The following is a 129231-nucleotide window of genomic DNA, read 5'->3' on the forward strand; positions in this document are numbered from 1 at the left end:
TTCAGTGTATTCCTTTCTATCACTAATTCATCATGGTTGTTAGTGCATCCTGACCCGAACGCATAATGGGCGGTATATCTATTTAGCTCTCCATCTCTGCATGTTTATAAATCTGGAATTTAGGCTACGTCTTTAAGTGAATGAGACTGACTTCTGTAAATGGACTGTAGTACTAGGCATTGGAATCACAACCCACATGAATTGCTAAATTCTAGTTTTGTACAAGGCTGTAATTACTCATTTATTAAATGTGAAATTAAAAAATAAAGATTAGAAAAAAATCACTTACAGAGCAGGAAATATACAACAAACGCTTCTTACCGAATCTTTCCCGGGTTCTGTAAATCAGGTAAAACAAACATAGTAAGAAGATAAAAGGTTTACAGCATATTCCCATATAAGATGACAACTTCTATGACCAGCCGGTAAAGTTACCAGTTATTCTAATGGTGGATTCTGCTGCTAACTGGGCCCCAAGTAACATGTTTAACATTAGAAAAATGATGTTACTTTCTTCTGTCTCACTACGAGTTATCACATATGTCTAATACAATGTACATTATTTTATATATGTAATGTAGAATCAGTGTTTTAAACATAACAATATCATTTTTGACACTATAGTTGGCTCCTAGAGGATCCTAACTTGATACTAGTAGTGTGATAACTACAGTGACTGCTATTAATATTTTTAGGCCTGTCCCAAAGCCAGATCAGAGAAGAACCAAGTTAATCCAGTGAGTCCACAATGCTTCCCCTGTCTTTGGCATCATTAGTAGACAGACACAGGGATTTTTGGTCCACACAATTATTCTATCATTTACATTATTACATATTTTTGTGACCGTCGAAAATTAATTACTTCTATTTCTATATATATATCTCTATTTTCTATATATCTATACAGTTGTAGTCTGGTTAGAAATAAAGTGAAGGGAAAAATAATGTTGGTTAAACCTACCTTTCACCTTGTGCAGGATCTGTCTGATCTGACTAAGTTTATCAAATATTACTCTCTCCATCTTTAATGAAGTCTGAGTCTTTCAGTAAATCAGTGATTCGTCTCCCGCTCTCCAGTCTTGGGTCCTTTCTTCCACTCTATTTGTGGCATGTAAATGCTGAAATTTAAATTAGCATCATCTTTTGTGGGATGTTTGACAATAGTAGTTACGTTGGAGAACATCTTAAAAGCTGAGGTATATATTTGTATTGCAGACTTAAATGGAATTGACATTCGCATCAGACAGACAGGACCAGTAACACATCTAACTTCTTTAGATGTTGCTCAATAAATACAGATATTTGGCAATGAGCTTTATAGATTTTAATCCAAATGTAAAACAAATGGACAGTGTTAGTATATATACAAACAGAAAAAATACAATCTATCAAGAGATGGGGGGGCACAAAGGACATAGAGGGGAGGAGAGGCAAATCCTTTTTTTTTCGTTAGATTAAGGTTGTCTAGTTCTTGGTTCAGTTAGTTGTTATTGGTGCCCACATACTGTGATATTACAGGTAACATCAGGTGTGTGGTTTAGAAATCATCCCAATAATTAATAGGGACTCTATCAAAATTAATAAAACATTTAACTTGTATGGTGGAAAAAGTGACTAGAATACAACAATAATTAGCAGGTTGATGCACCCCAACCAACACTAAGAGGCTAAAATACTGTATTATATGGACTAGGATGTGTACCGTTTTCTTACTGTATATAGATTCCTATGTGTCCCAGCTGTTCCTGAGGCTGGCTGAATCTCTGCTCTTCCTGCAGCTGACTGGATCTCAGTTCTTTCTGCGACTGAATGGATCCCAGCTATTCCTGCGGCTGGATGGATCTGTGCTGTTACTGAGGCTGGATGGATCTCAGCTGTTCCTGCGTTGGATGAATTCCAGCTATTCCTGCGGCTGGATGGATCTGTGCTGTTACTGAGGCTGGATGGATCTCAGCTTTTTCTGCGTTTGGATGAATCCCAGCTGTTCCTGAGGCTGGCTGAATCTCTGCTCTTCCTGCGGCTGACTGGATCTCAGTTCTTTCTGTGACTGAATGGATCCCAGCTATTCCTGCGGCTGGATGGATCTGTGCTGTTACTGAGGCTGGCTGGATCTCAGCTTTTTCTGCGTTGGATGAATCCCAGCTGTTCCTATGGCTGGATGAATCCCAGCTGTTCCTATGGCTGGATGGATCTCTGCTGTTCCTGTGGCTGGATGGATCTCTGCTGTTCCTGCGGCTGAATGGATCCCAGCTGTTTCTGCGCTGGATGGATCTCTTTTGTTTTTGCGCTGGATGTCTCTGTGCTGTACTTACGGCTGGCTGGGTTTATGCTGTTACTGGTCATTTGAATAGTTATACTGCTTGTTTCCTGGTACAGAAACGGTTACAGTGTATTACAATAGAGAGATTTTACAGCATCAGATAGCTTTGCCCTTTATTTTACAAGACAGTTTTGAGGTTACAAATTAACAATAAAAAAATGTTAACTTCCAGTTCTTAGCTACCTGTTCAGGTTACACTCCTTGAAGCTGCTGATCTGTGTGATCTTTGTCACCTGTTTATCACTTCTGAAACAAGAGAATGTTTCATTTTCACTCCTCAATCCCAGTCCAACCTCCACCCATAAACTTTTACTGACTTTTAAAGAAACAAGGCTGACTTGTACTTTAGACATGTTTTATTAATAGAACTGTACACAAATGTATAAATATAGTTTACAAATGACGGAAGAAAACAAAAGGAAAAAGTAACTGTACAGATATAAGAATATATTATTTACATATTATAGACATTTCACCTTGACATAATTAGGCCTTAAATATTTTCATGTATTTAGTTCATACAGATTGCATGAAGTGGGTGCTGTAACAATAAAGAGCCACAATAGTATGGGGGAGGGCTAAGGTATATAAATAGTGACCTAGGGGGGTAAGGTATTATTAAAGTAATTCTATCGTTTTCAAATAAGCATTGCCCAAGTGATTGTATTGGGTTTCCAATGCGCACAGTGATTTATTTTAGCAGATGTAAAAAGTTAACAGTTCAATACATGATTATAGTATAATACAGTACAGTACAGCCAATACCAAAAGATACATACATACCGCTGCGCTTGCATGCGCATCACTGCGCTCCCACGGGTACCAGTGGACAGTAGTTCACCCTTGAATACTGTGGTCAGAGAAGACTGAAGCTAGTGGGAGCGCAGCTATGATATATATACATTCAGTGTTACAGAGTGAACAATGCAGATGACGTGGCTTGCTTCTATAGGTCCAGACTTCAGGTGGGTCCAGGGTAAACAGGTCATAGGCTAGTTCAAACTAAAGAATCCAAAGGTGGGGGTCATCTCTCCAGGGGATGTGCTCCTTTCTTCCCGCCAAGACTCCAGTTACAACTAGTCCATTAGCATTTTACAGTCTGATATCACTCTGACTATTTATTTCCTAACATCAATAACTTGAGTATGCAATATGCGATCTCTTTGACGATTGAACCGGACAGCTGCTGATGAATAGGGGATTAGAATGATATCAGACATGACACATTTCCTATAACCTGAACCTTAAATAACACTGAGGTGTACATATAATCATAATATATAAACTAATAATAAACTAAATACTATCTGCTCATAAATCACTGTATAACGGAACCAATATGAATTATATAAACCACTAAATGTTGTAATGCGTGTGTGTACATGCGTATTTTACCGTGCGATTGCAGTATGCCACGTGTAGCGTGGCATACTGAGTGCAATCGACCAATAAAACAATATTAACCAATATAATTTCTTTCATCCAATTATACGACTTTGACAGTTTATATGGTATATGAATGGTGACCTAGGGAGGTAAGATATATATAGTATATGAATGGTGACCTAGGGAGGTAAGGTATATATGGTATATGAATGGTGACCTAGGGAGGTTAGGAATATATGGTATATGAATGGTGACCTAAGGAGGTAAGGTATATATGGTATATGAATGGTGACCTAGGGAGGTAAGGTATATATGGTATATAAATGGCGACCTAGGGAGGTAAGATATATATGGTATATGAATGGTGACCTAGGGAGGTAAGATATATATGGTATATGAATGGTGACCTAGGGAGGTAAGGTATATATGGTATCTGAATGGTGACCTACGGAGGTAAGGTATATATGGTATATGAATAGTGACCTAGGGATGTAAGGTATGTATGGTATATTAATAGTGACCTAGGGAGGTAAGGTATGTATGGTATATGAATAGTGACCTAGGGAGGTATGGTATATATGGTATATGAATGGTGACCTAGGGAGGTAAGGTATATATGGTATCTGAATGGTGACCTACGGAGGTAAGGTATATATGGTATATGAATAGTGACCTAGGGATGTAAGGTATGTATGGTATATGAATAGTGACCTAGGGAGGTAAGGTATGTATGGTATATGAATAGTGACCTAGGGAGGTAAGGTATGTATGGTATATGAATAGGGACCTAGGGAGGTATGGTATATATGGTATATGAAATGACCTAGGGAGGTAACGTATGTATGGTATATGAATGGTGACCTAGGGATGTAAGATATATATGGTATATGAATAGTGACATAGGGAGGTAAGGTATATATGGTATATAAATGGTGACCTAGGGAGGTATGGTATATATGGTATATGAATGGTGACTTAGGGAGGTGAGGTATATATGGTATATGAACGGTGACCTAGGGAGTTGAGGTATATATGGTATATGAATGGTGACTTAGGGAGGTGAGGTATATATGGTATATGAACGGTGACCTAGGGAGGTGAGGTATATATGGTATATGAATGGTGACTTAGGGAGGTGAGGTATATATGGTATATGAATGGTGACCTAGGGAGGTGAGGTATATATGGTATATGAATGGTGACTTAGGGAGGTAAGGTATATATGGTATATGAATGGTGACCTAGGGAGGTGAGGTATATATGGTATATGAATGGTGACTTAGGGAGGTAAGGTATATATGGTATATGAATGGTGACCTAGGGAGGTGAGGTATATATGGTATATGAATGGTGACCTAGGGAGGTAAGGTATATATGGTATATGAATAGTGACCTAAGGAGCAAACCTTAAATCCAGGCCAACAACAATAGGACTTATGCTCAGTTTTTGTCCATAGCAAAGGATTGTAAAAGTACAAATCAGCATGCCCTGAATTAAAAACACCTCTACAGTACTGTGATAGGGAAAAAACAGTGTCCAATGCATGCATAAATTTACTATCATGTGCAAACTCAAGATAAAAATTGTAAGACTATGATGGGCTGGTTCTAGTAACTTTTCTTGTTGAATGACATTTTCCCATATTCCCCTCTTGCTTCTGTAAATATTGGCACATCTTTAATCAAAGCCATCAAACTCAGGGCTAGTCTGTGTGGGACTAGTTGCTATTATCAGAATTTAACCCAAAAACACATTACTCTCCCATCCCTCTTCTAAAGTAAAGAAGCTCCAGGAGATTATCTTCATAGCTTGATTGCTACCCTGGAGTTGATTTTTGTTAGCATAATAAATTGAAATCCACAGGAGCATAATGTCTGTGCTGTCGTCCAAGCGTTTGTCCAGACCTGGAACATTGTTCAGCAATAAGCTGCTCAAATATGGCCTTATTTTGTTTAATAGACAATGCCTGGAAAATAGAGAGTAAGACCCTCTACAAATTGCAGCCAAGCAGCCCCTGTACTTGCCAACCAGGGCTATGAAATAATTATTTTGGTTTGTACTATAGCATAAGGCTCCCCCAATGACAGTATCCAGTACCTGGGCTACTTTGCAGGTTGCTTTTCAGTTCATGGGAGCCAAGGAAAAATATTTGTTCCCCCTAAATTAAACCAGGATAGACACTGAAAAGCTCAGGGGCTCTTCACAGTTACTGATATGAATCATGCCCCATTTTTATTGTACCTGTATAGCAGACATGGGGTAAAAAAATCCCAAGCCCATTACACAGTGGTCTCAGCTCAAGGCAAGCATGATTTTTGGGGTCAACCAGTGGCATATGTTACCAATTGGTCTATTCAGTCTTGTACTGCTTGTCTGTAATGGATTGATGGGCTGTAAATAATAGGGTGATCACCTTCTACTCATTTTTTATCCTCCACAGCACTGAAATTTACTACAGCTCGTAGACAGTAATCTTTCAGCCCAAACAAGGGGTAATTTGTTTTGTTCTCTTTCACCTATTGTTCCACAGAATATGATTGATCACTTACAACCTTACAGCGGCAGCTCTCTCCTTACCAGTGGTGCAGTCTGCTTATATAAACCCTTCAGTTTCTCTCAGGCTTTGCTTGCACAAAATGTTTCCTAACTGTACAATGAAGCTATTGGCATTTACTGATCAGCCTTCATGTATTTTGACTTATTTTGATTCTTCTTCTCTGCTGCTTTGCCCTGATCTTTGGCTTGTTTCTGGTTTCACGGTTCCCTGACAATATACAGTACCATCCTGTGGCAAACGAAATAGCATTGTGGCCCTGTTAATGGCAGCAGACAGGAGTTTCCTTTTAATGTTAAAATATAATCACTTAATTTATTACAAGTATTTAATTTCCTAATTAAGTTGATTCATAATGATAGTGATTAGAAAAGGTTAGTGCAGGAAGAAATAAGGGACAGATCACTGAGGATGTGCCACCTATATGACTGGGTTGTGTTTTGTTAAGAAAGTCCTTCTCCGATCAGCCAGTTTGCCCAGGAGAAGGAGACACGATGTGCCCAGTATAATATTAGCAATTCTACCTATTTGTCCCTCTGGAGAACCATGTGCTGATCTGTAACTCACCAACAAGTCCATGCCTCCTGTTAACACTCCCCACTGTATAACAGTGACACGAAGTAGGGGCAGCAGTCAGGGCCATCTTAACAACATTATGGGCCCCCGGGAAAAGCAGTGCACCGGGGCCCCTAGATATAGATTGTCGAAGTCGTATAATTGGATGAACGGAAGTATATTGGTTTAATATTGTTTTGCCATGTAATTGCGATCCGTACGCCACGTAACACGTGGCGTGGTGCGATCACACGGTAAAATACGCACGCACACACTCGCATTGCAACATTTAGTTATCTATATAATTCGTATTCATATTGGTACCGTTACACTGTAATTTATGAGCAGATAATATTTGGTTTATTAGTAGTATATATATACATATATATATATATATATATATATATATATATATATATATATATATATATATATATGATTATACGTACGCTTCAGTGATATATATGGTTCAGGTTGTGGGAAAGGTGGCATGTCTGGTATCATACTGAAACCCTATTCATCAGCAGCTGTCCGGTGCAGTCGGCGAAGAGATCGCACATTACATACTTTAGTTATTGATATTAGGGAATAATTCTATGTATGATGCTGGCTATGAAAGGAGCAGACCCCCTGGAGAGACGACCCACACCTTTGGATTCCTTAGATTGAATCAACCTATGATCTGTTTACCCTGGACCCACCCAACGTCTGGACCTATAGAAACAATCTACTTCATCTCTATTGTTCACTGTGTAACACTGTACTGTATATAATCATAGCTGCACACCCCCTGGCTCTTAGTCAACTCTGACACAGTATTCTAACAGATATACTGTCCACCGGGTCCCGTGGGTGCGCAGCGAGCGCATGCGATAGCATTGGTATGTACTTATCTCTTGGTATTGGCTGTACTGTACTGTACTTTATCATAATATAATAATGTATTGAATTGTTGACTATTTACATCTGCTAAAATAAATCACTTTGTGCTTTGGAAACACATACAATTGATTTGGCAATGCTTATTTGAAAACGATAAAATTACTTTAATAAGATATATAGATGTATAGAGATACAGATATAGATATAGATATATAGAGATAGATAGATGTACTTGCTCAGTGACCCTTGTAGGTTTTTTGCAGGTTTTTTTCTTTTGCAGGATTATTTATTCTCATTAAGAGCCGTGCCTATGGGGCCCCCCTGCCCTCGGGGCCCCCGGGCAGCTGCCCATCGTGCCCAATGGAAAAGATGGCCCCGGCAGCAGTGGCTGTTTAACATACAAGCCAGGGTGATTAGTTACTTGCCCTAGCCACAGTGGTTATCCTAAGAAACGGGGTGAAGGCTGTAAGCTTGTTCTCAACAGAACAGAACCAGCTCCACAGGTCACTAGTTATCTTTAGCCAGGAGTGGTCCAAGATATTCTTATCAACATGGTAAACAGTAAATATCTGTTTTCCAATTACTTGTTCTAAAATGTATTTTTCTGTAGATATAAGGTAAAAATTGGATTCATATATATTTTGGATATATTCATCATTCATTACATCACCACTCCTGTACAAGAAAATATTACTGTGAATATCTTGGAAGTACCAACACCAGTGAACCCAGATAGTGGTGATTACATGGAGGAAGTACTCAGGTAAAATATATTCTGCTGTTCTGTGATAATGATGTTCTGTACTTTGCTCTCTTACTCACATTGTAAAGAAAAAAGAGAACGAAATATGCAAATAGCCTCCAGCAATGTTATTTCCTCCTTGTCTAGGACAGTATAAGATTTGTGTAATAAACTAATATTTATATATCACAAAAGAGAAAAAGGAATATATAAGTGCAACCGACCAGGAATACAATCATGCAATTAATGTAAACCTAACACTGTCTCAAAATACAAAAGTCCATATATAGCAGCTCCTTTCATTCAATGATGGTGGACATCCAAGAAATATTCCACATGGCCATTTTTACTCTACAAGAGGAAATCGGTTTTGTACCAACTTAGAGCTGGCGCTCTCTTGTCCTTTACTTTATTAGGGTTCCTTTGAATCAGTTTGACAAAGAAGTGAATTCCCACTCTGAACAATGTAATAAAGATTCACTAACACACTCTTATGAATATCAGTGTATATAAGAAATATATAAAGCATAAACAAACAGTCGTTTAGATGAAATATTGAAAGTTTATTTTGTGTAAAAGGAGTTATAGTAAGATGGTAGGAAGTTGGATTTGGATGTGATATATGCTCTCTTGCACATTGTAACTTTCTAGACTTTCCCACCTCTTTGATCTTGTAGGTGCACCTCTAGGTCGCAGAAGCATCTCTCAGATTAGGTGTGGGTCTTGAGGTGTGCTGAGCAGACCATCCAGGCACACAGGTCCAGAACTATGGTGTTTTGTGGTACATATCAAAGCCGCCATCTACTAATTGCATCCTGCCCTATGAGGTCTAAGTATTTATTTTCTGTTATTTTGATATTGACAAGTAAAGTTATGTTAAACCTCTGAGTTTAGTGTGTACCCAGCTTTATTTGCACATAGAGCCCTAATAAATGACCAAAGGCTGCATCATTGTAGATATTCCCTTGACAAGAAAAGGTCTGTGTGAGCTCAAGTGCCCGAAGACAGGGAATCAAGTGATAAGTGTGAACGTGGATATATTGGCCTGTAGTTGGGGTAACAGTGTGCCTGCCAATACCAGGCAAACCCAAGGAGTGGTTAGTGACAAATATTGCAGAATGAAAGCTGTATTATAACAGCAACAAGAAAGAAAATGATTTTAAAGTGTTGGAAGTAAAGCTCTGGATACAGATGTTGTGGACTGGGCTGTGCTAATGCTGTGGTGCAGAAGAGATCAACAGTCGCAGATTAAAAGAAAGGTATAAGAGAGAAAACCCACATTTATAATTTGTAAATTAAAAAATAAATCTTGCACTTATCTACAGTCTTTGCGCACACTCTAACAGCTATCCAATCACACCAGCCAACATTGGAACAATACCACTAATGTATTATTATTAATCTATAGGAAGACTGGATTTCACAAATTATAAATATAATTTAAGTTCATTCCTGGTATCTGCAATGTGAGTTATATTCAAGTTGTTATTAACAGACTTACAGCAAAGAAATTACAAACAAACCAAGACCCACTTCATGCAACACTTCATGAAGCTCCGACAGACAATGCAGAAATCTCTTTCATTCACATGTGACTCCCATGTGATTCCAAAAATAAGGATTGGCTATACGCAAATGACATGAATTTCCACTTCAATATTGGGTCAATAATTTATTGGGCCATTTGAGATCTCAGTAAAAATAAACTCAATAACTTTTCATTGGAAACTCTTTGGTTCTATAGAGACATATTCAGTTTCACTTGGCTCTATTCAAACCCATTGGGGAGAATTAATTTCCTGAGTGCACAAACCCTGCACCTGATCCATAAGGGATGATCATGAAGATGAATATGTGGTGGAAAGAATTGTTGTTTCAAGAATGTTTCATAAGAAATTGCAGCATCTGGTACAATGGGTGGGTTAAAGCCCAGAAGAAAGACCTGAGAGGCTGAAGAAAAAAATCCAATGCTCCAGGATTAGTCTGAGAAATACATCAAAGTTATCCTAAATACATTTGGAGAAAAAAAAACTGTTCCTAGGGAGGAGCAAAATGCCAGGAAGAGAAATTGCCATTAAACCCTGGATTTTGTGTTGGAGTTGCCTTGTTTGTAAGCAACTGAGACGTTTTCCTTTGAACTTCCATTCTTGAGATTCTTGTAGTGTCCTACAAGTATAGTGTATAATGTACTAGAGGTTTAGTACATACCGCTGATTAATCTCTGAATGAAGCGCTTTTGTTAGAAACAACGCGTGTAGTGACATTTACTGTTTTAACATATTAGGAATTTAAGGTCACTGTTTTAGATCACTGTACAATTTCCCACAAGGTGGATTAGGATCCAGGAGGACCCAGCAAACACCACAGTTGTGTGTAATTAAACTAACTGTGTGTTACCTAATCAAATACTAGTCTGGCTTAACTGTGAACACTGATAAACAAAGGAAAATAGAAAAATAGAAAATAGTTTGTTTTTCAGTGTACTTTTGTTGGAAGAGCACCCCCTCAATATATAACACATAATGCAATTATAGCAAATATATATGTTAAGTATGACAATAGTCCATTTCCTTGTGCGAGTTCTTCCCGTCTCGTTTTTAACTGTGATCACCAACATCTGGATTTACACTGGTGGTTTACATTGGGAACCGCTGAGATTTACACATCAGAACATCCTGAGTCCTGAAAAATGCTATGTCTAATGAGACTTCAACATCCGCATCATTTATTTATATAGCGTCACTAATTCCATAGTGCTGTGCAGAGAATATTTGTTATTTACATCAGTACCTGCCCCATTGGAGCTTACAGTCTGAATTCTCTAATACACACACACACACACACACAAATATACACAGACATACACAGACAGACTAGAGTTAATTTTGTCAGTATGCAATTAACCTACCAGAATGTTTTTGGAGTTATATAAGACTATTGACTTGTGTGAAGGACCCTTATCCTCATTGACCACTGACTTATCAAACTTTACCTCCTTTTGTACACTTGCTTTAATACATATATCTAGCTGACTTACAAGGCTCCTGCTAATTAGTCCCAAGTGAGCAATTGAATTAGTCATAATAACCCAAATCATTCACACATCAATACAACAAGGTGTAGCCCTAAATTGTCCCTTCTCTTTAAAATTATTTTGAGGCTGGATACCTCCACAACATAGCAGCTTCCACTCACACTAACATTTAGCTCAAGACTCTATGGTCTATTCCTCCCTCCCCCTATCTCTGTCACCGACATGTCTCACAAGGCACGCTCATTACCTGACAGGTGCACTGTCCTGTGTGTGCCAGCTGAAAGAGAAGCAGACTCAGCAACACAGTGTGGAGGGAAGAATGTAAGTGTGAAGGAAATGGGGGTGTCTTAAAATAATGTGGATGGGAGGTGGGTTTATTTAGTTTAGGACTTTAATTTTCTAGTGGGGTGGGGGTGAGGGTGGGCGCTAATTATTTAATAGTGAGTGCTATTCATTTATTTGTTGGCTATTGTGAGGTCTATTAATTTTTTCAGAGGTGGTTTGGGGGCTATTAAATGATTTTGCAGCTGAGTTTGGGGAGGAGGGCTATTTATTAAATGTAAATATGAATTATCTAATGTTGGGAATGGTTATATTTATTAAATGAAATGCTATTAATTTATTGCTGGGGCTATTTTGGGGCAGGGAAATAGGTATATTATTAATTTAATGTTGGGGATGGTTGTTAAACGTTAATTAAACATCAATGCTACTGATTGAACACCGGGGTTTGTTAGATCTTTCTATATTTCATGTACCTGCCTTTTTTCCAAGTAGGGACCCAACATTCCAGGATCCAGACAAGCAGGAACTGAGCTTATGAGACCAGCAGCTGCAGGTGGTTAAAGCTGTAAGAACAGGTAGGCGAGAGCAGGACAGTCTGCCACATTTGCGTCCACCTAGCTCGGGAAGTTGGGGGTAGAGGAGTAGGGGGGCTGTCTGTTTCCTTTCTACTTGGCCCCAAAATTTGATGCCAGCCCTGATTAAGTAAACCTTTTCCACAGAGAAGTGCAGGGGAGATTACAGTTAACACAACATTTTTTCCCCCAGCACACTGCTATAGCCAGCAACAGATCTGCCATTTCTACTGTAGATAAAAATGCAAAAGTCTTTGTTGCACACATTTGCAAATGTATGTTTAAGCCATCCGCCACGCCAAGGCGCTTTGCAAATAGGATGGTCCTACTCTAAACAATGAGAGTCCCATATATTTGGGCCATACATATGTGTTTTTAAATTGAGAGCCAACTTACCAAAGAGGTACCCCAGAAGCCTCCAAACAGCAATTCAGTGCCAGTACCCCCTCTCAGCTACTGACACCAACATGCCTCTTAGACAAATACAAAAGTGGAAGCTGCTCAAATCAATTTATAGGCCATAACAGGTGCTTGAAAGGGTGGGGTTATCCTATTGCTGTTTGGAGGCTTCTGGGGTACCTCTTTTCTTTTTTCTAGTGCTGCTGGGTTGGATATAATTCTTTCTGTTATATGGGGCACAAAGAGGTTTCGTTTTTATTCTGAGTAATTCCTTTAATCTGCTGTAAAAGAGACATCACACAGCCCGCATATCTTTCATTTATTATCAGTCAGCTGTAATGGTAATCTCAGGGCACCAATAAGTATCTGTCACTTCTGAACAGGGAACACAATGTAATTAAACAGAGACTGATATTGGTGGTTTAGAATGATAAATGTTTAAATAGCAGCCACACATTACACAATGTTGGGTGTATTAACTTTGTTTAATATAAATGTACATTTGACACCACAGTCTTCCCACATCTTGAGTCTCACTGTTGTGTGCTGCTGAGGACCCAGCTCCTTCCATTACTGAACTCCCAGTTGGTGACTTCTTGCTTTCCTCCATTCTTCTCCTCGTATTAAGCACTGTCCTCACTATTATGACATGAATGGACAGGTCACTGTGTCCCACAATATTTTTTTTTAGTGTTTATTAATATAGTGGCAACATTTTACTCAGCGCAGATCAGAGAACATTTAATCATTCACATCAGTAACTGCCCCAGTGGAGCTTAACGTCTAAATTCTCTAAAACATCTACACCCCGGGGTGCATTTTCCTGAGCAGTCAAATATCCTACCAGTAGGTCACATATCTGTCTGTAAAATTAGATGTTTATGTGAGAGAAAAGAAAGTAACTCCTTACACGCTGATCTCGGCATTTACTACCAGTCTGTCTGTACAATAGGGATGTGCACCGGCCACTTTTGGTGTCTCGTGTTTTGTGTTTTGGATTCGGAATTGCTTGAGGTTTTGGGTTCAGATTTGTTTCTCAAAACACCTGACGAAAGGTATTGGTTCGGATTTAAGGTTTTGGATTCGGATTTATTTTGAAAAAACATAACAAAGTGTTAAAATCAAGTTTTTTTGGTTTATTTTCACTCCTACGCTATTATTAACCTCAATAACATTCATTAGCAATCATTTCCACTAATTCCCAGTCTAGTCTGAACACCTCACACCTCACAATATTGTTTTTAGTCCAAAACGCTTCACCGAGGTAGCTTTCTGGACTGCATAGTGCAGTGGTCCCGGTACACAATTTGATACCGGGGCCACAATATATCACCCTCAACTGGTCTGAATTCCACCAAAAAAGTATCTGGACTGCGTAGTGAAGTGGTCCCCACATTATAATAAAAAAAACCCTCAACTGGTCTGAATTCCACCAAACAAGTATCTGGACTGCGTAGTGGAGTGGTCCCCAAAATATAATAAAAAAAACCTCAACTGGTCTGAATTCCACCAAACAAGTATCTGGACTGCGTAGTGGAGTGGTCCCCACAATATAATAAAAAACCCCTCAACTGGTCTGAATTCCACCAAAAAAGTATCTGGACTGCGTAGTGGAATGTTCCCCACAATATAAAAAAAAAACCCTCAACTGGTCTGAATTCCACCAAACAAGTATCTGGACTGCGTAGTGGAGTGGCCCCGGTACCCAATTTGATACCGGGGCCACAATATAATAAAAAAAAAACCTCAACTGGTCTGAATTCCACCAAAAAAGTATCTGGACTGCGTAGTGGAGTGGTCCCCACAATATAATAAAAAAAAACTCAACTGGTCTGAATTCCGCCAAACAAGAATCTGGACTGTGTAGTGGAGTGACCCCGGTACCCAATTTGATACCGGGGCCACAATATAATAAAAAAAACCTTAACTGGTCTGAATTCCACCAAAATAGTATCTGGACTGCGTAGTGGAGTGGTTCCCACAATATAATAAAAAAACTCTCAACTGGTCTGAATTCTACCAAAAAAGTATCTGGACTGGTAGTGGAGTGGTCCCCACAATATAATAGAAAAAACCTCAACTGGTCTGAATTCCACAAAACAAGTATCTGGACTGCGTAGTGGAGTGGCCCCAGTACCCAATTTCATACCGGGGCCACAATATAATAAAAAACCCCTCAACTGGTCTGAATTCCACCAAAAAAGTATCTGGACTGCGTAGTGGAGTGGTCCCCACAAAATAATAAAAAATACCTCAACTGGTCTGAATTCCACCAAAAAAGTATCTGAACTGTGTAGTGGAGTGGTCCCCACAATATAATAAAAAAAACCTCAACTGGTTTGAATTCCAACAAAAAAGTATCTGGACTGCGTAGTGGAGTGGTCCCCACAATATAATAAAAGAACCCTTAACTGGTCTGAATTCAACCAAACAAGTATCTGGACTGCGTAGTGGAGTGGCCCTGGTACCCAATTTGATACCGGGGCCACAATATAACAAAAAAAACCTCAACTGGTCTGAATTCCACCAAAAAAGTATCTGGACTGCGTAGTGGAGTGGTCCACACAATATAATAAAAAAACCCTCAACTGGTCTGAATTCCGCCAAACAAGTATCTGGACTGTGTAGTGGAGTGGCTCCGGTACCCAATTTGATACCGGGGCCACAATATAATAAAAAAACCATTAACTGGTCTGAATTCCACCAAAATAGTATCTGGACTGCGTAGTGGAGTGGTCCCCACAATATAATAAAAAAAAACTCTACTGGTCTGAATTCCACCAAAAAAGTATCTGGACTGCGTAGTGGAGTGGTCCCCACAATATAATAAAAGAACCCTCAACTGGTCTGAATTCCACCAAACAAGTATCTGGACTGCGTAGTGGAGTGGCCCCGGTACCCAATTTGATACCGGGGCCACAATATAATAAAAGAACCCTCAACTGGTCTGAATTCCACCAAAAAAGTATCTGGACTGCGTAGTGGAGTGGTCCCCACAATATAATAAAAAAACCCTCAACTGGTCTGAATTCCACCAAACAAGTATCTGGACTGCGTAGTGGAGTGGTCCCCACAATATAATAAAAAAATACCCTCAACTGGTCTGAATTCCACCAAAAAAGTATCTGGACGGCGTAGTGGAGTGGTCCCCACAATATAATAAAAAAAACCTCAACTGGTCTGAATTCCACCAAACAAGTATCTGAACTGCGTAGTGGAGTGGTCCCCACAATATAATAAAAAAAAACCTCAACTGGTCTGAATTCCACCAAACAAGTATCTGGACTGTGTAGTGGAGTGGCCCCGGTACCCAATTTGATACCGGGGCCACAATATAATAAAAAAAACCCTCAACTGGTCTGAATTCCACCAAAAAAGTATCTGGACTGCGTAGTGGAGTGGTCCCCACAATATAATAAAAGAACCCTCAACTGGTCTGAATTCTGCCAAACAAGTATCTGGACTGTGTAGTGGAGTGGCCCCGGTACCCAATTTGATACCGGGGCCACAATATAATAAAAAAAACCCTCAACTGGTCTGAATTCCACCAAAAAAGTATCTGGACTGCGTAGTGGAGTGGTCCCCACAATATAATAAAAGAACCCTCAACTGGTCTGAATTCTGCCAAACAAGTATCTGGACTGTGTAGTGGAGTGGCCCCGGTACCCAATTTGATACCGGGGCCACAATATAATAAAAAAACCCTTAACTGGTCTGAATTCCACCAAAATAGTATCTGGACTGCGTAGTGGAGTGGTCCCCACAATATAATAAAAAAACCCTCAACTGGTCTGAATTCCACCAAAAAAGTATCTGGACTGCGTAGTGAAGTGGTCCCCACAATATAATAAAAAAAACCTCAACTGGTATGAATTCCACCAAACAAGTATATGGACTGCGTAGTGGAGTGGTCCCCACAATATAATAAAAAAACCCTCAACTGGTCTGAATTCCACCAAAAAAGTATCTGGACTGCGTAGTGGAGTGGTCCCCACAATATAATAAAAAAAACCTCAACTGGTCTGAATTCCACCAAACAAGTATATGGACTGCGTAGTGGAGTGACCCCGGTACCCAATTTGATACCGGGGCCACAATATAATAAAAAAACCCCTCAACTGGTCTGAATTCCACCAAAAAAGTATCTGGACTGCGTAGTGGAGTGGTCCCCACAATATAATAAAACAACCCTCAACTGGTCTGAATTCCACCAAAGAAGTATCTGGACTGCGTAGTGGAGTGGTCCCCACAATATAATAAAAAAAACCTCAACTGGTCTGAATTCCACCAAAAAAGTATCTGAACTGTGTAGTGGAGTGGTCCCCACAATATAATACAAAAAAAACCCTCAACTGGTCTGAATTCCACCAAAAAAGTATCTGAACTGTGTAGTGGAGTGGTCCCCACAATATAATACAAAAAAAACCCTCAACTGGTCTGAATTCCACCAAAAAAGTATCTGGACTGCGTAGTGGAGTGGTCCCCACAATATAATAAAAGAACCCTCAACTGGTCTGAATTCTGCCAAACAAGTATCTGGACTGTGTAGTGGAGTGGCCCCGGTACCCAATTTGATACCGGGGCCACAATATAATAAAAAAAACCTTAACTGGTCTGAATTCCACCAAAATAGTATCTGGACTGCGTAGTGGAGTGGTCCCCACAATATAATAAAAAAAACCCCAACTGGTCTGAATTCCACCAAAAAAGTATCTGGACTGCGTAGTGAAGTGGTCCCCACAATATAATAAAAAAAACCTCAACTGGTATGAATTCCACCAAACAAGTATATGGACTGCGTAGTGGAGTGGTCCCCACAATATAATAAAAAACCCTCAACTGGTCTGAATTCCACCAAAAAAGTATCTGGACTGCGTAGTGGAGTGGTCCCCACAATATAATAAAAAAAACCTCAACTGGTCTGAATTCCACCAAACAAGTATATGGACTGCGTAGTGGAGTGACCCCGGTACCCAATTTGATACCGGGGCCACAATATAATAAAAAAACCCTCAACTGGTCTGAATTCCACCAAAAAAGTATCTGGACTGCGTAGTGGAGTGGTCCCCACAATATAATAAAACAACCCTCAACTGGTCTGAATTCCACCAAAGAAGTATCTGGACTGCGTAGTGGAGTGGTCCCCACAATATAATAAAAAAAACCTCAACTGGTCTGAATTCCACCAAAAATGTATCTGAACTGTGTAGTGGAGTGGTCCCCACAATATAATACAAAAAAAACCCTCAACTGGTCTGAATTCCACCAAAAAAGTATCTGGACTGCGTAGTGGAGTGGTCCCCACAATATAATAAAAGAACCCTCAACTGGTCTGAATTCCACCAAACAAGTATCTGGACTGCGTAGTGGAGTGGCCCCGGTACCCAATTTGATACCGGGGCCACAATATAATAAAAGAACCCTCAACTGGTCTGAATTCCACCAAAAAAGTATCTGGACTGCGTAGTGGAGTGGTCCCCACAATATAATAAAAAAACCCTCAACTGGTCTGAATTCCACCAAACAAGTATCTGGACTGCGTAGTGGAGTGGTCCCCACAATATAATAAAAAAATACCCTCAACTGGTCTGAATTCCACCAAAAAAGTATCTGGACTGCGTAGTGGAGTGGTCCCCACAATATAATAAAAAAAACCTCAACTGGTCTGAATTCCACCAAACAAGTATATGGACTGCGTAGTGGAGTGGCCCCGGTACCCAATTTGATACCGGGGCCACAATATAATAAAAAACCCCTCAACTGGTCTGAATTCCACCAAAAAAGTATCTGGACTGCGTAGTGGAGTGGTCCCCACAATATAATAAAACAACCCTCAACTGGTCTGAATTCCACCAAAGAAGTATCTGGACTGCGTAGTGGAGTGGTCCCCACAATATAATACAAAAAAAACCCTCAACTGGTCTGAATTCCACCAAAAAAGTATCTGAACTGTGTAGTGGAGTGGTCCCCACAATATAATACAAAAAAAACCCTCAACTGGTCTGAATTCCACCAAAAAAGTATCTGGACTGCGTAGTGGAGTGGTCCCCACAATATAATAAAAGAACCCTCAACTGGTCTGAATTCCACCAAACAAGTATCTGGACTGCGTAGTGGAGTGGTCCCCACAATATAATAAAAAAACCCTCAACTGGTCTGAATTCCACCAAACAAGTATCTGGACTGCTTAGTGGAGTGGTCCCTACAATATAATAAAAAAACCCTCAACTGGTCTGAATTCCACCAAACAAGTATCTGGACTGCGTAGTGGAGTGGCCCGGTACCCAATTTGATACCGGGGCCACAATATAATAAAAAAAACCTCAACTGGTCTGAATTCCAGGGAACAGATGGCGGACAGCGGATGGACCTCTAAAACCAACATAGCAGTTAAGGGCGCAGTTCCTCTTTTTTGTGACTGCACAAACAATTAACGTAGTAATAGAAATGACAGGTTTTTTTTTGTTTTAAATATAGAAAGAAAGAAGGTAGTACTAGAAATGGCAGGTTTTTTTTTTTTTAAATAGATGAAGAAAGAAGGTAGTACTAGAAATGTCAGTTATTTAGTTTCTTTTAAATAGAGAAAGAAAGAAGGTAGTAATAGAAATGTCAGTTATTCGAATCCCCAGGAGAGTCTAAGTGGGGTGAGCCACAGAGAGATTATTTCCCTCAGTTTCTCTAACAGGTTGTCAGTGTTGTGCCTCTTCTTAAAACCTGTCATACATAACTACACACACTCGGCAAAGCTTTTACAAATTATCTGCGGCACAGGAGAGTACCACTGGACTGTACTTTAATAGCAGTACCTATTATTTTTCGGTACAGCAACAGTGAATGATCATAGTTAGACTTTTAAATAGCAGTACAAGCTAGATTTTTTTAAATTTTGTAATATTTTTTCCCAATTATTTTTGGAACATTTTTTATTTCTTTTTTTTAAATAAATTTTTTATAATTTTTTTTATAAATTTTTTTTTTTTTTTTTTGGACTTTTGGATAACTTGGAAATAACAATGCCCTTAGCAGAACAGACCACAGAACACAGGAAATACAGAAAGAAAGAAGGTAGCAATTGAAATGGCAGTTTCTCTTTTTTGGAACTGCACAAACAGTGATGAAAATGAAGGTGGAGCTGGTGGCATGTCACGGTCCTCTTCAGAGGACAATCTCCTGACCAGCAGGTCTTTGCACCGCTGTAGACTTGTGTCCACCGGAAACAGAGACACAACATACGCTTTAAACCGAGGATCGAGAACGGTGGCCAGAATGTATTCCTCGGACTTTAAAAGACTGACCACCCTCGGATCCTGGCAAAGCGTACGAAGGGCTTCATCCACAAGAGCTACATGCTTGGTGGAATCGCAATGGTGTACCAGCTCCTCCCTCACTTTCTCCAGCTGCTTCTGCAAAAGCCTGATCAGGGGAATCACCTGACTCAAGCTGGCAGTGTCGGAACTGACTTCTCGTGTGGCAAGTTGAAATGGCTGCAGAACCTTGCACAGCACGGAAATCATTCTCCAGTGCGCTTGACTCAGGCACATCCCCACTCCTTCTCCTATGTCGTAGGTGGCTGTGTAGGCTTGAATGGCCTTTTGATGCTCCTCCATCCTCTGCAGCATATAGACGGTGGAGTTCTAGCGCGTCACTACCTCTTGTTAATTTAGATTGCAAGGCTTGTAAATACTTTGAAGATAAAAAAAGCAGGCTGCACAGACTGTGGAGCTAGAAAGTGAAATTAAATGGACCACGTTACTTTATTGGCTATCTATGCCCCCCCCCCCCCCCCGCCCTACACTTGTAGTTGAAAATAAAAAAGCAGCCTGCATAGACTGTAGAACTAGAAATTCAAATATACAAAGAAATGGACAAAGGCAGTTTGGTATCTGTCTGCATCAGATCCCCTCTCCACCAAGAGTAAAACAGAAAACTTTTCAGCCGTTATATAATCTAGAATATAAATAGAAATTGAGAAAGGCAATTTGGTATCTGTCTGCATCATAATCATCAACATCCTCTACAGCGCCAGCTACATCAATATCCTCCTCCCGGAGTACAACATTCACACCTTCATTAGCCAAATCTGTAACTGGACTGTGGGTGATCCTTCCAGCATATGCAGAGGGCGTGCTGCAAATGCTGGATGGAGTCACCTCTTCCCGTACAGTGATGGGAAGGTCAGGCTTCACAACCACCAACACCCTTGGACTCGCCTTGGGGATTTGTGATGTCATCTGTTTAGAAGGCAGAGTTCTTGCTGTTTTGTTGTTGTTGCTGACAGCATAACTCTCTTAAATTTTTTGTAGGGGGGGAGAGGAGGAGGGCTTAGATCCTTGGGTGAAGCTGGACCACTAGTCATGAACACGGGCCAGGGCCTAAGCCGTTCCTTGCCACTACGTGTCGTAAATTGCATATTGCCAACTTTACGTTTCTCCTCAGATGATTTTAAGTTTCTCTTTTTGCTACTTTTTGAGAACTTGGGCTTTTTGGATTTTACATGCCCTGTACTAGGAGATTGGGAATCGGGCTTGCCAGACGACGTTGATGGCATTTCATCGTCTATGTCATGACTAGTGGCAGCAGCTTCAGCATTAGGAGGAAGTGGGTCTTGATCTTTCCCTACTTTATCCTCCAAATTTTTGTTTTCCATTATATGTAGCACAAGAGAGCGTACCCCTAAGCCACACACACTCGGCAAAGCCTTTAAAAATTATATGCGGCACAGGAGAGTACCACTGGACTTATACTGCTGAATCAGTGAACTTTGTAATATAGCAGTACCACTGGACTTATACTGCTGAATCAGTGAACTTTGTAATATAGCAGTACCACTGGACTTATACTGCTGAATCAGTGAACTTTGTAATATATCAGTACCACTGGAATTATACTCCTGAATCAGTGAACTTTGTAATATAGCAGTACCACTGGACTTATACTGCTGAATCAGTGAACTTTGTAATATAGCAGTACCACTGGACTTATACTGCTGAATCAGTGAACTTTGTAATATAGCAGTACCACTGGACTTATACTGCTGAATAAGTGAACTTTGTAATATTGCAGTACTACTGGACTTATACTGCTGAATCAGTGAACTTTGGAATATAGCAGTACCACTGGACTTATACTGCTGAATCAGTGAACTTTGGAATATAGCAGTACCACTGGACTTATACTGCAGAATCAGTGAACTTTGTAATATTGCAGTACCAATGGACTTATACTGCAGGATTGTTTTTGGATATTCTTTTTGATTTTTTTTTTTTTATAATCCTTTTTTTTTTTTTTTACAACTTTTTTTAATTTTTTTTTTAACTTGGGAATAATGGGTAAATAACAATGCCCTTAGAAGGACAGAGCACAGGACACAGCACCACTGGACTGAACAGGACACAGCACAGGACCCAGCAGCACCACTGAACTCAGAAGGACAGAGCACAGGACACAGCACCACTGGACTGAGCAGAACACAGCACAGCACAGCACAGCACAGAACTGAACAGCACAGCACAGCACAGCACAGCACAGAACTGAACAGCACAGCACAGCACGAGATATAGAAGGACAGAGGACCACCTAACACAACCTCCCTCTACCCTGATCAATGCCCGAGTGAAGATGGCGACGGCTAGCGGGGAATTTATAGGATCTGAGTATCGCGAGATCCGACAAAGGGATTATGACTCAGAGCCTCGGTTTCAGTTTTGCAATTGGCGGGAATACCCGGATCTGTCTCGGATCCGGCTCGGATCGGCAACGTTCGGGTGGGCTCGGATTTCAGATATCCGAGCCCGCTCATCTCTACTGTACAATAAAATAATTTATATTCTACTGTTGTGTATCCAAAGGTGTAGGAACAGCAGAGGAACAGTGATCTGCAGGAACAGCAGAGGAACAGTGATCTGCAGGAACAGCAGAGGAACAGTGATCTGCAGGAGCAGCAAAGACACAGTGATCTGCAGGAGCAGCAGAGGTGCAGTGATCTGCAGGAACATCAGTGATGCAGTGATCTAAAGGGATAGCAGAGAAACAGTGATCTAAAGGGACAGCAGAGGTACAGTGATCTGCAGGAACAGCAAAGATACAGAAGTTCCAATCCCTAAGTGACTCTACATAGACGTTATGGCCTCCAATCTACAAATTGATCTTCCTGCTGCAAATACTGAAGATGTGCAGGGTGGAGGGTAAGACAAATATCTGATTTCACAAAACAGTTGTAAGCAAAAAATTCAGCAGTTAGCTGTGTTTCTTGTTTCGAATTTCTAATTATACCATGTGTAAAAAATAAAATAATGGAAAGGTGTATGTGTCTGTCTATGTCAGTTGTAAATGAAACTGCTGTAGTTGTAGAAATGCTCCATGTGAAAATTACAAGTTTTGAGTTTAACACTTTGAACTTTTAAAATGTGATTTTCTGCTCTTTTAGGACCTCATTTAGAGTCGGACGCAAAGTCCGTTTTAGGTAGAGATGGGCGGGCTCGGTTCCCAGAGATCTGAACCCACCCGAACTCCGCCCGTTTGGTATTGAAATCGAGACAAAACATCATTGTGACGTATTCGTATTTCAGAGCTCGGTTCTCTCGAGATTTGAAAAGCATACATACCAGCCTCCACAGCAATCTATCACCAATTGACAGAGGGAGAGAGCAGGGTTAGGTCACAGGCTGTATTAGAGCAGGGACAGAGCAATAATTGTACACCTTATTCTTTGTATTATTATTTCAATTCTAATCTATTCAATTCTATTATTAATTCCAATTCTATTTGCAATTGTTAGAGCAGGAAAAGAGGAAGATAGAGGAGGCTTCTTTTTCAATTTTTTGCACTACAAGTACTTTGGGGTTTCCCATATTCCCCAGTGTGAAACACTATTTTTTCTGACTGTCAAAAGTCATATTTGTCAGCAGTATATAATACAATATTTTGCACTACAAGTGCTTTGGGGTGTCCCATATTCCCCAGTGTGAAACACTAATTTTTCTGGCTATCAAAAGAGATATTGATCAGCAGTATCTATACAATTTTTTGCACTACAAGTGCTTTCGGGGTGTCCCATATTCTCCAGTGTGAAACACTAATTTTTCTGGCTGTCAAAAGTGATATTTATCAGCAGTATCTATGCAATTTTTTGCACTACAAATGCTTTGGGGTGTCCCATATACCCCAGTGTAAAACACTAGTTTTTCTGGCTGTCAAAAGTGATATTTATCAACAGCATCTATACAATATTTTGCAATACAGGTGCTTTGGGGTGTCCCATATTCCCCAGTTTGAAACACTAATTTTTCTGGCTGACAAAAGTCATATTTGTCAGCAGTATATAATACAATATTTTGCACTACAAGTGCTTTGGGGTGTCCCATATTCCCCAGTGTGAAACACTAATTTTTCTGGCTGTCAAAAGTGATATTTCTCAGCAGTATCTATACAATTTTTTGCACTACAAGTGCTTTGGGGTGTCCCATATACCCGAGTGTAAAACACTAATTTTTCTGGCTGTCAAAAGTGATATTTATCAACAGCATCTATACAATATTTTGCAATACAGGTGCTTTGGGGTGTCCCATATTCCCCAGTGTAAAACACTAATTTTTCTGGCTGTCAAAGGTGATATTTATCAGCAGTATATATACAATTTTTTGCACTACAAGTGCTCTGGGGTTTCCCATATTCCCCAGTTTGAAACACTAATTTTTCTGGCTGTCAAAAGTCATATTTGTCAGCAGCATCTTATACAATATTTTGCACTACAAGTGCTTTGGGGTGTCCCATATTCCCCAGTGTGAAACATTATTTTTTCTGGCTTTCAAAAGAGATATTGATCAGCAGTATCTATACAATTTTTTGCACTACATGTGCTTTCGGGTGTCCCATATTCTCCAGTGTGAAACACTAATTTTTCTGGCTGTCAAAAGTGATATTTATCAGCAGTATCTATACAATTGTTTGCACTATAAGTGCTTTGGGGTGTCCCATATACCCCAGTGTAAAACACATTTTTTTCTGGCTGTCAAAGGTGATATTTATCAGCAGTATATATACAATTTTTTGCACTACAAGTGCTCTGGGGTTTCCCATATTCCCCAGTTTGAAACACTAATTTTTCTGGCTGTCAAAAGTCATATTTGTCAGCAGTATATAATACAATATTTTGCACTACAAGTGCTTTGGGGTGTCCCATATTCCCCAGTGTGAAACACTAATTTTTCTGGCTGTCAAAAGTGATATTTATCAGCAGCATCTATACAATTTTTGCACTACAAGTGCTTTGGGGTGTCCCATAATCCCCAGTGTGAAGCACAAATTTTTAGGCTGTCAAAAGTGATATTTATCAGCAGTATCTATACAATTTTTTGCACTACAAGTGGTTTGGGCTCATTAAAATGGATTCCAAGCAGTCCACATATGAGCAGAATCAACAAGCAGGTGCTGGCACCATCCTGATGGTAGTCTTCCCAGTATGTCATGTGGTAAAGCCTATGTAAAAGTACATAGTCTTTTTAAATCAGGGAAAAAAACACACCCAAATTTTTTTTTACCGTGTTGAAGCGAAAAAGAAGTGTAACTGAGGAAAAGTTAACTGCCGATAAAAAAAAAAAATTGGCAACATGCCATTCTACACATGCAGTGGCAAAGAAAGATTGAGGCCTTCGCCTTTCTCTATTAGTGGCAGATCAAAAAATATTACTGAGCCTTCTTCTTGAATGGTCACTCGTGACCAAGCAAGACCAAGTAATTTGGAGTCTAAAAGTGGTGCACAACTACTGTTATACGGGAAAGACGAGCTGCAAGAAAACAGTAAGGCATTAGAGGATAATGTATGCTTTGAATCAGAAATGACACCAATCCATGTGGAGAGTCCATCCAACAGTGGGATGTCTAATCGTGAGCATTCTGTTTGTGTATCCATAAAGAAGGGCCCTTTCAGCAGTTCTGCTGATGTGTGCCTGAACAGCCCGAGTGTAGTCAGTGATACACCAATTGAGGATGCCACTTTGGAATTAGAAGAGGATGAGGGGGAGATTTGTGTAGGCGACGAGGGCGCTAATGATGATATTGATGAGGATGATGCAGACAGATACCAAATTGCCATTCTCAATTTCTATTTATATTCTAGATTCTATAACGGCTGAATAGTTTTCTATTTTACTCCTAGTGGAGAGGGAATCTGATGCAGACAGATACCAAACTGCCTTTGTCCATTTTAATTTATATTGTACAGTCTATAACGGCTGAATTTGTTACTATTTTCTACAAGTGGAGGGGGGCCTAGAGAGACAGAAACCAAACTGCCTTTGTCCATTTCTTTAGATATTTATACACCCATTGCCAATATGCATAGATGGAGAGGAAGATAATCTGGTTTGTGTGTAGAATTAATGACGGCCTATCAGGAATTAAACTGTTTTTTTCATAATTATATAGCTTTACAAGTATATTACTTATCCAAGAAACAGGTGGAGCACTAAATTTGGTTATTTTATGCCCAAAAACATTGATTTTTAAACAAAATTGCAAAACAAAACCAAAACCAAAACATGCAAGGGCGGTTTGGCAAAACCAAAACCAAAACTAAAACACAACGGTAATCCAAATCCAAAACTAAAACCAAAACCAAAACACGGGGGTCAGTGAGCATCTCTAGTTTTAGGCGCATCCAACAAAAAAACCACTATCATACATGTGCAGAAATCACCAAATCCGCCTGCATCTTGGACACTTGCGCCTAAAACAGACTTTGCATCTGACTCTAAATGAGGTCCTTAATCTAGATTGTGGGTCCTACAATATTGCACATAATACTCTTATGTCTTAAAGATTTATTCTCTTACTGCCCCAAATCTCCTGATATCATGACTTTTTTTTAACTACTATAGTAGATCAAATCTAGCCAGTGTCAGTCTTATAGATAATTGTTCCCTACAAGTAGATACATCACAATAAGAGATCTTTATTTCACTTGTTTGTTTCATCATGATGAGTATTTGATGTTTGTTATCCTGTTATTATAAATATTTGATAAATTAATTAAAAACATATAAAGAAGTCTTATTTCCCATGAACAGTATGATGTTTGATGTGTCTGCGCTGAAAGTGAATTACAAGGTAAATGCATTAATTGTTTGACAAAGTTACAGTGGTGGGTCCAGGTAAGTATAATGTGAGTAGTGTAATATTAATCTATATTATCTATGTTTTATTCCAGTTATACAGAGAATACAGTGGGATCTTGTACTGGGATAACACGGATATAACATGGCTGGAAGAGCTTCTGAACAAAGAAAATGTAACTTATAAACCTGTTCCACTCCCCAAAGAAAATGACTGGAAGTCTGTGGTAGAAAGATCCCTTTGTGTCATATTGTATCACTCCCAGAAATCACACAGATCTATAACTGAGATGCAGATGTACATTGATTACTGTAACAAGACAAAAGGTAAGACACAGACATTGGATACATACATCTGAGTGGGTAAACTCTGTCTATAATTGTTGGCACTCCAATTAGATGTATAAGGGAATTGCCATAAGAAACTATTTTTTGAAAGAAATATTTATGTTAACATAAAACAATAATGATCAGGTATAGCTAAAACTCATAAAGTCATTTAAAAATGTCTAATACATTTAGTAACACATGAAGGCTTACAGAAGTAACGGCATTCAGAGCAGCAGAAAATATAATATAGACTGTGGATGTTACACGGGAGAATGGCCAGGACAGATTAGGGTGTGGTTCATATTGTACCAATTTTTCATTCAGGATTATTGAGAGATCTGCAGAGGTAGAACACGGCATTGCTGGGAATTACAGCATAAGTACTGTAGATTAGTGGTGAGACTTGGGACACACAATACAATCATGTGACGCAGACTAACTGTAGAAAACATTAGTGAAAATAACATTTCAGAATTAGCTGCCACCTGATGTGATTTTGTGCCTGAGGGCTGTTTCATAGAGTTTGACAAGTTTTACAGGCTGCAGTGAGAGCTGAGTTATGATAGGAATGATCAACACAGAAACAAATAACCAACATCGGTCTACAGTACTAAGCGACAGGTTAAATCGTTTAAAACATTACAGCTAGAATGATCTTATTCGTTCTTGGGTCATTACTTTAACATATAACTCAGCTGCGCTGAAAGTTATCACTACAGGCTCCGTACACGTGTCTGGTCCTGGCAGGATGGACGTGTTTTTCTTTTCTAATTCTCAAAGGACCGTTGATGGTCAAACGCAGCATGGCCTCTATGAAAGGGCAGTGGTCTTACATGGAAGAGGAGTGGTCTTACATGGAAGGGGAGTGGTTTGTCACATATGAGCATGGCCAGGACAGATTAGGGGTGTGGTCTTACATGGAAGGGGTGTGGTTTGTCATTTTTGAGCATAGCCAGGACAGATTAGGGGTGTGGTTCAGTTTGTGCCAATTTATAATTCAGTATTGTTGAGTGATCTGTTGGACACGACAATACTGGGAATGATAGAATGGCAACATTTGGGGGAACAATGCTGCTCCAGCCTCCTGGGCCTCAGTGGGGGAAACAGCATTTACAGGCACCTCTCAACTCCGAGCCCTAACAATTACACCACATGGAGATCCATGTATTGTGTGTAGCAGCGTTCTATATACCAGAACACTTAACATGTTCATTGACTAATAGGGATTAAGCAACATTCATATAGTTAAGAGGATCATGTAGGATGAATCTGCTTGGGCCGATTCATGCACTGGTCCAAAATAGCAATTTTCGGTCCGGCCCAGCCCGCTCCTGTATGCGCCTGCTAGCACTAGCACAAGTCTTTTATCAGAACGCTCTGGGTTCCAAAGCCAGGGCTCAACAATTTATACACTGTACAGTTGTAAAAAGCAGCAACATCACAAAGATACACAGTTACAATTATCAAATTTAACACTTCTTTCCTGCAGGAGTCCAAACGGAAATGACATATAAGTAATGAAAATAGACAGCTGCGACTTGATATTAAATAGCAACAATGCTAATGATTGAATAGAGGTCATTAGGCAAGTAGCCAAATAGAAAGTGCTGCTGAGGGTCACCACCATAATCTCTGCACCAGCCCTCCAGTACCCACCTTTTAAAAGGGAATGCATCCATTTTCTCATTATTTTGCACCTCCAAGGCCTGTGTAAGGAGTCTCAAGTCTACGACATGCACAAATCTATGCATGGACTCATTTTCCTGTGTATGTGCAATTCTTAAATGTGTATATCTATGCCAAAAATACTGGCATCAGCCCAATTCTAAATGAGATCCTTTCTCTCTATCAGACACAGATGATCTGTGTTAGATATCTGAAATGTTAGAGCTGTACTGTGCAAAAGTGTAAACTTCACATCAACTTCCAACGTCCTAACCATTTATTAACCCTACTTTTAATACAATAAGCTTTTCACTTTTTCTCCTAAATACTACCTGGTTTAGTCTTAATTATGGCTTAATTTAATCACAAGAATGAAGGGGCAGTGACAAAGCATTGCTATAACCAATCCACTGGCAGGCAAGTAGCTAAAATCAGTGAACAGGTCTCTCTGTAAGAGATATGTGACAGCCTGGAACTAAATGGTCACACATTCTGTGATTCCGTCACTGGGTGTGTTCAGGCTTAGATATGCACGCTTAGTATCAGGAATGTGACTGGCCCAGTTAGCAGTATATATGCTTAGACTGAAAATAGCTATGGGTAGGGTCGGTCATTCAGGAAGTGGTAGTTCCCATTTTTCTTCCTTTACCCATCTACTGTGGAAGAATGTAGAGGTTGGGGCTAATCCTGACAAGCCCAAAGCAATCCGCTGAGAGTATCTTCTCAAACGCTCTTCATGGCAGAGATAGTTTGAAGTTTGATCTTATTCTGGCCCCATTCACACCAACTGTTCAGCAAAACATTTAAAGATTTTGTATAGTGGCTATCATTCATTCATTCATGACATCTCACTAAGGGGCCTATTTATCAAAGATCTACCCCCTGTAATGTAGAGGTAAATCCCCGAAAACTGCAGTTTTCGGGGATTTACCACTAAATTACTATGTATTATTGCAGAATCGCAGCAGATATCTCAGATATCTGCTGCTTTGCTTCTCTCTTCAGTTTACTGAGCACTCCCCATAACAGTGTATGGGAAGTTCTCAGTAACGCTAAGTATCAATGACTGATACTTAGTTTTCAATCATGGTAATGTACGCCAACTGAAGCTGGCGTCATCTGAAGCTGGCGTACATTACCATAATTGAAAAGTTTCACTGAAAACAGCTCTGCTCCGAAGAGCAGAGCTGCACAGCGAATGTGTGGAGGGATCATGTGATCCCTCCATCACATGCCTCAGGTTCCGTCAGACAGGGATCTCTGTGCGCATGCCCGAGTTTACCGGTCGGCGCATGCGCACAGGGATTGAAAGAGGGGTGAGCAGCACCGTACAGGGAGTAGAAGAGAAGACCCAAGTGAAATGTAAGTGTTAATCTTCACAGGAGCAGCCATTTATCGGAACGGCTGTTCCTCTGTTGATTTTTTAATACATATGAGAAACTTTTCAATCTGCATCTATGTGATGAGGATTGAAAAGTTTCATTCATATTCTGCAGTCATTGGTAAATAGACCCCTTAAACACATAGCAGGATATCACCACCACACACAAATGTCCATTTATAGTGAATGTTTTCCACATTGTTAGTCCTATTAGGATTCGCACCTGCATACAAATGATACCTGTCCTGAAGGCTGACATTAGAGCTTCACCGAACAGTTCAAATGTTCAAGTAGCAGCAAGTAAGACTGGACATACATACTGCAACCTGGACATCCCCTGAAACACTGAGAATGTTTGTCTTGTCACAAAGACAGTTGACCCTCTGGATCTAGTACACTTTGCTGCTAAAATATAGTTAAGTACAGCTGGTAGAGTCCCAGTGTTGCAACTTGTGAACAAAGTCTGACATGAAGACACAAGATTATCCTCTAGTGACAGCACCATCCCCAGGTTATTGGCAACATCTACTAGGCTTTAAAATTATTTGTGATTCATTCTAATACCCCAAAAGAAATGAAGTTAATTGTACAAGGCTTCATCTTTGGGTGTGTTTAATTTGCATATAGGAATTTACGGTGGTTTAGTAGCACTTCTGCATCACAGCACTGGGGTCATGAGTTCCACCTAGAGAGACAGAACAGGCGAGGGAAGGGGTGAGCAAGCATAGGATGAGTACAGTAAGGGCGTGTTCATGTAAATGCGATTAAAAAGGATGCGGGCGCATATTGAAGAGCATCAATTAGTGCACATGAGTATATAATAGTCTGTAGAGACCTCTCTGATTATGTGCCACTGATGAAACCCAGACTGAATGTAGAGAAACGTGTATGGCGTTGGGTAATAGGAGTAGAGCAACCAAAAAGGGAAACCATCTGATGTTACCTGTGAATGGATCAGATTCTTCCCTTATATGGTGAGAAGTGAGATCTTTTAATGTTTGCTAATTATTAATTGATGTATTCAGAGACTTATTTAGAACTATGTTTTATTCTACCTTCTAAATATGTGGCAACACATTCTCCCCTACGGGGAGTCCTACTAAGAGATTGGCACCGACAAACTGAAAGTCCCAATGAGAACTGTGAACTAATAAATGCTTTTTTCTCCACATTGAATAATGATTGTTTGCATCAACTAAGAAAAAGTATGTATATAGTGTGACAAAGGAAGTTTGTTTACCACAGGCTTCTAAGAGAGGAGTTAGGTATCTAACTGACAGATCACGGATGCAAACAGTTACACATTTGCACAGTAGTGCGCCTAGGTTAAAGAGATACAGGGGGAGAATATATATATGTGACAAAATAATAGTAAAGTAACTTACATGTTTTGAAATGGTTTGGAGTTTTCTTTTTTCCACATCTAGCAGCAAGCTCAGGGTGAGTCTTCCCTAAGGCTAATCACAACAGAGCACCTGATAAGATCTCCTTTATAAAGGCAAGGTGGGAGTTTCATCTGTCCATCAAGCTAGGGCTGTGGGAGGAGGGTAAAGTATTTAAACATGTCTGTTTTCATTGCTCAATGTGACCGATGCTGAATATGTTGGCCGGTGTCTACAGAGCTGGTCTCTGTTAACTTAGTATTAGGGTCACCAGAAAGTGTGTTGAACTTTATGTTGTCAAATACTTTGCCATCCTGACAATAAAAGCAAAGTAAAAAGCAAGAGAGTGTTTGTGTCTGCATCACCAGAAGTGTGTTATAAGCCACGGTGATCCGCTGCTCTCCTCTCCTGCTTGCGTCCCGGCTACCATGGCAACAGCCGGGACGTCACTTCCGGCTTCCAGGTCCCAGCCGTCATCATGGCAACGGCCAGGACGCTATATCTGACACAGCCCTCCACAGGCGCAGATTAGATTAATTTGGTAGTTTCAGCCCCAGGAGGCTGATTAGATCTCCAGCACCTCCTCAATTCTGCTTGGACAGTTTATGTATTTAAAACAGGGAGGGCTTAGCCTCCCTGCCAGTTATAGCTTTCTCTACCTGTGTAGTTGCTGAGCTGCTCATTGTCTCCTGAATTCTGATTGACTCCTCGTTGTGACCTTTGCCTGGAACTGGACCATGCCTGTTTGCTTGTAGCCCTGACCTCTGCCTGAACATTGGAATTTACTGTTTTGCTTGTGACCCTTATCCGTTAGCCTATTTTCTTGACTACTCTGCCTACTTCGGACCCCTGATCCTGGAATACCACTGACCACCTGCTCCATCCTCATGGCTCCTGACTCCTGTTTCAGCTGCGCTTCTGCCGCCATAGATAATCCTTTACTACGCTGAGCTTAATACCTGGGGGCATTCAAGTACATATGAGCATACTCAGCTCTACGGGAAAGGTGGCTGCTAAAGGTGAACACCTCATTACCTATTTGTTCTAAAAGTTTATCTTGGTATTTTATAGCCTTAACAGTGTGCCTGTGTTACAATATTAAGAAATTGAGACATGCTAGTCTTATTAAAGAATGGCTCCATAAATTAGGGATACTGGATGGAAGATCTTTATACTATAGGCAGAATTATTCTGCTAAGGAGGTCAGCACAGACAGAACCCTATTTTTTTACTAAAATAAGGACAAGAACTGTTATAAAATGTACGGTAGAACACAAAGTGCAATGTGCGACCAAGAGCAAATTGTTTTTTTGTATAAATCTGTGATGGAGAAGGTTCTATAAATATAATTTATACTAAGTTTTCTAAAAGATGATCATGGCAAAGCTAGTTTATATACTTTATATACAGGATGGGTTCCTGTCCTAGTTAAGGTTCTGTATGTATTACTATATGGGACCCAGTATTATGTCCTTACAATAAGTTGATCCCTTATCATTTCACCATGCAGAACACCAAATGTACAGTGGGCAGTCAACTGCCTTAATATAGAAACAGAGTGCTGTGTAATGTATCTCTGTGTCTGGAATCTTTTGCAAAATCTCACTCTAGTCACCAAAGTTGTGAAGCTTTTCATGTACTCTAATCCTAGTGAGCAACAGAGCACTATCACTGCCCCAACCAGTTCTGCTGCTATTAGATAGAGAACTATTCATGTCACAGACCACAGAGTCCTCCACAGGGGCTGGGTCCTCTGCAGCACAGATAAGTGAGGCAACGGATGTGGGGATACTGTGGTGTCAAATGCAACAGATATTATCCTCTGTCTTTATTTCTTTGTTTTTACATTTCAGAAGTGATGAATAATTATTAGTGCCATGAGTTAACCATTACATATATTACTTATAATAGTTATTACTAAATGACACAAAGGAATTAGACACAGCCCAGCACCAGGTCACATGTATGTCTGTAAAGTATGCTATTTATGTGTGGAAAGTGAAAGTAACGCCTCAGCTTGCTGATGTGACTCTCAGAGCTTAGTTCTAGTCTGTCTGAAAAATACAATAATTTATAGTCTTCAGTGGTGTAACTAGCAACAAAGGTGCAGGAAGAGCAGAGACACATTGATCTACAGGAACAGCAGAGACTCAGTGATCTTCAGGAGCAGCAGAGACACAGTGATCTACAGAATAGCAGAGATACAGTGATCTACAGGAACAGCAGAGACACAGTGATCTACAGTGTCACTGAAGCTCTACAGACTACCTCGAGCTGACTCCACATAGACATCATGGCATCTAGTCAAAAAACTGAAAAATCTGCCACAGAGATCGAAAATGTGGCAGATGAACGGTAAGACAAATACCTGAATTAACATATAAGCAGCCTTTATTCTATTAACTCTATGTTGTGTGATGCAACTACGCTGTAAGGCGATTAGGTAAAAGCCAGTACTGCCGGAATGCTGGACCACCGGAATGAGTCAGTTTCCTGCAGCGCCCTCTGCTGCCATAGTGCATTCTGTTCTGCTACACAGATGTGGTGTCTGCACTGCATGTAGTGTTTTTAAGATATATATACATGTGTATAAATATATATATATATATATATATATATATATATATATATATATATATATATATATATATCATATCTTTGGCACAACTATTACACATTTTATGGTGCTTGTTAAGCATCCATTCTGGATGTCAGAATGGAGGTCTGGGCTTCTTAGCTATTCTTTCTGTGTGCTGGAACGGGGCCCGACTGCCTTCCTTTCCGGATGCTGCAATTGGACTCGGAGTACCTTAATCTTCCATTCTGGGTGCCGGAATAGGGTTTTGTGTATATCAACCATCCATTATATCTGACATATGTGGCAAAGTAATTTCAATTAGACTGCTGGGAGGGACTGCTTTTATAACAATATCCAATATCAGAAATATATCACTTTTACTTAGTACTAGCTGGAGGAAAATGGATATTACACAGTTAGCACAATATAAACACAGAAATAAATCGCAAAGATCATTACATAGATATGTGCAACGATTCAATGCTCAGCAGACCAAGACACTTCCTTTTTTGTAGATTAAGGGGATCATGCAAAGTTGAACGCAAAAAAAGCATATCTTGCCCTTTTTAAAAAATTTACGCAACTTTGGCATACATTCGTTCCAATACTAGATCGGAGCTAAGAGTTAAGGCTATGGGAAATCCGCCTGTTATAAACAGACTGGCAGAGACGTTAGGACTTCAGCAGTGACGGGTCTCCGTATGGAGATGTTTGCGTCGTCTGTGAATGTTTTTTTTTTTCGACCTGCATGTGAATTTTAAGTTTAATAAGAAGATACCCTTGGATCTATGGATTTAGGGTGAAGATGCCAGGATGGATCTAGGTGAGTAATAAAGAAAGGTAAAGAGGGCTGTGTTCAGGTGTGTTTATTTAAAATAAAATATTTGTTCTCTTGTGAGTTTTTATTTACATTTTTCTCTGGTGCACAACAAGTCCCATTTGGGCCAGAATGGGCTGTGAGCAAGTGCATCAGAAACTGCATTGCCCAGTACTAATTTATCTGGCAGAGCCCCCCCATCTCCTTCCTCTTCGCCGTACATATGCCCCCTTCCTCATCACAGTAAATGCTCTGCACCCCCCTCACCATCCCATCACAGTAAATGTTCCCCTCCCCCTTCCCTTATCATAATAAAAGCACAAATAACTTACCTTCTTGAAGCGATGCGGTGGCTCTCGTTCACTGATAGACTGGGAGTGCGGCGCACAGTGAAAACATCACCCCTCCACTCGCTCCCAGCCTACCAGAGCCTGGGAGCTGACGCATTATGGAGGAAAAGAGGTCCAGCCGGGCAGACTAAGGGGCCCGGACAGTCCAGGGGGCAAGGACAGGCAGAGAGGTCTGTCTGGTCCCCCTAGCTTGTCCAGGCCTCTTACATCTGTACTGGCCGTACCCCCTTGATGGTGGGTCTAGCTCTGAGTCCCTTAGTTTACATTCTTTAAAGCATAAGATACGCTTTTTGTATTCAACGCTACATGACCCCCTTCATTTAAAAAAAACTGCAGTCTCTTAGTCTGCTAAGCATTATATTTTTGCACAGTATCTATGTAATGATTTATTTATTGAATTTTTGTGTTTATGTTTGGTTTGTAATATCCATATGCCAGCTAGTACTATGTACAAGTGCTATATTTGTGATTTTGGTCATTTGTTACAAAAGTTTATACTATAGTTGAAATGACTTTACTGCATATGTCAGACAGAATGGATGGTTAATATACATAAAACCCTATTCTGGCATCCGGAATGGTACTCTGAGCCTAATTTCGGAAGCTGCAAAGATTGGTATTGATATTTCCATATCCCACGCATAGACACCAGAAACTTCCAACATGTTTTGTTCTAGTTGCAGTAGACAAGTAGCACGTTTCTTGCCGTGCACTTTGCAGCATTCAATTATAACCTATAAATTGATTGAGCCACTTTCCTTTCTGTTTTGTTGGTTTGAGAGGCATACTCTGGTACCAGTAGCTGATTAGGGAGTGCTGGAGCTATACTGCTATTTGAAGGCTCTTGGGTACCTCTTGGTAAGTTAGCTCACAATTTAAACACACATTTGCATGGCGCAAAAATAGAGACTGTTATTGATTAGAGTTAGGACCACCCTATTAGCAGAAGCGCCGTGAAGTGGCGGGTGGCTTAGCACAAAATTGCAAATAGCAGCTTTGTTACTGGTTATAGCAGTGTGCTGGGGGATTTTTCTCTGTATTTGCTCCTTTCAGGATTACCCCACCCTTTCAAGCACCTGTTGTTAGCCTATAAATAAAAACGTATAAACAATACATTCATTACAGTGAACATATCTGTGTAGTAGGACAGAATGCACTATACAGGGAGAGAAAATACAGCAAGCTTCACTGAAGACACCAAGCAGCAGAGAGCGTTGCAGGGAGTTGACTCATTCTGGCGATCCGGCATTCTGGCAATTCCGGTTTTCACCCATACCCATTACGTGGTAATTGCATTATTTTTTTTAACAAAATTACATTGGATATTTCAGGTAAGTAACATGTGAAATATATTTGTGAGAGCTGTGTAATATTGATTTATATTATCTATGTTTTATTCCAGTAAAACAGTGGGAATTCTGTACTGGGATAACACTGATATAACATGGCTGAAAAAGAATCTGAAACAAGAACATGTACCCTATAAACGTGTTCCCCTCCCCCAACAAAAGGACTGGGAGTCTGTGGTTGAAAGATCATTTTGTGTGATATTGTATCACTCCCAGAAATCACACAGACCTATAACTGAGATGCAGATGTACATTGATTACTGTAACAAGACAAAAGGTAAGACACAGACATTTGCTGAAATACCCTGTACTGCCGATAATATTCCAATGATTTCATTGGCTATATGTCGTTCTATCCCTGCCCACTTCAAAACAGATGAACAGCCCATAGTCAAAAACACCTGAAAATATGTGAACATAGGAAAAACACTATTTATAATCATGAATTATAGTATTCTAGGACAGAAAGGGACTGAAGGGAAGTTGGAGGGGGGGGGGGTCACAGGGATGGATTATGTGATATATTTTGGGATAGTTAATGCTATATCTGTATGTATTTTATGATTAGATTAGTGGTGAGACTTGAGACACACAATCCATTCACTTGACGAAGACTAACTATAGAAAACATTTCTTCTGGAAACATAACATAACATTCCAGAAATAACTGGCACCATATTTGATTCTGTGCCTGAGGTCAGTTTTCTAAAGTTTGACAAGTTTTACAGGATGGACAGGGTGAACGGAGACATGACAGGAATTAGGGAGGAGTTTCTAGGTAAGCGGAATGAAGTAATGTGATCAACACAGAACAAATAACCCACATCAATAACCAATACTAAACAAAAGGCTTAATCATTTAAGGCATTACAACTTGAATTATCTTTTCTCTTCTTGGGTCTGTAAGTTAATATAAAACTCAGTGATGACTGTCTTCGAACCACTACCTATATACTATAGTGAATATTCCTTAACACTTCTAATTCCCAAAAGATTATCAGTTGTCAAAAGTGGCATGACTTATATGAAAGGGGAGTGGTTTACATGAAAGCATGGCCAGGATAGATCAGCAGTACCAATGTTTCAATCGTGATTGTTGAGAGATATTCAGAGATAGAACATGATATCACTGTATATCATAGAAAAAATTGTGAGAGGTCTCATTGATGCTGCTCCAGCCTCCTGAGCACCGTCTCTGATCGAGGCTTCACTATGCATGCACTGGACCCAATATGCTCGGAAGATGCCCCTTCAGGTCTTCTTAGAGCAGAGTGGGGGCTTCAATGAGTAACTTGGCATTTCCGAGCCTTCCTCACCCCCGAAGCCCATAGCAACTATACCACCTGGAGATCTATATAATGTGTGTTGCAGCCTTGTTAATACCAGGACAGTTGCATTGCAATTATCAGGCCTGATTAATGAGGACATACAAAGCAAAAACAAAAAAAAGTAGATTTGCACCTTGGCAAAACCATGTTGCATTAGAGGGGAGGTGAATTTAAAATGTGAGGACAGATTTATAGTTGGGGTAGGGCAAGTTCTAGATCAGCTTTATATTTCGGCTTAAAAATAAAGCTATCAAGTATTTGTGTGCTACATGAAAAAACAGCCAGTATTTAATTTAGGTGCAAAATAATAAACTAATTTGCACCCCTTGTATTGTATCATGGTTTATCCATGAGCAAATTTACTCCTCTTTTTTGCTTTCTTTACCTTAATGAATCAGGCCCAATGTGTTCATTGACTAATATAGATTGAGCAACTTTCATATATTTGACAGGATAATGTGCAGACAAATTTGCACAAAGCAAGTTATAACTTTCTCCTTTTTCTTCACGAATTGTCTATGATGGTGTTGTAGATCTAGTGTGACCTCTATATAGAATACCATTATACACTCCAAAACATACTGGTAGGTTAATCGGCTGCTATTTAATTGACCTTAGGCTCCGTGTGTGCTGTGTGTAAGTGTGTGTCATGTATGTGTGTGTGTTAGGGAATTTAGACTGTATGCTCCAATGGGGCAGTTAAATACTCTGCTTTCTCGTAGGTCTGCTTCTATCATGCAGAAACTTTATCAGCACTTTTACAAAAAAAGGAAACTCTATATTTGCTCAAAAGCTACAGCAAAAATGTGCCGCTAACCTGACTAATAAAAAACTTTCTAAATCTATCACTTATGACCCTGTTGAACTTGTAAGTGAAGTTCTATGCTTCCCTGTATATTTTACTGGGCCCACCTTCATGAGGGGACCTTGCCTCCGGTGACTTAGAGACATATTTCTCTGGTACTTCCCAAACTTACCTTGACACAACTTTCCTCTTTAAATTCTGATATTGTGCAAGACAAGAGCCTGGCGGCTATAATATCTATCAAGGGCTCCTCCACTCCTGGTCCTGATGGGTTTTTTTAATAAAAAATTTGCAGGGATCCTACTTAACAGGTTTCTTTAATAAATACTGGATCGGGGCCTCCTTTGACTCTGCTACAATACTAACAAATATAACTGTGATCCCAAAATCCGGTAAAGTCCATATGCACTGCTCTCTCTCTTCAATGTAAAACTATACGCTAAGATATCCCCTCCTTCCATCTTTAATCCATACTGACCAGGTGGGATTCATCTCAGGGAGGCAGGCCCTGTTACGAATCTGGTTTGATACAGGCCTGATTAGTCAGAGCAGGCCTGTACACGACCTGGTACTGAGTCTTAACTAGGGTTCAGAATAAGGAGGCAAAACACGGATGTTGCTTCTTCAATACTTCAAAGAGTAGATAATAAATATATATATATATATATATATAAATATGCACAGAGGACAGGAATGAAGTATAATCTGCGGATGTATAATACAGATATCACATATAAGGGAGAAGCATAAATACGTATAGATGTTACAGCTAATGTGTGGAAGTATTAGTAATGTACATAAACAGAAATACGAGACTGGTTAGATTAATGGAAGCAGCGACAAGTGCTGCAAATCACAGGGAGAACATATAGCAATGCAAGCATCTATATACGAGAAGGCAGAGTACTGGGACTGAGGCAGAGAGGAATCCAGAGCAGCACACCACATACATCAATGCAGGGAGACATGATATGCCACAGTGCAGAGAGGGAGAATTCTGCAAGGTTAAGTCCACAGGAGGGTTGGTAATTAACTATGGCAGAGCGTGGCCATGACTGTAGCAGAGGCAGTGATATAATGCAGGTGCTAATTAGCCGCTGCGGAGCGTGGCAAGGTGATATACACAATAGCAGTCTTGTTCACAGCACAGATAATATCAGCTACAATAACCACAGCAAAGATGAGAATAGTCAGCGCTCTGCACCACAGAGAAGGTAGCAATAACCAATGTTCAGGATACCACAGGGTTCAGTAACTAGTAGATGATACTAAACAGATGCAAGGTAAAGTCTATACACCGCAGAGTCCAGGAATTAGCCGTGTAAGAGAACCAGCCTGTTTAGTATGACAAAGGTTCTTATACAGTAGGGTTAAAGGTAATGAGAGTCTGTGTATCACAGTAGAGGCACACTTGAAAGTAAACAGAGTCTTGTAATACGCACATGAAGATACTTGCAGCAAGGAAGTCCCAGGAGAAGTGCTCCAGCAATTGGTTACATTAATGGAATTCTTTCACAAGGAATATACAGGGTCAGGATAAACAAGGGTCCATGGAGTCAAGGTAGCAAACAAGTTGCACTGACAGTGAGCAGGTGTCAGTGCTGAGGTTAAATAGAGCTGGTTTGAATGACCCGTCCTGAGAGCGAGTCATGTGATCCACAGGAGAACAGAGCAGACAAGGAAAGTAGCAAACCTGGTCAGGATTGTACAGGCCCCTGACAACACCAGGAGGATTATAGATCTGATTCACTGCATTCATGACAGCACAATTCCCTCCTTGATTATGTCATTGGATGCAGAAAAAGCATTTAAACGCATAAACTGACTGTTCATCATCATCATCATCATCATCATCATTTATTTATATAGTGCCAACATATTCCGTAGCGCTTTACAATTTGGGACAAACATAATAAACTAATAAACAAACTGGGTAAAACAGACAAAGAGGTGAGAAGGCCCTGCTCGCAAGCTTAAAATCTATGGGACAATGGGAGTTTGATACATGAGGTTAAGTCTGCATTTTGCATTTTGGCGCAGCCAGGCTGCAAAGGTAAAAGTGACTCATAGGCTAAATGATCCCGTCACACAACAATGTTGGTCAGGGGGTAGTTGTCTTGTGTTAAATTGTGTAACAGGCGGTAATAGACTAAGGTAGTGAGGTTAAGAGGGTGGTTGAGGAATATTATAAGCTTGTCTGAAGAGGTAGGTTTTCAGAGAACGCTTGAAAGTTTGTAGACCAGAGGAGAGTCTTATTGTGCGAGGGAGAGAATTCCATAGAGTGGGTGCAGCCCGAAAAAAGTCCTGTAACCGGGAATGAGAGGATGTAATGAGGGTGGATGAGAGACACAGATCTTGTGCAGAACGGAGTTGCCGAGTTGGGAGATATTTTGAGACAAGAGAGGAGATGTATGTTGGTGCAGCTTTGTTGATGGCCTTGTAGGTTAGTAAAAGTATTTTATATTGGATTCGGTAGAAAACAGGCAGCCAGTGTAGAGACATACAGAGTGATTCAACAGAGGAATAACGATTTGCAAGGAAAATCAGTCTTTCCGCAGCGTGCAAAATAGATTATATGGGTTTGAGTCTGTTTTTGGGAAGACCAGTAAGGAGGGAATTGCAATAGTTAATGCGGGAGATGATAAGTGCATGAATTAAGGTTTTTGCTGTGTCTTGCGTGAGATATGTGCGAATTCTGGAAATGTTCTTTAGATGTATGTAGCATGATTAAGATATAGAGTCAATGTGGGGAGCAAAGGATAGGTGTGAGTCAAGAATTACACCTAGGCAGCCAGCTTGTGGGGTGGGATTTATGGTCATGTTATCAACAGAGATAGAAATGTCAGGTATGCTCTTGTTGGTGGGTGGGAATATTATTAATCTGTTTTAGAAAGATTAAGTTTGAGTTGGCGAGAGGACATCCAAGATGATATCACAGAAAGACAGTCAGTTACACGGGACAACACAGATGTCGAGATATCAGGAGAGGATAGATAGATTTGGGTATCATCCGCATAGAGATGATACTGAAAGCCAAAGGAACTTATTAGATTTCCAAGAGAAGCGGTATAGATAGAGAACAGCAGAGGACCTAGCACAGAACCTTGTGGTACTCTAACTGATATAGGAAGCGGAGCAGAGGTGGCTCCAGAGAAATTAACAGTGAAAGAGCGATTAGAGAGGTAGGATGAGAACCAGGATAGAACAGTGTCTTGAAGACCTAGGGATTGCAGCGTTTGTATGAGAAGAGAGTGGTCAACGGTGTTAAATGCAGCCGAGAGATGCAGGAGAAACAGGAGAGAGTATTGGCGTTTAGTTTTAGCAGTGATCAGATCATTGACATCCTTAGTCAACGCAGTCTCTGTGGAGTGTTGAGAATGAAAGCCAGACTGAAGAGGATCCAACAGATTGTTTGCGGAAAGAAAGCGTGTGAGGCGAGTATAGGCAAGTCTCTCTAGAAGCTTGGAGGGGCAAGGGAGCTGAGAGATTGGACGGTAATTTGAGAGAGAGTTTGGGTCGGAATTTAGTTTTTTTAGAATAGGAGTAATCACTGCATGCTTGTATAGTGATGGAAAGATGCCAGTAGAGAGCAAGAGATTACAGATTTTAGTTAGAGGTGAGATGAGCACAGGAGCCAGGGATCTACCAATTAGCGAGTGAATAGGATCAAGAGGACAGGAGGTAGAGTAGGAAGATAAGAAGAGAGTAGAAATTTCCTCTTCATTTGTGGGGTCAAATGAAGAGACTGTTTGGAGTTTGGGTTAATGGGCTTCTATGACAAATTCCTACATGGATTTTCAGCCTTATATCGCTCCTCTTCTGCCACCATCTCTGCTAATGGTCTGACCTCGGCAATATTTGGAATCTCCAATGGCACACGTTAAGGATGAACCCTCTCACCGCTTATTTTCACTCTTATTTTAGAACTAATGGCTGCTAGGGTATGAGCTAAGAAAGAGATGTCTGGTGTTTTGTGGGTACCAGAGAATGCAAATTGGCTCTATATGTGGATGACATGTTATTAACAATAGCAAATCCGCTCCTTAGTCCAAACACTTTATTTCTTGGATAGGCTGAATCAACGGTACTAAAATTAACATGATCCCTAAACTTTTATACCTCTTCCGGTCCCTTCCTATTCATGTTCCCCACTATTTCTTCAAATTCCCTAAATTCTGTACCTCACAATTTATTTGGGCAGGGAAGCACCCTCGGGTACGTATCTGGGTCTTACAGAGATCCTCTCAGGCTGGTGGGCTGGGTATTCCTAATTTTAAGCAATATTATCTCTCTGTGCAGCTCACTCAATGCATTTTATGGAGCAGCCCTGACTCTTTTAAAGTATGGGTCCTTCATGTGGCCAAAGGTCTGGGAATACTCTCTCCTGCTTTCCTCCTCTGGCTCCCACAAGCTTGATGCCTGAAGAAGGTTCAATATCAACTAATTGTCTCTCACTCTCTGACAAAATGGGCTTTCACTTTCCGAACATATGGTCTTTCCCCCTATCTCTCCCCAGTTATCCCATTGTTCAACTCTCCAGAATTCCCCCCTGGCCTTGTTTCAACTGTGTTCTGTCTATGGCAAGAGAGTGATATAAAATACTTAAATGACCTTTCACCTATTCACCATCATTCAATGCACTTTTTATATCCCCACCAAAAATTTCTACCAAACATAACAATTACTGAATTTTCATAGAAATGTCTTACGCTTTGCACCCTGACTACTGTCGAATCATTGTGTTTGCTTCAGACCTCCTCACCTGGTCTGATCTCTATGTTATATTCTAAGCTCACTCTTTCCAATTATTATTATTGTAGATTTGAAGGGCGCCACAGTGCTCCGCAGCACCGTACAGTAGGGAAAACAATACATACATAAAACAGGGACATGCAAGGTAGGCAATATAATGCAGACATGAAAACAAAGGGTATGGAGGACCCTGCTCATTAGGGAGATAACATTCTAAGTGGAAGAGGGCACAGCTGAAATAAAAGGAGCAAGTGTGGATATCGGGGATAAGGTCATCTCTAAAAAGAGATGGGTTTTCAAAGAGCATCTAAAGATTTGAAGGCTGTGGGAAAGTGTAATTGAGCGTGGTAGGGAATTCCATAAGTGGGGAGCAGCATGGGAGAAGATAAATAGGGCGGTAGTTTGAGAGAGAGGCTGGATCGAGAGATGGTTTCTTTAGAATATGTGAGATGAGCGCATGTTTAAAGGAGGATGTTAATGTGCCAGTACAAAGAGACAGGTTGAAGAGGTGAGTTAGAGGTCGGCATGCAGTGGAGGAAAGGGAGCGGAGTAGTTAATTAATTAATTAATTAACTAATTCCACTAAGACTATAAGAGACCCATATGAACTGGCCTGAGAGCGGGATTTGGGAGAGGCCCTGGATAATGCTGATTGGGCTGAGTTCTGGGAAAATGCTGCATCCAGTTCAGTTTGGGTGAGGATAAAAGAGAACATATACAAAATATTATTTTGTTGATATTATGCCCCTACCCGACTGAAAAGGATTCTCCCTGGCTGCTCCGACAGGTGTGAGACTGTTCTTTAGAAAGAGCATTTCTCCACATACAGTGGAGTGTTCTAAAACATACTAGTTTCTGGTTGGATATAGAAAATTAGACTTAGTATTAGACGGTACTCGATTTCATGATTCCTTTTTAACCTAAATTTGTCTCCTGCCCTTGCTGTAGCCTCAACCACATATCACCAAAATAAACTTATCCAATATATTCTTTCAGCAGCCACCTGACAGCTTGCTGCTGACTGAAAACAGTCTTCTTCTCCCACTCTCCAATCAATCATAAGTAGGGTCTGGTACATCCAACATCTGGAATTTAAGACCAGCATATTTAAGACCTCTTCCTTCGACAAGGTTTGGGGTGCTTGTTATCCTTCTTTCACACACACTCTACTTTTACTTAACTTTCTGCTCCTTCACCTTCCCCCCTTTCTTCTATAACGGTTCTAGTCACACCATTTCACCCATATCCCCCCCCCCCCAGCCTTTTACCTGTCCTTTCTTTTTCAATATCCAAAAATAGGTTGTAAAGTTCATGGTCTGTACTCTATTTTTAAAATCCATACGGTTTTAGTATGTGTATGTAAAATTGGTATATTAATTTGGTTTTATTGTATGTTGCACTATACTGTATTAACTTTTAATAAATACACATTTAAAAAAAAAGAATGTCATTATACATAGAAAGATGAAACTAGGGAATAACTTAAAGTTATTACATTCAAAAAACTGACCGCGGCTTCAATCACTTCAACATTGTTAGTCACTGTTATCACTTAAGGAAATCATTCACTTCAGTATAGGACATTTGTGACACTGATACTTCCAAGATGACGCTCACAAAGTATTTCTATTATAATAGTTTCCTATTTTATTGAGACGTAGCTTGATAGTGTTAATAGTATAAGCTAAAGTTACTTTACCCTGTACACAATATAATAATGTTATAATTAAAATTCTCATATACACAAGAAAAAAAATGTGTTGACAGTTATTAATAAATGGGAAAATCACATTTTTCAGATAAAATGTAACTAAATACAAACACCTCCAGATCTGTTGCTTTCCCTTTAAAAATTGAATGAACTTCACCTTTCCTGCAGTAGTCCAAATGGAAATGTCAATTACGTAATGTGACTCGATATAATGTATTCACTAATAAATGAATTTCTCAATCAAGATGGAGTGGTCAATATGCAATAAGCGAATCAGAAGTGGCTAGATAGTACTGCTGAGAGTTATCATCATTATTGCATATTGCTGTGCCAGGCTCCGTTGATCCACACACATTGAAATTGCATGAAAACTCCTTTACCACACTGAACCTACACTTGCCTGCCCAAGGCCGCCATCGTTCTTCCTCTCCAGGCATAAGGGGATATAAGTTAACAAGACACAAAAGTCTGGAATGTGGCTATATTTTACGTGTATATATTTTTTGTGGTCATGCGTAGTACAGAAATCCAACTCAAAATGAACCCTAATATTTAATTATATATGAAACCCTGACCTTATTAGGTATAGAGCATATGTGCGCCAACTTCAATAGTAGTCACGGAATAGTCGGTTATATTTCTTATTCTAATTATATTTTATAATATTTATATTGTAAAAATAGTTGTGTTTTTCCTGACAAGCCTGGTTTAATTATTATTAGATTATTAGGTATATTTTTATAAAGTAGCTCTGTCAATTTTTTACTTTGCTTTTGATAATCATGGTTTTCACCTTTCAGTTGTCCCATTTCCCATAGAACTGAAAGACCCTGATTAAGAGTAGGCCACAATTTTGTGGACCAAACATAAGTATGGCTGCTCATTTTGTAGTCTTATGTGTGTATTTTAAATTACATGTATCCTAAGATGCGTGCTACTCAAAATACAGTGTAAAGAAACAGCTAATTCAAAATATTATCTAGTGTATCTTCATGTAACTTGAGTAAAGATAAGTTCTCTGTCATCATCAGCTTGATAATGATGACTGACCTATATTTAGTGTATTAAAAAAGAAAATAATTAAAGTAAAAAAAAGTGTGCCCCACCAAAAAAAACCTTAAAAACTAGCACTAGTGATATAGTCTGCATTGGTTAACTCTAAACCATGGGACAATGAGCCTGGAGTTCCCCTGCACAAACAGTAACTAGCATCAGGCTATTCCAGGCTGGACTGGTTAGCAGAGAGACCCACAGTGTTAGCTTCCATGGTCATAATGTGAAACCAGCAGGATGAAATGCCTAGGGAAATTGGTCTAGAAAAATACGCCCCAATAGACACCTGGGCTCTTCCTCACACCCCTTGGACAATGGTTTCCAGGGCAATACTTGTAGGTTAAAAATAGTTCAAATACTATTGTGGAACTACAAGTCACAGAAGCCTTGGCTGCCAGAACAGTATCTAAGTTAAAAAAAAGTCCCTAATTTTGAAACACTTTTAATCATAATAAAAACTCCCCCAAAACCCTAGTTTACCTCTTTATTAGGCTCCTAAACTATAGAGAATCTTATTTATTGTATCCTGTTGTAGTCCAAATTGATTAAAAAATATTTGACAAAACAAAAGAGAACTATATTACTTATGTTCAACGATACTTGGTTGTCCCCAGGTTATGAGCAGTAAAATATAGTTATTGCCCTCTATATTTTCCTTTCATCCAGACAGACAAGGTCATCCCAATCTGTCAATGCAGTACAAAAGGATCAGAGATTATCAGTAAAACATGTCATTGATATTTGGGAACCAATTTAAATAATCTGGACTGAGAAAAAAATGAACTCATTCAGTTGTATATAACACAGATATATATGCTTTATTTCCCCTTTTATATTGAAGTAATTGTTTGTTTTTTTATGTTTAGATCCCAATGACATGCTGATAATATGTGATAAAGATGAAGACTCAATTATCCATAATTCTATTAAGTCACTCATTCTCACTGAGGCAGAATTAGACTTCTGTGGATACGGAAAATCAAATCGTGAAACACCTGAGAGAAGATTTACAGATAAAGTAGATCAAATGCAAAAAGTTATACTGAAGGCGCAAGGTAAATATGCATTAATATTTACATGACTAAACATGAAATGTATAGTAACAAGTGAAATTAGTGAAGGAGAGAGCTAGGCAGGGAATGATTAAATCATTAGTTCAGGGACCAAATTGCCTCAGTTTATTCTGCCAGGCAGCAACTACTCTGTGGGTGAGTATCTGTGTGTCTGGTAAGTAAGTTCTCCCTAGTTTTGTCACATAAATTCTCTGAGTCACAGACACATACACACTTGGAACTACGTTCAAGTTCCGTGCTTTTTAAGAAGAAGAGATTTCTGCCTCCATTTAATAAGACTTCTGGAAGCATTCAGAAGATCAATGATCAGATTTTTAAGATATCTAATCAATTTGTGGTGAAAGCAAGTTTATTGGGCCATTTGGTAATCTATTGTACTTCTGCCAGGATGCTTTACCAGTACTTAAACAACTTTATAAATCCTACATAGGCATGTCCTATACCACTGAAAATAATATTAAGTTTAGTTTTGAGCGTAAGAATTCATCTAGTGCGACAGATGTCTTCTACCATAGAGTCCAATTCATGTGCACCTAGTGAAATAGACACCTTCTCTTATTTGGTTACATGCGGAAAACGTTCCTGGCTTTCTGTAAAAATTAGAATACACCATTATTGTTATTATCTGTATCTCTATTATAAGACTTTTCTAGTATAGATCTTTCTCTACACATATGTGGTTTACAAGGTTAAAAAGTGGATGCATTGAAGGTAACACCAATACTCTGTCTTAGGAGGCTTTCATACCTTCTATAGTTTTTCAAAACGTATTAGTATGTGTTTACCAATAAAATTATATACCTGCAATGGTTTAGCCCCCCCATTTTAAAAATACCAGGGGGCGTAAACCTTGTGAGTAAACAAATCTCAAAACGAAATCTATATCCAGCGCTTCACTGTCAGTGGCTGCTAAGATAACTCCCTAATATCAACTGTACATCGGTTGACAAATTGGATAATTGTATAAAGGGAATTGGGAATTAATCCAGCGCCACCAATTTCTCAAAATAAAGACAGACAAAAGGTGCTGAAATACATTACACAACTCCATGGAATGACGATCCTTCACTGTCCCTTGAGAAAGAGTATATGGAAAGAAAAAAGAAAAATACACAATAATGCAATATTGCAAAATATATATACACGTAGATCAATCATACAAGGTGTAAGAAAAGTTCCACATAACAAGAGTCTTTGTCTCAGTATATATTCCACTTGATCTTCACCACTATCTTCCCTTCGTGAATGAGTGTTTGTATTTAAACATATACTCAGGTGTCTATATCAATCACCAATCAGCGTGTCTTTACCCCACAGGTAATGCACTTACACAGATGATACTTGAAATTCACGTATAGACTCTGCTTTAACACCAATCTTCTCTCACCGGTCCATCCACACAAAAGAAGTGTATCTCCAAGTAATCACGTTGAGAAACATGCAAAAAGATATATATCGAGAATCTAGTGCAATAGGTCTTAACCATAAAATGCCATTAATTAGATTCTAAACATAAAAACAAATTAAAAACATAACATTTGCCGGGTTTCAGAAACTCGTACCACCCTTGGAGAGGAAAACTTGCATATAGATAATAGATGTTAAACCCAGGCTCTCATACTGCGGATCTCCTCTACGAAGGTTGATATCTAGGAAAGAGTAATCTGTCCTCCCAAAGTACACCTCAGACGCGTTTCAACTCTGTAGTATTAGTGGAGTTTTTTTTGTATTTCATAGTTCACCCCCAAAGGTAGGTGGACTCCCCTTACAGGATATCTTAAGTGTTGTTAATTAAGCAATGACCTAAGCAGCGCATACTTCTTAAGAGGGGTAGATGTGCACAGAACAGTCAGTTTTGCTGGCCCCCAGTAGAGCTGCGACACCTTGCACCCAGGTGCGCACCGCCATTGCCACGCTGTTAATACTGCGCATGGGCAGTCCGTGTCTGAAGACACTCCAAAATTGCATATGAGATACTTTACAATGTTGCCTTCCTCAGCATCCATACATACAAAGAGAGCTGTTAATTGAATCCATATTAGGCAGCACTCAAGGATTTCCATACACAGTATTCCAGCAATAGGTGTTTAATGGAAGATGTATGGCCCTGAGGAAATTTATGTCATTGAAACTGAAACGTTGGAAAGCTACATTAAACACCTATTGTTGTAGTACTGTGTCCGTAAATCCTTGAGTGACGCCTCTAATGGACTATATATATATATATATATATATATATATATGGACCCTCCTGGTGAAGCAGAAGGCGCCTAATCAGGCCGGGCTCTGGAGGGCGCCACAGAATGAAAATTACTTTAAAACTGTGCGGCGACCGCTGACCATACCTTTCACGGCCGCCGCACAGCTTTAGATAAATCCACGGGGAGGGGGAAGGGGCTATCACCACCGCCGCCTCAATGCTCTGTCTCCTCCCCTCCACTTACTGACTGTCGGGCGTGACATCATCATCACGGCCCGACAGTGTCAGTAAGTGGAGGGGAGGAGACAGAGCAGAGAGGAGCAGCTTTATGGAGGCAAGTTAAGGTAAGAAAAGACGTGGGGAGGGGGCGCCGATTTCGTACGTGTGCCTAGGGCGCCAAGGACCCTAGCACCGGCCCTGCGCATAATAGTGCAGTATTTTACAAATTAAAGTAACATATGTCCCAAATGTGCTCAAATTGTGAATGTAAATTAGGCTCAAACCAGTGTGCTGATAACAAAAAGAGACAGAACAGAGGTTATAACGTGGGGCACTCTAGGATACGAGGTTAATGGAGATGTATGTAATAAAAAGCAAATCTTTATTGGTATATGTTAAAATACACACATCCTAGCAAAAAGAAAGCTACGCGAAATAGTTAAAAGAAAACAAAAACAGTGAAATTAAAAGTTGCAAATCAACTGCAACAATCGCTCTATGGTCAAATTCTTAGGGCTAATAAATCATGTAATATGATATAAATTGAAGGGTCAGGGGGCAAATATCAGGTCCTAATACAGAGGTATGTTTGTAAAAATATCTATCCTCTGTCTATCTTATCATGATAGATACCATAGACTATTAAATCAAATAGTCTCCTTTAATTTAGAGCCCTAATCGCTGTCCTGGTACAATTCTCAAGGACAGAGATGTAGTATACTAAAATAGTATAACTGGTATGTGTCAGTTGTATAGTATGAACACTTCAATTAGTAACAGGCTCATTATCTATCTAAAGAAATAGGGACAATGTAAGCCATCAAACTATACTCTGTCCCAACAAAGGTATACACTTAGTAATATGATTAATTATATATAAGTCTGACAGGTTTAGAGGCTATGCCTGCTATGGTTCCTAATATACAGTGCTAACAAAAAAAATGGAGATTGTGTCTGCTACCATTCTTGTCACACATGCTAATGGTTTGTCCAGAGATTAATAACTCATAAATCCTTTAATCCTGAATCATATGAAGGCATTATTCACTAAAATGTCCTCAAAGCCCCACAGTTAATTATATCTCCGTTATCACCTGTGACTCATAAGGGTTCAAAACTTTAGTGAGGCGCTCACATCTACATTTCTATGTGAGTTTAATCTGCCTGTAAACTGTCTCCACTAAGATTAGTGACACATACATTGGTAGTCTATCTAAATGCTAGTATCTTGTTTCTTTCATCAGCCCTCTGACCCTAAATTAAGGAGAAGCGCTAGTCGCTGTAATGTCCCCAGAACCCCACACATAGATATCGTTTTAATTTTGATTTTGGTAGGTCTGTAAGGACTGAATATGTATAGAGCGCTATCTACATATTAGGTTTTAAGACACACAGAGCGAACGCCAACGCGCGTTTCGCTTAATTAGCTTTTTCAAGGCCTTGAAAACACTAATTAGCCCTGTATATTAGGAACCATAGCAGGCATAGCCTCTAAACCTGTCAAACTTATATATAATTAATCATATTACTAAGTGTATCCCTTTGTTGGGACAGAGTATAGTTTGATGGCTTACATTGTCCCTATTTCTTTAGATAGATAATGAGCCTGTTACTAATTGAAGTGTTCATACTATACAACTGACACATACCAGCTATACTATTTTAGTATACTACATCTCTGTCCTTGAGAATTGTACCAGGACAGCGATTAGGGCTCTAAATTAAAGGAGACTATTTGATTTGGTAGTCTATGGTATCTATCATGATAAGATAGACAGAGGATAGATATTTTTACAAACATACCTCTGTATTAGGACCTGATATTTGCCCACTGACCCTTCAATTTATATCATATTACATGATTTATTAGCCCTAAGAATTTGACCATAGAGCGATTGTTGCAGTTGATTTGCAACTTTTAATTTCACTGTTTTTGTTTTCTTTTAACTATTTTGCGTAGCTTTCTTTTTGCTAGGATGTGCGTATTTTAACATATACCAATAAAGATTTGCTTTTTATTACATACATCTCAATTAACCTCGTATCCTAGAGTGCCCCACGTTATAACCTCTGTTCTGTCTCTTTTTGTTATCAATATATTTCTAGGTTATAGGGTGCACCTTTCAGCGATTCTGCTGATTTCAATGATAATATATTATCAATTATAAACTGATATATATAGGATACTTGGCTACAGACCTAGTGCGGTTGTACTCCCCCCTTTTTCCTTTAATCAAACCAGTGTGCACAACATACATCAGGCTTATCTGATTATATCTGGAAAATATTTCCAGTGTTTACCTGATGAACTCCAACTTCAAAAATATATTCCCAATAGAAACGAGAGAACACAGATAGTGTAATAGATTTTAATAATAACATATATGTAATAAGAAGCTTCTCTCTATCAATAATGTTTTTCACAATGTCCCTAACAGTATATATAATTTATACTAATGGAATAAAATGCTACTACTGCAGTTAGTACTATGCCCTATTTGGGAATTGACTGGGGAAGAAACATACATTGATGTGGGTATGGCTTTATGGTGGTGTGTACTGGGTTCCATCTCAGTTTTTCTGTGGGTACCAGACATTTCTATTTACACTTTGAAAACCTTTATCCTTCAACAGCATTATAATGACAGTGTATAGTGATGTACAATGTTTTACAAAATGACTGAAATGTACTATTGAAAATGAAAGAAGATGAAAAATCCTGCAAGATTTATAAAACATAACTTGTGATAACTAGATTACATAGATTGGACAATGAATTCACAATTTTATAATGCTGATTGTTATTGACGCTTAATTGCATAATCTATGTTTACTAGATTGTAGATTCCCATCTTTTATTTCAGTGATTTAAGTCATTCCAAAAGCAATCAGTACTTACAGTACACATCTTGTGATTAATATATTGTTTGGTTTGTTAATTATTAAGAAATTAAAACTGGAGTAAGAAAATAGTGTACAAATATTTATTGAACACAATATATGCTGCAATGATCTATAAATACTAGATAAACATATATTGTTGCTGGTACAGAATGCAATAATTTGGCGCTTTAAGACTGATGGCCAGTTGGGTCCATCTCCAGCCAATTATAGTTCTTCAAAAAAATATAAAAAAATGTACTGTCATTGGTGCACATACACAATTCAGTAACATACTTCTTTCTTACTTAATGAATTGCAATGTTACAATTGCAACATTGAAAGTTTCTTACTGTACATTACATATTGTCTAAAATTTAAGTTCTTCAAGTTCTTTTGAATCCTCTCTTAATTAATTATTACATTGAGAACAACTTAAGTATATAAAGTGTACAGTAATTTCAGCTGCACATAGCTGCATATCTTAAGAGTACAATTTTGCAGGCACATTTTTCTGTGTGTGCTCGGATTAATTTATCATTACTTATTTTTAAAACAATATATTATTTGGACACTTGTCCAGACACAATGTATTGTTCTGTCCCATTTATGTTCGCTCTACATGGACGATAAATTTAATGTACAATAGTCTTGTACAAACATATTGGCAGAAAATTGTTCCGTGTGTGGCCTGTATACCCCACCCTCTGATAACATAGGAGAGAATATAGGGAGACAATAAAGTTCTCATATATATGTAGAAGCTTGCAGGTCTCCATCAGTATGATGCTTAAGCTGAACACAACCCATTTGTGTACTGTGTATGTTCTGAGTGGCTCATTTGCAAACAAGAAAATTTTTATCCTTGAATATTTATGTATTGTGAGTACACTACTGAAAACTCACATAACTCACATTGCTAAATAATAATTAATTTAATTAAATCATGTAGGTTGAATGAAATATGTATGTTGAATCAACAGTAGCTAGTTTATTTTTGGGGGGATAAACTTTATAGCATTAGGATTTGCCAAATGGTATGAAAGTGTAGTTTTACATAAGCTTTATCCATATTGTCTATATTACTAACTTCCTTGCTCAATGTTTAGTTTTGGGTGGACTTCATGTGATCAAGATACTTTTTTATATTTATATATTTTATATTTTTTGGTGTATTTATTGATGCTGTTACAAATGATTCAGCTCCTTGGGACATAGGACAAGGGATCACAGAGCAGGTCTATTGAAGCATTATGTAGCACCCACATAACAGAGCAATGCATAATAGTGCATGTAACATGTATTTTATCTTATCGTAGTGAATTTCACCCAAACTAATTAACAAACAAAATTCTTCTTTAACAGTCTGATAATTGGTGTCATTTTCAGTTGTTATTTAATGGTAATGTATTACTGTAAGCCTTTACTTTACCTGACACTTCCATTTAGATTAACTAGTTTCTCATTTCTACTTACAGGTTCATCTTCAAGTGGCAGAACCGTAAGTAGCCTATAGTACAGCTATACCACCTGCATGTTTCTAAACAATAAAACACTCTCATTATGGGCCTCTAACTACCCCACTAGACCGGTGATATTAATTCTGGGCTGGAACAAACTTTGGTGAGATTTGGAAAGAAGACAGAAAACTTCCATGAATGCTGCAGCAGCTGAAGCATATTCCCTCCAGCATGCAAAAACCATCGGGGTCAAGCTCTGAAAAGCTACGCTTTTCAGAGCTTGAAAAAATTGCCCCCTTGAGTAGTATGGGGACTGCGGTTTAATGTGGTAATTTGCAGGAGATAACTCGGATATCTCCTGTTCTTAAATAAACATTTTACTTAAAATTAAAATGCCTAAACCATAGAACCCTAAGTATTAAAAACTACAAGTATGTGTGTCACTAGATAACAAAGAACATACGTATGCATGTAAGGGAAACTATAAAAAACGGATTGTATGTTCAGTGTGCATTATGATCATCTTGATTTACATATATAGTATAAAAAAATATATTAATTTTAAAACTTATATTTATATATATATTTATATATGATTATAGTATTATAAGTTGGAAATTTCTTTTATTTTTTACTTTTTTTGTTGCATGCATTCTCATGGGACTTGATATTGCACATATGCAAGTGCGTATACTGCAGTCTGTTCTGTCAGTTAACATACAACAATTACTGTTTAGGCAAAGCGAACTTATACCCAGATCCAAATGAAAATGTATTTTGAGATCCACTTGGATTTGAGTGTGGCCACATGTATGCTCAAGTTCTGAGCTAGTTTTGGAAATGAATCAGGCCCTCTATGTCCATCTTTATTAAGAGTGCTCCTGTCCCAACCTCCTCCGCCATCGGATAGCCACATCAAACATGGTGTATTACACTAAGCATACTTATCCCATCATTCATCTATTCTCCCTTAGGATAGGACAAATGATGGTTTAGTCAATACTCACCATATGCTTCATCCCCATTGCTGTCTCTCTCTGCACTGCCTGGATGGTTTGACCACTTTGTTTCACTCTGCACCACTCCTCTCTTGGTTCATCCTGGGCTTTTCTCTCCTCCGATCTCATCTCTTCAACTCTTCCCCATTGCATGGGCCATAGCTGCTGGAATATTCCCCTTGAGTCATCTTCCTGTCGAATTTGGTCCAAGACCCGCGACAGAGTAGATGGGCTTAAACACTCCAGCTGGGTATGTTGTTCAGTGGGCTCCAGCATGGTTCCGTTGCTGATCTTGAGATCTTTAAGTACAGCCATAGATTGGCTAGTGCCTCATTGATGTTTGTAATGTAAATTTTTACTTTTCTAGTATACATTATACTACCAATGCTTTATCGAGTGCAGATGTTTTACCAACTTGCAAACTACCATCTAAAAACATTCCATCCCTACCCCTATGGTATACAGTTATACAGAGTAGCATCCCTATAACTACTAACCAATTTCCACTCTGTACCTACCTGAATGACATTTAACATGCTAACACTTCCACAAAACTTTGCTTGGTCCTTTTTTAAAACATATAAGTATGGCAGAGCTATACCTGCATAGGGATGAGACAAAATGGCCACTGTCTGCCATACTTACTCGCTGGTTTCTCATTGAACTATATGCCAATTAAATGTAATTATACATTTACAAAGATGAAAGACATACAACACATTTCATATTGAACAAATGTACTTGTTTGTCCACGAAGCACACACAATTACTAGTTTAATGTTGAAGTTCCTGTGACAATATTGGGATCACTGGCATATGCAAGCACTATTATATATTATAGCAAAGTGCAATCCTGACTTCAGTATGTTATATCACTACTTGTATTTTATTTAATCTATTTATCTATTTACTTTTATTTTTTTTCCTCCCTTGATTGTCTCTTTTATCATCATCTGCTTTTCACTTTTAATCATTTCTTCTGTAATCCATTAGCTGTGTTCCCACATTTACTGCACTCAGCCTGCACTGTCCGCCCACATTCAAATCTCTTTGGACGTCATTCCATCCCTACCCAACAAGGCTCTGAGGGAGCTGAAAGTATTTTTATTGGCAAGCTAATGGGACTTATAGATAATGCTCAATGAAACCAAGTCACCATCTAGGTTTTCGCAGGGTAACTGTGTAGGTCAGCCAATATACTCTGTGTGACCTACAGTAAGAGATCATGGGGATTCATACATCTTACAGGTTATTAGAATAAGGTTTACTCTTCAGAAAGTGGCAGTTGTTTCCACGCATCCATCTTGCTCTTTAAATATTTAATTTGCGGCTGTAAGTTGAATTCTATACATTTACTCATGTTGTTAGAAATCGAAATTCCTAAATATTTAAATGTGTATCTCCACTGCAGGGGAAGCTTAATACCAGGCCCAGTCGGACAGTCCCACTTAAGTGGAGAAATATTGGTTTTGTACCAATTTATCTTTAGTTCAGAGTACTCCCCAAATTTATTCACTACTTGGAGAAGCGTAGGTAGAGAAGTTTCTGTGCTGGACAAAAAACATCAGCATATTTTCTGCATATAACGCTATAGTATTGGTTCTGTGTGACCACATATATCTTGGTGTTTTCTTATCACAAAAAAAAGAGGAAAAGAAAGTGCTTTATTGTGGTACAGAAATGAAACAGACTAAATCATCATCATCATCATCGTCTATTTATTTATATAGCACCACTAATTCCACAGCGCTCTACAGAGAACTCAGTCACATCAGTCCCTACCATATTGGAGCTTACAGTCTAAATCCCTAAAATACACACACACACACACACACACACACACACACACACACACACACACACACACACACACACACCGAGAGAGACTAAGGGCAATTTTGATAGCAGCCAATTAACCTTCCAGTTTGTTTTTGGAGTGTGGGAGGAAACCGGAGCACCCGGAGAAAACCCACGCAAACACGGGGAGAACATACAAACTCCACACAGATAAGGCCATGGTCGGGAATCAAACTCATGACCCCAGTGCTGTGAGGCAGAAGTGCTAACCACAAAGCCACTGTGCTGCCCACAATTCTTATAATATATCCTTATGATGTAACATACAATTAATTAAGATACACAACTTTATTGTTTTAATTTTTACTATAGGTACTTAAGTTAAAATAAAATCAATATATCAGCGAATATATTAAAATATGTGTAGTGTGGTGTGTTAAAACCGCACACCAGGTATGTCTTTTTATCATGTATAATAATTCAGTACATTAAAATATGTCCTCAAGATACACAATGTAACCATTCAGTAGTAATAATTGTTTAGACTTCACACAGTGACCTTTTCCAACTTGATATATAGCAAATAAGTTGGCTGTAAGATTATTTCCCTTCTTAAAATATATCACTCTGATATCGTACTGAGTTATAGTTACTCTGTATGAATATCTCACTGTGACAAAGGTCACAAACAAGTTATATTCCTCCCACTCACTGCTTACAAAGCGGATGAATATGCTCTTTATTTGTTGATATAAGTGTGTTTAGCCAACTAACTTAATGTTACAACTGCTTATAAAGCAGCTCATTTGGCTCTTAGTATGTGAATGCAATGATCTCTAGCTGGCTGTAAGTTGTTGTATTAAATCAAGAACGCTGTATATTTCAAAATCAAAACCTTCACTGTACAACACAATCAATTAAGTTTTTAGATTGTAGTTCTTACAGAATATCTGTGGGACACACTTTATATAAGATTGTCGTGTACATGTATTCAAGGCTTCACATTGTATCCTCAGGTCGGGTGTATTCTACGGCTGCTTGCTGTTTCAGGAGCAGCTAATTTAACACTTGTTCACGTCCAGCTGGCTGTAAATCTATACCACAAAGAAAAAGCTCTATATATAATTCACAGAGGCAGTAGATTTAATTCTTAAATCATGATTCCCAAGAAATAAGTGTGGCTCATAATTTATTTCATATTATAATGCAAACACGATTAAACATGTTCAGAATTATAGATAGACCTTTACAGGCAAAGTTGCCTTCCATTATTATAATAAGGTGTAATGCTATGAACTATCTTACAAATAGTAATAATAATACACCTAGGGCCTGATTGATTAAGGCACATAACTGGCTTTTTTGAGTATATCCTCTGCAAATTCATTCTGCGAATGCGCAAAATAGGTTAAAAAAAATATTTACTTCAGCCTACGAGTTAGGGGAATGAACAGGTTGGGGAATTGGTGGTTTAACGTAGGCATTGTACAATACGGGCGTTCCCATGTAGGGAACGTCCAAGTCAGTTTCCAGCGTCGCTGGTTTCAGCCACAGCTCCGGCACCTGCCAGGGGTGTAGTTTAAATCCTGTGCAGGGCCTGATTAAGGGTTCCAGCCGCCCTAGTCTAATACACCGGTTGCCGCCCCCCCCTGCCACCCACCACCAATTTATAAACAGTGGTCAAAGTTTTACAATGAATATGGTAGAAGTGGCGGTATGACATATAACAGTCTATACCAGCCCACTTCCACCACTGTGCATATGTGTGTGTATATATATATATATATATATATATATATATATATATATATATACACACTCACGCACAATTGTACAATATTAATACATAAAACACAATTAATTCTGCAAACATATTAAAATGTCATTACAGCAAGCTTCTGCAGTGAAAGATAGACAAATTGCGCCGTTCTCTTACCTGATCTTGCAGCGTAGACTACCTGATGCTCTTGCTTGTTCTTGGATCATTGTTGCTAGCTGGCTGGATTCTGGAAACCTGGAGTCCTGTATTGAAAACATGCAAAAATTTTATTATAGTGCAAAATAAAACAAACCCTGAATGATACAAACACAACACTTCATTATGACCAAATAAAACAACCCCCTAGTACAGGCACATATAGACAATAAAATATTTAAAAATTATTTATAATCATACACCAGCATCTACCAGCCCCATCTGTCTAGTATTTAACATTCTAATGAGTGACCACTGAGACTACAGAGAGCATCCACGTCTAAGCCACACAATACAGAGATCATGTCCCCCACAAGCTATTTCATCACCTACCCCAGTCATTTTTGTAAACCCTCACCAGAAAGTTTGACACCCCATTTATATCATCACCCACCCAACCACTTATTTGCTCACCCATCCCCCAGCCAATTAATCACCTCACTTTAACAAATCCATTAATCCTCCATAGCCAATCCATTAACGCCCCCCCCCCCCCACTAGCTAGTTCATCAACAGTTGCAGGTAATTCAGTAACCCCCTCTAAGTAAATTCATCAACCTGTTGCAGCCAATGCATTGCCCCCCCCCCCCACAATTCTTCAACCCACTGCAGGCAATTCATTAACCCCCTCCCCAGTCAAATTGATCACCCCATTGCAGGCAGCGCATTACATCCCCCCACCTCAATAATCAACCTACTGCAGGTAGTTAATTAACTTCCCCCCAAACACAAAATCATCAATCCATTGCAGGCAACTCATTCCTTCCCCTCAGGCAGTTCTTCAAACCCATTGCTGCCGAGTCATTAATCATCTCCCCACACCAGTAATCTCCCTCCTCCCCCTACACAGTTGCCACCTGTATCACATCCTCTTCCTTTATATTCTGGACAGAACTTACCTGGCTGTCTTCTGCTCCTCCTCTCTTCAGATGCTGGAACTTCTGTCTTCTGACAGACAGCTAACAGTAATCCGAGGATGTTAGCTGTCCTGCCAGAGCGGGCGCGCTGTCACTGCTTAATGTGGTCACGTGAGATGTGATAATCTCACGTGACCACACTAAGCAGTGACAGCGCACCCACTCTGGCAGGACAGCTAACATCCTCTGATTACTGTTAGCTGCCTGCCTGCTTCCTAATTAGATGCGCTGACAGTCGGGACCGGTAATTAATTTTTTTTAAAAATATAATAACAAATGTTACTGTGCCCAGCACTGCGCCCCCCGGTACCCAGCGCCCCAGGCTGCAGCCTGGTCAGCCTGTTGGCTGATCAGGCCCTGATCCTGTGCCTAGTCTGATGGCAATACAGCAGCTGGACCAGGCAGCTCTATGCAATAGTTAAAAAACAGATTTTTAAAAAAAAATGTTTGGGGTCCCACCCTCCAAACAATATTAACCCTTGTACTGCTAGCCTAATGCTGGTAGGAGCGCGCGGGGGAGGGGGGGGTCGCGAGGGGTGCAGCCACGGCCGGGCGGGAGGGGGAGATCAAAAGAATTGGTGGCCAGTGAAAATCGTGAGGCTGCTTGTTGCTATCTGGGTGCTCAGACAGGCAGTGTTTACTTTACTTCCTGTCTGATGTGAGGAGCATGGAGTGACAACGATCACCACATTTAAAGGTAAGTGAGTGATGTAGACAGTATCAGGAGCTTGCAGTATACTAACAGTAGCTGTATTGCCCAGTAATATATAAGGCAGGAGATGTACCTAGTATTATGCCACAAATAGTTTTAATTAATGGCCTGTAATACACCACCACTAGGAGAAATGCCTAATTAAATACCATCAGTTGAAGACTTTATAGATAAGTAAAATACAAATTTTCTCAGGTAGTAACAATGCTCAATAAAGTGCCAACAAAGCAGAGTAATAAGCCGCAAGTTACATTATCCATATTACACTTCTGCCACCTCCTCCTGCCTCTCACTCTCAGTCAAGCATCTTGGCATGGCCCCAGCGGCACTTAGTGTCTCATGTCACTTGACATGATGTGAGGGTTATATTGTCACTTGGATACTACAGGCCCATATCAAGCATCTGCCCAAATGATGAGGGATAATTATAACTGCTCAAGCAGAACTACTACTACCTCTTCCCTTTCCCACCTCCAGTCACTTAGGAGAAGGAGGTAAAAAAATACACTTTTGTGCTGAAGCACTTGTTGTCTTCATGTCTCAGGCCACAGGGTGAGCACAGAAGTGCTGAAGGTGACCCACTGGCCACTGACTGGGCTCCAGTTAATTTGCTACAATAGGTTACAGCTCAGTTGTGCACATAGCGCCATTTTATTAAATAATCAATTTAATGTCTGTCGATCATAGACATTTGCTAAAATGAAGCGTCATACTCCACATATTAAATAACTGAGCAATCAAATTCATTCAACTCATCCGAAATGTTTTATGGTCAAAAATGAGGCTGGGTTTACCTATTTGGTGCCATGGCTAATTTTTTAATATATATTTTTGACGGAATGTTGAATGTTGTAATGCTATTGAGATGTCAAGCTATAGAAATCTTCTCCTGTCTTCACTTTAAGATCATTTTAAGATAACTTTATCAGGGAAAATATAAGATTGTAGCAGCTTAGTCTAGGTACTGCAGGGGGCAGCATATGCAAAACTATAGGGAGTGGGGGCTGCGCATACAAAACTATAGGGAGTGGGGGCTGCACATACAGAACTATAGGTGCGTGGGGGCTGCACATACAGAACTATAGGGAGGGGGAGCTGCACATACAAAACTATAGGGAGGGGAGGCTGCACATACAAAACTATAGGGTGGGGGGGCTGCTATAATGTGTGAGGGAAAGGGGGGGCTGCTATAATGTGTGAGGAAAAGGGGGGGCTGCTATAATGTGTGAGGGAAAGGGGGGGCTGCTATAATGTGTGAGGGAAAGGGGGGCTACTATAATGTGAGAAGGACAGGAGTGGGGGCTGCTATAATGTTTGACGGAAATGGAAGGCTGCTATAATGTGTGAGGGAATGGGGCGTTCTTAATCTAATGTGTGATATGGGGGTTGGGAGGGGGGCTGTCTTAATAGTACTTGGGAGGGAGGTAGGCTATTAATTTAATGTGGGGCTGAGTTTGGGGAGAAGGGTTATTTACTAAATGTGAATATGAATTATTTAATACCGTGGGATGGTTGTGGGAAATGGTAATATTAAACGTAAATGCTATTCATTTTTTGCTGGGGTTGGTTGGAGAAAAATAGGTCTATTTATTAAATGTGAGTATTATTATTTTAACGTTTGGGCTGGAAGGAAGCCTAATTATTAAATGTGTGCGCTATTGATTTAATGCCGGGGCTGGATGGTGTTTTCAAAATTTCATGTACCCATTATTTTTTCCAAATAGGGACTCCAGCATTCCAGGATCCAGACAAGCAGCAACTGAGCTAAAGACACCAGCAGCCACAGGTGGAAGAAGTGACAAGAACAGGTAGGAGAGAGCAGTCTGCCATTGCTTGTGTTTTTGTCTAAAATGTATCTAAAATGATAACCTCCCTGTCTTAAGTGCCCTGGGCCCCCCAGAGCCTTATTCCAGCTCTGGTGATACTTTAGTGGTTCTTGCTTTGATTCCATTGCCTGCCTTCTACCATTCTCAGATCACTTTGTTGTACATATGACCAGCCCCATTGCACTAACAATATCATTAATCCTTCCTCCTTTGTACTTAGTATATCACCAGCAAACCCTTGGAATAGCTCTTCCCTTTACTTATGCCATTGTCTGGCAACCCCCCCTACACTGATAATTCAAACCACCTCCAATCACTGGGCACATTTAGGGCTCATACACAATCATTACAAAAGAATTGATTTCTTGAAGATGTTTTTTCACCTTTGTGTTGATCGCACCTGGACAGCCATTTATTATAAGGATTATTTTTAATGCATTTTTGAAACACACAGTACACATATTTATATATTATATATAGAGAGAGATTAGACTGGTAGCTTGCATTTCATGATGTCAGGGAAAGATGCAACTGTGCTTGAGGTCCTCATATGCTGCTCTGGCAGACTGATCAAATATGATTGTGCCAACATGTTTCATAATAGTTACACTTATTAAACAGTCAGACATGTTACAATGAAGGGACTTTTGGAAGGATGTGTTAGTAGGCAACTAAACAATTTGGAGCACAGAGGCATAAACCAGTCGCAGATAATGTAAAGGATATAAAAGGATTCATGTATTTTTATAGCACAGGATTAGCAGCTTTTGCCCTGCATTGCTTTAGAGATGACCCACTGTGTATTAAGTCATGACATCTAGGGTTTCCTAAATGTTACTACAACCAAATTCCAGTTGTTCTAAATCCCGCCTACTTTTGTGTTGGCCCCACCTACAGTTGATTTGGTCCCGCCCAAATGAGGCCACTTCAATAATTTTTTCCAGGGCCACTTTAAGTTCCCAATCCGCCGCTGCTCCCTACCGATGTAGGCTCACCAATTCCCCAGAATCTGCGAGTGTCTCCCGATGGAGTGGTAACAGAATCAGTCCTAGAGGTACACTGTCCGATCTCTGTCAAGAAGCTCCTGCCTCAAGCATTCCTTTAAGGCCCTGCGAGAATACGGTTACTCTCAAACAGTCCAAGTCCTCGCTGTCTCAAGATTCTCCAACAACAGCCTTCCTCCCCCAGACAGCTTCTTTTTGTCCCTTCCACAACCCCCCACTCATTGTCCTCTTGTGATTGGTGGGGTGAAGAGTTTGGGTGGTAACAGGGGTGGAAATAGTGCATGACATCAGCAGTCTCCCCCCTGCGGTGATGGTGCCATTCGGACTGTGTTGCAGACTTGCTAGAACAATAGTTAGCAAACAGGGAGAGACCCCCTCCTGATTTTAGATAAGGTCCTGACACTCCTCTTTTAACCTGTTCCACTACTTTTTGATGTCACAGGGTCCACAGCTGATTCACACTTCCTGTGAGCTGCATCTCCCCTCCCTCTCTGGACACCACAGCAATAACAGATCTGGCCACCAGGCGGCATTTAATAACAGAGTGGGCCATGGTTGTTCAATTGGCCCACTGAGGACAGACCGGGTTGGCACGATATTCTCAATATAAGACCCGGGTCTGTCACAAACAGTTTGGACCTGCTGGTGTTTCTAGAACTACAAGAACCAGCATACCCATGACAGCCAGGGCATGCTGACACTTGGACATACAGGGCCTGCTGAGTCATGTATTACCACAGAATAAAATGTAAATAAACCACACACCTCTTTTAAACCACATCCTTTTATTAAAAATAATAAAACGCCAGATATGCATACCCACATCTTGAATGGATCCTATCTTGTAAGCTTTTAATCTTTAAGGCTTGAGTCCATAATAGAAACCAAAACATTCCAAGGTCCGGTAGCTGTCCAAAAAAATAACATCCAAGGTCCTATAGTTTTCCATGAAAAAATAAAAATAAATATTCCACAAGTAGGTGTAAAAAAATCATCTTATCTTCATTCTTGATGAACCCAAAATAATCCACAGGACCCGGCATGGCAAAAAAAAATAAACCATTAACAGAACAACAAGAATTATGATTCTCTATGGAGGATCAACCGCTGCATAATGAATTATTAAAAGACGCAAGGTCTGTTTATAAGCTACGGGTTTCTCATGCTTCTCACTGACAGAGTGGGGAACCCCCTAGCTTATAAATAGACCTCGATGTGATTTATTTGAATTTTTGTCTGTGGTACTACATGGCTCAGTGGGGCCTGGGTGTCAGGGCATGCTGGCACTTGTGGTTTTCCAAGTGTCAGCGTGCCTTGGCTACCATGGGGATGCTGGTGCTTGAAGTTCTACAGGCACCAGCATGTCCAGACTGTTAATGGCAGCCTAGACTGGCTGGGACATGTAGTTCAAAAAAATAAAATAATGTTTTAACTATTATTGACCATTTTATTACCCCACACCCACCACCCAGGAGTGTGGGAAATGCCCTAGTGCTTTCAGCACAGGCCTGGGTACCCCTAGGGTGCACCCCCACAATTTTTTTACAGACCCCAACTTCCTAGGGATTCCAGCCCCATGCTGAACAGCCTGAAGCTGAGTGTCAATATGGCAGAAGGACCCTACTCTGCAGATTCCCCTGCTATAGTGACACCAGTCCCGGCTGGCTTGCCTAGTGCTGGATATCATAAAATTGGGAGGATCCCACATTTTTTTCCCCTGAATTTGTGACAACCAGCCTATGCTGGCAGCACAAGGGTTAATAGAGTTTTTTAAATCAATTTTTATAACTGTTTTATAGAGTCTGTGGGTCCAGCGGCTGTAATGCCACCAGACCCTCAGGCTGCTGCAGGAGCTGACAAATACAAACATGTCCTACAGTGTCCTGTGTAGTAGTTTCAAAATACAATCGTAGTCAACAAGGAACGGGTCTCAAGATACGTTACTTGTTGACTATGGGTGTAAGCAAAGCCTATTTGTTGGCAGTAGGCAAGATATGTGCTTTAATGACTTAGGCCCCTAATGATTAAATAAAAATTGAAGCAGAGTTGCAAACTAACCCTCGTGATCTGAGTTGTTTTCTAGTGATGCACTTTTATGGTTGTATCTTCTTTGTAGATTATTGATGTGAAAGTTAATCATTTTTCTTTTTACTGAGAGCTAAAAAACCCCAGTATGTACATCTATCTGGTAATTGAAATGCTAGATGCTAGATCATTTGGTATAGGATACTCCAGGATTACAAATTGTCTAAACTAAACCTTGCGATCTAAGCTGAATTCGAATACTGCACTATATTGTAGCAAAACTCTAATAGATTATTTATATGAGAGTTATAATTTCTCTTTTTAATGAGGACACACCGACACGCATTTCACTGTTAGTGCTTTATAGTGCAGTATTAGAATGTGGCTTAGCCATCAAGGGTCAGTTTAGACAATTTGTAATTCCGCTTCCTGATATGGAAATATTATAAGCATTTAAGAAATTTAGTCTGTTTGATTTGTGCACCAAAATAAAACACTTTCTTTCCTATAAATTCATGTTGTGTAAAGTGGTAGCACCAAATAAATTGGATCAATGTTAAGCTAGAAATTTTGGAGATAATCTAAACTGATATATCCACAGATATAGATCTAGTGCAGCAGCATATTTATTTGTTAATATCTTCTTCTCACACAATCCAGTTGGTCATATTACCAAAACAAATAATGTAGACAACAGTGGGCACCATCTCTCGTGTCCCTCCTAAGATTAAAACTCTTCAATATATAACCATTGATACATACTTTGGCAACCAGGGAAGAGTAAAGTAATTTCACCTAATTAATATATATAGGCCCTATACCAAATTTCATCAATAATTCCCAGAGGTACCTTCACTCACTCCATGGAGTCAAAAGTTTTAGCAGCAGTGATAGATACCACTATATCCTCATCTCCCTCCTCGTGATTTAATTACAAATGACAAAACAGTCTTCTCAGGTTTATGGCATTGCCAGCATTTTTGCCATCAGTAGTCAGTAAGTATATAGGCCTATATTATTCTGGGAACAAAAGATTTTTTCCGGATTTGGGTATAAGGGCTACAGACATGGATGGAGACGTAGAGCCCAGCTCATATAGGTTTTTATATTTTTACCAAAAGATGGGGAACATAAAACTCCAAATGTTTTTTTTGTTTTTTTTATAAAGCTCAATTGGTATTCAAGATGGGTGACTTTTCAGTTTCCAAATTATTGGAGAACATAAAAGTCCCCAGAATAATTAATTTAGAAGTATTATTATTTTAAGTTGTGAATCTACACTTTTTATATACAGTTATACATACTCATATGTACATTTAATGTACATGAAGACATCATAAAACAGTAAAAATATAATGAATTATACAGATGGAATCAACTTGTTGAGGAGTTTGACACACTTGTTGTATTATATTAATATCACACATTTTCAGCTAAAGTGAAGACATTGTACTGTATGCTAAGTTGACCACATAATTTGAACTAATGTCTTCTCCATATATTTTTTTAATTGTTATTAAATATTAGAGATGGTCACTGACCCCCGTGTTTTGGTTTTGGATTCGGTTTTGGATCTGGATTACCGTCGAGTTTTGGTTTTGGTTTTGGTTTTGCAAAACCGCCATTGCGTGTTTTGGTTTTGGTTTTGGTTTTGTTTGGTTTTGTTTTGCTATTTTTTTGGAAAATCCATGTTTTTGGGCCTAAATTAACCCAATTTAGTGCTCCAACTGTTTTAGAGACAAGTAATCTAATTGTTGAGGTAATAAATCATCCAAAAAAACAGTTTAATTCTTCGTTGGTAGGCCTATTCTACACACAAAACAGATTGTCTTCCTCTCCATCTATGCATATTGGCAATGCAGCTATCGTCTTTGAATGTATATTACACCCTACACTTATAGTTAAATATGTAAAGAAATGGAAAAAGCCAGTTTGGTTTCTGTCTCTCAAGGGCCCCCTCCACTTGTATAAAATACCAAAAAATTCAGCCATTATAGACTGTACAATATTTATTGACATGGAGAAAGCCAGTTTGGTTTCTGTCTCTCTAGGCCCCCCTCCACTTGTATAAAATATCCAAAAATTCAGCCATTATAGACTGTACAATATTATGAAAAATGGACAAAGCCAGTTTAGGGTCACTCTGTCTATGACACCCTACCCTTAAGGATAAATTGCCCTAACAGCAGCCTTTCAAGATGGTATGTGATATGGAAATGCCACAAGTCCCTTTCCTCTTTGGGGGTAGATTGCACCCTACACTTACATAGAAAGTTTTAAAAAGATGTTATCGGCATCATCTTCAGCTTAATCCTCACCCTCATCAGTGTGTACGTCATCATCACAGACTATCAATTCATCGCCGCTTGAATCCGCCATTAGAGAACAGTCAGTGCTTGGATGTCTTGGATGGTGAAGGCCTTCCTCGTGGAAGATGTAGTTCATTTTTATAAACATCATTTTCTCCACATTTTTGGGAAGTAACCTTCTACGGCGATCACTGACTAAGTTCCCTGCTGTGCTGAACACTCGTTCAGAGTACACACTGGAGGGTGGGCAGCTTAGGTATTGCAAAGCAAGTTTGTACATGGGTTTCCAAATGGCCTGCTTTTCTTCCCAGTAAGGAAAGGGACTGTCTGACATTTCCATATCAACTACCTCTTGAAAGTAATCCTCCACCATCCTTTGCATGTTTATACTCATATTGGATGGAGTTATGGGCAAAGTGACACATTTTTTTGAAAAATCCTTCAAACCAGCCCAGATGTTAAATTGTTCTGGTCTGCCCCCTGTGTCTTCCCTGCTTCTTTTTTGGAAATTTAAGTTTTTACGAGCAACAGCTTGAGAAAGTGAAGGAGGACACGTCGTCAAGCCGAGGCTCAGTTCAGCGGCCAACTTGCTGAGCAATAGCTCCTTGCAAAAGTTCACATCTCGCTCATTTACAAGTAAAGACTCAATGTAGGTTTTAAACCTTGGATCAAGCACAGTGGCCAAAACGTACTGATCCGAGTTCAAGATCTTAATAACTCGAGGATCATTGTGAAGTGAATTAAGTACTTGATCGACAAGGCCAACATACTTTGCTGAATTGCTTGCTTTCAGCTCCTCCTTCATTTTCTCAAGCTGCTTTTCCAATAGTCTAATTAAAGGAATGACTTGGCTCAAACTAGCAGAGTCTGCACTGACCTCACATGTCACAACTTCAAATGGTTTCAGCACCTTGCACAGCACTGAAAGGATTCCCCACTGTGCAAGAGTGAAATACATCCCCCCTCCTTTCCCAATGTCATGACTTGTGCAATATGCTTGGATGGCTTTGCGCTGTTCCTCCATCCTCTGAAGCATGTACAGGGTGGAATTCCACCGAGTTACCACCTCTTGCTTAAGTTGGTGGCAGGGCAAGTTAAACTGCTCTTGGAGCTGCTGTAATCTCCTACATGCTGTGGCTGAATGCCTGAAATGGCCTGAAATTTTACGGGCCACCGAAAGCATCTCCTGCACCTCACGGTTATTTCGTAGGAAGCTCTGCACCACCAAGTTGATGGTGTGAGCAAAACAGGGAATATGTTGGAAATTACCCAGCTGTAATGCTCGCACTATATTGTTGGCGTTATCTGAAATGACATACCCTGGGGAGAGTCCGAGTGCTATAAGCCATGCATCAATCACATCTCTCAGTTTGCGTAACAAATTGTCAGCCGTATGCCTGTTAGTGAAGCCGGTGATACAAAGAGTGGCCTGCCTGTGACAAATGTTACGTAGTGGTGTACATGCTGCTGCTGTTACTGCTGGTCAAGGTGAATGACCAACCCAGTGGGCTGTCACAGTCATATAGTCTTTGGTTTGGCCACTTCCACTTGTCCACATATCTGTGGTTAAGTGAACAGTGGGCAGAATGGCATTTTTCAGCGCAATCTCTACATTTTTACACACTTTTTGGTATAGTTGTGGAATAGCTTTACGGGAGAAATGGTGTCGCGATGGAATTCTGTAACGCGGACACAAAACCTCAATTAACTGTGAAAAACCAGCTGCGTTTATTGTGGAGATTGGACGCAGATCTAACACTAACATTGCAGCCATGGCGTCTGTGATTCGCTTGGCGACTGGGTGACTGCTGTCATATTTGCTTCCCCTCGCAAATGATTGTTTCACAGTTAGATGCTGAAATGTAGGACTGCTAATTTTATTAACCTACCTCTGGGATGACGATTCACCCCCAGCAGCAGCAACAGCAGCAGCAGGAATAACGCTTTCTTCAGAGGAATCAATAATAGTGCCGGAGTCATCCAGCCTTAAGTGGGATGCCGGGCTAACTCCGAGAGCTACTGAGGATATTGATGAGGATGGTGTGGTGGGTGTATTTTGTAGCCGTCGGTATGTCGGTGAGCGGAGTGTCTTAGCTGATGAGGGAGTGCTTGTATTCTTTTGGGAAGAACTTTCAGCTTTTCCCAACACTTTGCCATGAACTCTCGTTAAATGGCGTAACATAGACGAGGTTCCAAGATGGTTAAGGTCCCTCCCTCGACTGACTGTGGCTTCACATACACTACAAATGGCTATACAATTGTTGTCTGGATTTGGGTAGAAATAATTCCACACATAAGAAGTGGATTTTTTTGTTTTATGCCCAGGCATGACAATGGCCTTTTTCTTGTCACGTGCCAGAACTGCTGCCACTGGTGCAGGACTTACACAAACAACCTCATCCTCATCAACATCCTCATTAGCGCCCTCGTCGCCTACACAAATCTCCCCCTCATCCTCTTCTAATTCCAAAGTGGCATCCTCAATTTGGGTATCACCGGCTACACTCGGGCTATTAAGGCACACAACAGCAGAATGCTCACGATTAGACATCCCACTGTTGGATGGACTCTCCACAGGGATTGTTGTCATTTGTGAATCAGAGCAAATATTCTCCTGTAATGCCTCACTGTTATCTTGCAGCTCGGCTTTGACGCGTAACAGTAGTTGTGCACCAATTGTAGGCTGGGTAACTTTTTGGGATCTGCCACTAATAGCCAAAGGTGAAGGCCTCATTCTCTCTTTGCCACTGCGTGTGTAGAATGGCATGCTTGGAATTTTTTTTTATCGTCACTTAACTTTTGCTCAGTTACACTTCTTTTTCGCTTCAATACAGTAAATTTTTTTTTGGTTTTTGTTTTTTGCACTAATTTGAAAACACTCTGTTGTTTGACATCGCCTTGGCCAGATGACGTACTGGGAACACTAACATCAGGACTGGTGACAGAACCTGGTTGCTCATTCAGATCATATGTGGACTGCTTTGAATCCACTGGGGAGTGCTAAAAATTATTTAGTAGATTCTGCTGACAGTTATGACTTTTGACAGCCAGAAATATTAATGCACAATTAGGGAGGACACCTCAAAAGCACTGAGGTGTGCTAAAAATTATTTAGTAGATACTGCTGACAGAAATGACTTTTGACAGCCAGAAATATTAATGCACAATTAGGGAGGACACCCCAAAAGCACTGAGGAGTGCTAAAAATTATTTAGTAGATACTGCTGACAGATATGACTTTTGACAGCCAGAAATATTAATGCACAATTAGGGAGGACACCCCAAAAGCACTGAGGAGTGCTAAAAATTATTTAGTAGATACTGCTGACAGATATGACTTTTGACAGCCAGAAATATTAATGCACAATTAGGGAGGACACCCCAAAAGCACTGAGGAGTGCTAAAAATTATTTAGTAGATACTGCTGACAGATATGACTTTTGACAGCCAGAAATATTTATGCACAATTATGGGGGACACCCCAAAAGCGCTGGGGAGTGCCAAATATGAAGAAAAATTAATAAACCTCTATCCTCCTCTCTGCACTAGCGATTTTGGTTAGAGCAATTGCAAGAACAATATTGTATTCTCTGTCCCTGCTCTAATTAGCCTATGACTACACCCTGCTCTCTCCCTCTGTCAAATGGCGATGGATTGCTGTGGAGGCGTGTATTTATAAAGTTGAAGTATCGCGAGAACCGAGCCCCGAGATCCGACGACGTCACAATGACGTTCGGCCTCGATTTGGATTCGGAATGGGCGGGAGAGTACTGAGCTGCTCAGCTCGGTACTCGGATACCCAAAGTTCGGGTGGGTTCGGTTCTCGGAGAACCGGACCCGCCCATCTCTATTAAATATACACATCAAATATATTTGATTTTGCACAATGTATCAAAACCTGTTTTATATTTTAAAATATTAACTTTAAAAATGATATGCTTGATTATTTTCTTTTAGAATGCGGTCACACAGACCATTGGGATCTTCACCAGATCAGATGAGAGTGAATACTCCAAGCTGGTCTCTATGCTCAGGACTGAGCAGATTCAGAATATCCGACCCTGTTATATCTCCAACAATAATTCTCAGCAGTTCAGAGAGGACGTCTCTCAGTGCACATTCGGGATCCTGTATCACACCAAGAATAGAGGGAGGATCAATGTCACCGATGTGACTGACTCTCTGTATGATGAAGAACTGAGATATTTATCAAAAGTCCTTGGTAAGAGACATACAGTAATGTGATGTGAGAATATACTGGACAACAGTACTGTACAATGTAAATAGTGTCAAATAAAGCCCAACAAGAGAGAAATTATTACTAAAAAGCCCAATTAGTCTGTAATTATGGGAGGGGCCAGATCTTTAAAAATACCTGCTCCTATTCCCTCAAACATGGTTGTCATCATGTCATAATAGTTCTCCCCCTATTAGTTGTGGAGTAATATGATCTTAAAGCTGCCAGTGTTATTTTACCCCATTTTTCCCGATTCCCTCTGTTCTGTCTTCTATTTAAACAACCACATAAATAAAATATTCAGGCGCTCAGTTTTAAACAAACACAACATATATACTCAGGAGTAGGGAATTTGTTACGAAAATACACAAAGCTGCTCCTACTAATGGATAAATGTGTAAAAATAACTAAAAGAAAATATAAAAAAGCAACAAAAATTGTAGGAGAGCTTATCGCCCCCAGATTAATGTATTCTAAATCATCCAAATGTCAGCACATTAATCTTTTAAAAAAGAATCATTTATTGATTAAAATAATCACTTTACAAACAAAACAAAATCACCTGCTTAATTTATTACTAAACAGTAAGCATAGGAATCACAAATACTAGCATATTTATAAAAATGTATATTTACATGTAAAAACTTCATTCAAACTTGCCCACCATTGCTCAGATTCCTTCTTAGCTCTTCGACTGTTTACATTTCCCATTCTCATTCTGTTATATCCACATATTGTGTCAGTCACGGTCTCTGTCTCTGTACCATAGGCTCTATGTAATTTACTTTTACAGACTGGAGAGGACTATGATTCAATTAAAGCAGATCAGCCTTAAGTTTCATTTATTTTGATAATCACTTGTCACATTTATTGAAAACCTCCTCTCTGCATGGTCGTCTTCAAAAGTCAACTGCTTTTTCCTACCCACATTGCTTCGAATTATGGCTTTTATTTATTCTAGCCCACACTGTTCAGATTTACTCACAGCTAGAATCCCTTATGGATATGTCAGTCCCTGGTTGGGCAGCTTATTGGTCAATGTCTTATATCACTACTGATCGCATCTATTCCTAGCTTCCAAACCATTTTATTTGTCATCCTGTCTTTTGCCATTAGATTTATATATCTCATACCCATTTACATCTAACACTTATGATACACATCTTGTTTGTATGATCTTGTTCTTGTTGTATTATAATCATAGTTGTTGTATGTCATCCAACACCACTGTAGTAATATAAATTCTCTTAATGGTGGATAATATCCATCCAATCTATTTAACCAGTTGGTGAGAAGAAAGGTTTGTCCTGATGATCTCAAAAAGAGCATTATATTTTGAACTCAATGGTCCTGAGTCATTAAGGCAGCATACAGAGCACATCGTGCAGTTGTTCGCAACGGCTCGTAAATTGGCTCGGCATACTCCAGGAGTCAGCAAGGAGTATGTCTCAAGATACATGTGGTGTTGACTATGGGTGTAGGTTCACTCTGCTGTACTAGACCAGACACTGCATGATGTGTACAATACATATGTGGATATGAAATCTCAAAAGAACGCACGGGAAAAAATATTAATCAATTAATGTTACCTGTCAATAATATAGTTTTTTATGATTAGAAATGGAAACTGTATATAAAAAAAAAAGTTATTTATTTTCTCTGTTGAAAAACATTTATTAGGCTGTCCCTAATGTCTACTGTACATAAAATACATTTTTACAGTTACTCCTGATTGCAGACACATGTTATAGCTGCATACGCTACTGACCCAGGACTTAGACTAGACCCTTAGCTGGTGCAAGAGATACGGCAGAAAAACAAGAAACTTTCACACACACAGAGCTTCATTCCAACGTGGCTGCATTCGCTTGAGGTTGGCACGTCCACATTGTGCATCGAGCACGGGAACACTCCCATTTCCGGCCATGTTCACTTCTCGAAATCGTGGGCCATTGTAACTGTCAATTGCTTTGGCATACACAGCGGACTTTCTTTTGTTGATGGCCGAGTGTCCTCGTTCTGGGCATGCGCAGAAGGGAATTGCGTACAATATGTACAAAAAACAGAGATATGATCCTTAATGACTCAGACCCAATAGCTCTTCCTCTTTCATACATCATTAATAATTAAAACAAGACAAGAACAGTTATGACTTTAGCCATAGATGGCAGTAAACACATAGAATAATAGCATATATTATGAAGTCATTCATAGCAATAGATCAGCTTTAAATAACAAGCAGGAAAACAGTTACCAAGTAGGATTCTAGTACCAGTTCATATTAGTCAATTAAAAGAAGCCATCTGTAAGCTGACTGATATCACAAGTAGAAAAGAAAAACAAATGGATACGTAACCAGGAAAGAGCTAACCTCATTAGCTTATGTATAAGCTTAAAGCAACCTCCTATTAAGAAAGAGGGGGTGTTCTTCCAACTTGCTAGGAACATGTTATATTAAATACCAGCATTGTAGAAAGGGGGGGAGGCACCCCAGTCCAAAAAATCCATATCCTACTCTGTAATTGTAAAACATTTTATTATGGTAAATTAAGAAAAACTATTCACATTTAAATATTCACCAGTTCCATCATGGTGTTATATTAAAAATATAGATTAAGGAATTGAAAACAGAAAGAAATAAAGTGCTCTGTTGAAAATGATTCTCCAAACCCTAGGTGTGGCCGGACTATAAGGTCTGGTAGGATAGAGTCTCCAGAAGTATAATTATAGTCAAATACACCCTACATTTTCATCAAAATTGGTATTATTATATAGATATTGTAGTTTCATATACTCCCTTCTTTATTACAGAGGAATATAGGTTTAGGGGCTATCCAATTCTTATATTAAAGTTTAATTATTGTTTAAATAGTACTATAATACTTATGTCATACTCAGACAGATGTATTTAATATCCTAGGTGTTTCCTACACCTTAATTCTTAAACCAATATACCCAGACTACCTCCCATAGCTTTATTGGTAATCAAATTTGATTCATAAACCCAATTCCTATCTATCTATCTATCTATCTATCTATCTATCTCATATATATCTATATATTTCAATTTCTCCTGATGACCTGTTTGTTCTCTTTCTTACAGATATTTTCAGCTTATTAAATATTGCTAATATTTTATACACTTTCCCACCAAATATTAAGTCATATTTGACTAAGGAATTGGCAATATATGGTGCTTTAACTTCCAAGTATGCCGCGACCGATATTGTCACTCTGTACAATAAAGTGTTAAAGGTCCATATTATTCAATTGCTTAATCTAACAAGGCATAAATTAACTTCCATGATTGTAATGTGTATACCACGGTAAACATTCGGAAACCTAACATGTATCAGATGCCCTCTTACCTTTCTGTTTGTCTGTTAATTCTCAATCGAATTTTATTACTGTGTTTGTTTCTAGTTGAAAAGCTCTACAGAATATGCTGGCACTATATAAATAAATGATAATAATAATAATGTTAATATCAATAATACGATTTGTATTATTATTATTCCATTGAAGGTGCTTGATAACCCTTCATTCTATACCAGTGCAATGTCTGCCTTAGCTCATCAGTAATTCATCACACTCCTCCAATTTATTCCATCTCCTTACCAAGCATCTCAAGCCTATTTTTTTTCACTTGTCAATTCATCGTCCATGGTCATGTTATCAACAAACTCAATGACAGTATAAGAATATAACAATCCGCTCTGCTTCTCTCTTGTTAGGACGTCCTCTTTAAAATACATGTTTTCTCTTTTCTTGCAATTAATTCTCAAGATAATGTTTTTTATCTCCTCAATAAGCCAATTGTTATTTAATCCTCTAGTCTTCTAGTCTAACAATCTGGTTGGCCCGTCATACATTTAAGAAGGGTAATTAGCCTTTACATGGGTTAAGAGCAAGAGTTTTAAATATACCCCACCTACTCCCTTTAACTTATGCCTGAAAGTCAGCAGCATACCTTGCATAACTGTTTAAGCTTATCATTTTTTTTATCATCTGGGTTAACATTTAATTTGCCAGCCTCATTCTTCATATTAGAACAATGTAATCTATCACATATAATACATTACAGTGAATCAGAGAAACATTCAGATTCATCAAACCCATTACCATGCAGTCTGAAGCAGGGAGGTGAATGCTGTATAGTGTCTGATCACAACTCAGCCCTGGATCACTAGATAGATATCAGGAAACAAAATAATAATTATCTTTATTGGAGGTTTATAAAGGGTTAATGATTTTTTTTTATTCATGGAAGAATCCTTTGGCAAGGTAGTTATTTTCCAGACTCAAAGCCTGAGCATCTTAACATAATAATATCACCCGCACATCTGTCCTCCAATATAGTTCAACTAACTTCATTGCACATTTGTCACTGGTTGGCTGGTTATCTGATGGATTCCAGTTTATAGGCAACATGACATACAGCATATATAATATTGGTGCACATAACCGATAACATTTCATAATTCTTAAATTTCAAATCAGTGACACAGATGAAGTTTGGAAAATCCAAAGAGAATGGACCAGCTCTAATAGAGGTGCACTATGTAGTCCCCAAAATTAGGGTAGTGTACATATGCACCAAAAATAGTATAAAAGATTTTATTTGTCAAAAATATAAAAGAAACGTTTATTAAAAGACAGCAAAATTACAGTGAAAAAGTGTAAATAAAGTGATTTTAAACTTGCTGTATATGGCTCTTATCCATTGGTAACTAGTAATCTAAATGTATTGTGAATGCTCTTAAGAATGATGATAAGCTCATAAGGTAAGTATAAGGCACAATCTCACATGTTCAATAATATCCTCCCCGCTAATAGATTTAGAAAGATATAGGGCTAGATTTGCTAAGCTGCGGCTTTGAAAAAGTGGGGATGTTGCCTATAGCAACCAATCAGATTCTAGCTGTCATTTTGTAGAAAATACTAAATAAATGAAAGCCAGAATCCGATTGGTTGCTATAGGCAACAGCCCCACTTTTTCAAACCCGCAGTTTAGTAAATATACCCCATAGTCTCTAACGGGAATGAGATTTGACCACGTTGGTTGTAAGATCATATGTCTTAATTACAGCCAACGTCATATTCATATCTTTGTGGTCCTATAATAATATGTTTGCTGTTACTGCTAAGTTTGTATAGCAAGACCAACTGTCATTTAACTCTCCTTATCTGCACTCGTAATGTCTCAACAATAATACAGCTTGCATAAACTTATTAGGACTCTGGAAAAGGTATTCTTTAGTAAGTGCCAGCCATTCAGTTGATCACTAGCGCTAATAAGAGTCCTTAACAAGCTGTATAGTAAAATGTAACAAGTGAAACATCACAATATCAGCCTTATAAAATTATTTGTGCTGTTACCAGAATAGTTGCAGATAGTAGTAGCTTTTAGCTATAACAGTTACACCAATATTAATCCTTAACGAGCCATGTAATGAAAAACAGCAGGTATAATAAACTGCCATTCATTAATAACTCTGATCACAGACTCACCTCACGGAAGAAGAGCTACTGATATAGAAGTATCAGCAACATGGCATGTAGTTCACAATAACATATCACCTCCATTTAAAATTATTTTATACAAGTTAACCCGTGCATGATACTCATGCATTCTAGTCAAATCAAGCTACTTAAGGTGTTAAAAAGGTTCTTGTCATGCATTTGGGCCATAGCCCAGGCCTCCTCAGGGGAAGAGCGTTACTTCCCGACGTAAGCGCCCTTTTTTAACGTGGTTTTGTCCACATGTCACCACCTCATCATTCTTCTCCATCACCTCATCCTTCACTTTCATCGCCACATCTATCCAGATGTCTATCCAGACACAGGGATCTCTCTCAGCGGTCCTGAGTATCACACTCCTCTCACTCTGTCACCCCCAGCAACCACCAACCACTCCCCACTGTCACCCCCGGCAACCACCAACCACTCCCAACTGTCACTTCTCCTTCAAGAAATATATATATATATTATATTAAATATATATATATTTTTTTAAAATCTTTATAAACACTTTTAACAATTAACAAATTAAATTAACAAATTAAAAACATCTTAGTATACCAAATTTCAGCCCTTTCTGAATTTTTTTTTCCACACACACTAAGAACTTAGTAGGTCAGTGTATAACTCCACCCAACAGGTGGCGCTGCAGCTTGGTTTTATTTTTTTCACACACACACACACACACACACACACACACACACACACACACACACACACACACACACACACACACAGACAGACTAACACACGCCACTAAGCATTTATATTATAGATTACATTCTTAAAATGTGTTGGGACAAATGAGTTTTCTTGGGTACACCAAGACACAAAGTTTTTATAATTTATAATTTCCAGGACTGAATGATATCAGCTCTCTTTGATTGAATATATCTAGAGTTGATGGTGCACCTTTGTCAGCAAACTTCTTTTTCACTTTCTTTTCATTTCAAATAAGTTTAAGGTTGCACCCTGGACGAAAACATTAAATAATGTATCAAAATATAAAATACAAATAATTATAAAAAAATCATATTTTGTGTAACTAAGTACTGTAGGGAATTCAACTCCCTGCAATTAGTGTGACAGTATTTTTTCTCTTCTTCTATGATATCAGTTACACACAGAAATCCTTATTATACAAACAGGAAATTGTGTCTATGAGCATTTACTGCTATCTTCAGTGAAGAACATCACAAAATAGTAAATTGCAAACAAGATACTACACCTTATTGATCAAGTTGATGAATACAATATAGAAAATGAAGGCCATAGTCTTTAGAATGAGTTTTATGTTAAATAACTGCAGATAAACGGCTTAAAATTGAAATAAAGATGCCCCCACATACTTCTTTCCTTCATGCTACCCCGGGCCTAGATGTTGTACATTTCCTTTATGGGTATCTTTAATGTTGGTTGTTTACACAGGTCGGGAAAAAGTGATTGTGGTGATTGATGACCTGGAGGACAGTAGTGATAAGACAGGAACCCTAAAGAACCAGCCCAGTATCCAGGCACTATCCCAGGATCAGTTTCTGTTCAGTCATGAGGAGAAAACGTCAGAATATATATCATACTGTAAATCCTTTCTGGAGGGGAATAAGACAGAAGTGGATGAAAAGCTGAAAAAGATTGTGGATTTCATAAAGATAAGAGGTGAGGTTACCACAGTTATCATAGGATCTGCTGGTAGGTCCCTGGTGTCCTTCCTGTCATGGCTCTTATGTTATATATATATATATATATATATATATATATATATATATATATATATATATAATTTCTATGTAGTGTATTTGATATACTTCAGACTTCTGAGATATATTGTTCTTTATATGTAGCAGCGTTTAATTTTTTTATATAAGTCTTTATTTTGGTTGCTCACAAATATAACAAATACACATGACAGTACAATGGAACCATAAATAGAAAACTACAAGAATAAGTAGAAATGTAACATTCTGTAGTGGTGTAACAAAAGCAATTACATTTTACAAATTTTTGAGGGTAAGGTAAAGTTAACATTGCATGGAATGCGTGGAGTACTGTATGGGGGATGGAGATCAGTTTGTGTAATGATACAGGACTAACAGCTACTTGTTTTTAAATATTATAACTTGTTTACTATGAATAAGATTCATATAGTTTGTTAGTAATTATACTGGTTGATTAACTTCTAACACGGACACATGTTCTTTGACAAAGTCACTATTCGCTTTCTAAGTGAACCCATAACATTATATTCTCCTTATAAAACATGTGTATTTTGCACAATCCATGTAGCCTTGTATTACTTCTGTGATTCTTTAAAGTACTTTAAAATGAAATATATCACCTGATACAAGAATGTAATTGTCATAAAACTATCTGGAAAGTAATTACTATGAACTGTAAATGCTAATTAATCTATAGAATTTCTGGAGGCTATTTATGATGTGCAAATCTTTAGAGACGCACTGCAAAATCCTTGTGGGTAACATCACGCTCCTCAATATGCCCTTGTGTACTGAGTATTTTGCCAAACTGCATGGGCTTTCCAAACAAGATGATGGTGTTTTTGGAGGGGCAAATTCTGGATGAATGAATTTGTTCCTTGCTGTGTGAGTGAGTAGGTACATGTGTTCATCTAGATTAGAATAACAATTGACAGAATAGGAATGAAATTATTAAAATTAGATTAAAGGGTGTGGATGGACAATTCATGCCCATTCTCAATGCATTTTATACAGATTACTGCATTTTTATGCATACACATCCCATGTAAAAAAAAAAACATTTAAACAGGCAAGCACCCATGGAATGCGCCAGGCATTTCTGCATGTTAGTAAATGGCCAAAAAATAAGCATACAAAAAAAGTCAGAAAACCCCCAGCATTATTTTAAAGTACAATCATTTTTTGATCACCAAAATGTCTGCTAATTTCAGCAATTACATTTTTATTCAGTAATGAAACTGCAATAATCCTTAAGGTATATTTCTCTTTACTTGGTTATCTCCTTCTGGGGAGGCTTACGTCTATATATTTGAAGTATCCACACATTGCAAGAGGATTTGGGCCAATAATTGAAAATAAACTTAACCTGTAGTCACATATAATAAGACCACTAGTATTTTTAAATAAATTCTAAGAAATATATTATCTGTAGGGCTCTGTTTGCCCAAAAATGTAATAATTTAAGATATTTCAGAGCATCTGGTTTTATTAAGTCTGAAGCCAAATCACTTGTGTTTTATCACCATTGGAAAATACAGGATACAGCGAAAAACTATGTACATTACTAGATGCAGCCTGAAAAGATATATACACATACATTCCAGGACAATCTATCCCTTTTCAGTATTTTTCTACAGACTACAATAAAAAATGTAACACTACATTTATTTTTGTGAATGCTGTGAGTCCAATTCTTGTACCAGGTGATTTCACTAAATTAAATTCTACTCATTAATCATTCTTCTTAGTTTATGAAGCATTTAGAGTTGAATGTAAAATTGCAACTTTTGAAACACTAACATGCATGTCTGCAACTGCAGATCAATTTTGAGTTGTATTACAAGAACTGTACATCTAGTCTATAAGTATGTGTGATGCAAATATTCGTCCGTCATCATCATCAACAGCATAATTTTGCACCAGACCTGTTGGTTTTACAAATCTACTTTTCATTAAAAACATATGTTAAAGATGTGTCCAAATCAAAATCAGATGCATCTCTGCGTTGACTTGCATCTGCCACACCCTTACGTCACAGACCTGTCTCTCCAAGTGCAAGGAGAGCAGCATATGTGCAAATGAAAATATGGATAAAATTGTGTGCTATCACAGTGAGGCAAATTTAATGCAAGTCACATTTTATATGGTGGCAATGAACTATAAATCAGGCCCTCAATGTGCACCACAAAATACCTTAAAATTGCATTGGTGTATGTGGATGGTCCACCCAGCACATATCATGGTACAGACCTACCTTCCACTTTTGGGAGACACTGCTGCAACCTAGAAGTGTGCCAAGCATTGCAAGAGGTGGAAAACTCTCCAGAGGTGCAATGTGCTAAAGTGTAAATTTCAGAGCTTACTTTATTACATGTGACTCTTTTATGTATGTGAAGCTTTTTATTTATGGATCAAAGTGTGATAGGAAATGGGATTCTTTTTCTAAGTGCAACAAGAAGTTACAAACTGGTTTCCTTCAAACTATGAGACATTTTGCAGAGAAACATGGCTGTCTGCACCTTCACAAACCAAGGAAAATGCCACACAATGTTCAATCTCCACCATGTTATATAATTTCAATAGTCTAGTTATGCCAAATACAATACTTTTCTAGGAACACCTTGCTCTGCCCAACTCCTCCCCTCAAACTGTACAAACATCTTCTCCTCTGCAAACATGCCCTTTGGTTTAGCAGCAGACGTGTCACGCTTCATAAATAACTTTACTTGTTATTTGCAAGACCACTACTGCACAACTAGCACATTGTAGTGACACCTTTAGCCTCACCGGGAAGTCAAGTGACACATTAATAGGTAAGTGCCAACAAAATCTATTAACTAGTGATAAGTGATATAATGGGAAATAGCATAAATGGCAGGATCTCTTTTAGGCTGTCATCTTAGGCACAGGATCTCTATGCCATGATCTGTATGCTCAATCTCCCAAATATTTAGACCAGGGGTTAGTTAATTCTAGAAAATGATAGCTACAATCTGATTGGCTTCTATAGGCAACACCTCTACTTTTACTTTTTAGACGTTCTAGTAACTCTACCCCCAGTTATGATTTTCACCTCAAGTTTATTGCAAAAGAGAATACAGTCTGTCCAGGTGTACACAGAGCCACACCAAAGCTTAAATAGTTACACAGTGAAAAGAGGAAACAAAGAAATTCTGTTTTTAGTCATATATGGTAAAGGGATATTTATCTCTTAACAAAATTTCCATCATTTATTAATTTAGAAGCACAATCATTTTACACAGCATTGTACAGAGAATATTTATTTAACAACCCACATCAGTCCCTGCTCAAAGTCTAAATTATCTATCATAAAAGCACACACACAAGCACACTAGGGTCCAGGTTATTAGCTTACAAAGTATGTTTTAGGACTGGTGGAAGGAAACTGGAGCACCCATAAGTAACCCGCACAAACATTGGGAGAATCTACAAACTCCACACAGATAGAGCCTTACACCCCCCTCCCTATGCTGAAAACTTATTTTGGTGTTCACTGCCCATATGTTATGGGATCTAAGTGGAGAGTAAATTGTAAACAGAACAATCTGATTGTGTTTTAGCCATGGGAATTCTTAAAAATGTTTTTCTGTTATTTAAAAATTGTATGTTTATTATTGATCTATCATTGCTTTCAGAGAAAACACATGATGTAAACAAAATACGAAATGAACTAACACAGAGGATTGATAATTACCTGCTTGATCACGGTTATACTAGTATCCTGCTACAGATATTTGGGTCTACAGAATCAGGCAGATCCTCTTTCATCCATTATATGAAATCTATCTTCACTAATGAAAAACAGGAAACAGTTCTCGGATCATTAGTCCCACTCAGAGGTGTGATCACAATGGGGAATATTGAATCTAACTATGAGGGATGCAAATTTTATCTTCACCTGGGTAAGTTTAATCTAAATATATACTTTGAAACTGATGGGGATAAGAATATGTGCAAATTACTGTAACTTTATTTTGAGTCTTTATTAAATTATTAAATTAATTAATTTATCTTTATCTAGCATTATTTAGGAAATAAAGAAAAAATTCTAACAATAAATAGATCACTTTCATCAAATTTATTATGATTTATATATATATATATATATATATATATATATATATATATATATATATATATAAAATAAATGCATAATTAAAAGAATATAAATACTTAAAACCTTATTGTATAAAAACCTAAAATATATATTTGCTATTATTTAGATGGCAAAATCGCACATGCACACCTGACCTGTATATCACTTTTTTTGTATCACTATTGTTCCACTAGGATATTTAAAAGTTACCCAGTATTCAAAAGTGTCCTATTAATAATATAATCTCATTGAAGTTTATAAAGTAACTAATCCACTGCTGGTTTAAAAAAAGTAAGATAAACAATGTTCTAAACTATATAAATACTTAATTACAATAAGCACTGTGATGTATTTAATTAATATAATACAGTAATTTAGGATACACAGCTAGAGGACTATATCATGAGCATTACTTAGCTCTCCTCTGAAATAATATTATTATTATTATTATTATTATTATTATTATTATTATTATTATTGGCTTGGTTTTGTGCTGTGGACAACCCCAACCGATGAAGTGTTGAATTAGTAAAGAACACTAAAAGAGGAGGAGATAGATACCTACACCTATGTCGCTGTGAAGTCTACTGGATTTTTTAGGTTACAGTCCTTATAGCCTGATGGCCTAAATTAATTGATTTAATTTAATAATGTCTGATTCAATAGTGTGCATAATCACATAATTTAGTTTTAAAGATTCAACCTTTTTTTCTTCTTTAACTTATTCTTTTTTACTTTTTGGTGCTTATAGGTATAATCATTGCAGTTGTTCATAGTGGTCGTAGATTCACAGATTGTCTATTAGCCATTACAATGGTTAAATATTCATAGATTGTCTATTAGTTGTTTGCTATATTATATATGCTTTAGATATATTGTTAATGTTTACTGCCAATTTGGCTGATTATAGTGAGTGAGGTATTTAGCCAGAAAGAGGATAAAAACATGCAATGGGGTAGGGAGGTTGGATGTTTAATGTATATATGTTAAGAGACCAATTAGAAGCTAGGGGAGGGTTTTTTGGGAATCTTTATATATCCCTGTATGTTAGGGCTGCTTCCTCTTGTCCAGCAGCAAGTTTGGTGTTAGCAGTCAGTCCCGAGCTCCCCAAGATTGGTATTCTATTTTGTTGTAATTTTGTCTCTATTTCTATTTATCTTGTTTTGTTCTTTGTCCCCTTCATCCCTCTTTCTCCCTTCTTTTATTTTCCTCTGCGTGTTACTCCTCCCCCCTCCTTCTTTTCTCTTCTGCGTCCGTTTTGCCCGTTTTCCCTTTTTTTTTATTTCCCTTTGTTTCTCCGTGTTTCTCCCTTTCTTATTTTATCCCCCTCCCCTTTTTTTTCCCTGGTTTCTTTTTCTCCCTCTCCAGTGTTTTTGTTTTGTTCCCCTTGGATATGTCCTGCCCCAGTAGGTCCCATAGTGTTCCGACCAGATTTGGGGACTCCCTCCCCTCCACGAATTCCTCTCACTTGTCTCACTGGTCCTCGGCGCGGTCCGGGCAGCGGAGTAGGTCCCTCAGTAGTTCATCCCTCGTTCCCGGGGCCGCGAGTGCTTGGTGCAGCTCCTGGGGTCAGCGGGGACATCGGTCATGTGACATCCCCCTGACTTCAGGCGGAAGTGTTGGGGCTCGCAATGTCAGCAAGACCCCGACCCCTTCCTTGGCTCCCCTTCAAGTGGCTCCAGGTGACAGCGGAGGGCAAGCGGTCAGAGGGGGGGGGTATTATTTAGGGGGTGAGGGCGGTGTTGCTATCAGAGGGACTTCCTCCCTCAATAGGGGACTTGGCCCTATAATTTGGGACCCCCCTTATTCCTCAGGTGTTTTTTCATCCACTTTTCCTTCTGCTCGTTTTTCCTTTCCCTCCCTCCCCCCTGTCAGTTGGCAAGTTAGTTCATATGGTACAGGTTGCTTGGTTACAACGGGCAATGACAGCGTGGGTCCCCTTCATGTTGTTTCTGCGGGGCTTGGCAGTGGTTGCGCGGGGCAGTCCGCTTCTGTTAGGCCCATCCCCCACCCATCTGTAGACACGTCCCCTTTACTCTTTTCTCAAGATAGTTCCAGCTTAGTGCAGGTCCTTTCGGTTTCTCAGCCTAGTATGTGTTAGGAACCCCAACAATCTGCATCACAATACCCGGAGTCTACTCTAAAGTCTGGTGTTCGCTGGAGCCCCTAGTGGTGGGGACAGACTTGGCTGCAGACAACAAAGGGTCGTGAATTGCGTGCTGACTGTGGAGAACCCAGGCGAGTGAAGTGAGGTTCCAGCAGAAGTCCAATAGGAGATGGGCAAGCCAGCAGAGTCGGTATCCAGGCAGAAGATCAGGGGTCACAGGCAAACAATCGTAGTAAATAGCCAGGCAAAAGATCAGGGGTCACAAGCAATAATCGTAGTCAATGTCCAGGCAGAGGGTCAAAAGGTCACAGGCAATCAAACGGAGTCAGGAAACAGGCAAAGGTCGGCAGTAGTAAATAAATCCAAAGTCACCAGAGCAGATAACAGGAGCAGGCTAAGAACAGCAAGCTGGAACTATAACCGGCAGGGAAGGATTGCCCTTACCTGCCTTAAATACTAACCCTGGCCAATGAGAGGAAGGCAGCCCCGGGGAGCATAATTAGCCAGCTGTCTTTCTTATTATTTGCACATGCGCCCGGCTGTCCTGCATGCCGGGGCGCAGCTCAGGAGTCTGAATGCGTCCTGACCGTTGCCCTGGCAACGGCTGGGACGACCCGGAAGTGACGTCCCGGTCGTCATGGTGACGGCCGGGACATGAGGGCGGAGAGTCGCGGCGGTGCCCGGAGCCGCCGCGGCTCGTAACAGTACCCCCCCTTGAGGAGGGGTCAAGGAACCCCGACAACCTGGTTTTCCGGGAAATTTTTTAAAGAATTCCGTGAGTAACCTATCTGAATGTAGGTTTCTTTGCGGTACCCATGACCGTTCCTCGGGACCGTACCCCTTACAATCGACTAAGTAGTGAACTTGGCCTTGGACCTTTTTTGAATCCAGGATTTTTTCCACTTTGAATTCTTGATGTCCATCCACCGAGACTGGTTGAGCTTTGAATTTTTTGGCAGGTCGGGCAGGTTTCAATAAAGAGCAGTGAAATGTATTGGGGATCTTTAAGGATTCCGGAAGTTTTAGTTTGAAGGCCACTGGATTAATTTGCTTTAGGATGGTAAATGGACCAATTAATTTGGGTCCTAATTTCTTACATGGCTGACGGAGTCTTATATTCCGAGTAGAGAGCCACACAGAATCCCCAACCTTGAATGAACAAGCGGAACGATGTAAATCAGCACAAACCTTGGACCTAAAGGAAGCCTGAAGTAACGACTGATGCACAGACTTCCATATCTTCCTAAGGCGGATGGCCGTGGCTCTGGTTTCAAGTGGTTTATCGGTGGATAGTGAGGATAAAGAGTTGGCTCTGGGATGGTACCCCAGGTTACAATAAAAAGGAGAATACTGTTAAGACGTGTGGCATGCGTTGTTGTACGCAAATTCGGCCCATGGAAGGAGGTCAGCCCAATTATCATGGTGTTTAGAAATATATAGTCGAAGGTATTGCTCTAAGGATTGATTCACCTTTTTGGTTTGTCCGTTTGATTGCGGGTGATAGGCTGATGACAAACTGAGGCTGATGCCTAGGAGTGAGCAAAAGGCTTTCCAGAAGACTGCAATGAATTGTGAGCCCCGGTCTTACACGATATCTTCTGGTAGTCCATGGTGACAGAATATATATTTGATGAACAAGGTGGCCAAAGAACAAGCGGAAGGTAACTTGGTTAAAGGAATAAAATGGGCCATTTTGCTGAACCGGTCTACGGTTACCCAGATGGTGTTACACCCAGAGAATAAAGGTAAGTCCACGATGAAGTCCATGGATACATGGGTCCAAGGCCTGACTGGCACAGGTAACGGCAGTAATGGCCCAGAAGGGGAATTTCGGGAAACCTTGTTCTTGGAGCACAGGTCACAGGATAAAATATACTCTTTTACATCTTTAGATAATGATGGCCACCAGACCGTATGAGATACAATTTCAATGGTTTTAGCAATACCGGGATGTCCAGAAATCTTGTTATCATGACACTGGGAAAGGACTGATTCCCGGAGGTGCACTGGCACGAATAGTTTCCCCTCTGGGGTTTCGGAAGGTGCCTGTGGTTGACATTGCTGAAGGGTTTTACCCAATTCCTGTGTGAAGGCAGCCAAAATAGAGGAAGTAGGAATAATGGAACAGGACTCAGAAGCTGGAATTTGAGCAGAGATAAAGCTGCGGGACAGGGCATCCGCCCTAAGGTTCTTTGAACCGGGCCGGAAAGTAATAATGAAATGGAAGCGAGCAAAGAAGAGGGACCACCGTGCTTGCCGGGAATTCAATCTCTTAGCTGACTCAATATAGGACAAGTTCTTATGGTCCGTATATATTGTAATAGTATGTTTTGCTCCTTCAAGCCAGTGACACCATTCTTCTAGTTCCCATTTGATGGCCAGCAATTCACGATTGCCCACGTCGTAATGTTCTTCCGCGGAAGAGAATTTCCGAGACAGATAGGCACAAGGGTGAAAACGGTGGTCTTTAAGATCCTTTGAGACACTACGACTCCAACTCCCACTTCAGAAGCATCGACTTCAACAATAAAGGGGAGGTCAGGATTAGGATGTCTCAGGACTGGAGCAGACATAAAAGCACGTTTCAAGGTTTCAAAGGCGGAAACTGCAGTAGATGGCCAAACTTTAAGATCGGCACCCTTACGGGTCAGGGCTGTGATGGGAGCGACAAGGATGGAAAAAGCACTGATGAACTTCCTATAATAATTAGCGAATCCCAGGAACCTTTGGATGGCTTTTAAATTAGAGGGTTGTACCCAATCGAGGATAGCCTGCACTTTAGTGGGGTCCATGGCGAAGCCTTCTGGAGAGATGACATATCCTAGAAAAACGACTTTGGAGACTTCGAAGTCACATTTTTCTAGTTTTGCGTATAGATGATGCTGACGCAGCTTCAGAAGCACCTGTCGGACATGTCCCCGATGTTGTTCCAACGAGTGGGAGTAAATCAGTATGTCATCCAGATAGACCACTACAAAAGAACCCAGGAATTCATGAAGAACATCGTTGATCAGATCTTGAAATACTGCTGGAGCATTGCTGAGACCGAAGGGCATAACTAAGTACTCGTAATGGCCCGTTTGAGTATTAAAAGCAGTTTTCCATTCATCACCACTACGGATACGTATCAAATTGTAGGCCCCTCGTAGGTCAATCTTAGAATAAACTGTAGCTCCCTTTAATTGGTCGAAGATAGCTGAGATCAGTGGCAAAGGATATGTATTTTTAATGGTTATTTTATTTAACCCTCGGTAATCAATACAAGGCCTAAGCCCACCGTCTTTCTTAGCCACAAAGAAGAAGCCTGCTCCGGCGGGAGACTTGGAGGGCCGAATAAAACCTTTCTGTAGGTTCTCCTTCACATATGATTCCATGGCTTGGGTCTCTGGAATAGATAAGGCATATAGTCTCCCCTTTGGCAACCTAGAACCAGGGACAAGGTCAATAGCACAGTCATACTCCCGTTGTGGAGGAATAACATCGGCCTCTTTCTTAGAGAAGACGTCAGCGAATTCACTGTAGTGAAAAGGCAACCGCTCCGGACAGACCTGAGTAATTCTGAGTGGTAGAGACAAGCATGAAGAAGAAGAACATTGAGGACCCCACTTGATAATTTCGCCCTTGGTCCAGTCGATACAAGGATTGTGAAGAACAAGCCAGGGATGACCCAGAATTAGAGGAACCGAAGGGCAATCAATAAGATATAGGGAGATAAGTTCGGAGTGAAGGGCACCCACCTTTAACTGTAGAGAAGGCGAACAAAAATATATCTCACCCTTATCTAGACGATTTCCATCCAATCCAACGACAGTAATGACGGATTCCAGAGGAACGGCTACGAAACCCAAGGACCAGGCGAGGGCCAAATCCAAAAAGTTCCCGGCAGCTCCACTGTCCACAAATGCTGGAATGGAAACGTCTTGTCCGTTCACTGTGAGTTGAGCAGATACAAGTAAAGAATTGTTTGGAGAGATGACTTGTAGGCCTAAATGGACACTCTCCATGTTCACTTGGCCTGGTCTTTTCCCGGCTTAACGGGGCAGGAACGAAGCAGATGGCCCTTTCCTCCACAGTATAAGCAGAGACCCAAGGTGCGCCTTCGGGTACGTTCCTCAGATGACAGTTGATACGCTCCCAATTGCATAGGTTCAACCTGATCCACGGAGGCAACTTGAGGAGGCATAGGAGAATAAGTTGAAGTGTCTTCCTTCTCAGCTTTTCTTTCCTTATATCTCCTGTCAATCCGAATGGCCAATTTCATGAGTTCCTCGAGGGTCTCCGCAGTGGGATACTGGACTAGGGAGTCCTTTATTTGATCAGAGAGACCCAAGTGAAATTGACTACGAAGAGCTGGGTCATTCCAAGCACAGTCTGAAGACCACCGCCGGCAGATGGAACAATACTCTTCAGTGGAACGTCGTCCTTGCTTTAATGATCAAAGCTGTGCTTCAGCAGAAGCCACTCGGTCTGGGTCATCATAGATTAAACCAAGAGCTTCGAAAAAGGCATCTACGGACTGCAACTGAGGACAATTGGGTTCCAGGCTAAATGCCCAAGATTGGGGATCCCCTTGTAGAAGAGAGATGATTATCCCCACTCTTTGCTGTGGGGACCCGGATGACAGTGGTCTCAACTTAAAGTAAACTTTAAAAATATTCTTACACTCTTAGAATCTGTTTATGATTTTATTTAAAATATACATGAATATATCTCTGGCCAGAGTGAAATAGTGCACTTCGTGCTTAGATTCTTTTATACACCTGTACCTGTAATTGCGACTCACAATTATCCCTGAAGAAGCCTCAGTCTATGAGGGGAAATGCGTTGGGTATCTACATCAACATCACAACTTGCGTTCTATCCGAAGAAAGGAAGGATTCAAGTGACAACGTAAAGCTAGGAAAGAATTTTCTCTAACACTAAAAGCGGAACCAAAAGTTTACATCTAAGTTCCCCGCCGGACCAAGGACCATAGGACACGCTTGCGCCAACGAAGTTCCCTGTACACGGGACAACACAGCCAGAGCTCTTGCTGTAAACACCATGCGCCCCACCTTCCGAAGTCCGATGTGCGGCAGGAACAGCGGGAGAAAGTCAAAAGGTAGAATAAAATGTATGGAGTAGCAGTGTGGGAGTGGGCAAGTACCCAACGCGTTTCTCCCAAAGATGGGCTTCCTCAGGGATACTTCGGAAGGTGGGGCGCATGCGCGAACACCACTGGGACGTAGAGGACCCGGCACAGGTACCTGTCTGCATCTGTTACATCAAGTTGTTTTCAGAGGACGGAGTAGACGTACTCCTTCTCCTCCCCCAGGCTACCTCACTCGGACCCTACGGTTTTCTGCCTGGAACCGGGATTTTCACCAACAGTGAGTGATTTTTTCTCTTTTTTCCCTCCCCCCTCTTTTTTGTATTTTTGGACTTATGTTTTTTTATGCGATTTCTGGATATTTGTATTGGACATTGTACTGGACTCTCTTTTTTGTTTTTGTTTTTGTTTTGTATTTTTTCTTATTTTTTGGTTTCCCTTCTGCTGTTTTACGTGCTCTTCACTCTGGACATACTATTTACATTTAGCATTAGTTCTTTTCCTTATTGGGACTGTGAACTACCTTTTGACCTTTTTTCTGTTGGTTCCAACTTAAGTTGGATCTCATGTTACATAAATAAATGTTTTTTGCACTGAAACTACACTCTATCATTTTTACGCCAGGTAATTCCAGCCCTTTTTTATCTTTAGATAGCAGTTTTGGTAAGGGTGCCCTTATGGCCAAATTAGACATAGTATAAGTAGTTGGGTCAAAAAAACATAATAAGTATTTAGGTCAGGACAGAAATACTTATTTAGTTGTATGCAAAAATAATACACATGAATCCAAGGGAAAAGAATATTTTTATATATTTTTTTCAATGATATTTCTGTCAAAGAATAATTTACAGGTAACTCACCCTGTGCCCTACTTCATCTCCCCACTCTCTGTGCCCTTCTTCATATCCACACACTCTGTGCCCTCCTTCATATCCACACAATCTTTGCCCTCCTTCATATCCACACACTCTGTGCCCACCTTCATATCCACACACTCTGTGCCCTCCGAACATATCGAACCACTCTGTGCCCTACTTAATATCCACACACTCTTTGCCCCTGCATCACACACACTCTGTGCCCCTGCATTCACACACACTGTGCCCCCTTCATCCACACACTCTGTGCCCCTTTTCTAAATACCCATCGGTGACTTCTGTGCCCCATGGTGAATCACTTCTCCTTGTTTTTGCTCTGCTCCTCTGAACTTCCATTTATCTTCTTACCTTACTTCTTATTTATCTTCTTACCGACATAGATCATTGTTTGCCCATGGGGTGCTCCTTGTCATGCGCTTTCTTCGAGTCTTTCAGCTCCTTTTTGCATTGGGCAATTCAGGCAGGTACAGGGTACCACGGGATATCCCATTATTTAGATGATTTCTTGATTGCAGGTCCCGACGATTCTAGTATTTGCGCTGACACCTTTTTTCTTAGCCCAAGCCCTTTTCACCTTCATTGGGGTACCCATTGCGCATGATAAAACGGCGCCTTGTCTTTTTTTCTTAGAGATAAAAATCAATACGATAGAAGGTTGCTGTAGGCTTCCAAGTGAGAAAATTCACAAATTAGAGAACATAATTTCTTTTTCATTGTCCGCCCCATCTAGTATGCTGCGGCAGATTCAATCTCTATTGGGTTCATTTAATTTTGCCTGCAGGGTGATACCCATGTTTAGGATTTTTTGTAGGAAATTGCAGTTAGCTACTAAGGGTAGGAATAGGCCCAATGCATTGATTCAATTATCGCAGGATATTCGGGAGGATTTAAAAGTTTGGTTAGTCTTTCTGAAAAACTTCAATGGCGTTAGAGTTTGGCCTTCCCCCCGGGTATCAACTAGGGATTTAGAATTGCACACAGATGCTTCAGGGTGCATCCGTGTGCAGTTGAATGGTTTTGGTGCTTTTTTCCAAGGTGACTGGTGTGTCGCTGCATGGCCTGATGCGTGGAAGGTTAATCGGTTAGTTCGGAATTTAGTAGTGTTGGAGCTTTTTCCGATCATAGTAGCATTGGAACTATGGGCCCCCCGTCTGCATGGTCATAATATTTCATTTTGGTGTGACATTTTGGGAGTGGTCCAGGCAATTAAACGTCAGAGTTCCTCGTCCCGTCTGGCAATTAGTTTACTCCGGGTCCTAGTGCTTCATTGCCTGGAGAATGACATACATTTTAGGGTCAGACACGTTCCCGGTGGGTATAATTGTATAGCAGATGCTCTCTCTCGCTCTGACTGGAAACACTTCTCATGCTGCCATTCTGGGTATTGAATGTCCATCTTATATTTGGCAGTTGGTAGAACTGGTATAATCTCTCTGGCAGTGGCTTCCCTGGCCCCTTCCACTAAGAAGTCTTATTAGTTGGCTTGGCAACGGTGGTTGATGTTTCAGTAATCTCGTGAGTTCAACGTTTACGAGCCTTCAGACAGTATGATGGAATCTATGTGGGAATGCTATCAGCAAGGGACTAGCAAAGAGCTGTTGGATCCATCTTAGTGGATATAGCGTTCATGTCTAAATTACATGGCTTGCTAGACCCTTATAAATTCTTTATTGTATTGAAAGCACATAAGGGGTGGGCTAGATTACACCCCTCGGTCCCTGATTCCAGGAGACCAATAGGACCGGTTCTGCTGTCCCGCATTCATTCATCTTTGTCTCAAATTGCCTCGGATGGTTATGAAAGAAAACTGTTTTCTTTGGCGTACTATGGGACTCTAAAGATGGGGAAGTTGGTTGTGAGATCACAAAAAATAGAGGTTTGCGCTGCTAGCCAAAAATATCTGTGTCTCCCCATCCCTCGTTTAGTGCAGAATTGTCCGTTCTAAAACAGATCAGGCAGGCAGGGGTCATTGGTTCTCAGTGCTTCCGTAAAGTGATTGTGTTATATGCCTGGTTAAGTGCTGCAATGATTTGGCTGATGCATATGGATGGATCAGCTCTAACCAGATTTCAGTTTTCTACCATTTTAAAGAAGACGTTAGGCAGCCTGCGATTAGACTCTTCTAGTTTTGGTACCCATTCGTTCCACATTGGAGCGGCCACGGCGGCAGCTGCTGGGCATGCTTCCGTGGCCGAAATTCAATCTTTTTGCAGATGGAAGACAGATAGCTATAAGAGATATGTTTGGCCTGATATGTGATTGTTTATTTGCTTATCATCTGCTCTGTTCTTTGTCCCTTATCTCTTGGATGGTTGACCCAGGGCTTTGCTGCTTGTCACTTTTAGTGGGGGCGTGAAGGGATTTTTTTCCTGTTTCTCCCACGGGTCAAGGCCTGATTAGTGGTGTGCCTCCGGGGTTTTATGTTTTTTTTTACCTTCACTTGGGTCACCGTCTTTTCTCTCTTTTACTCTATCTGTAATTCTTTTTCACTGTGTGTCATGTTTACTATTCATGTCAGTGGTTAGTTTAGTTCTGATATCTGTCGTTAGGTATAGGCTTAGTAGTATAAGGTTGTTTGTTTTGGTTCATATCTGTCTTTATATTTTGTCCTAGGTTCACACGGCAAAAGGACCCAGATTTGAGTGTTGGGCCATTCCTTCGTTTTTTTGGGCACAGCAGCGCGATTTAGCGCATGATTGGTCTGGTTTCTCTTCGCATGTGCATATTAGAGTGATTGGGAGGTGAGGTTTAAAGTGGTCAGGATTATTTTCCCTGCTGTCTCAGGAGATTAATCATCATGGTCCCCAAGATATTTTGGTAATTCACTTAGAAAGCAATGATGTTGGAACAGGCAAGTCTTTAGATCTCATTGTTCGGATTAAGTCTGATTTATGTGCTATTTGCCGGTCGTGGCCATCCATCAAGTTATGTTGGTCTTGTATTATCCCTCGGTTGTCTTGGAGGTCAGATATACCCATTAACATTTTGAATTTGTTGGTTAAGAAGACTACTCCGACATCTGGTAAAGTTGTACAAGAGTTGGGAGGCATAGTCATTGATCATTCTCTGTTAAGGTTCAAGTCCCAACAGCTATTTAGAGGAGATGGTGTTCATTTATCGGAAGAGGGCACCAGGTTTTTTGTGGATCACATTTTTTGAAAGTTGAGAGTTGTTGTTAGGTCCGTTAGTGGTGGGCCGTCTGATCTTTGAGGATTGGCGGCACTTTAAATACGAGAGCTTGGCAGTCAGTGGTTAGCATATGGTGCGGGTTTCATCTTGTCACTGGTCACTATCCTCCCCTGGATGTCATCAAATAGTTTGTCCACCTGTGAGGAGGACACCATGGCCCGTTTTATTGTGTTAGCACCATAGCTGGTTATGAAGGGGTGAGTAGTTCATCCATTTGGACAGATGGTAGCACCAGCCAATAGATAAGGTTTATCCTGGGTTGGTGGTGTTATGGTTTTACCTTACCACCTTTATTGGTCATGCACTTCCAGTTGACTGACCTGCTCGTGTCCGCCACTTTCTTTGAGTTAAGAGATTTTCATATTATTCCAAACTTACTTACGTGTGTTGTGTCTTTATCGGTTTTATAATATTATTGATATTAGAATGTTCCAACCGAAGAAACTTATTGCTATGTGTTTTATTAGTTTTATATGTGTTACGAGCAGGGCCCTCTTCCCTCCTGTCTCTGCACCATTTCTTCTCCTCTCCAGCCCCACTGTATTAGCTAGGCTTGGAGCTATTGGAGTCTTGGTTTTACTTGTTTAGTGTTCTGTACTGTTTTACACTGTATGGTAACTGTTTGTATTCTGTACAGCACTGTGGAAACCTTGTGGAACCTTATAAATATAAGATAATATACACTGTGTGTATATATATATATATATATATATATGTGTGTGTGTGTGTGTGTATCATATATCTATTCATATTTATAGATCAATTTAATATTGATATTTTGTTGATTTTGATCCTTTAACCTTCTCTTGGTCTATGCATATGACATACTCTATATGGGATTAGTTGATACAAACTTTTATATTGTGGCAAGCTTGAAACCCACTCACTTATATGTTATTAAAGTAATTTCATCGTTTTTCAATAAGCAGTGTCTAAGCGATTTATGTGGTTCCAAAGCACAAGCAATTTATTTAGCAAAAATGTAAGCAGTTCAATAAACAAGTACAATACAGCCGATACTAAATATATACATACATACTCTGCACCCGCTGCGCTCCGCTGGTACCAGCTACAGTCCTTTCAATCCAGAAGACTATGGTCAGAGATGACTGTTTATCTGGTTCCAGGGAGCTGTATATAAACACTTAGTGATACAGTGAAAACAATACAGATGAGTTGGCTTGCTTCCATAGGTTCAGGCTTCAGGAGGGTCCAGTGCAATGCAGGTCATTGGCCAGTTCAAACAACCCCCTCCAAGGGTGGGGGTCAACATTCCAAGGGTGGGGGTCTCCTCTCCAGGGGATGTACTCCAATTTTCCCACCCAGAATCCAGTTTAAACTAGTCTATTTACACTAAACAGACAATATCACTCTAATCATTTATTACCTACAATCTATAACTACCATACGCAATGTGCATTCAGTTTGGCGATTTTCATTTCATTGTCTTTCACAGATTATTTCAGCAGGTACAGCAGCAGGGTCACAGGTGTCAGCGCCGCCATTTATGTTTCATTCACAGGGGACGGACATTAATGTTTCCTTAACAGGAAAATATCCCAAGTGCTGTCCGTTTTATCAAATTTTCCCATTAAAGTGAGGTGCTGCCCTTAGGGATCTGAATGCTCTCTCCAACATTCAAAGTAGTACAAAACACAAAATTAATCCCTGGCGCTCCACCACTTTAAAAATATTCTTACACTCTTAGAATCTGTTTATGATTTTATTTAAAATATACATGAATATATCTCTGGCCAGAGTGAAATAGTGCACTTCGTGCTTAGATTCTTTTATACACCTGTACCTGTAATTGCGACTCACAATTATCCCTGAAGAAGCCTCAGTCTATGAGGGGAAATGCGTTGGGTATCTACATCAACATCACAACTTGCGTTCTATCCGAAGAAAGGAAGGATTCAAGTGACATCGTAAAGCTAGGAAAGAATTTTCTCTAACACTAAAAGCGGAACCAAAAGTTTACATCTAAGTTCCCCGCCGGACCAAGGACCATAGGACGCGCATGCGCCAACGAAGTTCCCTGTACACGGGACAACACAGCCAGAGCTCTTGCTGTAAACACCATGCGCCCCACCTTCCGAAGTCCGATGTGCGGCAGGAACAGCGGGAGAAAGTCAAAAGGTAGAATAAAATGTATGGAGTAGCAGTGTGGGAGTAGGCAAGTACCCAACGCGTTTCTCCCAAAGATGGGCTTCCTCAAGGATACTTCGGAAGGTGGGGCGCATGCGCGAACACCACTGGGACGTAGAGGACCCGGCACAGGTACCTGTCTGCATCTGTTACATCAAGTTGTTTTCAGAGGACGGAGTAGACGTACTCCTTCTCCTCCCCCACGCTACCTCACTCGGACCCTACGGTTTTCTGCCTGGAACCGGGATTTTCACCAACAGTGAGTGATTTTTTTTCTCTCTTTTCTCTCCCCCCTCTTTTTTGTATTTTTGGACTTATGTTTTTTATGCGATTTCTGGATATTTGTATTGGACTTTGTACTGGACTCTCTTTTTTGTTTTGTATTTTTTCTTATTTTTTGGTTTCCCTTCTGCTGTTTTACGTGCTCTTCACTCTGGACATACTATTTACATTTAGCATTAGTTCTTTTCCTTATTGGGACTGTGAACTACCTTTTGACCTTTTTTCTGTTGGTTCCAACTTAAGTTGGATCTCATGTTACATAAATAAATGTTTTTTGCACTGAAACTGCACTCTATCATTTTTACGCCAGGTAATTCCAGCCCTTTTTTATCTTTAGATAGCAGTTTTGGTAAGGGTGCCCTTATGGCCAAATTAGACATAGAATCTGCCTTTCGTTTGCTCCCTTTGCATCCAGATTCTTTTAAATACATGGCTTTAAGATTGGGACTGAGTATTACATAGATCAGTGGTTCCCAAACTTTTGCAGCCATAGAGTCTCCATAATTTTTTCAAGTTACCCCTCCAAAATAATTACTGAGCAGTCCCATTTATAAGTAGTTGGGTCAAAAAAACGTAATAAGTATTTAGGTCAGGACAGAAATACTTATTTGGTTGTATGCAAAAATAATACACATGAATCCAAGGGAAAAGAATATTTTTATATATTTTTTTCAATGATATTTCTGTCAAAGAATAATTTACAGGTAACTCACTCTGTGCCCTACTTCATCTCCCCACTCTCTGTGCCCTTCATTCATTCATTCATCTTTGTCTCAAATTGCCTCGGATGGTTATGAAAGAAAACTGTTTTCTTTGGCGTACTATGGGACTCTAAAGATGGGGAAGTTGGTTGTGAGATCACAAAAAATAGAGGTTTGCGCTGCTAGCCAAAAATATCTGCTTCTCCCCATCCCTCGTTCAGTGCAGAATTGTCCGTTCTAAAACAGATCAGGCAGGCAGGGGTCATTGGTTCTCAGTGCTTCCGTAAAGTGATTGTGTTATATGCCCGGTTAAGTGCTGCAATGATTTGGCTGATGCATATGGATGGATCAGCTCTAACCAGATTTCAGTTTTCTACCATTTTAAAGAAGACGTTAGGCAGCCTGGGATTAGACTCTTCTAGTTTTGGTACCCATTCGTTCCACATTGGAGCGGCCACGGCGGCAGCTGCTGGGCATGCTTCCGTGGCCGAAATTCAATCTTTTTGCAGATGGAAGACAGATAGCTATAAGAGATATGTTTGGCCTGATATGTGATTGTTTATTTGCTTATCATCTGCTCTGTTCTTTGTCCCTTATCTCTTGGATGGTTGACCCAGGGCTTTGCTGCTTGTCACTTTTAGTGGGGACGTGAAGGGATTTTTTTCCTGTTTCTCCCACGGGTCAAGGCCTGATTAGTGGTGTGCCTCCGGGGTTTTATGTTTTTTTTTACCTTCACTTGGGTCGCCGTCTTTTCTCTCTTTTACTCTATCTGTAATTCTTTTTCACTTTGTGTCATGTTTACTATTCATGTCAGTGGTTAGTTTAGTTCTGATATCTGTCGTTAGGTATAGGCTTAGTAGTATAAGGTTGTTTGTTTTGGTTCATATCTGTCTTTATATTTTGTCCTAGGTTCACACGGCAAAAGGACCCAGATTTGAGTGTTGGGCCATTCCTTCGTTTTTTTGGGCACAACAGCGCGATTTAGCGCATGATTGGTCTGGTTTCTCTTCGCATGTGCATATTAGAGTGATTGGGAGGTGAGGTTTAAAGTGGTCAGGTTTATTTTCCCTGCTGTCTCAGTAGATTAATCATCATGGTCCCCAAGATATTTTGGTAATTCACTTAGGAAGCAATGATGTTGGAACAAGCAAGTCTTTAGATCTCATTGTTCGGATTAAGTCTGATTTATGTGCTATTTGCCGGTCGTGGCCATCCATCAAGTTATGTTGGTCTTGTATTATCCCTCGGTTGTCTTGGAGGTCAGATATACCCATTAACATTTTGAATTTGTTGGTTAAGAAGACTACTCCGACATCTGGTAAAGTTGTACAAGAGTTGGGAGGCATAGTCATTGATCATTCTCTGTTAAGGTTCAAGTCCGAACAGCTATTTAGAGGAGATGGTGTTCATTTATCGGAAGAGGGCACCAGGTTTTTTGTGGATCACATTTTTTGGAAGTTGAGAGTTGTTGTTAGGTCCGTTAGTGGTGGGCCGCCTGATCTTTGAGGATTGGCGGCACTTTAAATACGAGAGCTTGGCAGTCAGTGGTTAGCATATGGTGCGGGTTTCATCTTGTCACTGGTCACTATCCTCCCCTGGATGTCATCAAATAGTTTGTCCACCTGTGAGGAGGACACCATGGCCCGTTTTATTGTGTTAGCACCATAGCTGGTTATGAAGGGGTGAGTAGTTCATCCATTTGGACAGATGGTAGCACCAGCCAATAGATAAGGTTTATCCTGGGTTGGTGGTGTTATGGTTTTACCTTACCACCTTTATTGGTCATGCACTTCCAGTTGACTGACCTGCTCGTGTCCGCCACTTTCTTTGAGTTAAGAGATTTTCATATTATTCCAAACTTACTTACGTGTGTTGTGTCTTTATCGGTTTTATAATATTATTGATATTAGACTGTTCCAACCGAAGAAACTTATTGCTATGTGTTTTATTAGTTTTATATGTGTTACGAACAGTGCCCTCTTCCCTCCTGTCTCTGCACCATTTCTTCTCCTCTCCAGCCCCACTGTATTAGCTAGGCTTGGAGCTATTGGAGTCTTGGTTTTACTTGTTTAGTGTTCTGTACTGTTTTACACTGTATGGTAACTGTTTGTATTCTGTACAGCACTGTGGAAACCTTGTGGAACCTTATAAATATAAGATAATATACACTGTGTGTATATATATATATATATATATATATATATGTGTGTGTGTGTGTGTGTATTATATATCTATTCATATTTATAGATCAATTTAATATTGATATTTTGTTGATTTTGATCCTTTAACCTTCTCTTGGTCTATGCATATGACATACTCTATATGGGATTAGTTGATACAAACTTTTATATTGTGGCAAGCTTGAAACCCACTCACTTATATGTTATTAAAGTAATTTCATCGTTTTTCAATAAGCAGTGTCTAAGTGATTTATGTGGTTCCAAAGCACAAGCAATTTATTTAGCAAAAATGTAAGCAGTTCAATAAACAAGTACAATACAGCCGATACTAAATATATACATACATACTCTGCACCCGCTGCGCTCCGCTGGTACCAGCTACAGTCCTTTCAATCCAGAAGACTGTGGTCAGAGATGACTGTTTATCTGGTTCCAGGGAGCTGTATATAAACACTTAGTGATACAGTGAAAACAATACAGATGAGTTGGCTTGCTTCCATAGGTTCAGGCTTCAGGAGGGTCCAGTGCAATGCAGGTCATTGGCCAGTTCAAACAACCCCCTCCAAGGGTGGGGGTCAACATTCCAAGGGTGGGGGTCTGCTCTCCAGGGGATGTACTCCGATTTTCCCACCCAGAATCCAGTTTAAACTAGTCTATTTACACTAAACAGACAATATCACTCTAATCATTTATTACCTACAATCTATAACTACCATACGCAGTGTGCGTTCAGTTTGGCGATTGCACCGGATATCTGTGAATAAATTGGGGATTATAATGATACTAAACATGACCTATTTCCAGCAACCTGAACTTAAAATATCACTAAAGTGTTCATATAACCTTGTAATATATAACTATAAACCAAATAACATCTGCTCATAAACGACTGTGGAATGGAACCATTATAAATATGAAATATATAAACAAATGAATGTGTGAGTGTATGCGTGCGTGTTTTATCGTGCGATCACGCCATGCCACGTAAACGTGGCGCACTGATCGCAATCACACAGTAAAACAATATTAATCAATATACTTTCTTTCATCCAATTATACGACTTTGACAGCTCCACCCTTTGATAGTACAATAAACTATCACCTTAAAGATTTTATATGCAGGATCTCAGTACCACGTTTCATTGCTCTAAAATGTAAGTCCCCCTTGGTGTATGACCATGGTGTCTGTAGATCCCAGACAGGTTACCATAAAAGAGAGTCATAATCCTAGAAACAATTTGACTTTTACTATAAAACATATACCTCTGGAGCTTGGAGATAACCTTTTGTATGCCCTTCAAGGATGCAATAGAACAGGTATCAACAATATAGAATATCCTACAACCGTTCTTCATGCCTGACATGTTCACCTGTCCAAAGCATGTCTTTTAGCTCAGACAACATTTAAATAATGCATGTTCATCAATAACATCATCCTATGTCTATCAACAATGTCATATACGATATCCTTTAGCTTGAGTTAGTATATACGCTCTAATAATGTCAACAGTTCTTTTCATCAACACTTGTGGGGCGGGCTATTGTCTGTTCGTTCTTCGCAGTCTCCCAATACTAAAGTTTCTTTGTACGTGAAACAGTGATCGGCCTGCCAAATATTGGGACACTTCAAACTAAGGGACCTATATGTTTTACCTTTCCCCTAGTGACCTCCCACCCCATAATTCTGGTACCACAGGAATATTTAGTGGAAAGAGAACTAGTCCTAGTCTCAAGTGCCTGAGAGATATAATCTCTCAGGCACTTGAGAGCACACCCAGCAATGTTTGGTCTACAACCTTACCCACTCAAGAATGATAATCATTCTCAAGGATGCCTGCTCAAGTCTGAATATTACTGGACTGGCATCGCTGGATGTACTTCTCTTCAACAATGGGGTCAATGTACTTACGGACGTAATACTCCTCAGACAATAGCCCCTCACACTTTCTCCAAGCTCCAAGGTTTCCAAATTTTCCTTTACCCCTGAATTGAATAGAGTAATTGGCTTGACCGATTGTATTAACACCTTCTCCTTCATCCCCAACTCCTCAATATCACTACCTGAACCGGCCTCGGTCCCCTGTTCACAATTGAAAGAATTGACTGTCCTGAAAAGAGAATGAGATGAGAAAAACACAAAACAGGAAAAACTACCAATTCATGCTGGACAACTGTCTTTGCAAAGTCCTTGGCTCAGGTGTTGTTAACTGCAATTGGGGTCTCCCAAAACAGATTCACGAGTGTAATTGGAACCTTTTCTGGGTATTGACTCCTCTGCAGTGTATGTAATGGGTACCTGTGTATCTCTGCTACCCCTAAGGACGTGATGCTGGTCATCAACACTTGGTACCTGTCTGTCAAACAATCTGAGCTTAGGAAATTACAGTTCCACAACTTACTCTCCCAGTCCAACGTCATAACATTTAGTGTAGCACCTCAGGAAACAGTGTTTTGAAGGTTCTCGGTTGCTGTCTCACTATTTGCTTTTCCTCTCAAGGTCTAGAACAGTCTCTCTGTTACAAACTCATCACAAGAAAAAGTCAAACATATTTCAAAAGACATCAGGTTAGGAGGCAGTTTAGGAGTGATTTTGATAGTGGGGAGGACTAGTGGCCAAAGCTACCAGTCACTTCAATCAAGTTTCAACCCTCATTCTAATCAATTTGTTCTAGCTAGTACCGTTACTTTATTCTCCCACTGGTTTGTGGCTAATCAAAAAGTATGTAACTCACTATCACTGCTCATACATTATACAGTTATTACCGATAACATGAATACCCCTATCACCTTTTATAGCTCTAGGGGCAGCACAATGGCTTAGTGGTTAGCACTTCTGCCCCACAGCACTGGGGTCATGAGTTCAATTCCCGGCCATGGTCTTATCTGTGTAGAGTTTGTATGTTCTCCCCGTGTTTGCATGGGTTTCCTCCGGGTGCTCTGGTTTCCTCCCACACTCCAAAAAACATACTAGTAGGTTAATTGGCTGCTATCAAATTGACCCTAGTCTTTCTCTCTCTCTGTCTGTGTGTGTGTGTGTGTTAGACAATTTAGACTGTAAGCTCCAATGGGGCAAGGACTGATGTGAGTGAGTTTTCTGTACAGCGCTGCTGAATTAGTGGCACTATATAAATAAATGGTGATGATGATGATGATGATAGGGATACCATATTGAATAACAAAAGCCCTGAGTTTGACACAGCAATACATTAGACACATTTCAATACACCTTTACAAAGATATATTTCATCGGTACACCAGTGCATACTTAAAGATCCTGCAAGGCAGTAATTGGATGATGTGGATTTGTTTTACCTGGAGAAAGTCCATCTGTAGGAGGGGTATGGGATGGCTCTATTTGCATCGTCTTCTTGACACTCTCTCAATCAAGACAGGACATTGCCTTCCTACTAGATTCAGAAGAAACATCTGGTGCACCCCAATATACTCTTACCAGCTCACACATACCTTCTGTACCCAGCTGAGGCAGACCATGTGCTGCTTCCGCTAGGTCTGGAAGATACACTCTGGCAGCTACTAGTCTACCTTGTCCATCTCTCCTGGGTCCAGAAGACTCCTGACCACCCCCCTTCACCTTACAGTCTGTTTATTCTTCAGGTAACACAAATTTCATATATTAACCAATTTGTGTGTGTGTGTGTGTGTACATAGTTTAAAACAATACAATGAAGAACAAAACAAAACATAGATTTGTCGGTTGTCACATAAAATCCTGCTGTCTATTTGACAACCATGTCCGCCCAGGTGTGACAGTCATGTACAGTTCCGTGTGTAAGTGTGGACTTTACTAACAGCTACTCCAGTTAGTAACTGTCACTGTCACAAGTCCTACATGTAATGTCCTACTTATGTACTGCCATTGCCATAAAAAGTTCTTCAGTCACCTCAACGTCTCCACCTAGACTAGAAAAATGCTGAAGACCAATGCATATCAATTGATTTTCCCTCGGCCAACTCACATGCCATTTTCAATTCTACACATTCAGCTACTTGGCTAAGTGAGAAGGGCGAAGGGATCTATCTCTATAACACTTTCTTCGTCTGTCTAGAAATAAATAAATATAAAACATGGAAATTTTACATTTTCTAGGGTTTCACATTGTGTCAGGTCTTGTGGGAAAAAAATCCTACTCCAATGTTCTACACAGAGATGCATATCTGTATGACTACTTAATTTACCTTCAGCTAGTCTCCTGTCCCCACTCTCTGTGCATATATATAATGGCACACTTTACACAGGAGACAAAAAGGCAGATATGCAATCTATAAAACATGAATCATATTTCCACAACAAAAACATCTGCTTAAAATCAGCAGCTTCTATACACATAAAAATAAACCCTTAGCTGCTTCCGTTACTATGTCAATGTAGTGTGTGTTACCCCTGACTCTGTCTGATGTCACAAATGTCTTTGCCCCATGAATGAGACCATGTGTACGTGTTTTTGTATCTTCTTTACAAGAAAAGAGTGAGATACTGACAAGGGATGTAAAGACTGTGAATTAGGAAAGCAAAGAAATAATAAGAACACAAGGATTTGAAAACAAACAGAAAAGCAGAAAAGGAGATTTTACAGCAAACATGACAGCTGGATTGGACACTATGGGACAATGGCTATACTTATTCCACTAATCCCCTTAGCTATTCCCTAAACTATGACCCCACCCATACTCAACTGGGGGGGATTACATCACCCGTCCAATCCAGTGTCGTCCATTGCTAGCTCATATGGAACTCGGTATCACCATAACTATATATCTTTGCGAAAGACTTCCTGACTTATAATAGAGAAGTGCAAAATTAACCCTTAGTGACTTATACTTTGTATCTCACATGTGTTTCTACCTGAAATACATAAAACAACATTTAGAGCAAAGTATGTACATACTTCATTTTGAATAATGACTCTCAGCCAAATAAATTATCATGAGCCGCTGCAACCTAAAACAAAGTGTCTTACAATGATCCATTGTTAATTTGTCTTTCAAGAGTAATTTTTGTACCCCTCCATTAATTCCCTTGATTACTAAGCATATATTTCTTTTGTTTGTCCTTATCTATGGAAAAAGAAGAACAAGATAGTTATTTTTAAACAACAAAGAAAAACAAACATTTTCAATCCTTACCATCGGCCAGCGATCAGGAAAGTAAATGCAAGACAACATAAAACAAACAAGCAATAACACGAAAATATACCTTTAAGTCAATTTCTTTGTAAACATGCACACTGATACTTACCATTGATTAGCAATTGCCTTGCCTGGTCCTAATCTCCTAGCTTTCGCTGTAATCATTTCTTTACAATCTTTTCTCAAGTGTCCCTTCTTAAGGCAGTTAAAACACTTCGAAGATTTCTGTTTCTTTTGTCCTTTATAGTGGGTTTTATAAATCTGAGGCTGTGAATGTAATCTTTCTAATGCCTGCATACTCACCATCATTAGCCTATCACTCTGTGCCTTTTCCCTTTTACATATGTTTTTATCATGCTCCACGGCAGACTCTCTAATTTCATTTACCGTGAGACCTCTCAAATAAGGCAACGAGGTCTGTATCCTGGTCTTTAGATCCTTCCTGAGACCATTCATTAGTACTGTAACAGCTACTTCCCTGTGTTCCACATTTTCCTTTATATCTGGTATCCCTGTGTACTTAGTCATAGTTGCCAGAGGCCTAGCAAAATAGTCAACTGCAATCTCACTACCTTTTTGTTTGATTGTGAAAATTTTTCTCCAGTCCACTATCACTGGAAAATATATGGCCAATTGTGAAATTATATGTCTAATATTTTCCTGATTATCATCCTCGGTTAAGGATTTATCCTCCTCCAACATACAATCCTTAATGAACATTTGTATATCAGTATCGAGAGGAAGACAGGCTCTAAACACCACTCTCCAATCTTTATTAGTAGGCTCATGTGCATTACCTAAATGTCTAATAAATTTCTGACACTTGGCCAAATATTTTCTAAGATCAGGGAAATCAGACATAATTGAAAACAGTACCGTCCTAGTCCATGGAAAAAGCATTGCTACGTGTTTTATGGGAACTACACCATATTTGTCCGCCTTCCTATTGGGAACTGCTGTTGTGCGGACAGGATGTAAACCTACCACATCACTACATTCTGGACTACTTGCGGGAATTCCTGTTGCAGTACAATGAATGTCCCTCTTTCCATTAATTTCGATATTATTCTCACCAATTTCAGCTGCTGCCCCTGCTGGTGGAATCGTTCCGTTTCCTTGTCCGTGTGATGCTTCTTGCATGTTACTGGCATGGGTAATGGCTGAAATGACGGTGGGTACATATTCTTCTTCTAAAACATTACTCTTATCATAACTTAATACATCATACAAATTACTCATTACATTTTTAACATTTTTGGTATCGGCTGTACTTACCACCCCAACCGCACTTTGCAGCGGGGGCGCGCGTGCCCTCAGTTCTCTACGCTTTGCAACGCTCACTTCCGTTGTATGTGCGCTTCGCAGCATGCCTTCTTTCGCTGAGAACGCATTCACTTGCCACATGTACCCTTCTCGTTGCCACAATTTTAAACAGTCATCAAGTTCAATTCTCATTTTTGTTGATGTAATCAACCACACATTATCTCTAACATTATTTGTCCCATTTGTCGCAGTATGCCATTGCGTACACACCATATTTATTATGCATAATATACCTTGCCACAACAACCGGCCATTCCTTAGGTAGAACACAATTGGCCATCTCTTATTGGCCATGGACGATTTCAACAGGTATGTGCCCTCAGCTCCACGTCACTGAGTACCACTGAACAATGACATACTCAATGGAATACCTAACACAACTGGCATCCGACAAGTGCCAACTTCGCAATACCCTGCCTTTCCTAGTTTCAGTATTTTACAACTGTTAGCACCCGATATTTATCAGAATATCCGTGGTTGCAGCGTACTTCCTCCCACATCTCCCAAGTCACAATCACAGCTGCTCAATCAACCATGCGGTCCGATCGCACCGCTTACAGATACTTACTATCAGTAAACTTTGCGATTACTATTGGGAATGCCGCGAAAACCTGTTATTTTCACTTCGAATATACCTGCCATGTATACGTATATGTGGCGGCTCTTTTTCCCTCTGTTCTTTGTTAGAACAGAACACCACTCACACAAAAGTTTCTTTATATCCTGTTCGCCTTTCAAACAGAACCTTTGTTTTCAGGTCACCTTTGTTCGTCAAATACACCTGAACAACACCCCTGTATCATTTCACCAGTAAATCAACTCTTGTCTGTCTCTTTTCAACAGTAAATAAACTCTTCTCTTATCTGTCTCTTTTCAACAGTTAATAAACTCTTGTCTTTATGCATACTATTCACATACACATACACCTTTTGTTTTCTGCACAGAAAATTAATTTCCCAAACAATAGTAAAATATTTTCAGAGGCTTTAGCAAGCCATTATACTATACATATAACAAACTATCAAAACGACTGTTTAAACACGTGGCAACAACACCGGAAGTGCATATACGCAATGCAGGAAGTACACATACGCTATGCAATGTAATACATTTAAAAATGCAAAACGATCATAAAAATAAACAGTTTTCTTTCTTGTCCATAGATTCGGTTTCACAACACAGAATAATGAAAAGGTTTTAAACGCATTGCGTTCTTACCTGTATATGACGCGTCAATCCACCCTTTGTTGAGGAACCGAAATCCATAGGCCTTGCGTATCGTCCGGTAGCGTAACCTCCGCCAAAAGCCCCCAAATAATTAAAGTAATTTCATCGTTTTTCAATAAGCAGTGTCTAAGCGATTTATGTGGTTCCAAAGCACAAGCAATTTATTTAGCAAAAATCAAAAGTTAAGCAGTTCAATAAACAAGTACAATACAGCCGATACCAAAGATATACATACGTACACCACCCCCTCTGCGCTCAGCTGCACTCAGCTGCCCTCTGCTGGTACCAGCTACAGTCCTTTCAATCCAGAAGACTGTGGTCAGAGATGACTGTTTATCTGGTTCCAGGGAGCTGTATATAAACACTTGGTGATACAGTGAAAACAATACAGATGAGTTGGCTTGCTTCCATAGGTTCAGGCTTCAGGAGGGTCCAGTGCAATGCAGGTCATTGGCCAGTTCAAACAACCCCCTCCAAGGGTGGGGGTCAACATTCCAAGGGTGGAGGTCTGCTCTCCAGAGGATGTACTCCGATTTTCCCGCCCAGAATCCAGTTTAAACTAGTCTACTTACACTACACAGACAATATCACTCTAATCATTTATTACCTACAATCTATAACTACCATACGCAATGTGCGTTCTGTTTGGCGATTGCATCGGATGTCTGTGAATAAATTGGGGATTAGAATGATACTAAACATGACCTACTTCCCGTGACCTGAACTTAAAATATCACCAAAGTGTACATATAACCTTATAATATATAACTATAAACCAAATACCATCTGCTCATAAACGACTGTGGAATGGAACCATTATAAATATGAAATATATAAATAAATGAATGTGAAAGTGCGAGTGTATGCGTGTGTGTTTTATCATGCAATCTCGCCATGACACGTAACACGTGGCGCACTGATCACAATTGCACGGTAAAACAATATTAATCAATAAACTTTCTTTAATCCAATTATACGACTTCGACAATGTATGTAAATAAGTCCTATAATTCATGCTGTAAACATGTGTATTCACTTGAATAACGCTTATATAACTTAATACCATTTTAAATGTATTACATTTTTTCTGTGACTCATAAGTCCTTAATGAGCACTTGTTCAATGTTACATAAACACTCAACACGTCTATACTAGTCTTTTTTCTATTTCTCATGGGGATTAGCCATGATCCCTGTAGTTGTAAGGAAATAGTATTTATCTATGAGTACAGATGATAAGGGTCCTGGGCACATAAAGATTGTGTGCTACTATATGTATAAATTGTGAATATCTATCGAGTGGATCAATATGATAAAATAATTTTTTACTGACAATCACATAATAACTGTTATACACATAAATAGTGGTTCTGGCCAGAACATGATTCAAAAGATATTCTTATGCATGCAAACAGCAAACATAAAACCAAGCCATAGATCTTCAAAACATCATATGGATATGTACTAAATGATATCAAAACCGTTTTTCAGGCAGGATGTGCAGACATAAAGTTAATGTTCAAGAATGGTGGAAAATCACGCACAAGCCAAAAATGTCCATAAGTGAAGAGTCCATTAAAAGTCTCCATTAGGTTCAATCCAATGGTCCAACAAGTCTCTATTTGATTGAAACCGATTGTCCAATGGTGCCAAACAGTCAATTATATTGTTGGTAGTAAAACGATCGTATGTACACTCCAACATGTGAGAGACTGTGTGGGTCAAGTTCAAATTATGTTCCAAGCATTCCCTGAGGAAGCCCGCACTCATATATGAGGGGTGAAACGCATTGAAAATAAGACCATTTTCACTAATTGAAACCTCTATTAACCATCACCGTACTTATCAATATTTATTTATTTGTTCCACTCAACAATTATTGTCCACACGCTTGCTGTCTCTAAAGACAAGCTGCGGTTGATAAGCCAAAAGAAACTTATCTCCAAGACAGGACTGCGCACGCGCACCTTCCTATATTCCATACGGGGCTACAGCAAAAGCAACCATTCGCACCTTGGGGAGGAAAGGAGCGCCTGGCAAGGAGGGAGGAGACATCAACAGCTTTCAGAGGCTGCACTGCTTCATAAAAACGTGAGTTATATACTGGGGGACTTTTGCCACAACAATGCTTGGGACATAATTTGAACTTGACCTATACAGTCTCTCACATATTTGGAGAGTACAAACGATTGCTTTACTACCAACAATACAATTTACTGTGTGGCACCATTGGACAATCGAGACTTGTTGGATCATTGGATTGAGAATAATAGAGACATTTAATGGACTCTTCACTTATCATCATCAGCAACTATTGATATTGACTCGCTCACATCAGTCCTTGCCCCATTGGAGCTTATAGTCTAAATTCCCTAACATACAGAAAAAGACAGACACTAGGGTAAATTTAATAGAAGTCAATTAGCCTACTAGTATGTTTATGGGGTGTTAGAGGAAATCGGAGCACCTGGAGGAAACCCACGCAAACATGGAGAGAACATACAATCTCCACACAGATAGGCCCTGGTTGGGAATCGAATTCATGATGCATCACGCCTTTAGTAACACATATCCCTTGATGTCCTGTAAGTTATTATCTATAGAGGAATTGTATGGGAACCAGGGACATGTAGGTTATTGGTACGAGCGAGGAGAGGGGTTGTAGTGGTGGATGGTGTTTGCTGCTACAAGAGATGAGATAATAGATGCTAAAAGAGGGGGAAAAATATGTGTGTAAGTCAAATTACATTATATAGTTTTATGGAGAATGAGGATAAGCAAGGGATAAGGATAAGGTGGGAGGAAGAAAATTAAGGGGAAAAGAGGAGATGACAGAGAAATGAGAGAAAAGATGAGAGACCGATAGTAGTAGTGGATTAAGAGAGAAGATAAAGGAAACAGAGAGGAAACAAAAGTGACAAATATGAGCAGTAGAAAAAGAGAGATGCAAAGAGGGAGGGACAGGTGGGGAGAATAAAAGAGAGGTGATAAAGGTCTATGATGACTGCTATTGGCAGAAGTGAAATCAATAATATAATAGAATTAAAGATACAATACAAGTGATGAAAGTAGTGTACACTTTTAGACTAAATATGATGAAGAAAAGTAAAATAAATGTTAAAGCATAATTAAGTACCACATATAAATAGGATTATAAATATTAGAAAAAAAAGAACATTTAATACAACAATGAAGATATATGTATTTACTATTTATTTTTATTATTTGATTTTAATATAGTACTGAAATAGAAACATAGATTTGTAGATATTTTATTTTCTTAGCAGCTCTAATGGGATATTTTTTATTTATTTTTTTGTTTTGAAAGCTTGGGATCGGTGCTTTCATGTTCCAAGTGCAAAAAAAGTACAAAGAAAGTGCAAAAGGTGCAAAAGTGTGAACCAACTTTATAAGCCCTCCCAAGACCAAAAGGTCCTTTAAGGAGCAAGGGGTGGGGTTCCTTTATCCTGTGATCCACCAAGGCTTCATCCAGGGTTTGGAAACTTGCTTTCTCTCCCCTTGGAAGGGAAGGCATATTCAGGGTGGTGCAGGTCCCCCATTATAATCAGGAAATTGCAGAGACCATAAGAGCCTACAGCACCCATAGATCCTGTAAAATATAAAAGTGAAAATGGCAAACAAGGAGTGAAATAAATAGTGACATGTGGGTTTGTCCACAGCCTAATGGTCAGAAATTTAAAACATTATCCCTCCCAACCAGAATGCCAGGGCAAAAGGAGGTGATTGCGTGCAAGAACGTTTTCAGAATTTGCAAAAATACCTTAAGAATCACGTGCCAGTGCTGTATCAGTGATTTTCTGGCACCCCCGGATCATCACTTTGGAGGCACATCTTGTCCTTGACTTTCTTCATAGCACCCGGCTTCCTGGCCAGAGGACTAAGGTAGCCTGCCCTGATAAGAACAGATACTACACTTGATCTTAGCTGCAAGGCTGTGAGTGATAATGGGACATTATTATACATAGCACTGTTGTGGTAGAGCACATCTTAAATATTTATTAACCTTTCAAGGTATGTATCAGTATATTGTGCAACCCAATACATTAAGACTCATACATGGATTTTGTATGTCATAATGGCGTCATCTGCAGGAATGCAAATTTTGTGAGCAGTTGGGTGGATCAGACCGCTGATTTGTTTTGTGGGTCGGAAATGTTTAATTGGGTTTCCAGAGGTTGAGAATGAGCACTCAGGGGAGGTCCCTGTTTTACAGGGGGGCATACAGCATTTTTTTCAGCATATAATGACTTGATTTTTATATGTCCTCGGAATTGGTGGAAACCTGGTCTCGTTCTGTACTTTAAATGAGATTCCTTTTCTACCTTCCCACTTTTCACAGGGATGTATATTTCTAACGGAAAAAACACAGTGTATAAAAATTATTCATAAATACTAAGGGTGTGCACCAGCCACTTTTAGTGTTTTGGGTTTTGGGTTTTGGGTTCTGATTAGCTTGAGGTTTTGGGGTCTGATTTGTTTTGCCAAAACATCCGACGAAAGGTTTTGGTTCTGATTTATTTTTAAAAAAGCATAAAAAGTGCTAAAAACCAGTTTTGTGTTTTTTTTTCACTCCTACGCTATTATTAACCTCAATAACATTCAATAACAATCATTTCCACTAATTTCCAGTCTATTCAGAACACCTCACAATATTGTTTTTAGGCCAAAAGGTTGCACCGAGGTAGCTTGAGCACATAATGCCAAAAAAAGAGGTACAAGATTGAATTGTTCTGGGCCCTCCCTCCCACCCCTCGCGAGATTCGACGCGAGACTTGACCGACAGAGCCTCGTTTTCAATTTTTTGCCCGCCGGAAATATCCGAACAGTGCTCGGATCCCGTTCGGATCCGCACTGTTCGGGTGGGCTTGGATTAGCGGAATCCGAGCCCGCTCATCTCTAATAAATACAATAATGACTCATATAAAAAGATGTCCAATCACTGCCATAATTAACCAACGTTATAAATTACGCTTAAACAAGAAATGTTTTTGGAGAGAAACATGCCGGTTGAAATCAGTAGAAATGTTGGTTTTAGAGTACAGTATGTAGATAGTATGGGATTTGAAGTAACAGCACAGTGTGTTTGTTTGCAGTTTGTAAATGAGCATTATTAATTACTAACCAACTATTCATTCATTGTATATTATTTCGTTTTTTTCTACTGATTATAGCAGTGTCTGTTCCATTTCAGCACATAATTTTCTGTGTACTATTTACATGGCTGTGAAGTAGATACTATATCAGATAATGTTACTATATACAATATAGCATGGCGATGTTCCTAGTGAGGTAAGGACAACACAAGGGTGTAGAGCCGTGTGGGATAAACAAAGGTTCATCTCATAACATAACTCTTCCTGTCCAGCCACAATAACCGTTGTTTGTGTTATTTTAATCAATTCATTAATTGTTGGTTAGGAAATGATTTCATACAGACCAGATACGCTAGGACATATTACATTCTATCTCAGGCCTGTGATTGCCATCATATAACATGAATAAACCCCATGAAGTTAAGATATGAGAAGTTACAGACTGCATTGCAAAAATATTCTCCTTCTTGAGTATAACAGGATTTTTTTGTGCTAAATATAATTTAAACATCACTATGGTAACTCATTAATAAAACATCTTCTAAACATGGAAGTTGTATAAAGTGATTTTCTTCGATATCCTTTTATGTAAATATTACATATTCTTGTTATGGTAATAATAATATTTCTATAATTCCAGGTAATGTGCCTTTGGGTGACAATGCAGAATTTCAGGAGTCCTATTGGAATGCAATGGATAAAATAGTTAGAGCAAAGCAAAATGTGAAGGATCTGGTTGTTCCAATATATATATTCAGGTAAACCTCTGATAACTATTGTTTACTAATAAATTTAATTAATTCAATGTACTTGTATCATTGTAATCTTTTAATTCATCTTATAAGAATACAGTGAATGTAAGTAAGGACAGTATTGATAATGATAGTTGTTACTGTGCATGAATTTCACAAAGCAGTAAATAATCTTCCAGTATCTGCAATAACAAATTAAGATAATTTACATTGTGTTAATAGAGTAGTGTTACCGGATTAGACAGTTAAATTGTGTAATTAATGTAGTTCTACCCGATTAACCAGTTACATTGTATCATTAATCTAGTGCTACCGATTTAGCCACCTACATCGTGTAATTAATTAGTGCTACCGGATTAGCCAGTTACATTGTGTAATTAATGTAGTGTTACCAGATTAGCCAGTTATATTGTGTAACACTATTCAAAATTTTTTAAAATATTCTAGGCATCTGACATACAAATGTCTTTTTGCCTAATTTAGGGATGCTGAATTCAGTGTAAAAATCTGTTTATCTCCATAACATCACATTTATTAGATACACACAATTAACAAATGCGGTAATAGCTATATCTGAAAAAAGTAAGATAAGTGAAAATTTCAATTAATCTCTAGAGAATTTAAATATTCTCTTTGTATCCATTTATAAAATGCTATTAAAACTACAGATACGCTTAAAAACTGCTACTACGAAGCTCATAACGATCAGAAATTAGCCATAATGTAATTGTTAATAAAAGATAAAATGTAAAGTCACTTTGCTGTAGGGAAATAGGATGTTGACACTTTTCATTTGTACAGTGTCTCATTGGTCTCTCTATAAATGAACCGGCAGTAGTCCCCCATCATTGCAGGGTCCCAGCATCCTTGGTAGCGATGCTCCATTGTTAGAATGTCTTGGTGAAAATGTTCCCCCTGTTCATCAGTTACACTACCAGGATGTCAGGGAAAAAGTCTAGATTGCAATGTAAACAGTGAATTTTAAGTGACATTCTACAACCCTTATTCTTGTAGTTGTCCAATAGTTCATTCCTTGATGGACACGTAGTTGGCCTCTTTTCTGATCCTTAAGAATCCAGCAGCCTTGAGGGAGGACCAAGATACAGACTCAATTTCCATCAATTGACTGCTAAATATTTAATTCGCAAGCAGTTACCTTATTTGGGGGCTATCAATATGCCTTCTTTTAGCTTTGCTTAACTTGGAAACTGTTCCTTCAGATAACTGAACCCTGACTTTCTTTATCCAAAGCTTTCACAAACTTCTTCACTAGGCCCATCTTAAAGTGAAGCGGAGGTAAAATTATTTTTTGCATCTCAACCAATGGAGTGTACTTGATGTCTTTCTCTTCAGAAACATAGGGTTGTCTCTCTGGACACTTCTTTGTGATATAATGATTTTTAGTGTCTCTGCTGTCCCATGAACAGAGAAAACAACAGTACTTTGTGAATCCGCCTTGCAAACCTGACAGCAGCGAATCTACCTTTAAGTCACAACAAAGATTCCATTTTATTCAATCAATGATCATCATACTTGACTCACTCCATCAACACAGACATACTTTCATATGTTTCTTTTATGTCCACTGCTTGGGCCAGAGGCACTGAAGGGAGTTTGTTCCCGTTATGGAGTAACATTAATGTCAGATTACTCTTCAGAGGTATCAATAAACAGTCGCCACTCACTAGTATTGTGCTGAACATCAAACTCAATCATTAAGCCATTAAAATCAGTACACACATTGATTTTTTCTTTTCAAAAAATGTGGTCAAAGAAAAGTTTCTTGTTCTAAAACTTTAAATTGTTGTACCTTGAGCTACATGTTTCCACTGTTGCAGCCTAGAACCCCACATTTCTGGTTGTTGTTTTGATAGTTTCAAGTCACGAACCAAATCATTTATTTCTCCCTGTTATGATGTAACGTAATTTGTCTTGAGTTTTGGAGTGATACTTCAATGTAATATCTGTATCTTCTGACTCGCTTTCCCCTGAGGTGCCTGAATCACTGGCACAGGAGGTACAGGAACACACAACGCCTCTCCATGAGGCTCAGGTTTTAGCACTGAAGATTTTGGGATATTTGATAGTGTGCTTAGTTAGCACAGGTTGTTCAGGAATTATGGGGTGCCCAGATTTTATCTTGGTCTCAAAGAGCAGTCAACGTACATTTTATACTCATTCTTTATCAAGGCGTTAATAGGCTTTCTTTGACTTTTTGGTGTGAATTTACAGCATACATAACAAAAGTGATCAGGATGATTTACACACCCACGAATTTTAGCGGCTGCTATTACTTCGTATGTACTTACATACAGTGCAAAAAATGTGCTCACGAAGATATGAAATAATGAAATAACGAACACAAGAAAAGAATACCACTAATTTAAAATGGAGAAATGAAAACAATGGTAAAATCACTACTTGCACTGGTCACTATAACTAATTCGGTTGATTAGCCATCAGCCAGAGTGCTGGGACACAGAGACAGAGGCTCTGTCACAAAGCAGCCTACTGTGATAACACCCCCCTGTTATTGATGGTCGTGGTACAGTCGGAGGAGCTTCCTGCTTACTTTCCCCTCTGCACAGGCAGAATCGAGTCTTGTCGAACACTTAATGTGATAAAATAGTTTTTGGATTTAAATTTTTCAAAATATCTCACACAAAATTACATGGAAATTGATATATATCATGTCAGATGCAAAATGACTGTTGAATAGTGTAATTAATGCAGTGTTACTGGATTAACCAGTCACATTGTGTAAATAGTGTAGTGTTAACAGATTAGCCAGTTATAAATGAAACTGACATATGCTACATATGAAACAGACCATGGGCTAGATTTACTAAGCTGCGGGTTTGAAAAAGTAGGGATGTTGCCTATAGCAACCAATCAGATTCTAGCTTTCATTTATTTAGTACCTTCTACTAAATGACAGCTAGAATCTGATTGGTTGCTATAGGCAACATCCCCACTTTTTCAAACCCGCAGCTTAGTAAATCTAGCCCCATGTGTTGATTACATCCTGTACTATAGTCATACAGCATCTGAACTATTCCTTTTCCACCTGCACCTAGAAGTTGCAGGTAGAGGTCGGCAAATTACCTTATTTTATGCTTTTAAAGCCTCATACCCACTGGGGATAAAATTATTTTACTATGTACTCTAAATGCCAGTTACAAGTATGTAAACAGATGTGAAAATAAACCCATTCAATTATATGGGACCATACTCATTTGTGTTTTTACATGCACTTAATGTGAGTTGTGGTGCATGTTTTACAATCATTTTGTTCCATTTTAGAGCTTTTAAACACCATTGAATAAGTCCTTTCATCTCAATAGGAACACAATGTGAACATAAGCCAGCTGCAGATTACAGGTGTTTACTCGTGCATTTTGAACATACATTTGGAAAGAGGATGATAACCTCTTGTTTTGTTACAGACACATGTTAAATGTATACAAACCACATATAAAATATTTATGTGACACACATTACGTTTTTTTCATGTAAAAAGAAAAGCCAGTTGGTTTGAGATCTAAATGCTTCTTTCTAAATATAAAACTCTACAGAACTGAATTAATGACAGTTCAGAACTATAATTATTATTTTTTTGCTTTTGCCATCTGTAAAGTTTCTGTATTCTGGTTACTGTACTCAGAACACTGGAGATGATTCTCCACAGGGCTGGTGGCAAAAGAACAGAAAGGAACCAGAACCAGCATTACAGTTTGCAAAAACACACTGGGCCTAATTCATCTTGGAAGACAATGTGAAGGCAATTTGAGTTTTTAAAAATTGGATATAAATTGCACCCAGGGACGTCTGTATTCAAATGTAAGCGGATCTCAAGAAATGCTGCCATCTGAATCTGGGTATCAGTACACTCTGACTATGTGGTACTTGCCGTATGCAGACAGACAGAACACAGTAAAGAACAAGCAAGGTAACCCTGGCGCTATATATGGTAGTGATCAGGAGATACCAATGCATGAGGTCTGCAACCTCAAAAAGATATATAAATAAAAAGAAATTGCAATGGTATCTCAAGCCACAATAAACTGAAATTACACTGTAAATACATTTTATTAAACACATAAAAAAATCACACATATAAGTGATAATGCTACTTAATGTCAAACAGGTTAGACAATATTTTTTTTTTAAAAAAAGCAAACGACTGACCGTTGCAGCTTATGGAGCGTTATCCCGGCTTTTGAATGCTTCAGTAGCCATCTGGTTTCCTGGTAAGAAATTGCCATTTTTTCTAGATTGTATGGAGTATAACCTCCGGAATTGAGTATCTATTTTATTTCTTTTTATTTAGACAGAACACAGTGCAGGATACGCACGATGTATATGTGCAATATAATGTCATAACTATTACATACATTTACGACTCTTAACACTATAATCATTACTAAAAATACATTTTGAAAGAAATGTATTTATTTATTTTATATGAAATACATAAATCAGGATGTTAATGTGCACTGTACATAAAATGCATTTTTACAGTTTCTTACAAACACATGTTCTAGCATGTATACGTGTAGTCATCACTATCAGTCAGCACTTATACCTTACATGTAGCTGGTGCAAGTGATATGACTAAAAACACGTACCTGAGAGATGCCCAGAGCCTGAATAGGATGAATGTGTGTGCGTTCAACCTTGGCATGCCCTTAATGTACATTGACTACGTGCATACACCCCTTTCCGCCCCCCCCCCCCCCCCCCCATTTTGTCCAACAAATCGTAGGCTGTCGGAAGTGTCATTTGTGTTGGACATGAATTGGATACAATTGCGTTCACTGGTGTAAAGTCGGTTTCTGAGCATGCACATAACAATTTCTCTCAAGATATGGCAACGCTGCGGGACCTATGTCCGAAGCTGAATCAGGCCCATTTAGGATTGTAAACTGGTCTAACCTCATTTCACCTGATCTGTTTTATATTCTTTTTAGGGAAGAGAAATACAAATATATAAGTTTTAAAAAAATAACATCAAGAATACCGGGGCTTGCAAAATATACTGGAGAAACATCAAATAAGATCCAGATGCTTACAAAATATACTAAAACAATAACAGGTTTGTGTCATATTACGTGGTTTATGATTGGATTTGCTTATGTGGTTTATTATTGAAAACAAGGACTGTGATTATACATTTTCTTTGTTTAGAGCATGTCCTGTAACTTAAAAAATATTTCAAAGTTAAGTATTTAAAGTACAAAATAATTACATTACAGTCATCTTCACTGGTCAAATTATGGACCAGAATGAGACATGTCTCGTGATTCAGTTTACAGAGGTTTGATTTGCTGATTATATATTTTTGAATTTGCTGCATGTTATTATTTACTGACTGATAATTCTGGTGGGATTTAGTCTTAGCAGGCAATAATACAACTAATGTCTCTGATGAAGTAGTAGTATATGTGACAGGGTTACTGAGGGACTTGTATGCATCAGAGAGTAACCCGTCACTATCATTCTATAGTTCTACCAGCACCAGTATACTCTGCAGCCATTCCCAAGTAGGTTATGTAAACAAATCTTCAAGTAAACTCCACTGAATCACAGTTGGGAAGTTTTCTTTTCCTAGAGGCTGGAGATATAATGGAGTGAACCTCTTGCACCACTAGCACAATAATTATATATCTGGAGACTATATGCAAATAATTAAACTGACAATCTATCGTGATTCTATTACTATCTATAGATTACTATCTATCGTGATTCACTATTTGTGTAAGATTTGGAATTTCTGTTCTTTAGTCAAAGCAACGTGTGAATTCACAGTCCACATGGGGTTAATGACTGTAAAGTGAAGTGTGTGTTTGAATTGTATATTTTTTAGCCACTGATAGAAGTTACATTGTATATATAATACCAGCTAATATTTTGTTATCAATTTTATACTGTAATAAATATTTTTCCAAGATATCAGTATTATTATATTTATTGAATTGTAAGTGCAGTCAGTCTTTGTTTTATTTACATTAAATATCTTACCACTTTTCCAATCAATGTTATTTAAATTGATTAGAAAACATTATCCAGCAATGTTTTCTTCCAGAGCATCGTGATGTCATACATGGAGAGATATTCTTAATATTTTTCCTAACATTCTGTGAATGGTTGAAACTTTCAGCCAATCAAAGCTCAATGTATACAAGTGAGCACATGAGAAACTCTAAAGTGACATAAAGGGGGGAGGGGGACAAATACTTAGCAGGTTTTTGGGGTTAAAGTTAAACCCTTTTTTTACACATGTGTAATTACAATGTGTCTTTGTTACCTAATTAGTAAACAGGTATCCCTTTCCCCAGTACATTCGGATCGGGGTGACCACAGAGTTGGCATGTCTCAGGTTTATAACAATACGGGGTTGAGAATAAGGCTCCTAGCACTACGTTTCAGGTTATTTATTCTCTCACTAACACTGGTGCAGAAGTTGCCTGGATGATCTCCCTCCCAATGCAAGGGACTTTTTTTAGTGTTACCTTTGCCTCACATCACATCACTAACACTGATGTTCCAGCAGTGTAGTCAGCAAGTAGTCTGAAGGATTTGTCATAGCCACCATTTATTCTACTATAAGAAAATCGCTCAGCAGCAGAGGAGTATAAATGCTCAGCTCATGTTTACAGATTCTGCAAATATTAAGACATTACAGCATTTTATGACTATTAGGCTAATGAACCAATAAGAATGTATCTATTAATCACATGGCCTCAGACCTATACAATTTCTTCATTCCTAAACACCTTTTGTTGCTTCATTCAACATGTAATGAGAGCTATTTGGTTTATCTGTTAGAAGTGTTATCCTGGTGAATTTGAGAAACACTTGAGAAAGAAGATCCTCTTACCATATACAGGGTAACTGTTCTTAAACAGATCCTCTAACTTCCCATTACCTGCAGCTGATGTCATTGTTCTCTTCTTGTCTCCTCCAGGGTTTTCTCCGACTTTCATATTTAATAAAACGACCCCTGTGAATGTCGAGTCTGTCTGGAAGAACATAGATGTGACAGTGATTAATCTGGAAACAAAACCTGATGCTGGATCTTTACAAGCATTTGAGAAAGAAGAGACATTGCTTAATATCTTAAAAAAGGTTCTAGATAATGTGGATATGAAATTACAGAGGCCATTAGATAGAGAGAAAGAACATATCAAACTGAAGGTCGCATTGCTGGATATAATGCATGAGATTTTAAAGTGAAAAGATAATGAAGGAATCCAACATTTTTTTAAATCTAAATTAGTTATATGAAAATCAAAGACACAGAACTTAAGGAGATGAATCGTAATATTGTAATTTTTAAATCAAATAAATATAATTGAATTTAACAATCTTGTCACAACTCTCCTGTTTTTCGGTGAATTAAAAGAGCGACAACAAGTGTAACTGTTGCTGTTATTGCCTATGTGTATGTTAATCATGTACTTACAGGGAACTGTGATTTTGGGCTTCATTTAATGTTAGATGCATTTACACCAAGGTAGGTATATAATTGATGTCACAAGAACAAGCATACTTATGTGTTTATGTCTAAAATGTGTTTAACTTAAAAATAGTATTATTTGTGTCAGACACATGTCAGGTATAACAATTGTGTGTAGTCGCGCCTATAGCTGGTGTAGAGATGTTTCTTGAGCGTGTTAGTAGTAAATACTAAAGTCACATTATCATATTTGTACACAATATAATAATGTAATGAAGTGTCATGTACACAAGACAGAATTATGTCTTTTCAGTCTTTAATAAATATGAAATTATTTTATTCCATAGAAAATGTAATTAATTACAAACACATAAACATCTGTTTAGCTCTTTAAAAATCCAATGGCAATCTTCTTTCCTTAGTCCAAATGGAAAAAAACAAATAATTTTTGTAAAGAGACCACCACATGTGATGTAATATAGCCACAATTCTAATGAATAAATAGAGGTCAATATGCAATATAGCCAATCAGAAGTGGTTAGATAGTGCTGCTCATCATTGCGTATTGTTGCACAAACCTTCCAGTACCCACAAGAGAGATGTCACCTAAGAGGGGATGTGTCCATGTCTAACAATGTTTCATCTCAGAGGCTTGAATAAGGGGATGCAACCACATGCACAATTCTATGTACAGACACGGTTTGTTGATGGAAGTCACAGGCAAATACCTCTTTAACGTATATTAATATTTTGTGAAATGTAACAAGAGAGAAGTTTTTGCTGAATACATATCAAAGGAAGTTAAAGCCAATATGAAGATAGCTGAGACATATGACAGAGCACTCTTTATATACTATGCTCTCTCAGTATCTGTCACTGCCAGACTGCAGATCAGTTGAGCCAGTCAGTAAGTATGCTCTCTATGCTGCCAGATCATCTCTCCTTCCAAGGCTGTGCTGCATTCAACTCCAGGACTGGCTTCCTCTACATTGCACAGCTTTACTGCTATTCACTCTGGTGGAAGTTGTCCCTATACAGGGGGGCACGGAGGATTGTCGGGGGGAACTTCTCCCCGCCGACCGAAACAAAAAAAAAACATGAGAGAGAGCTGCTGCGCATGCGCCAGCGCTGTTCTATACAGCAGCCGCGGCGCTGTCTAAGAAGCGTCTGCGGCTACAGCACCGCCGCGGACGCTTCTTTGACAGCACCACGGCTGCTGTATAGAACAGTGGCCACTTAGTTAGCGCAGGGGGGGTTTCTAGAGACTCAGAAACCCCCCCTGCGTGCGCCACTGCTATAATACTCACACAGCAGGGCAGTATAATACTACGTGGTGCATTTGTCTATTCATTTCAATTGGTTTTCTGCATGATGTGCACATTGTCAGTAACACAATTTATGAAAATTAACTAATGTATCATGTGTACAGCTTAATATCTCTAGTACAAGAGATTTGTCAGGATAGTGTTCCCTAGGGTGGGAAAAGGGGATATGGGGAATGCTGCCACAGTCCCAGGGTGTTGTCTGAATTTGCGATAATGGTTTTATCATTACATTAATATATGTTGAGAGATAGGTGCAAAGGGCAGGGATTGGGAAGGATAATGCAAGAAGGAAAAAATGTAATCATTGATGGTACTAAATGTAGATATTCAAATGTTCCCTTAATTCTATTCCATATTCTTAAACAATTTCAAAATAGGGAATTAGAACAATTATTTTACGGTGGTAATCGTTTTGATGATTACCACTAATCCGACATGGAGAAAACCTACACAAAAAATCCAAAATGATGAAAAACCGAATGGAAACTAAACAGACTTACCTTCAACCCAACACTGCAGATCTCCGATGGACGCACCATGCTGACAGCTAGTGATTCCGATTGAAGAACTGTTCGGCACAGCAGGCTGACGTCATCGCGACGTCTGTCAGTACAAATTTAAAGCTGCAATGTGGGGACCCCTAAGGTTAAGTGTTTAAACACTTAACCCGACATTGCCGCTTTAAATTTGTACTGACAGACGTCGCGATGACATCAGCCTGCTGTGCCGAACAGTTCTTCAATCGGAATCACTAGCTGTCAGCATGGTGCTTCCATTGCAGATTTCCAGCATCGGGTTCAAGGTAAGTCTGTTTAGTTTCCATTTGGTTTTTCATAATTTCGGAAATTTTTTGTAGAGCTTTTCCATGTCAGAATAGTCATAATAGGTATAGCGTACCCAACCCTTTTTTTTTTTATACCAATATTCCAAGTAGAGAAAACATCCATGAGAAATTATAACCATAAATTCCAACTTAATCTTATATCAACCCACTTTAATCACTATATGTATAATATTATCATCATCATCATCACTATTTATTTATATAGTGCCACTAGCAACTACAGGGAGTGTGTCTACAGATCACGAGGTGATATACAACTTTCGGGTACCACCGTATATCATCATGGACACTCTGTACACTAGTAATATATATACACAAATATATATATATATATAAAAATTCAAAACACCGCCAGGAAGACCAATTATAGCTGGGGTGAACTCAATTACATCAAATCTTTCAATGTTCATTGACCATCTACTACAACTTCTCGGTATAAGATCGTATCTAAAGGATACTAGAGATGTCTTAGAGAAATTAAGTACTATAGAATGGAAAGAAAATTGGTACCTATTGACGGCAGATGTTTCGTCACTCTACACTATTATAGAGCATGATGAAGGTGTAGATGATATTAAAAAGGTTTTGCAGAGAAATAATGTACCTTTAGACCTGTGTGACTTTACTTTACTTTGGAAGGTATTAGGGTTTATTTTAAATAATAATTACTTTCATTTTGAAGAATCTTCTATATACAAAGAGTGGGAACAGCTATGGGCACCAGGTTTGCTCCCTGTTATGCCAATATGTTTATGAGTGTATGGGAAGATCTGTACATATGGGATAACGAGAAGTGAAAGCTTCCCTGGTGTCCTGACTTAGATTTATAGACAATATTTTCATTATTTGGAGGAGAGATAGTAATTCACTTAATTTTGTTTCAGATATTCACAAAATTAATTATTATAATATAGAACTCACTTATAGTATAAGTCAGGAATATGTAAATTTCTTGGATTTAACTATTTTTGTAAAAAATATTGAATTTACTAAACCAACCGACAGTAACTCATATATAAGTACAAATAGTCATCACCGTAAAAATTGGTTGAATAATATCCCAGCGGGACAATTTATGCGTATAAAAAGAAATTGTACGGATGCAAAAATATGTGAGGAACAAATTTCTAATTTGACGATTCAGTTCTCTCAAAAAGGCTATTCATTAAAGATAATAGATGAGGCTTACAATAGAATAAATAAAATTGATAGGGCATCACTTCTAAAACCCAAAATTAAAGGTGACAGCAAGATCATAGGGAAAAATCTAGCATTTATCACCCAGTATAATAGGCAGCATAAGAAATATGAGAATGGGTTGTCTAAACATTGGAGAGTACTACTGAGTGATCCTATACTTTGATCAGTTCTACCTATAAAGCCTAAATTCATCTAGAGGAATGCTCCAAATTTGAAGGACAAAATTGTTAGAAGTACCTTGCCAGGAAAAGAAACCATAAACCACATCCGAACAAAGGGATTTTATTGGTGCGGTATGTGCTTACCTTGTAGGAACATTAAAAGTGATAAGTCTAAGATTACAGAATATATATCTACAACTACAGGATTAAAATATGAAATCAAAGATTTCATTACTTGTCATTCTAAAAATGTTATTTATTTGATCCAATGATTATGTGGTAAACAATACATTGGTAAAACTAGTAGAGCTTTAAAGATACGTGTAGCTGAACATCTTCATAATATAAAAAATGGATTGATCAATCATTCTTTATCAGCTCATTGCCAAGAAAATGCACATGCAGTGTCAAGTCAATAGAATCCTTTTGTGGGATAAAATTAGTGAGGGATAATTGGAGATGTAAAGATTATATTGAATGATGGCACCGTGTATTTGTATTTATTTTTAATTTACTTTGATGTTTTTTAAAATGTTATATTTAAAAGTTTAAGAGCTGTGAATATGAGCCGTCTTTGTGAAGGAATATATTGTATTCTTGCACAGGTGCAAAGGTTAATGATCTCATGTGACTATGAAAAAATATTCTGATGTATCTATTGTACATATATGGACTAAGTTTGCTTAATATGGTGTATATAAAAACGAAGACGTGGTAATTTTGCTAAATTTATTATGAATATCAGATCGCTCTATGATTGGCCGCTTGGTGTATAAATAACAGCAGGCAATCATTAATGAACTTACCTTGAAAAAGAACCAGCATTGGTTCGAAATGCGTTGGAGAAATAGAGCGACATCCGTGAGTCCTACTTCCTGGAGGTTCCTTACTTTGGGTATATTGACATATCCTGAGAGTTGTTACATATATGTTTTTGTTCTTCTTCTTTTATCACGCTCACATTTGTGGACAACATTAGAGAGGTCTCTTGCAAGATATATCCTTCATCTAAAGGACATTGGGAATTTAAAAGACAGTTATACTTTATTTACGACTATGGACAATACTGGATGATTCAATATGTTTTAAATTGAAAGCGTATTTTGTATATTGTTTGAAGGGAGATTTATTCTACTTGCGCCTGGAATATACACATTGTTAGATTTGTAATTAAGGCTGACATTTGTTTATGACAAAGAATTACAGTTTGATTGGCTGCACTTTTAGCCGATCATATAACAAGTGTCATCTTATTGGTTAAAGCTCCTTTATTTACTACTGGATACATGTATATCGAGGCTATCGGACTTTTCTTAGTGATATTACACTGTGATTAATCCATACATTAACAGAGCTACAATTATATACTAAATAGGCAATGGTACCTTTGGTTTATATTGTATGTATTCTTAATAAATACATTCCATTCCTATAGATCATTGGAGTAATTCATTATAAATAGGATCTATTTCTATAAAATCGGATATAGTAAATTAACTAATTCATTAATAACAGAATGCATGTCTATGAATATTTAAAAAAACATATAATAAAAATAAAATATTATATAATGAGTGCTGAGTGAGATAATTTTATGATATATTAAAACAATTTGAATATGATAATGAATACTATTGAGATAAATACACCGTTATATATATAGTAATGGCTTATTGAAAAAGGTAAGTGATAATTTATATCAAGTGTTGTGAGAAAAGATTAATGCATTTTTATATGATTAATGTGAAAGGAAATATGACCACTAATTAATGAATGTGAATGCAACAAATAAGTGAAATCCATAAGTGAAACTTTTCATTATTGTTATTAATAATTTATAAGAAAATAGAATAATTATTATGATCATTCAGACCATGGGGTGTCAGACTCCCCATTAGAAAAATATTCCTTGACTCTCTTATTAATAATTCTTGTTGGAGGTCTCCCCCTCTAATACAGTGGTAGTCAGCATATCGATACTGACTACCCCAACAAGACCTACCCCGACATCTTGACTCCGAACACCTCCTTCCCGACGGGTATCGATGACAATTGTTCTGCAAAGTGACTTGAACCAATCCTGATGAAGGAAGAATCTGGCGCCACTTCATGACGTCACTAACAAAGGTGATGGAATTATCACTGCTGTTAAGTGGGAAAAGTTAGTATGCACCCATGTCAATGTAGTTTACAAAGCCTTCTACATTGTACATAGGCGCATACCCTAAGAGTGTCACAATTTAGGAATTCCTTAACTCTCCAAATTTTCGAGAATCTGTGCAAGTTAAGGAATATATTGACCGATACTGGAAAATTTGAAGCTATAGCTATTTTAAACCTTTTGATGTAAATTGATCCCCCGTTGCCGGCTATCATACTGGACGATTAGGGGACAATTTTTAAATTCTGAAAACACTGAATGAATGTACTACGGCAGTGTGTGTGTGTTCTTTTAGCCAGAGAATTAGCTTGAGCAAACCACCTGTGCTTAGCAGTTTTCCTCACAGTAAATGGTCAGGCAATGAATTAGCTGCAGCTTATTTAAGCGAGACTGATAAAATTCATATATTTAGAAGGGACAAACTAGCCTCTGAGTATTATAGAGGCATGTTAAAAACTGATACACCTAATGAATCCCTTATATATTAATTATTCAGTTAATTTTAAGTCTGCAGTTTCCAGAAAAGGGACTATATATAGGAATCACTGCCTATTGAGCCCTATCAAGCCAGACAAATAGCTTGAACTAACTACCTATCCCTAGTAATTAAGCTCACAGTGGATAGTTTGTTACTGAGTTAGCTGCAGTCCTTAACTGAAGTGTGACAGACAATATTCAATTATTTAAAAATATTCTATAGTTTTTGAGTATTAGAGGAACCTAAGAGAGCACTGGTATTTTTATTGCTAGATCATCTAGTTAATCACTAGATTACTGCATTATGCCAACTGTGAGGTTTGGTGCAGGAGGGACAAAGGTATGGGGCTGTTTTTCAGGGTTTTGGGCTAGGCTCCTTATCTCCAATGAAGGACAATCTTAATATTTCAGCATACCAAGTAATTTTGGAACTTGATAAAGATAATTGCTAAGTCGAAACGAGTTGGTGTATTGGATGTTAGCGGGATTGTGAGCCTATTCTGGTTATAACATCTTGGCAGATAATTCATGTGGTTACAGAGCCGGAACGCTACTATACTTTCATGTGATTTTTCTCTACAGTTCGGTATGGGCAAACGCATCTCTGGCTTTCTGTATATTTGATTCAATGTATGTGTGTTTGCATATAATTAAGTTTATCAACAATTTTAAACACACTGCACTAGATCCATTCTTTCTCTTTACATGTGTCTATTGGGTCGCACTCTTCCATCCACGGGATTGCTGATATTGGTATACAAGTACCTGCTACATGAATTTAGAGAGAATTATTATTGTAACTGCAATTCTTATTTTAATGGATACATGAAGATTGGAGATTTCCTCGTCTAATTCAAGTTTTATTCAATTTGTGTGGGACATTATGTGAGCATTAATATAACAACTCAGTTAAAGTGTTAGTACGATTGATCACTATTACATTTGGTGTAATCATTTATGTGCAATTTGTACACTATATGTTGCATAAGATACCAATAGCGCTCAAAGCGACTCCTATATGTTTTTTTTTTGTTTTTTGGGGCGGTTTTTTTGACTAACTTTGGTCTCGATCTGTGTACAGTCTTTTTGGAGATGCTTTTGGCTGCAATCGTTTATGCGCTGAATACGGATCAATTACTTTGTTTTTTCCTTATTTTGGACAATGCTATGCTTCCAACTTTGGGGAAGGCCTTGTTCTATTCCAACATGACTGTGTGTCACGAACGCGCTCCCAGCTGCCATGACTTTGGGGTTATTTGCTGTATGAGGTCACACACGTTCTTAGACCTACGGAATCACCCCCAAACACAGCGCTCTCACACCCCCAGACACTTCAGGTACAGCCACCACCTATTGGGTACGGGCAATAGGACCGAAATATACTGTCCCACACTGGCACAGAGGCTCCTAGTTCCACAAACTAGCAAGACTAACACCAGCACACACAGGGTTAACTCTTCACACCTCCAGACTGTTACACAAATGTACATACAAGCACACACAGCTTGTTAATCAAATGTATCAACAAATCACACACTGGCATTCCAAGGGTTTACCTGGACGAGCAATTTCTTCTACAAAGGCTATGGATTCTTTAGAGTATCAAGGACGCAACTTATTAAATTTTAGATTTAATATACAAAAGGTACAGGGCATTCAGATATAAAGAAAAATAATGAATAAACAAATAATAAATTTGACATAACAAGCAAAACAGTTTAAAATAAAAGAGATAACTTACAGAGCATTACTTACATATAATAATCTGTATGCCTGGGGCAGGCAGAAATGATGGACAGTCCTTCAATTAGATTGATCCCCAAAAGTCTGACAGTTTTTCCCCTCAGAACACAGATTTTTAAGCAAACTCAAATGGGACGGCATTCACAGGGGCAGCGTGAATGCTAATGTGGGGGCGGAAATGTCCCCTGGGTGTTACCTCAGGTTTGGTCAAACTATTACTAAGTTTTGACCTGTTGGTAATTCTTCACAGATATATCTCAGAGAAATAACACCCCCCTCAATAAACCAGTCATATTCTCCCGCGCATGTAAATACCAAACATAATGGAATTACAACAATATCCAATCTCATCCTGAAACACATGTGCCTATGGCTGTTCCCTGTGTAGTGGGTATCTA

General features: G+C 39.1%; 1 protein-coding gene and 1 long non-coding RNA gene across 3 annotated transcripts; one reads left to right on the forward strand and one right to left on the reverse strand.

Moving 5' to 3' along the window:
- Window positions 1-2141: 2141 nt before the first annotated feature.
- On the reverse strand, window positions 2142-31683 carry LOC142098587 (uncharacterized). Its single transcript, XR_012678359.1, has 3 exons — window positions 31603-31683; window positions 2504-2566; window positions 2142-2367 (listed from the first exon to the last, which is right to left on the reverse strand). It is a non-coding gene; the product is annotated as an uncharacterized LOC142098587 (long non-coding RNA).
- Window positions 31684-33629: 1946 nt separating this feature from the next.
- Window positions 33630-120815, forward strand: LOC142097159 (uncharacterized). Of its 2 annotated transcripts, XM_075178777.1 has the most exons (10): window positions 33630-33954; window positions 36747-36970; window positions 47209-47397; window positions 54193-54215; window positions 71695-71959; window positions 78923-79150; window positions 82866-83132; window positions 113352-113469; window positions 118434-118558; window positions 120431-120815. In XM_075178777.1, the coding sequence occupies exons 1-10, from the start codon at window positions 33893-33895 to the stop codon at window positions 120697-120699; spliced, it is 1770 nt and encodes a 589-aa protein (XP_075034878.1). In that variant the 5' UTR covers window positions 33630-33892; the 3' UTR covers window positions 120700-120815. The 2 variants fall into 2 exon arrangements, with proteins under 2 accessions (XP_075034878.1, XP_075034879.1); XM_075178778.1 differs by lacking the exon at window positions 118434-118558 and having other exon boundaries at window positions 120431-120544.
- Window positions 120816-129231: the final 8416 nt, after the last annotated feature.

This window comes from Mixophyes fleayi, chromosome 7 (genome assembly GCF_038048845.1).
Source record: "Mixophyes fleayi isolate aMixFle1 chromosome 7, aMixFle1.hap1, whole genome shotgun sequence".
Classification (NCBI taxonomy): domain Eukaryota; kingdom Metazoa; phylum Chordata; class Amphibia; order Anura; family Limnodynastidae; genus Mixophyes; species Mixophyes fleayi.

Coding starts and splice junctions, on each gene's coding strand:
- LOC142097159 (XM_075178777.1), top strand. CDS start 33,893: ATGGCATCTAGTCAAAAAACTGAAAAATCTGCCACAGAGATCGAAAAT. Junction 36,971..47,208: donor TTACTGTAACAAGACAAAAG/GTAAGACACAGA, acceptor TTTTATGTTTAG/ATCCCAATGACATGCTGATA. Junction 79,151..82,865: donor GGATTTCATAAAGATAAGAG/GTGAGGTTACCA, acceptor CATTGCTTTCAG/AGAAAACACATGATGTAAAC.